At 43.3% G+C, this 132,952-nt stretch overlaps 3 protein-coding genes and 1 long non-coding RNA gene across 7 annotated transcripts; 1 reads left to right on the top strand and 3 right to left on the bottom strand.

The window, feature by feature from the left end:
* Positions 1–11,665: 11,665 nt before the first annotated feature.
* On the bottom strand, positions 11,666–72,383 carry SPAG6 (sperm associated antigen 6). Of its 3 annotated transcripts, XM_084782417.1 has the most exons (12): positions 72,180–72,383; positions 68,680–69,247; positions 68,511–68,606; positions 54,318–54,484; positions 49,648–49,831; positions 34,161–34,366; positions 33,100–33,273; positions 31,841–31,993; positions 29,306–29,497; positions 22,576–22,692; positions 20,662–20,807; positions 11,667–14,462 (listed from the first exon to the last, which is right to left on the bottom strand). In XM_084782417.1, exons 2-12 carry the CDS (start codon positions 68,702–68,704, stop codon positions 14,393–14,395), a joined length of 1,530 nt encoding a protein of 509 aa, XP_084638543.1. In that variant the 5' UTR covers positions 68,705–69,247; positions 72,180–72,383; the 3' UTR covers positions 11,667–14,392. The 3 variants fall into 3 exon arrangements, with proteins under 3 accessions (XP_084638544.1, XP_084638543.1, XP_084638542.1); XM_084782416.1 differs by having other exon boundaries at positions 68,680–72,383; XM_084782418.1 differs by lacking the exon at positions 68,511–68,606 and having other exon boundaries at positions 11,666–14,462; positions 68,680–72,383.
* A 6,321-nt stretch (positions 72,384–78,704) lies between these two features.
* LOC311598473 lies at positions 78,705–82,954 on the top strand. The gene is made up of 3 exons (XR_014779545.1): positions 78,705–79,492; positions 79,970–80,083; positions 80,292–82,954. It is a non-coding gene; the product is annotated as an uncharacterized lncRNA (long non-coding RNA).
* BMI1 (BMI1 proto-oncogene, polycomb ring finger) lies at positions 80,768–90,621 on the bottom strand. 2 transcript variants are annotated; one of them, XM_084783514.1, is made up of 10 exons: positions 90,063–90,621; positions 85,601–85,731; positions 85,190–85,286; positions 84,563–84,618; positions 84,421–84,471; positions 84,160–84,268; positions 84,041–84,080; positions 83,660–83,758; positions 83,346–83,426; positions 80,768–83,256 (listed from the first exon to the last, which is right to left on the bottom strand). In XM_084783514.1, the coding sequence occupies exons 2-10, from the start codon at positions 85,710–85,712 to the stop codon at positions 82,927–82,929; spliced, it is 975 nt and encodes a 324-aa protein (XP_084639640.1). In that variant the 5' UTR covers positions 85,713–85,731; positions 90,063–90,621; the 3' UTR covers positions 80,768–82,926. The 2 variants fall into 2 exon arrangements, with proteins under 2 accessions (XP_084639640.1, XP_084639641.1); XM_084783515.1 differs by lacking the exon at positions 90,063–90,621 and adding an exon at positions 89,687–89,835.
* Positions 90,622–91,275: 654 nt separating this feature from the next.
* COMMD3 (COMM domain containing 3) lies at positions 91,276–95,061 on the bottom strand. The gene is made up of 8 exons (XM_084783516.1): positions 94,870–95,061; positions 93,464–93,575; positions 93,290–93,353; positions 93,154–93,188; positions 92,772–92,832; positions 92,619–92,675; positions 92,469–92,528; positions 91,276–91,622 (listed from the first exon to the last, which is right to left on the bottom strand). Exons 1-8 carry the CDS (start codon positions 95,006–95,008, stop codon positions 91,563–91,565), a joined length of 588 nt encoding a protein of 195 aa, XP_084639642.1. The 5' UTR covers positions 95,009–95,061; the 3' UTR covers positions 91,276–91,562.
* Positions 95,062–132,952: the final 37,891 nt, after the last annotated feature.

Genomic DNA, 132,952 nt, shown 5'->3' with positions numbered 1-132,952 from the left:
CAATTCTGAGCATTGTCCTCAGCCAGCATCCTCTTGCTCCTCCCTTCCTTAACTGCCACAGACTACACTCAGGGCCTAAGCTTAACTGTAGCAAATGAGAACATAGCTCAGAGGCCTTGAGCTACAGAGATAGGAGCTTAAGAGGAAGTGTCCTGACTTTAGTGGGACACCCTGCCTGACCCCTGCATTTGTGTTGGCTCACAGGGAACTGAGATTGTTTGAAGCATATTCTGACCTTGTGCTCTGCAGGAAATACTTCATGTAACTGTTACCAAATAGCTCTAGAATTTAGGTAATTTTATTATCTATATTTTCTATATTATGAAGCTTGAAGTTCAGAGAAATAAAGTTCACTCAAATAGAAAACAGTAAGGCTATGGTTTGAGCTCTTTGTAGGAGCTCTTATGATCCACACTTTGTGATGGGGTCAAGAAATATCCTTCCTAATTTATACCAAGACAGTGGGAAGCAGCAATGGGTTATTGCAGTTAATACGTTTTTGCTCAACAATCAGAAAGAAACAGCAGAACAAGGATAGACATGTGATAAGGAATAACTGGAGGGAAAACAAGGCTTAACAAGCCTGGGCTGGAGAAAAAAAAATGCCCTGAACTTTTAACAGATGAAACACAAGATGGTGGTGGTGGTGGCGGTGGTGATGGTGATGGTGATGGTGGTGATAGTGGTGGTGATGGTGGTGGTGGTGGTGGGGGGATAGTGGTGGTGGTGGTGGGTATCCTGAGCACGGTGAGGATGAAAAGCATGCCAGTCTTAGAACTAACAAGATATTAGATATTAGTACTAGATATTAGACAGTAAAGAGATCACACCCACACAGTGTCCCCTTGTTTTGGAATCTACCTTCTGAAATACAAGCTCCTGTTTGGTATCACTGTTTACATAAGACTCTCACTCATTGTGAGCAACTGTTTATCTAAGACACTTGTTGACTTACATCTGCTTATTTACATAGCTTTCACTAGTTTAGAGTTAGATGTTGGCTTTAAACCACCAAAGTGAAGTTTCGGTTGAGCAGAAGGATTTTTGCCTACTGTCTAAATATAAGGTAAGTACTTTTAGAGTGTTAGAACTAAAACAGTATCTGTTGGCCTCTAAACTTGCTGCTTGATTTTTTTTAAATCACATTTTTAAAAATTCTGAGATATTCTAGAAGTAGCCTCACAAGAAATATGCATATGATTAAAAAAAGAACCTTATAAATTTACTAGATGTGATTCTTTTTCACTAAGACTGTCACTTATCTGATTTTTGTTTGGCTAATTTGATAGATTCTTAATTTGATGCATTTTAAAAAGTGTTTAATTCTTTGGAATTTAAAATTGCTTATCTGTCAACTGGAAGGGGAATTTATTTACCTCTTTTATGTTTCAACATTGTCTAAAAGTTTTGTTTAAATGTATGTTCCTATCAGATTTATCATTAGAAATATTGTCTCTTTAGTGGTAACACTTTTATAAATAACATCCTTAAATAAATGGAAGTTCTAAATCCTCTCCCAAAATAGAAAATTCCACATAATAAACCCTTCCCAGTTTCCCCTGCACCTCTCCAAACACATTGAAGTCCTTTGGTGACTTATAGCAACTAAACAGATTTCTACTCTTTGATTTCATAGTCATTTGTTTTGTGTGTGGGTTTTTTTGTTTGTTTGTTTGGTTGGTTGGTTGGCTTTTTTGTTTTGTTTTGTTTTGTTTTTGGAAGATTTTTCAGACTGAAATATTTTGGCTATGCCTGGGTGGGGGCGGATAAAAGGCACTCTTAATCCATGGTTATAAGAACCTTGTTATGATTTTTTTTTTTAATTGCTAGAGCTGGCATGAATGAATACAGATGATTCATTTGGTGAGAATTTGGATGCTGGTGGGAATCCAGGTGAGTTGAAAGAAAGGCCTGGAACTCACAGGGAAATGCTGTCAGAAAAAAAAAAAAAAAGACACAACACACGCAGGATAACAAACACAGCCCGCTTGAGCCGTATTATTTCAAGCCTGCTAAAGGCCAGTAACACACAGCACCAGGACTGTGGAGAACCAAGGGTGAAAAGTCTCTAAGCCGACGATTAAATAGATGTAACTCACTGACTAGTGTGCCCATGTGGGATTTTAATTACTCGGACATCTGTTTAGCAGAGTGTACTACTAAATAGGGATCAAATACAGAGATCAAATTACGGGGGGAGGGGAGTGGAGATGACATTCATGAGTCAGAAAGGAGAAGCTGTCAGCCGGGGGAAAATCAATCCTGGTTTTAAGTCTGACCAACAGAGAAGCAATTATTTTAGATGTGGGGCTGGTTAGCATCCTCGGCCATGAATTTAATTAAATAACCCTCGAGTGGCAGAGAGCAGAACAAACCACTGTATTTAACTGTCAGTAAGATATGCGGCACATAAATGACCCAGATTCCTCTCCCCCCCCCCCACCTCCTCTTACACAGATTTGTAGTAGTTTTTCTCTTCCCTTTCCTAACTTATCTTTTCTTCCCAAAGGCCTTTAGTGAATTCACTGGAATAGATGTTTTAAACCAGCGAAGCAGGATTTAGGACCAAAATCTTTGCAAAGGGGTAATTTGAAAAATGGAAGGGGGAAAAAAAAAGATGCACAGGTTGACTCACCATTCGAGTTCTTTCCTTGGGCTCAATACAAAAGCTGAGAAATTCACAGGAATGTCTTATAATAACAAGGCCTCTGTGACACTCTTATCGATCTGTATCTGGCACGTTGGATGGATTAAGGCAAAAGACACAGAACCTGGAAGTTCAAGTGGTCAGAGCGAGAACTGTAGGGAACTTCCCTAAGCATGAAAGAGCTCAAGCAGAGCGCATAATGGATATTTTAAAAGCAGTCTCACTTAGCACGGCCACTTAGAGGCCTCTTCTGAGTCATTCATTACCTCAGGACTAGCTGTGTACTCAGCTCTCCTTCCTTCCTTCCTTCCGACGTCTCTGGGCTGCAGTAACATTCTTCCACAGTCCACCCCAGCTCCATCTAGTCTTCCCCCCAAACGCCTTTCTACTGTTTGCAAACAGCAGAAGCCAGCCTAAGGGATCGTTCACATCTACAAACATGACGACTAGAGCATCTCAGCCAGCTGCGGCGAACCTAAGGGATCGTACACATTTACAAACATGACACTAGAGCATCTCATGGACCAAGCATGCTGCTTCCCTAGAAACAAGCACTGTGTGCTTAGTCCCTAGTGCCTCAAAGCCGGAGCCCACTGACTCTTCCACTGGGCTGCCACGAACCACTCCAAAGTACTCAATGAACACTGGTTCATGAGTAAGTTCTAAAATCCCCAGGAGGCTGTGATTGGTGGACTCACACAGCTAACTATTCAAGGGAAGATGTGGAAAACGTTCTGAAAGTCTCCGTACAGGGTGGGGTCATTCCTTCTAAACTACCCTTTTTGGCTATTTTAAAAATCCCAAGAATTGCTTCAGGCACTGCTAACCTCAACTGTGTCCCTAGGGCCAGCCTAGGCAGCCAGAGTAGCTTGAAAAGACCCTGTTCTTACTCGGGCAGGCTGCCCTTTCAAAGCTTCCTCACTGGGGCTAGGGGTGTGGTTCAGTGGTAGAACATTTGACTAGCATGTTCTAAACTCAGGGTTTCATCAACCCAACCACACTAAGAAAAAAAAAAAAAAAGAAAAAAGAAAGAAAGAAAGAAAAAGAAAAAGAAAAAGAAAGAAAATGCAGCCAGAGCAGAGTTCCTTTAAGGATCACCAATAGTCAGGATGGGTCATGGAATGCTGTGTGCTCATTAATTCCTTAGTCACTTCTCGATCACCTCCTAGAACCAGGCTGAGTACAAAGGCGATCAAATCTGGCTCCTTGCTTGGCCTTGTGAGTAAACCTAGATGTGTGTCTAGAACGAAGGACAGACAATTCAAGGCTGCCTCAGAATAAGTTCCTACAAATATTGGTGAGCTTGGTCTTTGCTACTTTGGAGAGAGAGAGAGAGAGAGAGAGAGAGAGAGAGAGAGAGAGAGAGAGAGAGAGAGATTGATTAATATTAATCTAATTTCTCTCCTCTTGTGTCTTCTTTGAGTACAACTACTAACAAACCACAACCAACACCCGCCGAAAGACCACCAACCATCAACGCTGCCTCTCGGGATCCCCAGCATTTATATGCCGCCTGAGAGGTTCCCAGAATTCCAAAAGTCACGCAATCGCAGAAACTGTCTGCAGCTGGCAAAGGCATGCTACGAGTACAAGGCAAATCGCAGTCAGCTGCTGCAGACCCTCCGAGGCAGCCCCGTATCCCCGCACCTGGGATTAAAATGAAAACATGCTTTTGTATTTCTGAGTGTTTTATTTTTTTTATTTTTTTAAAGAACCCAAAATTCCAGAATTCTCAATGCACACTGGGTTCCAAAGGCCTCTTTCCTTGTACAAGAAACCTAAGGATTTTTGCCTGGTATGACGTGGTCGTTGCTGTAGAAGGTAAGATTTCACGCTGTTCAGGGCCTTCATTGTGCTGCCTGGAGAATGAGGATTGAGTTGACTCCACGATGCAGTGTGGCCTGGTGTTGTATGTTTTCATGCCATGACTCAGAAGATATGACTGTGGAGTTGCTCTTTGAAAGGTAGATGGTGGTGCAGTGAGATAGCTCAGCAGGCAAAGGTGCGTAAGCCCATAACACACAATATTTGGTATATTAACAACTCCCAAACCAACTCGATGACACAGTGGTCATTTCTTCGCTGTGTGAGTTCTAAAATTCTCAGGAAATATGAGGAATGTGGATTGTTTCGACCTAACTGGATTCCAGTTTGACCTGCGTGCCTTGGTGCTCTTAAATTATTCCCATCCAAATGAAGGTTTTAATTTTAAAATTCGACAAATTATTAAGATTCATTCTGGCTGTGAGATTTAATTCAGTTCATGTCTGTGGTTAAAGTATTTTTAAAAATGGCTAGCCACATGTAGTACTTACGCACCCTGCAAACAAGACCCTAGCTGAGAAAAATAAAGGAAAATTAAAAAAAAAAAATACGACTTAGAATGTTCACGTGAGACTCAGCAAGTCCAGGATAATTATTGGCCTTCATTCCCGAGGAACTCGGGGTATCTGTGGGGGAAACTACAGTTGCTGCAGCTGCAGTGGGTCTCCAGTCTCAAGTAAGCAGTTTCTCTCAGCCCATCCCAGGCTGGTCTAGGCACATAGCCTAGTGGGAAACTCCAAGTACTCACAGTCCCTGGTTATCATGCCTAACTCAGACATAATTCTTTACTTGTCATTTTCTTTTAAAACTAAGAGTGGACATCAAAAGCTACCCCTATTGGATCACGTGTGTCAAATATTCTTCCCTTCCTGTATTCTGCAATGCAGCCGGACCTACCTCCTCCGGGAGACCAGGCTCAATAATCATTACTGCTACGACAGTGACACTGTCCTGCTTGCTGCCTTGGGATTCAGAGACCAAAGTACTGCAGTGAGGGGCAGCTGCATCATCAAGTCTGATCAGATGCTGTGTCCGCTTATGATGTGTTACCCGCCTGGGAAACAAGGTCTCTTGACCCGTAGAATGTAGGGTTTTCGTAGCAGGAAGCACAAGCTCCCAAATGTACCACCAAGAAAGGCACGCAGCACCGTCATGCCTGTGTTTCCATGCTTTCTATTTCAGACACAGCAGCCATCATGCTCGATGTAGGATGGCATCTCAGTCTATGGAGTACCATCTCTAGGCTGGAGTCTCCAAACTAAACAGAACCAGGGGGCTCCAGTCCAAGGCAGTGTTGCCTAGGCATCACGTAGTGGCAGCAGCTGGATTAGCCTTGGTGAATGAAAGGCCGCACTGTTGAAGGTGCCCATCACCATGACCTCTGAAACACTCAGCCTTTCCCTGTACTCTTGTGCCAGCACTGCCTTCACCCTGAGGCTGAGTGGTGAGTGTTGTTCAGTGTGATTTTGGTAGCAGCTGCTTTGGGGGTGCTTAGCGTGAAAGGCAGTTCTTCAACCTTCATCTTTATGTTAGAGCTTCTCCACGCCCTTGGTCAAACCGCTACCCTGTGCGTCTTGCCTTGAGCCAGACTTCTTTCCATACAAAGTGGGCAACCAGTGGATCATCAGGAACGTTTTCCGTTTTAAGAATTTGTCTTCACCACACCCCATTCAAGGTCATCTCTCAAGATAATATAGCGCAGCGGCATCCACCTTTACTTTGCACTCTTGGCCAAGTGAAAAAATAGGTGCTGTTCCCCTCACCCATCAGTTTGTTTTAAGGGCCAGCCCATGCAGCCATAGCTGTGAATACCATAGTAGCGGATGACATTTGGGTCTAGTCCCTGAACTGGTGTCTTCTCTGTTCATGCATAGCCTCATGTCTGCTGCTCCCTTCTAATGACAGATTACTGCTAGGCCCACCCAGCTTTATGATTTGTGTATCACCAGGCCTCTGGCTACACAGCCACAGTGCCCTGTGGCCAGATAATCCAAGTCAGGTCATAGTAGCCTACAAGAACTTTTGGAATGTTGTTTCTGTGGGTGGTGTGAATCTTGCTCCGGGGTCTTAGAAGTCTATGCTGCGGTTCTTCTTCTATGATTCCCAGTAACTTCCTGGCCTCCTTTTCCCAAGAAACTGCCCTAATATAATAGCATATTCTGGGTGGCATGTCAGGGCTTCCTACTGCAATGCTCTTTTACCTGGTAAAAATGAATAGAGCAGCATTCTTGTGATGAGAAAACGCCACCAAGTACATTTTGAGGGGACCACCCTCTCCTGAGACAGTGGGGTTGAGGTTTCCAGAACTGAGCTGGTCACTAGCCTAGTCTGGCTTCTATTGCGGTGATAAAACACTAAGCAAAAGCAACTTGGGATGGGGCAGGCGCTAGGACTCCGGGCAGAGCGCTGAGAGTTGTATGGAAGAGAAGTGGGATGGAAATGGCTCGAGATAACAGTCCATCATCAAGGAGAGGAGGACCCGAGTCAGGAACTGAGCAGAAACCTCAGAGAGATGCTGTTTATGGGCTTGCTTCCACTGACTTGTTAAAATACTTTTCTTATATAGCTCAGACCCACCTGCTTAGGAATGGCCCCTCCCACAGTGACTTGCTTCATCAACCAGTAAGTAAGAAATGCCCTGTAGACACGACCAAAAGCCAAACTGATAGAGACAATTTCTCAATTGAGATTCCCTCTACCCATGTGACAGCACAGACAAGCTACCTCAAAGTCTCCTAACCCATCCATTTTTAATTTTTTTAAACTGTTACTCCTGTCAACTACCCTCATTATGCTTCTAGAATATTAAATTCTATTGTCTTCATAAGTATCTGGATAGGACCACTGGATGACACAATTAACCTTGTCCTATTGAAATAATCACATACACTTTGCTTCTGACATTATCTGACTTCTATTATTTTGGGATCCTACCTATTTCTGTCAAAGAGGCCCCATTCTAGAAGTGCGTCTCCTTCAGTCAGCCCTACATGCGGAAGACAGTCTCCGCTGAGGTCCTTGGTAACCTTCCTCTTGATGTACCCTGTCACCATGGTGTATGTCCTATGTACTCTCTACAGATTATTACCCCTGGCTGGTCAGTTTTCCATCCTTCCATTGTATGACCCTTGGAGCTGTTGGTACTGCTTATCACTCCTCTGTGACAGTGGAAAGGCTATTGTTTCCTGCAAGTTTTACAAGCCATCCTAGCACTTTGCCAGTGTAGTAAATCCTTCATCCTGACAGAGTGCTTCCGCCATCAGAAAGCTCTCTCGTATGTAATGCTAGCCAGTATTGTCTGTGACTATTGTGGTGCTAGGTATGAAAATGAACCAAAGTTTCCGTTCTGTGTGCAGCCATCACTACAATGAGGTCTTCCAGCTAGACCGGAAACCTGTTCCACCCCATCCGAGCAGAGCTGCTTTCCTACTTTCTGGCTCCACTACCAGAAGATGGTGTTACATCGCCTGCATCTGGAATTACAGGTGCTTTTGAGCCCCAGAAGTGAATGCTAGGAGCCTAACTCTGGTCCTATGCGGAAGTAACAAGCACTCTTTAACTGCTGACTCGTCTCTCCAACCCTTCAATTAGTATTTCTGCTAACTGTTGAACTGCAGGCTTTACTGTAGAATATTCTTTTTGGTAAAGAAGTGGGGGAAAGATAGAAAATGCTGATTCCTTTTGTTGATATTAACTTTGAATTTTTAATTTTTCAAATTAATTTATTTATACACAATATTGCCATGAATGCTTTTATAAACACCATTTAACAAAAGTTAGAAAAGTAGCAAGTAGATTGTTATTGAGCACAGTGTTTTTAATGTGCACAGCGTTGCAGGTCATGTTTTATACAAAGATACCAGCACGTCTTGGGTGTCATAGTTTATGCATCGGACGTCACACATTTGCATATTTACAAGGAGACTTTTCCAGCAGATGGCAGTCAAGTGTCTTATTTTAGCAAAAAAGATTATTACAACAACTTATCCAATGGAAATACAATGCCTTGACGATTGGTCATCCTTTTCAGCTTCCACAAAGATATTTAGACTAATAATGGTGGCACTGCTTAAGACCCTGTCAAGTCCTGCCCTCTTTCAGCCTCGCTTAACCCTCAGGCTTGTATGAAGGGAGTGCTATTGGTAGCTTGGCCATGGCCTCACTCAGAGCATGCCAGTTTGGGGGTTCTCATGTGGATCTTGGTCTCCTTAAAAAACCCCATGGTCCCTTCTACACTGTTTCAGAAAACGAAAGCCCAGCACTTGGAGACACCTTACTGGCTGTAGTGAGAAGGTTGATCCAGCCTACAGCGGTCAGGTACCAGGAGCCCTGACTCTCAGCCTGCTGCTCCTCTGCCTACTGCACACTTCCTGCAGTGCTGGTAATAGTGGGAGCTGAAGAGAACAGAGCATCAGCACCGTTTAAGTCACTGTTCATGCCACCGAAATATGTAAATGCGAAGGGCTCAATATATTCATTCACAAGCAGCTGGACACACTCATACCCAGCATGCTTTGAGTGCATATTTACCATCAGTAATGTATACATTTTACATTTTAGTACATATTTCTTCCAAAAAAATGTGTTGCCAATAAACTCTATGTGTGGAACAAACTAACAGGCTTTGTTTAATGTATGAATATCTTATCTATGCTAGACCATTTTATACAGTGATGTATTAATGTTCCTGATCCAGCATTCAGTTAAAATTACTTTAGAAAACATACCCACCATGAATTCTAGGAACTCAGAAATAAATGTTTTTTTGTGATGGTCCATAAATTAATCACGGAGTAAATACTTCCCTCTAAACCCATTTAGATAGAGGAAAAGTAAAAACTGGGCTCTACAATTAAACGAAGAAGCTGCCGTGTCTCTGGGAATTTTATTTTAAAATTCATGAGTAACATGGATACATTTTTCCCTAATTTTTTCTAACTGTACAAGGCTTCGGAAGCACCTGATGTCCTACTGACTTCTTACTGAAGTCTTCGCTGGCTTCTGAGGTCGGGAATGTTTTACTTCCCTCCCCTCCCCTCCCTCTGCTTCCCTTCCCTTCCTCTTTCAAGCCATCACTGGTGTTTACAAACAAAGCCTTGCATCCTTGAAAGCAGTGTTGCTGACCAGGGACTAATTACTGGGCAAAATGATGTGTTCATATTCTACCAAAACGTAATTTGAAAATTCAAAAGGATTTGAAGCAATTGGTAAATCCAAGTTATCAATGTAGACTTGGTACTTGATCCTGTCAGTCTCTGAAAAGTAACTACAAATTAAGTTTTCTACAAGGGATGGTTATGGAAAGTTCTTCATCCTTTCAGGGTCAGTTTCTAAGGTTGACTTCTTAGAGAGGTGGCCTTGCCTTGAGAATTAAGGACCGGGCTTATGTTAAGAATGGCTTCATTTCTAGCAACAAGCAAACATTTTTTTTTTAAGGGAGGGGGATTTTTGTTGAGAGGAAAGGATTAGAAAAACAGGTCAGTGTCCTGTGAATACGAAGTTATCATTTGCTTTCGCATGCTAAGTATGCCTGCTTTGTGCTCAGTGTTTTAGAGATGTTTTGATCCATCTGGAATAGTGTGTGTATGTTAGAAAACTCCTTGGCGCCAGGAAATGCAGTTTTGCTTTATCACAAATCATTGAGCTTAAACTCCGCTTACCTAAGAGTGAAAACTGGGAGACACTGCACAACTGTTCGACAAAATGTATAGCTCTGTCCATCAGGTCTCCCCCGAATCAGGAACCCCACGAGGGTTACAACATTGTTACCGGCTTCAGTATTGGTTCTTTCCATGAGCATCTTCGGAGTAAGCGGAGTGCATAGCATCACCCTCACTCCCCCACAGACTAGTGACCAGAACCCAGGCTTCGAGACACCTTCCGGAAAGCTACTGCTCCTTTCATCTCTTCAAACAACAGATGAAGTAGCTTCGTCTGCAAAAAGAAGGCCTGACCAGCTCTACTCCAAAAGCCCTGGGAGCAGTTATCCCTCACATGTGAGGAATCCTTATAAAAAGTTAAAGTTTATATAAAATGCAGGAGATAGCAGGAGAGGGCTTAGTCTGCACAGAGACTTGGCATTGACAAAACTCAAACCACTAGTGCTCTTCAGTGGCAGACATTATTTTTCCCCTAACACAAAAAGATTTTTAATACTATATATTTTTTAAGTTTTATGTTGCTCAGGTGGGCGTGGTGGCACACATCTTTAATCCCAGCACTCAGGAGGCAGAGTCAGGTAGATTGCTGTGAGTTCAAGTCCAGCCTGGTCTACAAAGCAAGTCCAGGACAGCCAAGTCTACATAGAAAGACTCTGTCTCCAACAACAACAACAACAACAACAACAACAACAACAGTTTTATGTTGCTTAAAGTGTCTTGTAAAGAAACATTTTATACAACTGGGTGTGGTGGCATACTTCTTAAAGCCAGTACTTTGAAGGCAGAGGCAAGCAGATCTCTTGGAATTGGAGGCCAGCCAGGTCTACATAGTGAGTTCCAGGACAGTCAGTGCTACATAACAGATAGACCTTGTCTCAAACAAAGAAGAAACATAACTTAAAATGTCCTAATCCCATCTGAACAAATTAGGAATATCTAGCAGGACAAGATTATTTTATTCTTAGTGAAGTACTCCTTTATAAGGACAAGATGATGTATAAAGTGAAAAATGTCAGCTACAAAGCATAATGACAAAAAATGAGGGGACTTACCATTCCAACATCTAAAGATATTTTAACTTAGATAAATTAATCTTTTTTGTGTGTGTGTGACTATCATGGTCATCTAAGGACAACTGCTATTGTGGTTTTGTTGGTTTGTTTTTGGTTTATACATGTCCTTATTCTGTCACACAGAACTTGAAATCCTGGTGTCATAGCCTCCCCAGTGCTGAGATATCACAGAGTTGAAAATCTTTTTTTTTTTTTCTTGTTTTAAAACTTAATTTATCACTTTACATCCCAATTGTAGCCCCATCCCTCCTCTCCTCCTGGTCCCTTTCCTCTCCCCTTTTCCCATTCCCCCTCCCCTACTCCTCAGAAAAGGGGAACACTTACTACCAACCCACCCCAGCACACCAAGTCTGTGTGTGGCCTGGTGAGGCAGCCCCACCATGGGGAAGTACTAAGAAAGCATGTCAGAGACAGCCCCCTCCCCCACACGAAGCCCATCGGCTACATCTGTGTAGGGGATCTAGGTCCAGTCCGTGCACGCATGGTCTTTGGTTGGTTGGTGCTTCAGTCTCCCCAAGCTCCACTGGGCCCTGGTTAGTTGGCTCTGCTGGTCCTTCTTGTGGAGCTCCTGTCCCCTCCAGGTCCTTCTATCCTTCCCCCCACTTTTCCACAAGATTCCCTATATTTCACCCATTGTTTGTCTGTGAGTCTCAGCATCTGTTTGGAAACACTGCTGGGTGGAGCCTCTCAGAGGACAACTCTGCTAGGCTCTTGTCAGCAAGCATAGCAGAGTAATAATGTTAATAGTATCACAAGTTAGCTCTCTCTCATGGGCTGGGCCTCTGGTTGGGCCAGGCATTGGTTGGGCATTCCCTCAATCTCTGTAAATAGTCTTAATTAAGAATGATAAAAGCAGGCTGGAAAGATGACTCGGTAGTTAAGAGGACTGACTGCTCTTTCAGAGGACCTGGGTTCAATTCCCTGCACCCACATGGCAGCTCATGACAGTAACTCCAGTTCCAGGGGATCCAACACCCTTGTACAGACATTCATTCAGGCAAAATACCAAATGCACACAAAAATTTAAAAAGTTATGTAAAAAAAGGGATGATTAAAAGAAAGTTACTTTTTATCTCCTCAGGTCATTAAATGGCTTATAAGACAAGCTAAATAGACAGGAATAAGACAAGGAAGCTACAAAATTGAGAATAATAATTATATTTTGCCTTGCAATGAGTCTAAGAAAATGCTGTAAGGAAACAAAATAGACTGTGAATGTATTAGAAATGAAGTCAGGAGTGGAGGTGTGCACTGTGCATACATGATCATGCGTTCAAGCCTCAGGGCCACCACCAAAAAGGAAACCACTAGGTATTCTAGCTTGACATAAGTAGAAAAGACATGGGATGTTGGTGGCTGCTTATGAAGAAGTCTTTAAAGATGCAACAAAACTGTTCGCTGGCAGAAAATAAGGATGACAGAGGTAAGCCCAGGAAAGCACTCCTGTTAAATGCCTACTTTCCTTCTGAGGAAACTAAACATAAAAGGAATCCAAGAAGGAAACTTGAAACCAGGTTTTCAAGTCTGGGCCCACTGTAGTTTGGGGACTTTTCGGAGCTATTCTATGAAGTGAGAATTTTGGAATGTTGGTTTCTTTAAAAGCACAGAAATAGTATGAGTGTGCTTTCGTTTTAATCCTAGGTGTGGAGATACGGGGCTGCTTCAAGGCAGCTGAGTGCTCGTGCTCTAGCAGAGGCGTAGTTTTTCCAGCTGCAGATAGTTGCTGTGATTGTGTGACGTTTGGAATTATGGGAACTTTTCAGAGGGTCTATAAATGCTAGAGCCCCAATAGGTGGGGTTGGTGGTTGGTGGTCATTGAGGGAGGTTGGTTGTGGTTTGCTAGTAGCTGTGGTCAAAGAAGAAACAAAAGGAGGGAAATTGGATTTGGGGCTCTTCTCTAACTGCTCTCCCCTTCTTCATCTCCTATCTAGTGTTAGGGGGTGAAACGGAGGAAGGGGAAATAAAGGGTGGGAAAAAGAAGAACCCACAAAGAGCGAAGACTGGCTACAATCTTGTCTCCTTTTGTTATCTGGGCCTCCAGAAAGACATCTCAAGAAATAAACCTTTAGGGGCTAGAGAGAGAGATGTAGTTAAGAGCCCTGGCTACTTGCAGAGGCCCCTACTTCAATCCCCGGCACCCACATGATGGCTTACAACCATCTGTTACTCGAGTCCCAGGGGATCTGAAGGCCTCTTCTGGCCTCTGTGGGTACCAGGCATGCACATGCTACACAGACATACATGTGGACAAAATACTCATACACATGAATAAAATTAATTAATTAAAAAGACATATCCTGTTAGGCCCAAAGACATAGGCATCACTGCCAAGACTTCTGAATCCAAGCACAGATTCCTGTGGTCAGAAGTGCATTGGCTAGGTAGGGGAAAAGACAAAAAAAAAAACAACTTGCAATGTTATTTTTAGTTTTGTTGGAATCTACTTTGACCCCATTACAGCTTCCTAAATGAAAAATGCATTATGTCTGAGCCTGCTGCTGCTCTTCTCCATTTATACTTTAAATCCCTGAATATGTGAATTCCGAAAGCTAGGAACGTGAACCGGGGACAAGGGATCCTAGAGATGCGTTTCCCGTGTCTTCAACCCTGAACAGGGGTCGTGATGAGGCATCTCAGTGGGGACAGAGGGCTACTGTCAGAGCACATGAGAAGTAAGACACACACACTTTACGTGGGGTGGGAAGACAGCAGTTTCAAAGCTAGAGTCAAGTGAGGAGGGCTTTCATAAATTCCTAGAAAACCGGACAGGCTTTCTGGAGCCTACTAAGGGCCTGGAGTTTCTATCATGAGTTTTTTTCTTTCCATAGTACCTTTCCTGTCTTTCTGTGTGACTGGCAAGGTCAGTTTTCCTTACCCATTCCATGTGGAACGTACTGAGGTTTTTCAACAGCATGTCTCATTTATATCTGCCCCTAAGGATGTATGTGTTGTATTATGTTTGTGTTTTATAGACAAATAAATACCATAAAGCCACATACTGCCTTTTAAACTTACCTTTATCATGCAGTGACTATAACTAGCCTTTTCCTACATCACAGCTAACAGTGTATAAAGTATTATATAAACATAGAATACATTACAGGGATTTCACATTGGACAAAAGTAGAGCGCACTTGGTTCAGACATTTTAGAAAGATCTTTTACAATTGTTACTCTTGCTCTCCCATTCAGTTAGCAAGTGGCTGGAAGCTGTCAACCCTCTGCAGAAGTGTGTCTGAGTATCCAGGGGAGTAGTACCTGAAAAAAGAAAACTTGCTGTCAGACCTATGGACATTTTTCATACAATAGGCACGAAAAGAGTCTATGTAAAGAACTTAGTGAAATAACGTATGGGGCTGGTGCGACTGCTCAACCAGTAAGGGCACTGGCTGAGGTCACCCCTGGAGTCCGTGTATTAACAGGAGAGAGTCCCAACCCAAGTCTGACCTTCCCATGCATGCTGCGGTGCGCATGTGTGTACACACGTAAACAAATGTAAAACATTTTTAAACTAAATGCTTGTATGGGTGAAACTTCACTTAGGTTCTAGCAATGCTTCTGCATACGGTTAGAACATCTGAAGACAGAGAGCCCCAACTCACAGTGCTGTGCAGATGCTACAGCACTTCAAGGACCTAAGTGTGGTGACGAAGGAGATGGTTCCTAAGCGCTCGCCCCCAATCCAGTGGCAGTACCACGGGGACTTTCTCCTTATCACATCAAGTGAGTGATGGCTCTTAAAGGCCAGAGTTAGTAAATGTCTCTTGTGTGTTAGAATATACAATCTATTATTACTAATCAACCTCTGCATTCCAATTGCCTTAGAAATCATGTCTTAAAATATAGTTTGATAATAACCAATCACAATTCATATTGAAAGCAATTGAACAAATGACTTAAAATACTCATATAAAATAGAAAATCAATCTTCTCCATTGGTTCTTGGGCATACATTTACATTTTTTAGATTTCTAAGTTAAGCATCTTATAAAATATTTAGTATAAAGTATTAAATATATGAATAGTATTGTGAGTAGTGATACACTGTGGAGAGAATTTACGTTTACATAAAAACAAGACTAATAAAATCTGGCTGCTATTCTCATGTAGAAATGGATTTTAAGACCTAGGAAAACATAATTTTAAAATTTCTAAAATATTTACTCAGAGTGACTAAGCCTCTGAAAATATATTAGCATTGGGGACTTGTCCTTAGTTAGCTGACTTTACACTTACAAAGCCATAATTTTGGTGCTGGGGAGAGGGCTCAGTGGTTTTGAACACTTGTTGCTCTTTTAGAGTAGCTGCTTTCAATTCCCAGGTATAATTCCAATGCCAGGGAATTTAGTGCCTTCTTGTGGTTTCTGAGGGTACGAGGCACATATATGGTACACAGCCACACACATAAACAAAATATCCATACACATAAAAATTAGAAAAAAATCTTTTTAAATGTAATAATTTCTTCCACAATTTGTTAAGATGGGCAAAACAGAGCTATATTTTCTTCAATAGAGTCCTTGTTCACAATCAAAGTTTAACAGAACACATATAAACACTCCTAAAAATCTCTTTTAAAGAGTGTTCTTCCTCCTGTACTCATATGCACAGACAAATACATATATCCATAATTAAACAAAAACTTTAGCCAGGCGTGCTAGCACACACCTTTACTCCCAGCACTCAGGAGTAGAGACAGGTGGATCTCTGTGAATGTGAGACCAGCCTAGTCAACAAAGCAAGTTCCAGATCAGCTAAGGCCACACAGTAAGACACTGACTTTGTCTCAAAAACAAAAAAACATCTAAAAGGCCACCTAATCTAGAAAAAAGTGTTTTTAAAATGTGTTTCTTAGTCTGGCATTGAGAAACTGGTGATTGTCTCTCTGTAGTTCTGAGTTAGGACGGTCATTAAATCTGGCCCGGCTTTCATTGCTGCTCATAAATGTGTCAGGCACAAGACAGGTAGTTTTGATCTAAGTGTTAGGGAGCAGGGTTTCAAAACTTTTAAAAATCTGCTACTTAAAATGGTAGCCACTAGTTACATGGGGTAAAGAATACTAGAAATGTAGCTACCGTGATTAGAAAACTAAATGCTTACATTTTAGCTTCAAAACTGACAAATCAACCATTGGAAAACACAAAGCATGTTTGGAATAATATGCGAGTCTGCTTTCTCCAATAAAGTTTTATACAATCTAAATTTAACCCAAATAGTTCTAATGAGACTTTCTGCCTGAATTAAGATATGCTATTAGTAACAAAATAGTATACAAATATAAAATAACTCACTAATTTTATTTTGTTTAAAAGTTGCAATTATAAGGTTTGGATATTTGGATTTAAAAAAAACTATTAAAATGTATTTACCATTTCATTTTATTGTCTTAAATGTGACTACCAGAAAGCTGGCAATTATGCATATGGCTCATATTATATTTTTACTGGACGCTGTTGCTTTAAAGTGCGATTCCCACTATATCAATTATAGGCCAGGAGTTCTTGAGGCCTTACCAGACTGATCGCCAAATTCCCTTTGCCAAAAACCTCAGAAACTTCACAGTCTCCAGGATTCCCAGCCAAGAAGCCCTGCTGAGACACCCCACACACCCTCATCGACACTGCAGGCACCTAGTACTGACCAGCCCCCCACAGCTGCATACTTACCTCACATGCATCTCAAGATATAGACCCATAAATAAACATATCGAGTTATTCACATACTGTGAGGAAGACCTTGTCCCAACTACTCATAGTGCTAAGGAATCCAAAAGTAACTTCCTATTAGGAAAAACTGTGTAACTCCAGCTCAGCAATTAAAGGCATTGTAAATACACCAGAATCATTTTATTTTACTTTTATACATTTGAAATGAAAATTTTGCTTGCTATGCATTTATCATCAAAGCAAGTAGTGAAAAATAAGACCCCAGGTGCTATTATATTATCTCTAATACATTATAAGATTGAATTTTATTTACCTAATAATGCTATTTAATTTCAAGAGGAAAAAAAATAAGACTAGAGATACCCCAAAAGGGACAATAAAAGATGTTGCCTGAATTGAATTCTTACTAATACAAGCCCTTTGGCTATGATGTCATTTAATTCTAGTGTTATGAAATAGGTAATAATATTTATAAATACAGAAATTCTATCTTAAAGAATTAAATAATTGTCTCCAAGGTCACACAGGAAATAATTAGAGCTGAGATAGGAACCTAGGTCTGTCTGACACATGACCTGAGTTTTCATCAAAGAGCCATTTAAAAGGTGAGAAAGTCTTTCCCTCTCACTGTCAATCACTCTAGCCTAGCTCAAATGCCTTTAGCAAGAGTGTAAGCAATTAACTTTGTCCCAGACTATGAGGAGCTCGGGTTATTATTGCCTGGGCCTTTGGGCTGGGATCCAGTGTGTTAGGTTGTCAAGTTACTAGAACTGCCTTCCTCCCCACATTAGATCTTTCCCAAAGGCCTCCTTCCTCCAGAGATTAAGTTCAAGCCCACCTTGTGACTGGGCAATGGGCCAGACCAAGAGCTCAACTCCTTCTGAAGCCCGCCCAGGCCCCGCCCCTCTCATAGCCCCACAGGTGCTGGAAATGATGCAATAAAATTAACATCGGAAGACAATGTGAAATGACTACTGGGCTGATGCTGTCTTATAAAAATACTAATACTAAAACAGTCCTCACCAACTGAGTTTTGAGAAATAGGTGACTGTAAAAATGAAGCCATTTAAAAATTGTATTTGTCTATTTTCACAATGTTTTAAAGATCTCGACAAAAGCACCTAATGCTTTTTTAAAAATCAGAAATTTGAAAAGGTCATGAACCAAAATTCTCATGAAAATTAAATAGTGGGTTTTTTAAAAAGCCAAATGGATTAGTTTTTAAATGAAATCTCATTTGGACATGGTGGTGCACACTTTTAATTCCAGGATTCAAGAGGCAGAGGCAGAGGCAGAGGCAGAGGCAGGTCTCTGTGAGTTCAAGGCCAGCTTGGTCTACAAAGCAAATTCCTGGACACGCAGAACCACACAGAAAACTGTGTCTCAAAACACAAAACAAGATTTAAGTAAATGAAATCTCAAAACCTATCATTTAAGAATTTAATTTTTATAATAGTATTTTGACAAAGCAGCAGATTCAGCTCTAGTATGACAGGGTGCCCCCACCCCGACTGGTATTAAACTATACCTAAAAAGGAGGAAAAAGGAAACTAATTTATTTTTTTAAATACCTTATCATTAGTTGATCAATAGATCATTTCCATTCAGGGGATCTTTAGTTTGCCTTTTCTGCATTTTTATTTTATTTTGTTTTTTAGAACACTGACTTGAGTTATCTTAGGCTTGCATAAAATAGTATTCTTCCTGAATGTACATACATCCATGTACAAAAACAAATTTCAATAAAATGTTTTCAGAATTCCTTCATTTTGTGGTTTCACATGTATTTTGTTACATGGCTTTTGATATTTGAATATTCTACATATGCTATGACATATTACTCCTTTGACATCACATGCTAATGTGTTGATATTTTCAAAATGGGCTTATTGGAATTCTTTCACGTCCTCATGACCCTCTCAAGAGCGCAGAACTTAAAGAAGTCTCAGCAGTTAAGAACCTATACTGCTCTTACAGAGGACCCAAGTGGGAACATGAGCTTTGTTCCCAGCACTATGTCAGCTGCTCCAGGGGATCTACTGGGGCCACCTCACTCACATGCACATATGTACAGACATGTCATTGTAAGGTTTTTAAAAGAGTTCAAGCCAGGCATGGTGGCACACACCTTTAACTCCAGCACTTAGAGGCAGAGGCAGAGGCAGAGGCAGAGGCAGAGGCAGAGGCAGAGGCAGAGGCAGAGGCAGAGGCAGAGGCAGAGGCAAGCAAGATCTGTGTGAGTTGAGGCCAGCATGGTCAATATAGTGAATTTTAGACCAGCCAGGCCTACAATAGTAAGACTCTGTCTCAAAGCAAGAGTACATGAAGTTATGAATAAAAAACAAGTTAATCTTAATATTATTTTGTGCTTTTAAACTCAATGTTACTATGTTTCTAAAAACCATTAGTACAGCCAGGCATGGTAGTGCATACCTTTAATCCCAGCACCCAGGAGGCAGAGATAGGCAGATAGATTTTCTGAGTAGGAGGCCAGCCTGGTCTACATATAGAGTTCCAGGACAGCCAGGGATACCCAGAGAAACCGTCTTGAAAAACCAAAACATTAGTTTTAGGTAGGAGGACTAGATTAAATCTATGATTTATATATGTTAGAGCCTGTGAGTTGTTATGGTGGGAAGTGTGTGTGTGTGTGTGTGTGTGTGTGTGTGTGTGTGTGTGTGTGTAGAAAATATAACATCTCTGTAGCTGTGTGTTCCGTGTCATTTTTTTAAAGATGCTATTCTTTATTCTATTTATTTCTTGGAAATTTTGCTTGTTTTGGGGCCTAGCCATATTGTTCTCCTCTTGGTTGACAAGCCCTAAGACTTGGGTTAATGCTCTAAAAATTAAATTCATTTTCAAAAATCTTAGTTTGGGTTGGAGGTGTAGCTCAGTGACACGGGGCCTGAAAGCAGGTTCTTGTTGAGCCTGACTGGGTGGCTCTCCTGCAGTCTGAGCACCTGAGAGGCTGATAGAGAGAGATTAATGCATTCAGGACAAAGTCCAATCTGTACAGCAAGATGACCTCAGACAGCAAAAGTGAACGGCTGGCTCTGGTGCCCCATATTTGACGACCTCCCCTTCGTGGGGAGCCCTGGTGGCACTCAAAGAAAGAATAGGCAGACTATCAAGATGAGACTTGTTAGCCTGCGACCATAAGTGGGGGAGGAGATCCCCCTCGGACATGGACCTAAGGGAGGGTAATAGGGTGGGGGTGGGAGGGTAGGAGGAACAGAAGGATACGAGTGATGGGAGAACAATTGAGTTGTAATCTGAATAAATTAATTTAAAAAATAAATAAAACAATACTTTCTCTAAAAAAAAAAGTGAACAGCTGCTTCTTCCTCTTCCTCTTCTTCATAACCCTGTACTTTTTATTCTGTTGTATACATGTGTGGTATAAGCTGTGTGTGTGTGTGTGTGTGTGTGTGTGTGTGTGTGTGTGTGTGTATGTGTGTGTGTGTGTGTGTGTGTGTGTGTGTGTGTGTGTGTTCGCATGTATGTGGATACAGCTGCATCACTTGCCACCTTGTTATTGGGGGACAGAATATTCCAGTGAGCCTGAATCTCAGTGACGTCAGCCCTGTGAGCTCCCATTCTCTACCTGTCTCTGCCCCCAAGACCTAAGAATATGTGCAGCCCAGGTCCTTCACACATGTAGGAATCCAAACTCTGGCCCTCTTGCTCGCATAGCAGGCACTCCTGACTGGGCCACTGCTCCAGCCCCCGGCACATATAGGAAAACCCGAAACTGGTCTGTGATACTGAGCTGACCAATGTCCGTTTCCCACCTCACTATTTCCTCTGGGTAACAGCTGTTGATGTTGTTGATGTACTCTTGCAGGAGAGACCCAGGCTCAGCCTTTATCTCCTGGACCTTTCTAAGTCCACCACTCGTTACAAAAAGCCGTCGAGCTCTGCTGTCATGCGGCAGCACCTTGAAAAGAGAAACAGATTAAAACAAAAACAGTACTTCATCTTTACTCTTCCAAGTTAGGCTATTTCTCTTCAAAAGTGATACTGCAGCGGAAAGCATTCAGGAGAGACCTTATGTTCAGCACAGCACCCACAGCATAAAGAGCGAATGAGTGGAAATTCTTTCACAAAGCACATTAACCCTCATGTTGTAGAGATAAAATAAAACAATGAAACAAGCCAAGCTAGTACAGACACACTCATACCCAAAGCTATACAGTCTGAGGTCCCCCCACTATCTAGAAAAGCGAAGGGAAGCTCCTTAACAAGGCAGAAAAGGTCCTCTCCCCCATCGTCTCTAAGTTTGTCTCTGAGTTCCAGGCTCACCAGTCTCCGTTCCAAGCACCTTTGCCTGCTGAGCCATGTCACTAGGCCCAAATATCTTGTCTTTTAAAAACATTTTTTGTTTGTTTTTGTTCTTTTTTATGTACCTTAGACTGAATTAAACTCTTACCGTACACTGTCTTATTTAGTCTCTACAACATCTATGGAGTAAGTTTTCTTGTTTCTATCTATCAAAGGTCAAGACTTTGCAAAAACCTTGGAGCTATAACTTGGAATACAGTTCAGTGGTAGAGCAGTTGCCATGTGTGTGGTTTTAGGTGCCATCCCCAGCACCAAAAACAAAACAAAACAAAACAAAAAAGTAAAGAAACAGAACTGAGCCTAACACATATATGCTCTGGCACATGACTCATGCAGACTGCATTTTGTTTGTTTGGGGGTTTTGTTTGTTTTGTTTGCTTGCTTGCTTATTTTTGAGGTCCTGGCTGGCCTGGAACTCTCTGTGTAGATCAGGCTGGCCTCAAACCTACAGAGATCCTACCTCAGCCCACACGGTAATAATTTTGTAAAATGTGTATGGTGTTTGATCTGTATTTAATTCTGTGTCTCATGTGCATACCCAGTGACCATGGAGGCCGGAAGAGGCCATGGATCCGCTGGGAATGGAGTTACAGACAGTTGTGAGCTGCTGTGTGGGTGCTAGAATCAAGGTCAGGTCCTCTGGAAGTGCTCTTAGCAGCTGAGCCATCTCTCCAGCCTCTGTAGATCCTGTGTTTTAAGTCAGGTATGCAGATACAGTTTCCCCCATTCTCAACAGCTAAGGGGCACCGTCCTGAATGTCAGAGCTCTAACAGAGTCATCCTCTTCCAGCCTTTGCTGCCGGGGTCTGCCTGTTGCCTGTGCACCTCTGGCAGCTTGACCTTCCTGCACAACCATCAATCTGCAATGATCTACGAACTAGGACAGTGACATTTGTTCAAATTGTTCATACGAAGCCACCGTGTGCCAAATGACTGAGAGCATCTCCAGCAAGTACATTGAAAAGTATTTCAGTGGCTCAAAGGCCATTTTCTTTCTTTTTCCAAAGATGTTTGCTGCATTGCTAGACTAAAAGTGAGACTAAAAGACACTGGAAATTAATAAAGATAGGTTGCGGTATAAATTATCTATCATGTAAAGCTTTTTAAGAATGTGTTGGCACATTCCTGCCGTCTCTGCTGTTGAAGAAGATATATAGGGCTGTGAGACCCACATGGGAAAGGATGAAGCGTTTTGTTTATCTGTGAGTCTTACTAACCTGTGTCACTTGTGTCAACTGAGACTGATGAGAGTTGACACTTAAATAGTAAAGCCCAGACCCAATTTTACGTAAGAAAAGAGAAAAACGAGCCCCCACACAATTTCCCCGATCCTCCCTTCTTCCAGACTATGAGAGTGCGTCTCACCTTACTGAACTGTCCAGCCACATACTTCAGGATATTGGGAGGCGCATCATAGAGAAACGGCTCGAGAGCTGGGAGGTAGGTGCACTTTTGTATGATATTCTTTATGGCCTTTTTACTCTGTGGAAATACAAAGCAGGATGAAGAAAAGGCTTGGCAACTCATGTCTCATATTCCTGGATTTTGAACATGAAACCAGTTTCTTACAGTTGCTTCATTTTAAAATAATTTTCTGAACAACGTAACAGCTGTGCCATCTCTCCAGGCTCTGCTAGACCAGGTTTTAAGTCGGCTATGCAGTGTACAGCTCCACCAGTTCCCAGCAGCTCAAGGACTATTTTGACTGGTTTTATCAGTGTTACCAATAGCCTTCTGTCAAACTTTAAACTATGAGTTGAATTGCTGAGCTATTAAATATATATATATATATATATATATATATATATATATATATATATATACACACACACACATATATATATATATCAGGACATCGAAATTATAAAATATACTTATTTACTGTAAATTAACATATGTTTTCCTCTCTGAATAAGACCACCAATAACTTATAACCAACTCCCAATGAAAATAAACCTCTATAGCCCAAAAAGGCAAGCAAAAACCTACCCAACCTCCCTTAAGGGAAATAGGGCACTGTTCTCTTAAGGTTTCTTCTGGCTGATTTGGAACAAACAATACCTTTGTAGGGGCCCAAATCAAGTTGGGGAAAATGGTTGAACAAGCTAGGAATAGCATTTGTGGTCTAGTTTCTAAATTATGAGAAATTCCAGGATTAATTAAAGTCCTGTGTGGGACAGTCTGAATTAATTACTGGAGCAATTGGGATCGGAAGCTTTCTTCGAAGCTGTTCTGGAAGCTGTCCTGTTTTAATAAGGAACCCCAATGGAAGCCCTTGGTGCTGGAACATGAAGGATGCAGGACGTCAGCGTCCAGCATGCTGAGAGTAATGCATCCTGTCAGGTGTTATCCAGTGTCAGTGTCCTGTTCATTTGTTCTGAAAACATATAATTTCTCTCAAGCATTATACAGTCCTAACATTATAAATACATGAACATATAAATACAGAACAATTAAGGCTGGCTCTCTGCTCTGTGTATGAACAGAAGAAAGACATCTGTAAGGTGAGGATCTCACCCCCAGCCTGGAGGATGCGACTTTCGGGGCTGGCTGCTCACACGCAGTGCACACACCTTCAGCTGGGGAACTGCCAGGACCCTCACATCATCTGTGACCGTCCCCACAACCACAGCGGTTTTGTTTTCTCGGCCGGGAAGCATCATCTTTCGTCAGTGTCCTGACAGGGATGGAGGTGGCCGGTTGTTGTGACTCATGAATAACCTCTTCAGCACAACCTGATTGAAGGTGGAGTTGGTTCATCTGGCCAGAAACCTGTACAGCTTGACTAGCAGCTGCAGGCAGATGTCCTGGCTCTTGGGCTCCTTGCGCCGAACCTTTCGGTCCTTGTTGTGATGATTTCAATACCCATGACGGCGCCTCCTGCTCAGTCAGGTCCAGAAAGCAGTGTTTGCAACTTTGTGGGTTCATTTCTCTCTTTCCATCCTTGTCCCCCGCACCTCCACTTCTACCCTTTCAACCCCCTGACACTGGATAGGAGAGAGGAAAGGACAGAGGGGGAACGGGGCGTTGTCACCATTAGACTACTTCCGGCTGATTGGGGCAAGTTTGATCTTCACCATCAGGATATCTAACTCCTTCTTCTTCTTGTTTCATTGCACATAACTACTTGACAAAGAGCAACCAACAGCATCCAATCACCAACCAGCTAACGACAGCCACGCTCAGGGTTCTAGTCTTTATATACCCTCTGAAAATTTCCCAGAATTCCGAACATCACACACTTGAGGAAACTATCTGCAGCTGGTAAAATCACGCCTCTGCTAGAGCTCAAAGCAAATTATAGGCAGCTGCCCAAAAGCAGCCTCATATCCCCACACCTGGGATTAAAATGAAAACATATCCTTATAATATTTCTATGGTTTTTTTAAAGACGCCAAAATTACACAATTCTCACTGCAGATAACTAAGCAACAACTATGAGATAATACTTATTATAGAGTATTCTATATTACCTATATAGTACTTATAAATACTCTATAATGTCAAAAGGAATTCATGTTCACATAGATGCATTGATAAGTGGCTAGTGTGTGAATTATTCAGTGTACATTTATAGATATTGCTAAAGCTCATGAGTTGAAGTTGATCCATTCGCAAGTATAAGCAAAACAGAGTCTACTCGACTGTCCAATCAGCTCTCTACCAAACACTCCCCCTAAAACAGGCACCACATGTACCATTCCCGCCTCCACTCCCAGAGCTCTCCTTTCAAACTGACACCACATTGCTGTGTGGGGACAGGGATGAAGGGCCCCACTGGGTCTGCAGAAGGCTGCTGCAGCCATGGCTAGCTAGGACCTGTTTCTCTGTATGGAAAGCTTTACAACTACCACGTTGGACCATAGCTATTTCTCCCTAGAGTTCCACATCTCATGTGTGGTGTGCATCTGTGCTGCCTTAGGGACAGCTCTTTCCTTCCTCTGAAGACACAGCCAGCTTGCCCTGCTGGTTACTGGATGTCTGGCAATGCTCTTCAAGGACCATTTTGAGTTTTACATCAGAGACTTTATAAATGACAGTTGTATTCAGTAAAACTTTTATCACATTTGTGCCATCGGTAAATGATCTCTTGAACTTTAGGTTTTCTTTAGAGAGCCAGTCTTATACAGCCTCATCTCCTGACGTTTGACCAGAGCTGCATAGCTTAAATAAGGAAAATGCAGTAGCATGAGATGAAAAGAAACCCCCTAGTTTCCAACACACGTGATTACACTGCCCCTTTATCAACCATCTTAAGATCATGGTGACCTTGGCAGACCAAGGAATTTAACATAACTGCCATTGCTAACAAGGCCAAATAACTGTAATCGCACAGATTATGTCAATTGCACTGCACAGACAGCCCTGCTCTAACCCTGATCATTCTAAGCTGATGATGGCTGATCAAGTCATAATTGAGAGCTCTAAAAAGGCCCTAACGATCTCAGAAGTTCATCAAACTTAGTATCCTTAGTCTGTAAGAAAGACTTAATTTACAACTATTCTCCTAGATAGGAATGGATGTTATGATAATAATCAACTCTTTTGTCCTGCCTGAAAGAAATATTAGTTAATTAAGGCTTAGATTACCTGCCTACATCTGACCAATGAAAATTAACAGAAAAATAACCCAATTTAAAAATAGGCAGGGCTGGAAATATGGCTTAATGGCAGGGGCTTGCCTAACACATATCGAGCCCTGAGATTGACACCCAGAATTACAAAAAACATTTTTAAAATAATAAAATAGGTGAAAGATCAAAGAATATACAAGCAGCCAGAAAGCATATGAAAATATTTTCAATACTTTTTGCCATTAGGCAAATGCAAATGAAAAGTACATATTAGGATAGCAAAAGTCCAACCTTCTTATACTGATGGTGGAGGTAAAGCAGCAGTTGTGCTAGAAAACAGTTTAGTTGTTCCCCCCAAGTCTTAAAGTACTGGCAGTGGCCCACCAACTGCACTTCTGGAAATATTCCTGAGAGAAATGCAGGCACACCTCCAGCTGAGAGGTGTGGTAAACATGCCCACTGCTCAAGCTCATCTGGCAGCCTGAGTCCGACCCCCAGATGGAAGGAGAGAATCAAGTCCAAAGAGTTGACCTCTGACCTCCACGTACAGCCATGGCACACATATCCAAGCACACACACAAAGGTGCCCACCCACTAATGATAAATTTTTTAAAAATTAAAAAATGCATTTGCATGAAAACACATGCAAATAATGAAAGAGTTTGAACAGCTCAGTGTCTATCATCAACCGATGAGTTATAAACAGTGAGAGGTTATCCACCAATCGAGAGGAACGAAAGGCTGTTAACACTCTAGGGAAGAATCCTAAAAGTCAGGTGAGGGGCTGAAGAGACAGCTCAGGGGTTAACAGTGGCTGTTCTTTCAGAAGACCCAGGTTTGAGTCCCAGTTCCCACATGGTGGCTACAGTGCTTGTGATTTCAAGTCTGGAGGATCTGATGCCCTCTTCTGGCTTCTACAGGCACCGGGCACACATGGTACACAGACAGACATGCAGGCGAGACAGCGGGCTATACACATAAATTAAACAACAACAACAACACACCTTCAGACTACGTGACAAGGAGACCAGGCACAAAAGGCCACATACACTATATGATCCCTTCTAAATGAAATGCCCCGAAGAGGCAAATCCATAGAGAGTGAAAGAAGATTAGCAGCTGCCCGGAGGTAGGCAGAAGAGCTGTGGAGTGATGGCTAACGCAGGAAAAACTTCAAATGAATTTGTGGTGGTGATTTCACAATTCTGTAAAGGCACTAAAAACTATTGAATGCTATAACTTTAAATGGGTAAATTACATAAATTAATTTGCAATAAAGCTACTAAAAATACAGTGTGAAGCATGACCGTGAAAACACGAGCCTTCTGTGGAGGAAACACCCTAGACAGTGTCATAGCATAAGCTAAAGCGGTTCAGCGTGATGCCTCTAAAGAAAACCCACTAGGTGACCTCATCAGATAACAGACAGGGGCAGCAAGCAGTGACCACACAGGAGAGATGTCGAGAGGCTGCTCATTGGCTCTGCCTGATCACAACCAATCAGCCCCAGCTTATAGAAGCTCACAGGTCTTTGGGACAAAACAAACCTTGAGGTAGCTCCATTCTTTGAAAGCTGCCACAGAGTAACAAATGAGAAACCCCGCTAGACAGTTCCTAATGCTTTTAGATACACATTTTCTCACTGAGCTAGTGTTAAATCAAACAGACTTGACCGACTTCAATTTCAAACAGCAGCTATGCACTCCAGGAGACTGTGGAGAAGAACAAAAGAGACGAAGTCCCTAGAGTAAAAAGCCATTCAGATGGACTTCAAGTTTTGGGGAGATTTTGTTGCCAGGGCAATTACTGAAGGTTCGCTTTTTTACATTTAATGCCCTGTGTAGTCCCTGAAACCAAATACTGTATCAAGAGAAACTTCATTTCTATTAGTTAGCCTAACAAAACCACCTTTGATAAATTAAAACAGAGTAAAGGCTATCTTACTTTAAAAAGTAAAGGTTTTTCAATTAATTTTTTTCCATGGCTATGCATACATGTTACAGTAGTTCACTTTAAAAATTTATATGGACAGGAGAGATAGCCTAGTGACTAGGGGCTTATGTGCCTGCCATGGGCAAGCTCTGGGGTCAACTGGGCACACTTAGGAGTGTATAAAACAATGTTACCTAAGGGCCACATTGCCAGGGTTTCTCAAGCTATAAGTTCTGTTGATTACATTATTTGTCAGCCATACCTGGACAGATCAAAACTCCAAATGGCGCTGGGATTTTTCACCAGAAAAAAACAAAGAATCAGACACTCCTTTACCTGGATAAGACCTGGAGAGCCCACTGTTGACCTCTCTCTTCCAACCTTGTTGGCTCACCTCAATACTATGACCATGTGAGGGAAGCATTGCTTAACTCTATGTACACATTGCTTTGATCTGCAAAGTCTTACAACTTGAAAATTCTCAGAAATCAACTTGCAGAAAACTAACATGTAAACATAACCAAATAAAGAAATGCACTTTCATAAACTTTATAAAAGGGAACTTTCAGTTACATTTCAGTCTGTATGGTTTACTATTCATTAATTTGCCCATTTAATTACATTTTAATGCACTTTACTATTAATTTTATTTGGAGGTTTTAATTACATGTATACATTATTGGGGGGAAGGGGGTGCTAGCTTGTGCCTGTAGCAAGTGTGTGGAGGTCAGTCATCAACTTGGCCTGAGTCAGATTCTCTCCTTCCACCATGTGAGTCCTGGGGATGGAACTCAGGTCTTCAGGTTGAGCAGTGATCGCCTTTACCCATGAGGCCACTGGGCTGGCCATGCTCATCTCATTCTGAATTACTGTCTTTGCTGTAAACATCTCCCAATCAGTTTAAAGACCTCCATGTTTTCCTAACACGCATGCTAGAAAGTATTTTTCTTTGAAATTATAGAATTATTAAATAGCCCACCCTACCTTATGTGCATGTTTCCTAAATTGCCTGGACAGCCAGTCTTTATATATATATAAATTGCCTTTTTAAAATGCATGATTCATATCTTGAAAAGCCAAAAAAAAAGTTTAGTTTAGTACATCTTAAGCATTTTTAAAAGAAAAAAGACACTGAATTAAAAGATCAGAAATCCTTGAGATTAGGAAAAGTAAATTATAGCTTCAGGAATATTCTCTAACTAGTTATACCTTTGAAAAACAACTTAAATTCTTTTGGGTTTTTTTTTTAACTGTAAAATGGACAGAGTGCTCTCCAGCAAACCCAAATTAAAAACATTCTGTTATTCTTCCATCTCTATTTCATAGAAAATGCCAACAGCAATATAGAATGCAAAAACTTGATGTTCCCTTTACAGCCAATGTATCTGTACAAAAGGTCCTTGAAAATATATCACTGACCTTGGAGACAAGGGTAGCCAGTTTTCAAAGATAAGATACCCCGCTCTTCTGACAGATGTGTATTTCTTGACTCAGAAAAGCAGCACAGTTCACCAGGAAAATCAAAGCACATATTTTTAAGAATGAGTCAGTGTCTACCCAATCTCCCTAAACCTGCTAAAAGTACGTACTTTCACCTGCAGGTCCTCCGAGCTCTCTGTGGACAGGTAGAGAGACAGCAGCACTGGCAAGGTGTTTGTGATGGCGACGGCCCGCGCGTGTTCCGGAGTGTGTCTTCCAATCTGTCCTAGAGCCCAGGCAGCCGCAGCTTTAATATGATCTTCCGGTTCTTCTGACAGGCAGGCTGACAACTGGGGTACACCCTGCAGTGGGGATCAAAAGAGCAAGTGTTGTAAATCCAGAGCGGGATTAAAGAGTCCTCAGTGTCTCTCAGGCATCAGAAGAAATCATTTCAGCCTTGATCTCTTGTCCCCCCTAAATGGTTCAATAAATGCACACATCACAAGGGCAGTCATTTCTTAAGTCAATAAAATGACTAGAACTAAATTGCCTTAATTACCTGTAACAATCTAACTTAAATAAGAATGTCTCTACTAGCTTTTACCCCCCAAATAGAGGGGCATTTAAACAAACAACAGAGATGCCTCAGACCAGGCAAAACCAGATTCCATGGTGACAAACTGAAATGTTTAGGATCTTAAAATTTGATTTTCTTTTGTTTAGCAAGTTAAGACTGGGGACAGCCCTCAGTTCAGTCCTCAGCGACGTACATACCCTAAGTAAATATGAAAATAAAATAACCACCACAAACTAAAAATCAAATGACTATAAACAAGACCCCACTCTGAGTGCCTTTTACATGGAACATGTCCCACTAATGTCCTCCCTGAAACACCACGTGTGTTTCCAGTCACTTTGGTCTATTTACACTGATCGTCTGCTCACTCTCCCAGCCAAATGTGGTCAGCTTGCCTTTGTTACGCAGGTGCCATGTGTGCGCATTTTGCATCTTTGACTCTAATTTTCTGTAAATAATAAAAACACCACCAAAAGGCCTCAAAAGTCAGTTTATAGACCCAAAGAAGAATCAAGTAAGTACATCAAATTTTTATATTAGTAAAATATAAATTCTGCACAAGGCATAATTGTGTAACTAATTTGCGACAATAGTAACTATTTCAAATGCAGTTCTGTGAGAACCTGTGTCATATGGTGATGCTGCCGTGGCAAGGTCAAGACCATCACATGTGCCCTCCCCATGGCCTCTTGATCCGTTCTCTCCCCACCCTCACCACTGCCCCCTCTCCCTGTTTTTTGGATACGTTCTCTAAAACTCACCATGTTTCTGCATCTGGCCCTTTCCTTGCAACTAGAAAGGTAAGTCCATGGTGCCAACGGTCAGACCCATGAGGATGGGGTGACTGTGAAGAGTCCGTGCTTGTGAGACATAAGACTGAGGAAGAGGAGGACGGAGAAAGGACTAGCAGGCGCCCCTTGTCCTCATCCCACACTCCACGTTACTGAGCCCAGCTCTGAATACACAGATGAGACCAGGAGCACAAATGTGCTTCAGAGGTAGCAGGGTACCGGGAGCGGTGGATGTTATCAGCCGCTCCCTGAAGCACCTCAGAGGACAAGGAGTAAAAACCGCACTGCTGTGTGGTTTGCTTCAGGCTTCTGCTGCCACCTCAGTCCTCAGGGAACTAAAGACCAAGCCAGTGAGAGAGACTGGCAGCGGCCCACCAGCAAAGAACAGAAGACTGTTCTGGCCAGATTTGGAAGGATGTGTAGGAAGCAAAAACAGCTGCCGTGGGCTCTCTTCATTCCTCCGATGGGGTGTCTTCCTGACAAAGGAGTCAAGGATCGAAACCCCAGGCACATCCCTAATGACCCCTCCAAAAGCATCAGTACTGCTCTAGTCTCTGCAGCAGTAAGAGAAGAACAAAAGAAAAGCAGGATGCGCGGAGCTCGGCACAGAGGAGCATCGCTGTGGAATCGGTAGAAAATCAAGATCTGGGGCTCCTTTGTATTCTGAGGCTTAGCAAAGGGGGAAAAAAAATCCTCATTTCTGTTTAACAAACAGCAGCAGGTTTTCAGTGCTGATAAGAACCCCACCCCCTAGAGGGCTGCCACACACAGTGTGAGCACACAGTCTTTGAAGTGGTTGGGAAAGCCATATCTAGATGCCAACATATTTTGTGAGCACCTACTATGGACCAAGGCTACACACTATAGAGTGGGTTCATACAAAGCTGTTAATTGAGAAAAGGCAAAATCTCCAGAGCATGGAAACAACACAAACACTGCCTTCTGAATGCCTGCCTGACTGCTTCTGAAAAGAGAGCTAGCCAGCACCACCTCCTACCCGATGACAGGCATGGAGGAGGGCACAGACGTCTGAGGGGCTGGAGGGAGATAAATGGGCAAATACAGTGGTTTTAAGTCTGCACAGTTAATCCTTCAAGATACACATATACATAATATTTAAAGACAGGTTACAGCGATGCTCAAAGTAAGTCGATATTTGATACAGAATGCTTTACAGATTTTGTAACTCACACTCTGGCCAAAATTCACCTTGGAAAACATGCTAATGAGCACTGACCTGACCAGTAAAACAACAGCGCCGTTAGGCGATTCTTTCTCTGTGTCCAGCTGTGTTTCCTGTTACTACAGTGTCTAGCAGAACTGAAGCCAGCACCAACCTTGGAAATGATCACCGCCATGGCCAGGTTCTCGGAATGGGCAGCCACATACCCCAGCATCATGATGCCAGGCAATCGGATGTTCCCTTTGCAGGACCCAAGGCAGTCGATCACTGCGGCCACGCCTCCCGCATTAACGATTAGCTGTGAAAGCTGAAAGAAAAAAAAAAAAAGAGCCCAGACAGCACAGGACAGTCTTTAAATACAATGTGGCCACACTTTATTCAGTACTTAAAAATACCTGGTAAAAGTGAAATACCATTTGAAAAGAGTGCTGCATCTATGAAAGAAGTATTCAAGGATAATAATCCCATTATTTCAAATGCCCAAATATTCATGGTGGAAAATTTATTGTATGGCTTAAAAATGATACAGCTTTTGTCCCTATTGTAATAAATTTCAAAATTCCTCACTTAGGCACTAAGGTGAGCACTGGTCCATACCTGGCTAACCACAGAGGTGCCCGATCACAGTGCCGGAGTATAAAGATGAATCAATACTCAAAGACATCAGACTTGACATCCCACCTAATTACCCACACACTAACAGTGGTTACTAGCGGGCCACACTTTGCTCTGGATAACTCAACTATGTAAAGACACTGGATGAAATAAAAGGGAGGATTTTAGCATATAATGAAATGGAAAATAGATTAGTCAAAACACCCACAGGAAAAGGAGACAACTTCAAATTCAACACAGACTTGCTTTGTCTCTCTTTCACACCCCAAAACTCAGAGCAGAAAATCATATTACAGCAGCTACCCAATTGAGTGCCGCAGAAAGCCAGGGAGCCTGTGCTTGGCCCAGTCTACAGATGCAGGCTCGGTCTCACCGCTCCCAGCGGTCATAAAATGGCAAGGATAATAGAGGTTCAAGGCTCTGAAAATCTAGAAATGGAAAGCCAGCAATAATTATAAATTGGATTTCAAATTCAAATATCAGTACAGTTCTGCAGGTCTCCAATGGAGGTGAGAATGTTTGACAGTGTGTGAAGTCAGGTTTTACTGTGACTACTTGTGGGGGAGGGGCACTGATGCCATCAAGCCAACAGAGCCTAGGGACACTGATGAGCATCCACTCTGCTATGTACAGTCACATCGTCCAAAAGTCTGCAGTTCTCAGGGTGAGGAGCAGTGACCCAGCTAGACTGCATGGAGTCTAGTTCCTGTAGACAAATTAGTGTTTTATTTTAAAAACTGAAACCAAGTATAAGTGTGTCCTGAAGCCTGCTTTTTGTTTGCTTTGCTTTGCTTTTACCTCAGGTGTATGCTTTGCGATCTCTCTAATTAAAGTGCAAGCGTTTTTCTTCACGTATTCATCTTTGTCCTTCAGACAGGTAAGTACAACCGGGAAAATCTCTGCTTCAACAACCATCTCTGCCAGGTCCACGGAATGCTTTGCAATGTGACTCAGGGCTGAAAGGACCTGTTGCTGATAAGCAAAACAATAAATAGCAAGTAAAACAAAACATTATAGAGTCCACCTCAGAGTTTAGATGTAACTTAGCCTTATAATATTCTCGTTTCTTTATGAGGAAAAAAGAGCTTTGTAGATATTTAGTACAACCTAAGATTTCTGAGCTTTGGGACTTTGACATCTTAGTTACAACTCAATTTATTTTATTTTATTTTATTTTTAGATTTTCCCATCAGTTCTTTACTGAGTATTTTTAAACCTTTTACAGATCATTAAAATGTAGGACCTTTAGGTACCTTTCACTTCTTAGTTAGACACACAGGTTGCTAATTATGATGTGTGTGGAAGGTGGCACAACACAAGCCGAATTGATGTATTTTGAGGCTTGATGTTGGTACTGTCTCAGGTGATGTCCCATTGCCTAGCTAATGGTAACAATTTGAAAGCTATACACACATAGTTTTGTAACTGCTGAGTTTAGGAAGCTACCAGAGGATAATAAACATGACAATTTTCATAAGAAGTTCACATATCCTAGTGACGGACTAGACACCTTTAGGTCCAGGTTTTCAGTCTAAGGTGCTCACAAGCAAGTTATTTTGGCAGGCCAAAATTTGCCGGCCTTATTTTAATTATTAATGTTAATACTCATATTAACTAATTCATTTAATACTACCTGGAATCTTTAGCATCACACACAGATTTCTAAACAACATCCTAAGTGTGACACCCAAAGCATTATTTCCACATGTTAAAAGACCCAAGACGCAATATATTTGTGTCTGCTGTCAACGGTATTTGCTAATTGTTTTTCTCTATGACATCAGTCTGTACACATCTTCGTTTCCTTGGATTGTAAGAACACTGGCTTGTCGCTGTCTCTTGACCTCAGTTGTAAATACCTTCAATTTCTCATCAGGGTTGAGGATCATCTGGGCTAAGTGAGCAATAGCCCCCACATCCACCACCGTCTGCGCTAACTCTGGCGAATGCTTTGAAATGTCACTGAGGGCCGAAGCGGCAATCCTTTTCAAAGCAATTTCTGGCTCTTGGATACAGAGTACTAAAAGAGGAACAGCTCCTGCATCCACCACAGCTTGTGACAGTTCTGTGGGTCCAAGAAAAGTAATTAAGTGAGTATGGGTGACTGACCCTGGTGCAAGCCATCTTTCACCCTGACAGATACAGCAAAGAAAAAAGGGGAGGGTGCACTTCACTCTCTCGACATCTGCATTTCAAATCAGCCTTTCTGGTTTCATAAACCATGCGGACCAATCCTGAGCTGAAAAGACCACAGGTCACTAGACGGACCTCCATTTACATGAACACATTTGAGGTAGATTAGGCTGAAATGGCTTGTTATTCTTTTTTCTTTTTTCTTTTTCTTTTCTTTTCTTCTTTTTTTTCTTTTCTTTTTTTTTTTTTTTAAGAGAGTAAGCAGATGTCAGCTGTTTAAGCTCTGGCAACTCTGCACTTCTCAATAGGCAAGCATTTTATGCATGGTTTACAATAACAGAGAAAATTAAAGTACCAAAAATTTACCAACCACACTAATTAGGCACTATTTTGTGCTTCTTACAAGAGTAAACATTAGCATGAATCATGGACCGATAATGTCAATTTTTAAATACCTTCCATCTTGTAATACTTTGAAAAGATTTTTAAAACTATCTTATACAAAGTAGAAGGCTGTCTTTTCACTGTATGCTAAAAATAATTTCAAAATTGAGGTTCACAATTTACCAACACACTTTTATATATAATATTAATTTTAGATAAAGGAATACATTTATCTTAACCATTGTCATACAGAGAGCAAACAAATGTGATGTTAACTTACTTATCTGTCCAAGAATAACAGCTATACAGTAATAATTTTACATCTTAGAGAATGGGACAAATTAGGGTGGAGCCTTATAATACACATGCAATAAGTGCCATCTGAGAAGTGGAAAGCTCTGTCCAGTGACACGTTCTGTTCCTGATGAATGTGTTAACACACATCATTTCTCTAATTGCTTCCTCCCAAATTATGGTCTGATTTCCCCATATTTCTAGTGTCTTAACTGTCAAACTAATAGCTATTTACCACATCACTCACATCTTTAATTTGGGAAAAATACCTAATTTTTCAAAATATTGGTAAGACTACATTTCCTAAAAGAACTCATGTTAGCAAGTACCAGCTAGGGTCTGTAATTTGTTTTCCTTATCATAATTATCTTAGAGTACTCAATAATGTATAAACATTTTGTTTACTCTTTCATTAAGCAAGTATTAGTGCAAAGTTATTATGTGCCAGCCTCATTGACCTCTTACATCCTTCTACCAATTAATACTACATTCATTAGCAAATGTTTTAATATGTTTTTAAAATCTGTTGCATAGTATAAGTGGAAAGTTTGTACGCAATCTCAAAACCCTAAGGAAATAATAGGAATTTGTTTTTACAAATATAATGTCAGAAAGGCTTGGGTATCACGTGGCAATGTAGCAGGTTCCTCCGAAATCTCTCTGGTCTGCTTCTACACCTCCCAGAAGATGGACAGAACGGCCAGCACAGAGTGCAATGCCTCTCTCTCTCTCTCCCATCCCCGCCTACCCAAGGGGAATCAAGAGAACAGAAAGTACGGTGTGCGTCATTTCTAAACACTCAGGTTTCCTGTTAACAGGTTCCTGGGGGAACTCAAACCAACCCAAATTATACAGGTGCCATATGGTAATATCCACTTATAGGTGCCCACTGGCATATAATGGGCATGAGGGTAAACACTGTCAACTTGACACCCAGGAGGCCGACCTTCAGGCTCACTTGTGAAGAACTGCTTAGGTCAAGGTGAGCCTCTGAGAACGTCTGGGAAGTATTGTCTCGATTCACTTGCAGCAAGTGTGATTGTGGATACCACCATTCTCTGAGCAGGGGGAGCCCAGGCTCTGTTTAACAGAGACTGCAACTGAGCACCGGCACAAATGACTTCACTCATTCCTCTCTGCCCTTGACTATGCACATAGTATGACCAGTTCTCTCAAGTTCCTCCCAGGGTGGCATCCTTGCCGTGATGAGCTGAGACCTGGGACCGTGGATCGTGTGAACCCGCTCTCCCTCACAGTGTTTTTCACAGCAACAGGAAAGAAACTAAGGTGAAGGGCCAAACATCTCAGGGAGTCATTCACTTCTGTGTTTTCACTCTCATACAGTTTCTAGGAGCAAAGAGCATGCAGTGAAACTTCAACCCTTTAATGGAAATATTAAACCGCCCCCAGCTAAATAAATATGGAACATCTATTTTATATTATGCATGTATTTTCTCATCAAATGGCTATTGGAGTGACAACATCACCCCCACGTTGAACCATTAATAGTAAAGTGGACTGTCCTGAAATGCTACCAAGCTCTACTCTGTGCTGTTCCCCAACCTCTGCAAAGCAGTGCCGTTAATTAAAGGTGGCGAGACTGGGAATGGCCCTGGAAAAAAGATTTGCAGGACGAGGAACTTTCCAAGGACCTGCATCGGGCCCAGCAACTTTGTACTTGGATTCTCACATCCTTTACATCAGCAAATGGATGTGGTCCAGCGATGCTGTGATCTGCCCTTAAATGCCACATCACAGGGTGCTCCTTAGAAATAACACTGGCCTCTGAGTTTCACACATGCAGTCTCTATTAGCTGAGGACACAGTACAAGGAATGGCACCATACCATGTGTACGCATCCTGCCTTCAGCCCCACTCTCTTTTCAATACTGTATCTTTCTCCTTTTCTCAACTACCGCTTTCTCTGGTGCTTCAAGCTGGCAACCACTGTGTATATGCAGCAGTATTTGCCAGTGAGGCATGGGCTCAGGAGTCCATCTTGGCCAAAAGGACGTGAGTCAAAGTCTGCTGGAAGCTTTGTAAAGGGTTTTTTTTTTTCTGCAGTGCACTGAGATTCATAACAGCACCAATTCTTCGCTGGGTATGGCCACGTCTGCCAGTGACATGTGGAATGCCTACCCATCTGTGGAAGACATCACCAATATTTTTGAGAGTGGCTGAGTACAAAAATGAAAAACATCTGGGTCCTCCATGACACTGTTCAGCTTGGAACTGTCCTGACTCTGAACTTTATATATCATTCGACATAATTTTTTAAAAAGTTGTTCCTGCTTAATCCACCTTGGTCGATGTTCAGTAACCAACAGCTAAAGACATCCAGTTACAATTCTCTCCTCCCCTCTGCCAGCTGCCTGTCTGTTTCCCCACCTTCCTTCGCTTGCCAGGCATTCAGAGAGTGCTCACTGCTGGCTGGAAACCTGGCTAGACTTGGAGGAAGCAAAACACAGTACATCCTTGTTTGAACTAGAACTTGCTCCAGGTGAATGCAGGAAGAGACCAGGAAGTGCTTCCCACCCCATCCCTCCTCTCTCTTCCCCTTTTCCTGTGCATTTCTATCCTTCAAAGAAAGCAGAAGGAACGAAACACTAGAAAATTCTGTACATCTATAACTTCTCTCTCTCTCTCTCTCTCTCTCTCTCTCTCTCTCTCCCCCCCCCCCCTCTCTCTCTCTCTCTGTGTGTGTGTGTGTGTGTGTGTGTGTATTTTGCCTGCATGTATGTCAGTGCACATAATCATGCCTGGTACCCACAGAGATCAGGAGAGGATGTCAAAGCCCTGGAGACTGGAGTTACAGAAGGCCCGTGAGCCACGATGTGGTTGCTAGGACTCAAACCAGGTCCTCTGGGAGAGCAGTCAGTCCCCTTAACCACTGAGTCATCTGTCCTCGTGGAGCTCATTTTAAAACTATTTTAGAAGCCAGCTTTTGGTTGTTCAATTAACATGCCTTTGAAAGCAATGATTAGCATGTACACAGATGCTCACCGAAGATTGTTTCAAAAATAAAAAAAAGTAGGGCCAAGTGTGGTGCTGAGTGCCTTTAACTCTAGTGCTCAAGAGGCCAGAGGCAGGCAATCTCTGTGAATTCCAGGCTAGCCTGGTCTACTTATCGAGTTCCAGATTAGTCAGAGCTACACAGTAAGACCTTTTCTCAAAAAACAACAAAACCAATTAACGTTTTAAGAGTAGCCAAGAAATTTATCTTTAGTACCTGAAAATATGTTAGCCTCATCTTAAATTAATCTTCAAATAATCAGTGATAAAGACATCTTTTATTGTATAGTAACATGTGGCCTGATTTTATATTATTGGATAACAGATTAAAAGTGTATATAACTATGTTTCAACAGGATGTGGAGGCTTGGTGCAGTGGTGCACTTGTGGGGTGCAGTTTGGGCGTGGGGGTTAGGATGGTTAGCTCAAGGTCATCCTCAGGTCTGTAGCAAGTTTGAGAGAAGCTTTAGCTACATGAAGTCCTGTGTTTATAGCCATTTTATTCACAATAACTAGGAAACAGAAGCGGCCTAGAAACCCATTAACTGATGAATGGATAATGAAAATACAACACATACAAAATGAAGTTTTATTGAATTTGCAGGTTAATGTATAACACTGGGAAAATATATTCAGTAAAGTAACCAGAAAAATAGAAACAAACACCTCTCACCAGACCTAGTGGCACACATCTTTAATCCCAGCACTTGAGAGGTAGAGGCAGATGGATCACTGTGAGTTTGAGGCCAGCCTGGTCTACAAAGCGAGTCCAGAACAGCCAAGGCTGCACAGAGAAACCTTGTCTTGAAAAACAACAACAACAACAACAACAACAACAACAATAAGCAAACACCTTATTTCTCCCTCATCTATGGACTGTCTTAGTTAGGGTGACTATTGCTGGGATGAAACACCACGACCAAAGAACCTTGGGGAGTAAAGGGTTTATTTGGTTTACCCTTCCACATCACTGTTCATCACGGAAGGACATGAGGACAGGAACTCATGCAGGGCACAAGCATGGAGTCAGGAGTCGAGGCCATGAAGGGGTTATGTTTAATGGCTTGCTCAGCTTTGTTATAGAGTCCAGGACCACCAGCCCAGGGATGGCACCACCCACAATGGGCTGGGCCCTTTCCTGTTACTCACTAGGTGAGAACATGCTGGATCTTTTGAAGGCGTTTTCTCAGTTGAGGTTCTACCCTTTCAGATAACTCTAGCCTGTGTCAAGTTAAAACCAGCTAGTACAGGACACTAGCTTCAACTTTCTAATTTTGTGTACTTCACTTAGAAATAGGCTGTTCTTTCCTGCCAGCTTCTTTGGGCCAGAAGATGCTCTGAAGGCTGGGGGAGGAGAAAGGACATTAGAGGCCTCACCCATCTGTGAATCTCTGGGCTACACCCTCAATCCTTAATCTCACTTCTTAATTATGCATTAAGAAGTTGTCTGTTTGGATCAAAGGTGGTAAACTCAGTGCCCACAGGGCCCATGAATGAAACTAAAAAAGTAAAGCCTCAACAAACAAGGAAACTGGGACATTTTGGTGCAGTGAAGGACAAAGCCACTATCTTCAAGGGACAAACAGTTCCCACCCTTAGCCCTGTGTGGCTGTGCAAGAGTATAGCCTTGCTGTTGTCAGACTTTTCTAAAACGTGGAGTTCCTTGCCCTTTAAGTGTTGGAAACTTTATTATTATTTTTTTTAAAGGAACTCTGTGTGAGACAGCAGAATGCAGGCCAAATAAAACACATCCATTTGGGAGCTGGCTTCAAACTCAACCACCATTTTACAACCTTGGGCTTAACTCTTAGGCCTTCTTAAATGACCTGGGCAGGGCTTTCAGGATATGGAAACGTGTTGCTCTTTCTACCTTTAATTCTTAAATTCATGTTCAGGAGGTCTCAAAAAAGAATGAGCATACAGTGATGATATAAAGAAAAACAAAGGGAGAAATCAAGAAATAATGAATGGCTAAACATTAGCCAACCAAGGGCCCCAGGCAATCTAATCAAGGGAGGTCAACTTCTTTTTCTGCTCATAATCAGTACGTAGAAGAGAAGGGGAACTTGAGCAAAATAAAACGATTCTGAGAACTCATAAATTAAAAAGTACACCAGATGAAGAAGCTTTCAAAATGAGAAAAGGAAGAGAAAAAAAATCGTGTGTGTGTGTGTGTGTGTGTGTGTGTGTGTTAGCATACAAATTCAGCAACCCCTCTGGGAACCTAATTTCTTTACTTATTTTATTTCTAAGCCCTGCAAATATATATTGTAGCCTGTTTTCTTATAAAACTACCAGAAGTCACAATCCAATGCCTTGCACTTAGGTGGCCATCTTTCAGTTTAAAAATTGGCTAACTGGTTTTTGCTGTAGCCATAAAAATAAAATACATAGCAATATCACTTCCAAACTTTCGTTTATTTGTTTACTTACTTATTCACTCACTTATTTAGAGACAGAATCTTCAGCCTCCCAGGCTGGTGGCCTCAAACTCATTATGATGTTAAACTTCTGGTTCTCCAGCCTGAGCCTCAGAGTGCTGGTTTGCATATCACTTTACACATTGCTGGAGACCCATGCTTTGTATGTGCTAGGCAAGCACTCTCCTAACCAAACTATAGCCTCAGCCTGATTAAGGCTTTTTAAAAAGCAATATAGGAAATACATTGAGAACATAACATGGCATAGATAATCTGACATTCCATTCAACCAAAATGTCAGAATTAGGTGAAATTATAATTAAAAGCAACAACAACAACAACAACCAACAAAAAACAAAAAACAAAAAAACAAAACAAAACAAGCTGCAGTCCCAAAGCTTCAGTATGGTTTTAACAACAGCTCTTCCAAGCAAAATTAAGTTAGTCTTGGTCTAACCCAGCTAACCAACCATTGGTTTGGCTATCTACTACTGTGTAATAAATCACACTAAACTTAGAAACCTAAAGCATTTACTCTGTAGTGGTCCCGTTGGTCAGCAATATGGAAATAGTTTAGCCCAGGGACTAAATCCTAGTGAAAGGCTGGGCTGAGTGCCTGCTTCAGCCATCTGAAACGCACTTCCAAGTGCACCCACGAGCCTTGGGAGACACCTGTCCTTCCCAGTATGTGGGTTTCCCAGTAGGCCATCCAAGGAGGGTATGCCTAAGATGAATGATCCAGAATGCACGATCCAACACAAACCCCGCATTCTGTCATAACTGAACTTGGAAGTTACTTCTGTTGGGGGAGGAGGCCACACAGGATTTGCACAGTAGGGCGCAGACATCTGAGGCTGCTGTGGGATGTAACATCCATAGCCAACAATCCCTCAATCTGGCTATAACTTCGAGTTGATTGATTGACATCTTAACTCGAAGATAGAACTGGTAACCGCAGGGAGAGGTTTCTGTGCATTATAAAAAGGTCTCACGTGATTTTTCTTTTCTCCTCCCCCATACAAATGTCACTGTCTTTCCGTCATCCACAACTCATGTTCCTCTTCTAGATCTTCATAATCATTGGCTTGGCCCTAACGTACGTACTGAGTGATAGTTTAAGAAGTAACATCTACATTTGCTTCCAAGGCAAAATGATTCTGGCTCCCTTAAAAGCTCAAGTGAGTCAAACAGGCCGCTGATCTGCAGATAATGGGGCTTTGGATAGACATTACAGTCAGCCGGCTTGGACAGAGCAGGCAGCGCCTACGTGGGCTTCTATAAAAAGCAACCTCAAACGTGGTGTGGAAAAGTCAAGAAATGGAGACCAAAGAAGAGAAAGCAGAAGAGGAAACCTGGCTATGGCCCGAATGGCAGTCAGTGGGAGGAGGTTTAGAGCATCCTCAGCATCCCCACCCACACTTTAGCCTTTGACAAAGCCAAGCTCCTGGGCAGGTCTAGAGTGAGCGCGCGCGCCCGCGCACACACACACACACACACACACACACACGTTAAAAAAAAAAGCCAACACAGCAAACCAAGTGGAATGAGTTCTTCACAAAATACAATTTGCATATCTAGAAGTCTTTTCGTGTTTTCCACTTGCTTGATAGAGTTTGGCACCCATGGTCGGGATTTCACATGGCCTACAATGTTAAAAACAAAACGCTAATTTTGGGAAACGCCAATGTTTATTATTCAGACCTCAGTGGTATTCAGTTTTGCTTCAGCCCAATGTTAGGTAGAGTCCCTGCCTTGTAAAAACCCACTGGGATGGAGAAGGCTGTACAGCCAGAGGTTACAAGGTTCTGATGGAATTCTCTGTGGCGTCAGGCCAAGGAGGGTGGCAACGGAAAGGCAAACAAAAATAAGACACTGGAGATTAAAAAGGTCACACAGTATGCCAGGCGGTGGTGGTGCACACCTTTAATCCCAGCACTCAGGAGGCAGAGGCAGGGGGATCTCTGTAAGTTCCAGGTCTGCCTGGTCTACATAATGAGTTCCAGAACAGCCAGGACTAAATAGAAAGACCCTGCCTCAGAACAAACAAACAAACAAACAAGTCAACGAAACAAACAAAAGTCACACCGGGCTCTTAGGAAAGACACCTGTGTTTCTGAGTTTCTGCCATGCCTCCCTGAGTGGTTCCCCAAAGGGCCCCAGACTTCACTGTCTATTTTGAATTCTGGATGGAGCTAACCCAACACTTTTTACAGATTCTTTTTCACTTTACTTATGTGTCTGTGTACACGTAAGTGCAGGTGCCCATGAGGCCAGAGGTGCTGGAGTGGCAGCAGGTGCAAGCCACCTGACACCGACGCTGGGAGCTGAACTCAGGTCCTCAGGAAGAGCAGTATGAGCTCTTGACCACTGAGCCGTCTCTCCAGCTCCTCATCTGATATTTTTAATGTTTGTCTGAACTCACACTGGGTAAGTGTTGCCATTACTTTCCTCAGCCAGTCTCCATGACAGACACTTAATTGGCTTTGTTTAGCTTGGTTATTTTAATATCTAGTACAAGGAATCTCTTTTGTATTCCAATCACATGTTTAGATAGTTTTGAGTATGGATGTGTGGGTGCATGTTTCCATACGTTGGGTACACATGAGTTTGGAGATCAGAGGTTGGCATCAAGTGTTTTTATCACTTTATTTATTGAGGCAGGTGTCTTACTGAACCTCGCCAGTTTAGCTAGCTTGGCTGGTCAGCCAGCTCTGGGCATTACCTGCTCAGCTGTGGTACCTGTGCCTGCTATTTAAATGTAAAGCTTATGCTAGAGCCCCTAAAATGGCTGTGGAGAGGGGTCCTCTTGCTCTCCCTCCCAGAGTGACTGCACTGAATAAATCCCCTTTCTCTGTTCTCACTATTACTTATTTGCTTAATTGGCCTACTGAGGATGGGTGGTCGAGCCTAGCTTGTTAGGGCTGCTGGGCCAGGCTCTCACCCTAACAACTTCAGAAACACTGTTTGAGTAAAATGCTTTGATGTAATTAACTTATTCTGCACTTTGAAAGCAAGCTGGGCTATTCATCTAAAACCACATATGAAAACAAAAAGCCCCCAAATATATCAGCCAGCATAGTACACTTGCTATTTCCTGAAGACAATGGCATTAAAGATCCTGGGAAGGCCAGGTGCTAAGCATGTCCCAGCGCAGAGCACAATTCCTGCAGTGACAAAGTCCTAAGCATTCAATAGCTAACTTCTCTCATAGAGGGCTGTGAAATGCCCAGCTGGAGTACTTTCACATTTCAACTGTATTGTGCCTAATGTAGTCCAAGAAATTCAGCTGCAAATTCAAATGTTTCCCCTCCATATTTAAAAGATGTTATGTGAAGTGGAAAGTAAATGAAGTTCAAGAAGCAGGGTGGCCCAGACTATGTGTGGGACGTGTCACAGAGCTGTGGTCAAGCCACACTATGTGTGGGACGTGTCACAGAGCTGTGGTCAAGCCACACTATGTGCGGGACATGTCACAGAGCTGTGGTCAAGCCACACTATGTGTGGGACGTGTCACAGAGCTGTGGTCAAGCCAGACTATGTGTGGGACGTGTCACAGAGCTGTGGTCAAGCCAGTCTATGTGTGGGACGTGTCACAGAGCTATGGTCAAGCCAGTCTATGTGTGGGACGTGTCACAGAGCTGTGGTCAAGCCAGTCTATGTGTGGGACGTGTCACAGAGCTATGGTCAAGCCACACTATGTGCGGGACGTGTCACAGAGCTGTGGTCAAGCCACACTATGTGTGGGACGTGTCACAGAGCTGTGGTCAAGCCACACTATGTGCGGGACATGTCACAGAGCTGTGGTCAAGCCACACTATGTGTGGGACGTGTCACAGAGCTGTGGTCAAGCCAGTCTATGTGTGGGACGTGTCACAGAGCTATGGTCAAGCCAGACTATGTGCGGGACGTGTCACAGAGCTGTGGTCAAGCCAGACTATGTGCGGGACATATCACAAAACTGTGGTCAACCCAGACTGTGTGTGGGATGTGTCACAGAGCTGTGGTCAAGCCAGACTATGTGTGGGACATGTCACAGAACTGTGGTCAAGCCAGTCTATGTGTGGAACATGTCACAGAACTGTGGTCAACCCAGTGTATGTGTGGGACATGTCACAGAACTGTGGTCAACCCAGTGTATGTGTGGGACATGTCACAGAACTGTGGTCAACCCAGTGTATGTGTGGGACATGTCACAGAATTGTGGTCAACCCAGTGTATGTGTGGGACATGTCATAGAACTGTGGTCAAGCACTTGGGCACCCTTGTCTTTATCTGCTCTGCACACATAGCGATTTCTCCCACATGTCTGAACACAAAACCAAAAGTGAGTCCTAGACTAAAAGAATTTGGGGTTAGGGGTTGGAGAGATGGCTCAGAGGTTAAGAGCACCGTCTGCTCTTCCAGAGGTCCTGAGCTCAACTCCCAGCACCCACATGGTGGCTCATAACCATCTATATGCGCTAATGCCCTCCTTTAGTGGGCAGGTATACATGCAGATAGAGCACTCATATACATAAAATAAATAAAATCCTCTAAAAAAAGAATTTGGGGTTCTATCAAGGACAGGGGTCAGACAACTCGCTTCCTTCTTCCAGGTCTCATATCATTGCCTTCTGTATTTCAAGTGCCAAAGCCGGTCAGCGATCAACTGAGTGGTTCTGAAGAAGAAATTGAGATGGGCCTAGAGTAGAGTTTTAGGGGCCTTCGCTTTTGGGTTGTACCTCATCACTCATATTTCACTATCTAATATGTATTATTCAATGCACCATAAATGTTTGTTTTGTTTTGAGACAGGGTCTCATGTAGCTCAGGCTGGTCTTGAACACAGTATATGGTGTCGCACACACTCCTGTCCAATGTTAGCCCGACTCTCCACATGCCCATTGGTACCAAATATTTTTTACCTCAGGAATGTGATCTTAGCCAATTTATTTTATTCTGCCAATTAAGAAAGATATGGTGATATGAAAATAAAAGTTTCTGTAAAGCAAAGGAAAAATATAAGCAAAGCAAACAGACAACTCATAGAAATAGAGAAAACCTTTGCTAGCCACAATTTAGACCAGGGGTCAATATCCAGAATCTACAAAGAATTACAGGAATCAAATACCAAGCAAATAAAATTGTCAATCAACAAAGTGATAAATGAACTCGTAGGTTCAAAAAAAAAGAAGCAGATTCATCACTGTGCTCTCGATGCCTGCTTCCCATCCGTCCTGACTCTAAGGCTGCAACATCACTAACACTTGTCTCTAACCCTCATCATGAAAATGTGCCCTCTTCAAAGTTAATTACTTTGAAAATTGGAAAGTAGATTTTAGGTCGTTGCATCATAAATATGTAAGTTTAAGGAGTAATTCGACCTCCCTAGGCCATTTGCCCTCTTTGTGCCATTGATACGTGCACACCGAAGGAGATGAATATTTATAAAAGTTCTAAAATCTAAAGTCTTTTCCTTTCTCATTTTACTATTCTGCGTATGACAGATGAGAATCCTCCCTTGTACACTACCCATCTAAAAAAGCGCCCTGCAGTGTAGCAAACGTTCGTGTGGTGTCCACAGTGGCCCGAAGCTGCAGCAGCTCCATCTTAGCTGAGCTGCGCATAAATCAGACTGAAGAGGAGCAGTGGGCACATGTGGGACGCAGCCCCGGCAATTAGAGGCAGAGTGCCTGATGTCATGGGGAACGAGACCAGAAGGACACACTCCTTCCCTCGCTGGGGTGGGGGGGACATGGTGAGAAGCTATGGTTTACCCAGGAGTCCCCTCAGAAGCTGCTGGGGACCAGAGATGCCTTCTAACCACGCCCTCGCAGCGTCCTCAGCTGGACTCTGGCACAGAATCACGCCTAGGCTGGAGAATACCTGAACTCCTCTTTGCTAATCTTAAAGTTCAATCAAAGCTTATGATCAAAAGATAGCCTGATTTTTAACTAAAGCTCTCAACACTTAAAATGTACTTTTGAGGCCAGGTGTACAGGTGTTTGCCTCAAAACACTAAGCCATTTCTTACCTTAAGCCTCAGTCTGCACTTTAATTAGGCCACCCATGCCTCAGCTGAGGTGCCAGCTTGGGAGACTGGGGACAGGCTCCTGAGGTGTCTCTCTGTGCCTGCTGGCCCACCGCCCGGTGGCTACAGCCCTGCTGCTCTTCCTACCTCTCCCCTCGTGCTTCTAGTCAAACACTTCTGTCTCCAAAAAGGACTGGGCCCTGAAAACCGTGATGAAATTAGTAAGTAACTGACCTGTTAGCAAAGTGGGGAAGACTAGCAAGAAAGGAGGAGGAGGAAGGGACCACTCTGGAAGAGGGAGGAGCTGACCTCAGACCCCCAACCTTCTCCTCAAGTAAGGCACGCCCCCTCTGGCATTCCACGTAAGGTCTGAAACCTTTGAAACCATCCAACATCTTAGCATGAACACTAGGAAGAGAACGGTGAATGGATGTTTGCCGATGATCTCAGTACGTTCCCCTTTCAGGAGAGCATTGAGAGGTAGACCAGGTATGTGATGGTAAACATTTCATTGCCTTTGGTCTGGCTGTGACTGGCGACTTCTGTGGAACTGGACAGCAATTCTCTCTTTCAATCCGAAAATTGATGCAGTGATCTCTTTGGGGAGTCTCTGGGCCCTAGGCCGCTAACTACAGTAAAATATTACATTACAGTGGGAATTCCACATTTCCAGGTCATGGAAAGGAAGCAGGATATGATCCCGAGGTCAGATCCTACTCCGAACCACAGTGATAGTTCCCGGACGGGGCCAAAGGGAAGACGGGCAGGACATCCCTGGTACACCCCCTCCCCCGCTGCCCCCCGCCAGTGCGTCTGTTCCAGAGCTTCTGTGAACTACGCGGAGAGAGTCATCACAGTGTGGAACACGTCCTCTGACCATCGGAACCCACTAAATCCACCTGAAGCTCTTGGGTTCTGATTGGAAACACTGAGTTCTCCCAGCACACTAGTGTTGACTGACAGATTACAAACTCCAGGTAAATGGAGTGAAAAATCAATGTGAGTCTTTCTAAAGACGGTAAGAGTTTTCTTTCTCGGCTTAGTTTCCTGCTGTTCTATTTCTATTCTGTCACTAGTGGTGTCCCCATTTTAAGAACCAAATATAACCAGAGACAGCCTCTGCCTGCCTCTGCGGGTTTTCCTCCAGCACCGTCAGGAAGTGGTCAGCCCAGATGCACGGTGTAGCGGCTAACTCGGACTCGGGTGCAGACAGGTTTAGACCTGATTCTCATGCCACCGTGCACATCACTGCAGGGCTCTTCTCTAAGTCATATTTTCTCATCAAACAGAGAAAGAAACACCTTAGGGCAGCTACAAGCACAACGATAATGTATCGGAACTACAAGGAGCAGAGCCACAGCCTCATGACAGTGATCCCCCTACACACACACACACACACACACACACACACACACACACACACACACACACGTGCTGTTCTTTATACACATTGGAAAGTCTAGAAGTGACAAGATGCATCTTTAATTCTACAGGCTTGGCAGCACAGCATGCATTTTATAACTACATCCATAGAAAAGCCCATTTTATAGTATTGGTACTGTAATACACCACTTTCTCCTTTTTTAGCATTATAATTACTTTCCCTCCTTGCCATATAGGGACCCTAATTACCTTTTACTTTGTTGCATGAGATTTTATTAAGTGAATTACTATATAATTCAACCACTCAAGTTCTGTCAAATATTTGAGGCATTTTGATACTATAAATAACTCTATAGCAACATTTCTGCAAACACAGCCTTTTCACTCTGTAATATTCTTTCCTTTGGATCAATTTCCAAAGCAGGCATTAGAGTAAGCATGAGCTCTCCCGTGACTCCCACTAATTTTGACAACCCGCTTTCCATTCATTTATACAATCTGTACTTCCTTCTCCAATGGCATAAATGTCATTCTCTTCTACCTTTCGTTTTCTAAATAGTCAAGCCTTGCTCCGCACAGCCACAGACATTCATTCCTCCGTCTTCCAAGTGGCTGGGCTAAAAGTCATCCATGTTATGACATACTTCCCAATATTTAATACTATGGACACCTTGTACTCACCAGGCACCTGGCAAGCACTGATTGGAGCTCTTTGCTTGTAGCTGCACCACCCTCACTGCAAACCTCAGAAATGACTCTTAGCTACTACCCTCCGCTCAGATGAAGACGTTAAAGTTCAGAAGCTCCAACACTGCGGCTGAGCTCACACGGCAGCTGGCTGTAGGGCTTAGACGGGAATCCAAGAGCGGGGCTGTCCTGCCCTGCTTCTCCTCCCTGGCCAGCAAGTGGACATCCTGCTCAGTATTCAGTTTGTTGGTTCCTAGCAAAGCTCATCATTTTCAAATGCCATTTGTCATTTGTGCTTTGGCAACTTCTAAGGAGAGATGGAGCGGGTCCACTCCCCACACATCACTTATCAGTCATGTGTCTGCACAGCCTTCTCCCAGGAAATCCCCAACCCATCTTATTGACCCCACCAAGATGCCAGCTTACACATGGATGGTTCCCTTATTTTCCTCTTCCTCCTTCCTGACAACATAGGGGAATACAACATTTCCTACAACTTGGTATCATCTGACTACATCATTCACCCATGCGATTTGGCTCCTTGATTGCCTTGGACTGTCCTGTCGTGAATGACAAGGAGCTCAGAGGATGACGTAACCATCTGACCAGTCACCAAGACTATATTTATCTGGTTGGTTGGCTGAATGTTTTGTTTGTTTGTTTGTTTGTTTGTTTTATCTGACTTAGCTTGGTTTGGTTTGGTTTTGAGACAGTGTCTTGCTATATAACCCAGGCTGGTTGAACTTGCTTTGAGTCTTCCTGCCTCTGTGTCTTGACTACTGAGATTACAGGTGTGTACCGGTACCACTAATCCCACTCTGCCGTACCACCCATCGCCTTCCAATTTCACTAGTGCTAGGATTCAAATGTAGAAGTGTTCTCTAAAAATCTAATCCAAAACAGTATGGCTCTCCTTCGAGACTGCTCTCTCATGATGCCCAGCAACGCCTTTAACTCTCCATTGATGATTTACTAAACAAAGCTCTGTATCTAACAAATCTAAACCTGAGCGCACCCCAGTACCTGCATTATGCCTTGCAATGTATGCAAGTGCCCAGGCTGCAGCTTCCTTGACTCCAGGGTCAAAATCCTCCAAGCATATCACCAGTGAGTCCAGCGCACCACAGTCAACGGTGGCCTGCGCCAGCTGAGGAGAATGTTTTCCGACTGCTCGTAGCACAAAGGCAGCCGCTTTCTTGTAGACACACTACAGGGAAAAGAGAATAAACCCAGAATCTAAAATAGCCTGAAAGCAACACAAAAAAAAATGGCATTAGTGTAAAGCACAATGGCCTATGAATGCAAACACTGCAAACTGTCGGCCAGCATGCTGATTCTTTGATACCCCCCATTGCTTCTGTCCGATAACTAACCTGGAAAACAAGGCACTTTATAAATTATGCTTACAAATGTTTAACTTTGAAGCATGCATTTTGAAATTGTATAAAATCAAATATAAACATGGTACTTTCTGAGAATTCATAAAAGAATGAGATTTTCTGTATCTGCTTGATACTGACAGGTTCTGTTTGACTCTGGAAACTCTAGAACGTTAGCATGCTAACTGTCTCTTTTCCTTTACTTGCCCTCAGCCTCTAAGCATGACAGGCTTTCCCAACCTTAGCAAATCAGCTATGCTCCAAGCTACATGCATTACTCACAGAGACATTAAGGGAAAACATTCACAACATTCATAATATTTCTCCTGGTTAAAAAAAACAAATGAGGTAGACAATAGTAGTATCTGTTATTCTTCTATTCTAGAAAGGCTTTTCTAAAGATAAAAATAAATCAGCCATTGTGTGAATTATGAATACGGCTTCACATGCATCATAGGCCCTGTGTATAAGTTTCATTCAGTTAAGGAATAAAAAACTGAAAGTGAAACATGGGAGTACCATGTTTCTCTCTTCATGTTGCTAAAAAGTTAAATATACAGGAAATGTTTGGCTACAACACAGTTGTTATCTGACCAAAATAATACAGAGATGGTCTCATAATTCTCTGTTGGTTTCATTGCTTGTTTGCTTTTTAGGATAAGGTCTCACTGTGTGCACTGGGCTGGCCCTGAACATACCCCACAGTCCACGCTGGTCTTGAACTCACAGAGAGCTGCCTGCCTCTATATCCCGAGTGCTGACATTAAATGCAGGCACCATCACGCTCAGCTGATTCTTACAGTCCTTGTTAATAAAACCCAATTAATCTCCCACTTGTCACTATCAGTTTTAATTTCTTTATATTAACTACTGTCTTAATTACGTTCTGTTGCTGTGAGGAGACACCATAATCAAGGCTGCAGGCAGGCAAGCAGGCATGGCTCAGGAGCAGCAGCTGAAAGCTTCTATCTGATCCACAACCAGGAGGCAGAGAGAAAACTAATTGGAAAAGGCTGGCACGGGCTTTGCAAACCTCAAAGCTCATCGCCAGTGATGCACTTCCTCCACAAGGCCACACCTCCTAGTCCTTCCCAAACACTTCCACCAACTGGGGACCAAGCATTCACGTATATGAGCCTACTATGGCCATTGTCATTCAAACCACCAAACCATGAAGAACCAGCCGACTACAGCATTTTCTCTCAAAGATTTCTAGTCACTTAGATTAAAACATAAGCAACAAAAATTATAAGAGAAAGAAAGCACACCAAGTGTATTTTAACACACTATATCTAAAACAGTGACACCTGTTAATGTAAAAAATATATACTGTATAATACTGGTCTGATTTTTTTTGTGACATATTATGACATTTAGTTTCTGATATTATATCCAGAGCCCAATCTCTACTAATTTATTATCAAGATTAAGGTAGAGTTTTAAAATAACTTTCTAAAGATGACTTTATTATAATCATAAAAATGGCAGATTTCTTGTCATTGTCTTAAACTAACTTGACTTTTTATTCTGCAGAATTATCAGATTCATAACATAAAGTTATCGGTATCCCTCTGCTAACTGCCACTGCCTATAATTCACACTTCTGATCACCTTCACGTTTCTTATTCCTATAATCAAAGGAACTGAAAATAAAAGTAAAATCAGAGGGCTTCCTAACTTACAAAGAGGGCATAGTTCACCGCCACTGTGCAGGTGACAGCCCGGCGGCAATGCCTCACACCCTTGCTTTCCTTGCTGTCAAGTTGCCTCCTCACTTCTCTGTCAAGTGTTAGACAGTTAGTCATGCTTACAAAACTATCAAGACTTTCCACATGGGATGCAAAAGCATAGAGCCTGCTCTCCAAGGAAAGACCGATCGGTCCAGAGGAAGCAAGCCTGACAGCACTTAAGAAACAGGAACACCCACAGAAAAATGACATTTTTATATAATTCCTTGAAAAGGTATTTAAAAAATAAACCTATGAAATGAAACAAATGTCTTCACAGTTAAAATGTTTTTAGTCTGGTAAAATAAACATAAAATTCCTACGTTAACTATGGTGCGTTCCCAGTATTGTGCAGGCAGCACTGCTGTCTGGTTCTAGAACATTTTCACAACCCAAGAATCCCTTAAAACTAAGCAGCCACTCCTTCTCTTCCTTCTTCCCCAAGCAACCCACGAGTTAGCTTGGATTTGCATATCTGTATATTCGTATAAATTATACTATATGCCTGGCATTGTTCACTGGCATAATGATTTAAGCACCATCCATGGGGGCATTTAGCAGGACTCGGTTCCTTTTTATGACAGAACAACAGTCCATTGTATGGGAAAGATAGGATTTTTTTTTTCTCATTTATCTGTTGATAAGCTTGGGTTGCTTTCTCCCACAGACTGCAGTGAGTCACACTGCTCTGAACATCTGTGTGTGACTTTTGTGAGCGCTGCATTTGGTTCTTTCAGATGCATGGCCAGAAGAGTCGCTCATTCGTGTCACCCACTGCATACCTGTTGCTGAATTACTTTTCGTAGCAACCGTGTCATTCTACATTCCTTCCAGCAATAGCTAAGGCTCCTGTTTCTTCACTGCATCCTCACTTGTAATTTTTCTTAAAATATTTATTATGGCCATCCTGGTGAGTGTGCCATGACAGCACGCCATGCCTTTGACTTGCACCTCTTACCGATGCTGCTGGCTTTCTCTTGTGGTTGCTCCCCAGTTGGAGGTGTTCTTTTAGGGAAGTATCTCTTCAAGTTCTTTGCCCATTCTTTATTTTTATTTATCTTTTTGTTATATGAGTAGGAAGCTAGTCTTCAGGATGTCAAAAGAAGGTGCATACTTGCATTATGATAAACTAAGAGGGCGGAATGGGTAGTCTAAAACCCTACTTACAGACACCAAATAGGTAGCGCGTTAGAAACAAGGAACAAACCAAAGTGCTCTGTGTGTGTGTGTGTCTGTGTGTGTGTGTGTGTGTGTGTGTGTGTGAGAGAGAGAGAGAGAGAGAGAGAGAGAGAGAGAGAGAGAGAGAGAGAGAGAAGAGAGAGACAGAGAGACAGAGAGACAGAGAGAGAGAGAGTGTGTGTGTGTGTGTGTGTGTAGTGTGTGTGTGTGAGAGAGAGAGAGAGAATGTGTCTGTATGAATGTGTCTGTGTGTGAGAGTGTGTGAGTATGTCTCTGTGTGTGTGAGTATGTGTGTGTGAGTTTATGTGTCTGAGAGAGTATGAGTGTATTTCTGTGAATGTGTGTATGTGTCTGTGAGTGAGAGGGTATGAGTGTATCTCTCTGTGTGTGTGTGTGTGTGTGTGTGTGTGTGTGTGTGTGTGTGTGTGTGTGTATGTGCAGCCCAGAGGCCAAGTTTGAGGGTCATCTTCAGCAAAGTCTCCTGCTCTTTGAGACAGTGTCTCTCTTTGGCTTAGCTCAGTTATACTAGTCTGCCTGGCCAGTGAATCGCAGCGGTCCTTATGTTCCTGCCTTGCATCCTGTGCTGAGGGCAGAAGCCTGTATGGCCACACCTGCCATTTTTACACAGATTCTGGGAACAGAACACAGATCCTGCTGTTTATGGGGCAAGCACTTTATGGACTCTCTCTGCCGCCCCCAGAGGATGCTTTAAGATGAGCTGGAATGCGTGTTTACTTAGACAAAGGCTTTATCAAACTTTCCATTTAACACAGTCTCTCCCTCCAGGCTGTCTTTCCCTCTTTCTCTACATGTAAGAGCTGTGAAAGCAGCTGTATTCCTACTCAGGGTGCTATATTCTGCCTGAGGTCGAGCTAGAGCTTTGAAGTGTAAAGAAACACTACATATGTCTAATCCCCTGAACGGTTTGCATAGTCCTCTTAAATTAACAGTAATGAAAAAAAATCACCCAGCACCCTCAAAGTAAATTTCCCTAAAGATATTCACATGCACATATAGGAATCTAAGGTTGTATTAGCATCCTAGTATTCTAATGCCTCCAAGTTTACAACTGTGCGAAAGCTATCAGTTTTTAAATATAGTTTATTAATTTATTCATATTACATCTCAATTGTTACCCCATCCCTTGTATCTTCCCATTCCCCCCTCCCTCCCATTTTCCCCTTACTCCCTTCCCCTATGACTATGACTGAGGGGGACCTCCTCCCCCTGTATATGCTCATAGGGTATCAAGTCTCTTCTTGGTAGCCTGCTATCCTTCCTCTGAGTGCCACCAGACCTCCCCATCCTGGAACACACTAGCACAGGAGACAACTTCCTGAACAGAACACCAAGCTATCAGTTTTTTATAGTCTAAGACCAAGAAAAAAGTTTCTGGAAAAATTCTTACATTCTGCTCTGCCAATGAATAGACAAGCTGTGGAAGAATGTCGCCCTTTACAACTGCCTCTGCTAAGTCATCGTTGTAGTTGGCCAGCCTCCCCAGAGCCAAGGCAGCCGTCTGCTGAATCGTTGGGACCACGTCCAGAAGAAGAGGCCTCAGCAAAGACATGATACCTGAGGTAAAGTATGAGAACCAGAACTCAGCAAATTTACTTTAAAAAGCAAAACACGTGACTGAGCATATATGCAGTCAGAAAATGGAGGGTTAAAAAAAAAAAAAACAAAAAAATCTATTAAAAAAAAGTTGAGTGTTAGGCATAGTGTACACACCTGTGATGCCCTCCTTTCAGGGGGCTGAGACAAAGGGATCATGATTTCAACTCTCCCTCCCTCCCTCTCTCTCTCTCTCTCTCTCTCTCTCTCTCTCTCTCTCTCTCTCTCTCACACACACACACACACACACACACACACACACACAAACATACACACACAGAGAGAGAGAGAGAGAGAGAGAGAGAGAGAGAGAGAGAGTTTGTGTGCTCTCTTTATTTCTCATAAAGTTAGTCTTCAGTAGGGACATTAAAGCAGAAGCAGCGCAGGAAGATGGAGTTGGCAGGAAGAGTTGAAATGTCCGTGAGATGACCGGAAGGCATCCATTGCTGGCTCCCCTCCCCTGGCTCGTCAGCTCTCAGCCCACGTTGGTTCACTAAGGACCAACAGAGAGTGTCTGATCTCACCCCATCAAGTCCTAATTGTGAAGAATTCATCCAATTCCTCTTTCTTGGTTTCAGTCTCTTCATTGGTTAAGCAGGCTTGGGGTCGAGAGTGGTTCTCCGTTTGTCACCGGAGTTGAGGGAATTAATGTGGAACAAGGGCCCAGAGCAATGCTTTTGCAGAAAGCTCCCGGTCCATATAAATGACTCACTGTGATGCTGATGATGGCCGTATGGCCATTTTGGATTCAACCCCGACACAAATACTATAGGAGAGCTAGTGATACCATACGCTTCCTTAACACAAAGGTTTGTTTAAAGATCTGCTTGTGCCTTTTGTGAGTGTGAGCACTAGCCCGAGCACAGTTGTTCGCCCAGCTCCGTCAAGTTGGAAATAGAGCCTGAAAATGTTTCCAAAAGAAAATGTAGTTCAGTCAGAAGAAAAGACCATATGGAACAACGGACCTGGAATGACCCTTGAGAGACAGGGCTGGCAAAGGTGGCAGTGGCTGGGGGCTGGGCCCAGACACTAACCTCTCTCTTCATTCTTCCTGATGACATCACAGGTGTTAAGGTGCTGAGGAGGTGATATGAATTTTCATCCAGTGCCAGAGCCTGTGTTTTCCCAATGTGTTAGTAACTTTGGCTGCTTTTTAGATGTTTCTGAAAGTATCCAGTTAGTTTTTAGTGGCTACTGTGCGTGTGCGTGTGTGTGTGTGTGTGTGTGTGTGTTTGAGAGATAGTTAAATAGAGAGAGAGAGAAAGAGAGAGAGGACTTTCCACATGTTATTTAATGTACATATCTATCAAACTTGGTATCACTCCATCTATTCTTTTAAAATATATCCTGGTGGGGACCAGTGGCTCAACAAGGTAAAAGCACTCACCACCAAGCCTAAGTACCTAAGTTCCATCCCCAGAGCCCACATGGACAGAAGCAGCTACTGCACGTTGTCCTCTGACCTCCACAAGCACCCTGTGGTAGTTAGCCACTCACATATATACGCATGGCATACAAAAGTAAAAACTTAAAAAGTTAAAGATTTATATATATATGTATGTGTGATAGACAAAAATCAAATATTGTCAAGTACCCTTGTCTCACGTTATATTTAGAAGCATTTGAAAGAGGAAAAAATAGCATTTACAGTAACACTTGCGATCAGACCAGAAATAGCACTGCCAAATCACATAAGCTAGAAACAACTATGCTTGTCAAGATGTATTTAATTAAGCAGCCTGTGAGTCTTCCTAGTTCCCAGTTTCATCTAGTTATTATTCCTGTGTTTAAAATGGCCAGATTGGACCATGCTCTGTAAGACACAGTTGTCTGTGTGGGAGAGGCTGCCCGCTCACATGGGGCTCAGGGTCTGTGTTAAGCAAGCCCTGATGTTCATGAATGCTGTTTATACTTTCTTTTTTTCTTTTTTATTTTTCTTTTTCTTTTCTTTTTTTTTTTTTTGTTTTGTTTTGTTTTGTTTTCGAGACAGGGTCTCTCTGTGTAGCCCTGGCTGTCCTAGACTCACTTTGTAGACCAGGCTGGCCTCAAACTCACAGTGATCTGCCTGCCTCTGCCTCCCGAGGGCCCGGGATTAAAGGCATGTGCCGCCATGCTCGGCTCATGTTTATACTTTCAAGTAGACTTTCTAACAGAGATGGCTTCAAAAGTCTCATAACAAAACATTTAAAGCACAGAATAAGGAATTAAGATAATTACCAAATGCAGATGGGTTATTTCTGGAAAGGTTCTGGATATTAAGAAATAGATATTTCTCTTTAATACTTCATTACTTTTGTCATTTTGCTGTGAGGAAATGCAAACAGCATAGCTTACCATTTTCACCCTTTTTCTTTCTTCATTTTTTTTTTCTTCACTTTTAGAGACAGGGTTTCTCTTTGTAGCTCTGGCTGTCTTGGTCTCACTTTGTAGACCAGGATGGCTGCTTTTATGCCAACTTGAAGCAAGCTAAAGTCATCTGAAAGGGGGGAACCTGAAAAATGCCTCCATAAGATCTGGCTGTAGGCATATTCTTAATCACTGATTGACAGTGGAGGACCCAGCACATTGTGGGTAGTGCCATCCCTGGGCTGGTGGTCCTGGGTTTTATAAGAAAGCAGGCTGGGCAAGCCACAGGGAACAAGCCAGTAGGCAGCACCCCTCCATAGACTCTGCATCAGCTCACTGTGGAAGTGTGAGCCGAATAAACCCTTTCCTCCCTAAGTTGGTGATGGCATTTCACTGAAGCAAGAGAAATCCTAAGACATTTGTCTAAGATGCCTCAGGAGCCTGGATTTAATCCACAGACGCATAAGATAGACGGATGATAAGAGGGGAGATAATAGATTGGTAGATTTGTTCTAAAAGCATAAAGATGTGATAGGATAATCTTTAAAAAGGAAGGAAGGACGTGAAAGAGACAGAGAAAAAAGAAGTGGAAAAAGTAAGAGAAGAAAAAGCCACAGCAGCGGTCTTTCTACCTGACTGTCCCTTAGGAGCCACAGGTCACAATGAGTGCCTGAGAAGGCTAAGGCCCCTCGGAGGGACTGCCAGTGACTGCTACAGCCAGCCCCTCATCACCAAGCCTCAGTAAGGGGCTCATGGTGGCATCCACATTTCCTCTGAAGGCCTCAGCATGCATTAACTGTTTTGAAATTAGTTTTTATTCTTTGATAATTAGTACGCGTAGAAAATGAATTCTGGTCATTTGTTCGCATGAGCAAGGATGGGCTTTTGTTGTTGTTTATTTGTTTGTTTTGGTTTTTTGAGACAGGGTTTCTCTGTGTAGCCTTGCCTGTGCTGGACTTGCTTTGTAGACCAGGCTGGCCTCAAACTCACAGAGATCTACCTGCCTCTGCCTCCCAAGTGCTGGGATTAAAGGTGTGCGCCACCACCACCTGGCTCAGTGGGGCATTCTTTACTGAAGCCTGGGGCTTCAATGGCTGCAGCAACATCAATTGCCCATGGCCTCTTAAAAGGGGGGCGGGGCACATTCTTGATGAAATGTCCATAGGGTACAGTCTTATGCTGGTAACCACAGCTTCCAGGAGTCCATGAGTACAAAGGCCAGGAGGGTTTGTTTTGTTCTGTTCTGTTCTGTTCTGTTTTTGCTTTATTACAACACTCCCTCCCCATGATCTGGCTCTTATATCCTTTCTGCCCCCTTATGTCACATTGTCCTTGAGCCTTGGCGGGGGTTATATATGATACAGATGTTCTGTTAAGGACTGACCACTCAAAAATCACTTATCCTCAGCATTTTGATCAGCTGAGTCTCTGCAGGAGCTGCAGCCACTGCCCAAACATTTGCTTCTCTGACCAAATGTTCTACTTTGCTTTCCGTTGCTGTAATAAAACACTCTAACCAAAAGCACCCTTGGAGAGGAAAGGGTTTCTTTGGCTTATGCTTCAAAGTCACAGCCCGACATTGAGGGACATCAGGGCAGGAACTCATGCAGGACCCACAGAGGAGCCTGATTACTTGTTGCCTTGTGCTCCGGTATCTTTCTTATATAGTCCAGGGTCACCTGCCTAGGGACAGTGCCACCCACAGTGGACCGAGCCTTCCCACAGCAATTAAATCATAACAGTCTCTCCCAGATGTGACTACAGGTCACTCTGATCTAGGCAACCTCTCAGTTAAGACTCTCTCTTCCCAGGTAACGCTAGATGGTGTCAAGTTGACTATAAGAATTAATTTTAAACTAGGTTTTAAAGAAACTAACTGTTCTAATTTGGGGTCTGGTATATATAGATCCACAGGCTCGGGTCTTTGAAAACTTTGTCCCCAGCTGTTGGGGTGCTTTGGAGGTTATGGAACCTTTAAGACATGGAGCCTGTCTGGCAAATGAGCACTAAAGGCAGGTATTTGAAAGTTATAACTGCTTTTGCTTCTAGCCTAGCTCTCATGCCCTGTTCTCCAAACCGATAAGATGTGGCACACACTCACACCCACAAGGATGAGCTGTTCTGCCACTAACCCAGCACAACAGACGAAACCCCAACCCTTTCCTCCACTAAGTCACCTCTGCCAGGTATTCTGTCATGATAACAAGAATGCAATTAAAACCCTAATAGTCGAGTTAGGATTACAAAACAGCCTGTAATAACCATAACTCTATCATCTAACCCCTTATGATGCAATGTCAGCCAGACTACTTTAACTCTTCATGTCAATGGTGCATAGAAATTGTCAGGAAAAAAAATAAACATTTAAATGACAAAATAATTAATTTTCATTTTACACACAGGTAATATATAAGTACTACTTTAATCTGTTATTTCTTTTCTTTTCTTTTTTGAGACAAAGTCTCTCTAGGTAGCCCTGGCTGTCCCAGAACTTGATGTGTAAACCAGGCTGGTCTTGAACTCACAAGGCATCCTGAGTACTGGAATTAAAGGTGTATGCCACAACTCCCAACTTATTTGTTTTTTAAGTATTGCCAATTTTTGTCCTTCTAGCTGTGGAGCTCTATCGTAGTAACAATTAACAAGTATCACTGTAATCAAAAGTTAATATTATTCTTAAAGGGTCTGCTAGTAGGCCTTTGGTCTCTTCATGTCAAAGCAAAGTCTTTTAGCTAGGTGAGGTAGAACCCACAAATAGAGCCAGCTGCTCAAGAGGTGAAGAGTCATTGCCTTTGAGCAGAGAGCTCAGAGCCAGCTTGGGCAACACAGTGAGGTCATGTCTCTTAAAAGTAAATATAAAAGCATGGCATGGAGGCTCACGCTCCCATTAGTAGGAGCGCTTCTGCTTGCAAATACAAGCACTGGGGTCTGAAATACCTACCACAGGCCCAAATGTCTGAAAACTTGGTCCCCATTTGACAGGGGTAACTTGGGCTACACAGCAAGACCCTGTCTCTAAAAGGAAGGGGAAATGGAGAAGCAAGATGGTTGAGTGAGTGAAAGTGCCTGCCTGAGGACCAAGAATCCACAGGGCCCACGTGGTAGGAGGAGAAAACTAACTCCTGAAAGTTGTCCTCTAACCTCATATGCGCACTACATCTACACACACACACACACACACACACACACACACACACACACACACTAAAATTTGTTTAAAAAGGAAGAAGAGCAAGAGGCACATCTTTTGTTATTAAGCTTCTCTGTTACCACCTTTACTTACTTTTAACTGAAATAAAATATAGAGATATCAAATTTTAATTATTTAAAAATTTTATTATAGTGCACGTGTGTGTGTGATTGTATGTGTGTACACATCTATGCCACAGCATGTACATATGGAGGTCAAAGGACAATTAAAAATGCAGGGTGACCATAGCACAAGAACAAAGACAGAGGCAGGAGGAAAAGGGCTGAGGGAAAACAGAGACCAGGAGAAAGGATGGCAGGGGACCACATTAGAGGTAGGAAAGCCAAATAGGAAGCTATGTGAGGAATAGAAGGTACCGGATGAGGAGAGCAGGAAAGACCTAAGGAGGGAATGGAGGAGGCAGGAGGGACAAGCAACACCGCTGTTTGTGGCTAGGAAGACAAATGGTTGCCTGGTTGCTGAGTCCTGATGAACTCCTATTGCCCTGAATTACAAGACAGGGGGATGGGCCATAAGGCAAGGGCTAAAGCTAGAACAAATCTAGCTGTAGGCCAAACCCAGCTTCTGATTAACTTTACTGGAAGTGGCATGGGAAGTCACTTTGCTGTTGGCCCTCTGTACTCCCAGGGAGGTAAATAAACATAATGAAGATTTTCACTGATGCCCAGGTCCACCGGGATTGGCTATTCAGGTTGTGCCCTGCCCAAGTCCAGGTGACATCACGTCCTTGGATTATCCTGCAAATGGCACCTCTGAAAGGCGCTTGGGTATGCAGAAGCACAGCGGCCACCTCTGACATACCATGTTCTGTGTTCTGCTCTCTGTTGTGTAAGTACAAGCCACCTAGCATAGCTCTGAATATGCAGCTCACTTGGGCGTGTACACTGGCCCAAGGAACACTCATGCACTTTTTCCTATAGCAAGCGTTTTCTAGTATAATAAAATAGTAAAACTGGCTATGTTAAGCCTGATTCTAATTTTTAAATGTTTTCTTTATGTGCATGTCTGTGTGCCTGGGTATGAGTGTGTGCACCATGTATATGCAAGATCCCAAAGAGGCCAGAAGAGGGCGTCAGATAGCCAGGATCTGGAGTTGAAGATGGTTGTGAGCCATTGACCGCGTGGGTAATGAGAACCAAGCAACCCAGGTCCTCTACAAAGGCAGCAAATGCTGTAGCCCACTGCGCCATGTCTCCAGCCCCTCTAACTGGTTTGTAATTTTGATTCCTATAGGCTATTTACATGGCTGTATTTTACTAAAACAAGTTTCATGACACTGAAATATATAACGTTCTTATTTCTTTCACTGCTTTTATTCTCATAACAATTTGTCTTTTTAATGTTTGTTTGTTTTTATTTTAATTATTTCTTGTATTAAAAAATTATGATCTTTAGGACTTCCTTTAGTTTCTGCTGACCTCTGACCACTATTCCTGCATTTGATTAATAAATCATAAATTTTAGTACATTTATCTTGTTTTCTGTGAACACTGCCAGAGTTATAAAGGCTACTGTGATTTAAGATATTATGGCCCTCAAAATACACAAAGTCTTATCATTTACTTAAAAAGTCAGAACAAGTTCCAAAAAGTATACTGTTTTGATATAGAATTCAATTTGTAATGGCAAACTGTTCAAGAAACTCTCAGGAGCAAAACTTAGCTATGTGTACCTTTTATAGTTTTTCTCTTTGGCTGTAAGGTCTTCTGAGATGTGTTTGGTGTCTCACTGTCTGTCACACCTGGTGTGTCAGGGCTGAGGGAGGAGACTTGGGATAGACCGCAGACACCAACTGGCCCTCTAGCACCTCTTCTGGGAAGGCAAAGGTTGTTGCACATGGAGTCCTTACTTAACAAACACATAGTCTTTCCCATGTGTCAGGCGCGTCCCTGAGAAGCAGATGCCGTCCACTAAGGCCTCATTTCAAGCCCTGCGGTAGATATTACTTGCAGCAACCAGCCCAAGCTGTCAGTTTCTCCTGTTGTCAATCATAGTTTGCTGCCAGGCAGCAAAAAGAAGCTGGTGTGCTGAGTTCCAGGGGACCCCAAGGGTTCACCCTGCTTAATTCCTATTACTCTGGCATTGGCATGGCTGTAATTATCTTCTGTGATCACTGTGTTAAATGAAAGACACCCTAATTTTTTCTAGCACATCTACTTCACTCTTGAGTTGATCAGCACTGCTACCATGTGCCCAGGAGATTTTGAGAGAGAACACACAAGTTATTTCAGGACAGAGCATACAGCGCAGCGATGGCATGAGGGACCCTAGCAAGGTTTCAATCCCTAGCAGTATGTTAAAAACCCACTTCCGATTAAATTGTGTTGTACTGTAGGCAAGGTGATCTGAACACAATTACGTGAGGAACCATTACCTGGGTTTTTATGTAGTTTTCAAATACACATGTAAGTTTCATGCATCTAACCCTCTTTCCGGGTGGGACTTCCTTCCCGAGCTTCACTCTGCCCCCCACCCTAGACACTCCCCTTCCTCGATGTTGCCGCCCAGGGAGGAGCCAGTCCCTCTGCTTTCGTGCTGGTGTGTCCAAGGGACAGGGTTTCTGCGAGTTCTCTTCCAGCCCATCTTTGCCCTCACCTGACCCTGCCCTCCATTCTAAGTGCATCCTGCAGACTTCACTCACTGAGCACCGTCCAACAGGCACCTGCGGGAACGGGCACCTGCTCCTCCTGGTGCTGTTTAGCAGCCACCGAACTGTCTCCCACGCTAACCCTAAAATCGTGGTCCAAGGACAACCCTGCCCCAGTCCTTCCTCTGGCTGCAAACTTGTGATGGTTTTGCATTTACTGAAAGAGAAATGCAAACTTCACGAGAAGGCCTGCTCTCCCCTGCAGTTCCAACTGAGTCTCTCCCCGGCGCTAGCATCCAGGCTCCAAGTGTGCATACCTCAACACCGCCCTTTTCTGCTCAGCATTTTTTCTCTTGCCTTCCTGTCTTTACATATGGTTTCTCTGCCTAAAAGTAGTTGCATCTAGCTATTTACAGGGGTCATACCTACCCCCAAGATGCATCCCCTGAATAGCACCCCTCATACCCAAATCCTGATTAAGGTGCCCTTCAAATAATTAATAATGCGTACAAATATATATTATATGTGTGTGATACGTATTACATATTATACATGTTATATACGTGTAATATATTATATATATAAACTACATACATTAGCAAACAAGCCACTGAAGGGCAGGAACTGCTCCTTTTCATGTTTGTATGATCAGGGCATATGTTCAGTGTCCATCTGGCACCTGTGCGTGCAATAAATGTTCACTGATGGCAAATGAGCCAACCGTGAAAATTAGTGCACAACTTTCTCTCCTTTTAGATAAGCTTTAGTTAAAAGCAAAGTAAAAAAATATTTTGTTGATAGTTATTTTCATGTAAGGCATACAATGTTAAGTGTAGCAATAACGCGATTATAAATTCATAAGGCTTTAAGGAACTCATATTGGCCATTTAAACTGTTCTATCCTTTAAAATCACACTATGGAGATACAGTTCCATGTAATTCTGAAGTCATATAGAGTTTAAAATCCTGATTTTATCACCTTCTTTCATTAATGTGTCGGGTTTTTTGCAATATATATGATTATTTAACTGCAAATGATTAAAATATCTAGAAGTCAGAAAAGGGCTGTACCAAGAGGACTAACTGCTGCTTCAGGTTTCATGGGTAATATCTGCAGAGAAATAGTTGCAAGGCAATTCATGAGAACAGCTGTCTGAGGCTTAGGGTACAGAGTTCAATGGTAGAGGGTACGGCAAGCATACGTGAGGCTGAAGTTCAGTGTCTAGGAAAACACGCACATCTTCACATAGAATTGATTCCTTATTTCACACCCTTATTCTAAAATATTTATTTATTAGTTTATTAGTATGCTCATTAGAGGAAAATTTACTTTAAAAGATGTATATAAATGGTGTACTACATGCTTAGCATGTAGAAGGGCCTGGGTTCAATCCACAGCACACACAAAAATGATACGTTTAAAATGGTAATACTTAATAGCTATATGCCAGGGAATGGGAGTAATAACTGTATCAGAAATGTAGGTTAAGATTATTAACGCAGTTGAGGACTGAGCACAAATTTCCTGGCAACAAAAGAAGAGGGATAGCATTTTACAATATTTTTAAAAAATTATTTTATCTGAAATATCATACCTCATAGCTAACGCAACGTATAATAAATAATTAGCAAGCATCTGTGGGATAAATAAGTGTGCCTTTTTATCAGTTCTTTTAACAAGAAAGGCAACATCTATTTCATTTAAAAGTAGACTTCAGATGGTTTTTAAATGCATTTTATAAGCTTGTAGGGAGGGGGTGCACACCTGTAGTCCCTGAGGCAGGAGGATCATAGGTTCTAGTGCTGCCTGGATGACTTTAAGAAGATGAATGCTGTTCAACTAATTCTATAGCACTAAGTCTATAAAAAACATTTCTATGGACAAACAATGTAGTCTACTGCATATTTTGACAATGACTGACTTGACAGGCATAAAGTTTAGAGTGTTTAGAAAAGCAGGCCGAGATTATGCTCTCTACAGATGCCCACATGAACAGATATCATTTATTTTCAGCTGGACTTCCGAAAGAACCCAATCAAGCCATGAGTTTACCACTGCGATGGCTCAGCAGTGAAGAGCCATCCAGCCACCCATAACTCCAGCTCCAAGGGATCCAATTCTGTCCTCCGTGAGTGCCAGCACCATGTTACCATTGAGAACATACACACACGCAGGCAAAATACTCATACACTCAAATGAAATAAATAAGCCTTTTAAAACTAACACTGAATGATTGTTATGGCGGGAGGCATAAGGCAGATGGCAAAGCCAACGTTTCTCTCTGGAAACTAGAGAAGCCTAACCTGCATCCTCAGAAGCCATCCCATTGGCTCTTAGGCAAGGCCAGCATCCTTCCCAGAATGTAGCCTATGAGTTTTTCCTAGGACCAACCCAACTGTTTAGCAGAAATCCCAGTTTTGCTCCACTGGAAAAAGAACTTCTATAAAGTATGCCTGAAGCCAAAAACAAAGAATAAAGTGCTCACTATAGCCTTAAAGCCAACCAACAAGTAGCAAATACTTCCTCCTGCTTCCGTCTACTTCTCACAGTCAGTAAATCATAGACCAATTGACTGCGCAGGGCTTGAAATGGTTCTCGGTGGATCCAGGCAAATGATTTGAACTACTATCTTGGTTCTCAGTTCCTATGGGATTCTACACTTTTCTCTGTATACTTAAAGAGTTTCTGGTTTGAGTTTTATTTTATTTTGTTTTACTTTATTTTATTTTATTTTATTTTTTAGGACAGAGAATCCTAAAGGCCCCTATGAGGTCAACTTAAGTTTACTATTGGCCCCACTGCCTCAGGAAGTCATCTATTAAGCTTGACCAACGCTGGCTTGGCTGACAAGCATCACTATTACTTGATAACCACTCGTAGTCCCTAAAGATATAAACAGAGAACTTCTTTAAACACTTAACATCAAGGTTCATTGGTAATCTTTACCTTTAACATTCCTTTCGCATACAATGAAATTCCTAACAAGGGAATTATGCTTTGTTCATTATGCTAATATGGAAAATGATTTTCCTGCTTCCCTGGGTCCATGCTTCATGTCTAATTAAAGACTATGTTGTGGGATAGGGGAGCAAAACAAAATCTTGCCAGAAGCAGAGGTCACATGTCAAAGTCAAGAGTAAAATGCATCCATACCTTTCTCTGTGAAAGGGGAGACACTTACTTGATGACAGCGAGGCTCTAACATAGAAGTCAAATACATTCAAAAGCATATTTTGGCAGTTTTTTTTTAAAAAAAGAGCATACCATTAGAATGGTTAATCTTATTGACTAGTAAGGAAGAAAAGCTTTCATAATAAAATGAGTAGGTTATTTTTAACTAAAGTAACATACATACAGGGATTTTAAATTACTACAAGAATTATCAGATCTAGATTAACTTAAGTATATTAAAAATGCATTTTCCCAGAAGAGAAAAAAATCTTAACATGCCATTAAGATGATAGTGAAAAGTAGATAATTTTGAAAAACTACTATATCCCTTTTAAAGTCATTTCTTCAGAAACCGGACATAAGTGTAGAATGTCAGGTCTGAGCCACAAGCCTCTTGCAGTTTGGTGACCGATTAGCTAATTTATATTAAGTTCCTCATACACTTGGAGCACTGTATCCTGTCCATATCTCCAGCTACTTGATAGAATGGGGCAGGAGAGCCACTAAGGAGTTCAAAGCCAACCTGGGCACCAAAGCTGAAACCTTGTCTTAAAAACAAGAACAAAGCAAAACAAACAAAAAATAAATTCACAGCATAGTCTACCTTGTAATCTTATGGGAAGAAGGAACCTGCCATTAAAATCTCTAAAGGTACTCTATATCTTGAGTGTTAGGTACATTTCAATATTTCAGTAGTTTTTCTATTTTTCATTCAAAAAGTATTCATTTACCTACATATATATTGTCCAAGCAGTAAATCCTTATAAATAGCAAGTACCCATTCACAGAGTACATTGAGTAGGACTGAGAAAAAAATAAATAAATCTAACAGTGTTTTTTAAAATGCAAAAATGCCCTAAGAAACATGTTTGTAGGCAGAATTTTTTTTAAAAAAAATCAATCTACATGAAGCAGTTACAGGACAAAATAAGTTCTATAATGACAACATTTAAATAGATACTTGCTCAGGGATTGCCCAGGTTGGAGACAGCTGGAAATGATTATAAAAGGACAATACAAGGGCTGCCACGATGGCTTAGTGGGGGATAGGTGCTTGGTAACACGCTTGACAACCTGCTTCAATGTCCGGGCCCCATGAGGTGGAAGGAGAGAGTTCATCCTAAGTTGTCCTCTGACTTCCACTAATGCACCATGGCATGTGATACACCATAACTTCTTTTAAATTTAAAAGAAAAATGCAAGAGATCTTTGTAGTAAAATATGGCAGAGGTTCTCAAGATGAAAGTTTATAGGGTGAAGCAAGAGAAACAAAACTTGGAAAAGTGTAAATTAGGACTGAGGAAGGTCTGTGTCAGCATCCTCGCTGAGGTGTGTCACTGGAGGAAGGCAAACCTACAATTATCTCACAGATACTTAAAGACTGAAAAAAAAAACTTTCATTATAAATGGCTCCCCATCGCAACCAGTGATAACACCAAAGGGATTAAACAATAAAATCCACTGAGGAAAGAAACACAGAGTAAACACTAAGTACTGTGCCCATGGCAATGTGCTCTTAATTTATTTTTAATGATGTGCTCACTTAAACTAGTTTTAAAGATCTCATCCTATAAACTGAGGTTTCCTTAAGACCTAAGAAACAGCATCAAGCTTGCTAGTTAGTGGATTTTGTGGAAAGTTGTTCTCTGAACAATGTTGGTGCCCTCCTGAACCCTCAGGAGCTGCGGTTACTAACAGGAAGGATATTTCTTTTCTCTTCTTCTCTTCTCTTCTCTCCTCTCCTCTCCTCTCTTCTCTTCTCTTTCCTCCTCCTCCTCCTTCTTCTCCCCCCTCTCTCTTCCTCTCTCACTCTTTCTCAAGTCATAGGTAAAGATGAAGACGCTAGAGGAGAGCCTTATGAAGTCCCAAGCCTCTCCAAGATGTCTAAGTGGTTAAGGTGGCTGAGGGAGAAGGCTATTTTCAGTGGTAAATTGATTCCTGTTAATAATGCTAAGTAAAAGGTTCTCCAAGCTAGATTTGGATAGAATCCTTTCTGGGATCTGTGTTTGGAGTGCCCAGTAGGGGCGAATAAATGTCTCCTCAGAAAAACAAAAACAAAAAACAAAAAACAAACAAAAAAGCCACAACAGTGATGCAATAATGATGGATTTCACTCGCTGTGAGCTTTCCCTTTTCCTCTCCTCCCTTTCTGGCTAAGGAATGGAAAGAAGATGCCTTGTAGAATTCACGAAACCAGGTCCTTACCTAGTTCGAATTTATTGGAAAAGATTCAAGCATTCTACTCCTCTTCCATTAATATCAAGAGGAGAAGCAGACTGGGGTTTCTTTGCTTCTAGGAAGTGAATGCGATCAAAGAGTGACAAGAGAGAGGACCAGGATAGATTGGGTCTGGTTAGGATAGAGTTCCATCCAGGAAAATGACTTCCAAGTAGTACAAGTGACTGGCTGGCTGCAAGGAAGATGTAAATGAGCCCTCCACCCTCTCCTCCGCGAGTTCCCGTGGAGGGGAGAGAGTCCGGAGGGAGTCAGGCAGCACTTTAGCCCTTTCCTACTGCTCCCCAAAAGCTGAGCTAGTAAGGGGAGCCGAGGCGGGGCGGCTGGGAAGGAGGATCGGGAACCAGGTGAGGCTGGGCTACCGAGCGGTTGTGAAGACGAAGAAGGATGCGGAATGAGACGTGAGGCCTGGATGCTTCGCTCTGGGAAGGCTCACCCGCATTCTGCAGGGTCTCAATGTTTTGAGGTCTGGTCGCCTGCTCTGCCACCATCTGCACGAACCGGGTCCGGGCGTTCTGGTACAGCTCAAACACTGAGGAGAGAGGAAAGGTGGAACGGCCGTCCCTCGGCGCTGGCCTGTCGGGGCTCCAGCCCACAACTCCTACCTTGTAACACCTGCCTCTGGCTCATGGCACCGCGCGCAGAGTCCGCTCCGGGACCCCTCTGCCGTCTCTCAGGACTGCTCTGTGTACCCACGCTCCCGGGCAACCAACCGGAACTGGAACGTAGTCTTCTCTCCGCAACGGTAAGTCCCGGGCGTGACGTCACGGAGTAGAGGGACCGGCGGAGGGAAGACCTGGTATCCCGGGACACTCGTGTTGCACGTCGCGCTCCGTCGGGTATCACTTCCTAGATGGCGGTGCACAGGACGCAGGCGTCCGCCCGGAGGACGCGCTCTGTACAGACCTATCCAGTGCGACAGCTGAGCGAGCCGTGGACTGAGCGGAAAGGAGGGCGCTTGGGGACCAGATTTTAGTTCCGATAGACACTTGGGCAGCGGCATCAGATCAATACAGCAACTGGCAACACAACCTCAAGATACTTGATGTTCCTCTTAATACCTCTCTTACCCACCTGGCATTTCTGATTTCCGAATTCCTGGAGGGTCACAGCAACCATGTTCACACACCAAATTACAACATATTGGCAATATATTAAAGACACCTAGAGAGTCTGTGGAAAAGCAGAAAAGAAAATATAATAAGTATCTATTTTGCAGGGTTTCCTAAGTACTACCAAGTTTGCTGTCTCCTTGTTTCAATATGACTTTTTAAAGCAATTTCTTTTAAATCCGGGCTTCATTTTGTTGCTCAGTGAGCTTTCCAAAAGAAAGAGCCATCGCCTGGAAAGACTAGCTTCTAGAAACTGAGCTCCTAGGCGTTTTCTTTTTGCCAAATTTAAGCACTGTTGTTCGACTTTAGTTCTAGCTTCTCTTCGATAATTCTGTACCAAATGTTTTAGTGACAGGTGTCAACTTTAAATATTTCTCTCTCTGAAACTACCGTTTCACCAGGTGTCCAATGGGCAGATAGCCACAGCTGCTGCAGTCCGGAAGTCCTTGGTGTGTCTCTCCACCAGCAGGGAGCACATCTCTAGTTTTCACATTTCGGATCTTCTACAATCACTTTAAAAACCCATCCTGACCTGAGTTCTCTGAAGAAGTCTTAGTATTCTGGGAGTCCCCTAAAGACTGGGGAAATGGACTATCCACCCTAGAAAGGAAGATGTGTTTACAGTCCTCTGTTTCACACTCCAGGACAGGTATGAGCCTTCTGCAGTTCAGCAGCCAGTGACACACCCTTCCACTTAACTCTAAAGCATGTTTCACAGTGGTCTTCTGCATCCTCCCCAACTGGGCCTTTAAAGTAGAAGTGTCTGCCCTCAGGTAGAGAGGCAGAGTAAAACCCTGAGTGAGTAATTAAAACTGCTAATGAAGTGTCCTTTTATTTTCAGTTCCCTGTAGCATTTTGAAGAAAAAAACAAAAACAAAAACCTTTAAAACTTAAAGGTCCCATTGCATAGTTTCAGTCTTTAAACAACTCAAACCCCTAAGTTACTGTCCCTTCCATTTTTAGTACATAGCTTTGCTATGCATTTTCTACTTTAAAATTGTTAAGAGCTCAATAACTTACCTTTGGGATACCACATAGCTTTGAAAGTCAAGTAGAAGGGGTATTTTAAACTATAAAGCCTGTGTATGTCATGAACAATGCGCATGAGTAGAACTTATTTTCCTAATAAAACACATTATAGATGCCTATTTCATACCCGAAGAAGTTAGACACAGTAAAGAAATTGCATCTTTGTTGTTGTTGTTCTTGTTTAATATAGCATTTTCCCCAAAGTCCTTGAAGTTCAATAGAGAACTGTAACATAGTGATCATTATGTACTCATAAGGCAAATTGCTAATTTAAATATAAAATATAGTGAAGAGGTTACTGTAACTGAGAAGAAAGCCATTCTATACTCTCTGACTCATTTTCAGCTTACTAACTTTAAAACAAAATGCTTCTAGGTTTTACACAGTTCCATGAATGTTACACAGCCACATATAAACCTTTAGGCTACAGGCTAAGTGAAGAACCACTCAAAAACACACTTAAAGTGTTATCAAACTAACATTATTGTTGTGCTTAGAGCACCAGTTGAATTTACAGGTGTATCAAGTATTTGCTAAATAAAACTATGCATTTGATTAGGAATGAAATATTAACTTGAAAGCACTGCTCCAATAAAAAGTTTGTAAGTCTTTTCCTCCTTATTGTAAAGACTAATTATACAATTTCAAAATTATTTTCCCAGCTATTTATGAAAATTAGGCTGAAAACCCAAAATCTCAAAACCAGTTTTAAAATCCTGTTCCGTGTCTCTTTACAAATCTCCTCTGAGAATCCAGAAAAAGCCACTATTGTGGGGCTGTCTGCTATTCATGCATAAAAGATCTCTTGCTAATTTTAACACAGGTCTGTTTTCCAGTTCCTAGCTGAATTTAAACGGTAAAGCTCTCTCTTAGAAACCTGTTGAGGTCCCTGAAGTGTGTATATATTCCCTTGCTATGCTTTAACACATTACAATATCACTGTGTTTCAGACACTTTGCTCTTGAGAGAAGTCTAGTAAAAAGAAAATAATTAATTCTCCTTATAATACAGTCTGTATTGATTCAACGCCGGTATGCCCACCATTGATTTCAGGTCTATAATCACTCCAAATATTGCGTTTGGTGGAGCAAAGAGGAGAGGATTTGGGTAAAGCAGGGAATGGCAAACTGACACAGTAATATAAGGGGAAACTTGTTAACAGAATGTCATCTGCTTTATGTAGACATGAAATCTCTTTTTAACTCAAACATGTTAGCATTTTCCCCCAAAGGCATTCAGTTGATAACTGAATGTCATTTGTTAACTTATGAGACTTCAAAGATCTTTTTTTTTTTTTTTTGCCAGCATCAACTGTAAAATCACTGAAGTAGCATCACGTTTCCACTTTCCACTTAAAGGCAGAAGTACTGTATGCTCCACAGCAGTCAAATCGGTGGACTGTATGTTATCTGTTAACTATCCTGAAGAAAGCGAACACAGGGCCACCCTCTCAACCCTCATTTGAAGTGTGAGCGTGGGGAATCTTGCGGTTAGGGCTGAGCAGACCACTCAATTCAGTGTGCCAGCAGATTTGCCAGAAGAGCAAAAGAGAACGGGACACTTCCCCGGGGAGCCGAAGGCTGAGTTTTCTAAGCGTGTGTTGTGCTTCTGTCTTGTTCAAAATTTTCCTTGCTTCTCAAACCTTTCACAGTGCTTTTCAGGCCAGTACAATGTCTAGGTGACAGTGACTTGTCTGACAGATCTAGATACACCTAGATATGGCTGCCTTGGTAGGTCTGGGTGGATGCAAAGCTTCAAGGCATCTGTTCCTATCCCAAGGAAAGCATTGATCAGGGTGATGACTTCACCGCCCTCACTCCACCTCGCCCTCGAAACACCAAAGAACACAGTGGTAATTACTAAAAATCTATGTTTTAAATGTAGGAGTCAAACAGTGTAATGTGTCTCATGCTGTGGCATGCAGAGCAAAACAAGTTACTGTTGCCTGTAAGCGTCTTACTTACACAAGCTGTCTTAATTAAAAGTTGCTCCAAAGCCAGCATTACTAGAAAGAAAACTTTGTGGACACTCTGCATTTAAGATAATCCGCCACCATCTCAAGAACCCCTAGGTCTCCCACAATTTTATTGTTGGACTTTTCTTAGAAATCACGTGGGGTTTGGCTCTCTCGTGCTTAAACTTTCTCCTTATTACTGTTGTATAAAACACAAGAGACAACGCTGGAAGCTGCTTTGCTGGAGAAGACCCCGGAGCCGACCACAGAGCGCACGCACCGCTCAGGAGCAGGTTCCCTAGGCCAGGCGGTGGGGTCCCAACCCAAGTGGCCTGGCGCGGGGGGGGGGGGGTGCCGGTGGATCAGGGTGTGTTACCCGTGTGCTTGGGTCTCGGGAGGGACGGAGGGCCCTGCCCTAGACCGGCCTCAGCGTGCCCCGCTGGGCTGAGGGGCAAGGCCCGGCCTCCTTTGCTTTTCTCAATTGCCCAAAGTTTCTCCTGCTCCCAGGAGCATCCTCGGAACCTCAGGCTCAGGATACAGCGGCGGCGCGGGGAAGCGGGGCAAAATGGGGGAGACAACCCAAGAGGCCACGGGGACTTGCGGGCGGCCCTGTCGGGAGCGCGCGGGACCTGGGAAGGGAGGGAGCGCGCGGGCGGAGTGCGGAAGAGCCTGGCCGCGCCCCCGCGGCCTTCGGTCCCGGGTCCCCGGCTTTGCCCTCCCTCCGGCCGGCCGCGCTCAGGCCCTGGAGCCTGCTGGGCTGAGCGAAGCAAGGCCTCTCCTCCCGCTTGGGTTGTGCGCCCAGGCCTCTCACGCAGGCCGCCAGGGTTCCCGTCCGGAGTCGCCACTCAGCCCTCCCTGGGAAAAGAGCGGACACGACGCCAGCAAGGCCTCCGCCGACCCAGCCAGGAACTGAGCGGCCAGGCCGCAGCCCCGGCGCAGCCAAGAAACGCCGGGCGGCGGCTGGGCAGGGCCTGCCGGGCCGGTGTCCTCCTGGGACGCTCCCACGCCGCGGGAAGGGTGGGGAAGGGCTCCGGGTCCCTTTGCCAAGACTGTGTGAGAACCCCGCGAGGTCCCCAAGCAGGCAGTTCCCGCAGACCACGGGCGTTCACCCGGTCCCAGAGGCGGGGACAGGACACAGTAGCTTATTTAGGGGGGAGGCGGAGGAGAAGGGGTGACGGAGCAGCTGCACGTCATTGCGCATGTGCGAGGTTCCAATTTTTTTTTTTTTTTAACTTTTGCGGTTCTTTCTCTGTGACTAGTCCCAAGCCAAAATGTCTTGTGCACTGATTATTTCAGTAGCTAATTGGCTGTGTGCGTGGACTCCTGAAATTCGCTGCAAAATTACAGAAAAGATTTGCGAGGCTTCTGAAACCTTTGAAATAAAAGCAGTATCTTGTTTATCAGTTCTGCAGGACCTGTCCTCTAACAGAAATTGTCAGATAGTGAACTCCGCTGAAACCGCGGACCTCATAGTACATCTCATTCTTACAGAGGACATACTTACGTTGTCATTAATTATTGTTTCTCAGAAGTAATGTAAATATTCTAAACTAAATTATTTAAATTTACTTTCTATTCTATTAAGCCATACTTAATTTTGTAGTGAAGAGCAAACGTTGTGTTATTTGTGCTATTCTCATAAAACAGCACAAGAGATCATTCATATGAAGGAAATATGATTACTTTTCCCATGGGTGAAAAAAGTGTAGTCTTAAAACAATTGCAAAGGGGCGCTTTTTATTCTGGAAGTCTTGTTTTTTCTCGTGTAACAATAAGGAGTTGTTTATCATTTTTTATTTATAAAGCAAAGCTAAAGTTCTTGAGAGTTTTCAAATAATTTCAGCATTTTTATGGACACATGCCAAAGAGAAACAGCTGAATCTTGGCAATACCAAGGGCATGTGATGCTCAGAGTGGAGAGGCTTCTTATAAACACAACTGGGTTAAAACACAACTTGTCAAAAAAAATGGGTTTTTACAACAATAACAATGCAGTGCTCCAGGAAAATGCTGCAAATGTAGGGCAGGCAGAGGCTTAAGGAGAGTCCCAGGTGCCTGGCATCAGCTATCTTTCTGGGAAAGGGTATTCCCAGAACCCATTGCAGACTAAGATAACAGAGTAAGTTTGGGTTGCTCTAGTGTCCACCTTTAAGTTCAGAAAGACTTTAAGTGTTATGTTAAAGTTCATAAAATTAAATTTTCCTGGCTCCAACTATTCAGTGTGAGGCTGCCTTAGTTATTGTCTCTGATTGGTCAATGTGTTCTCTGAAGTGGTTAAAAGCATGTTAATAAGTGAATTCTTTGATCAGAATGGTCATTTGGTTCCATCGAATCTGGTAGTCTTGTTCTCTTTAGAAAAAATGTTGAGTTGAAGAAAACCCAAGTGAAAATGCTTTAAGAAAACTGTCACAAGGCGTATATAGGAACAGCTGGTAAACACATTTTCTCAAGTGTGCACCGACTGAGCCCTTCACTCACACTGGGGAAGAAACTAATGAATCATGCTCAGAGCACTAGTCACTCCCAGGAGCTAACTACTGATAGCACTAATTTGTCTGACTCCTGAACAGCTAAAAGTTGTGTCCATTACGATGAAATCCTGAGCCTTTGGGAAATGAACTCACTAAACATAAGGAGTTTTATTAAGAAAGCTGGAAAGGAGTTAAAATTTGAGTGGCAAGAGTCTGTAGAAATGTAACTGCTGCAATTTTTTTTCTGAGAGTCTTTTGTAGGTACATTATGGGAACAGCATGGTTTGTCAGTCCTAATTGCTTGTTTTGGTGGTGGTGGGGGCTCCTCATAGAAGTTCTACAGCTGTAAGGCTGTATCCTCAAAAGCAATAGTGTCCCAGGTTTCTGTTTAAATAAAACAATAAAAACCATCATTATTCAAGTCAAAAGCGATAATTCATATGGATATGAATTCACTTTGATCTCCTCCTTCAGTTCTCTGAAAGACCCAGTTGTAAAGAAAAAGGGGAGATAATCTCTTTAAGTTAGCCCAAAGCAAGTTGTTGGCACTTTCCTTTCTTGAAAGAAGGCAGAAAGGAACTTTACAGGATCACCCAGCCTTCCTATCTTTAAGGTGATAGTGGGAGTGGCTGGTCAGAGGTTTAGATTGCCTCTAGGAACCAAAAGGGGCTATTTTTTTTTGTTTTGAAGTAAACCATCTTAATGAACTTGACATTTTGTAAGGCTTGAATGTGAACTACTCTGTCTATGAGTCATTTTGGAATATATTGAGTTCACCATTATATATGATTAAGCCATTGTAATTATTTTTAGTATACTTTAAAGTTTATTGCATAGGCATTTCAAAGTGCTATGTCTTAGTAGATCTGCAATATACAGTACTAGCTGTTTGAGCATTCTCGTAAACTGTAGAGACGGTTGGTGACTGTCCTGTCTATGCTCTTTGAAAGTATGAAAACCAATTTTTAAATCCTATTAGTGGTTATTTAAGCAAATTTTCAGACATGTTGATTGAGAGATGAGCAATGTTACAAACTCTCATATACAGGATATCTCAGAATCCTGAAACATCTGTCAGGTGTTTTAAAATACTATCTACCATGCTTGAAATATAATTAAATTAGAATATGTGTAGATGAGGGTGTTAAAATTAATTTAGAATATGGGTAGATGAAGGTGCCTGGTTAATGCTACTAACTGGGAGAGATGCTGAGTTTTTCATTGAGTCCATTAAACATATTCAAGAGTGTTTTCTACTAAGGGTAGTTGATGTCCTCTAGAAATCCGGCACACATTTGTTGAGTTGTAAAAATGGATTCCAGGGCACACAAAGGTAAATGAGACAAGTGCTTGTCCCCAGGACATCTGAACTTAGTCACCCCATTTGCGACTTAGTTGAAATTTCAATCCACAAAACCACTCAGCTAAATGTAATAGCTACTTAAAGACAGGACAAGTATTAAGACCCAAAGAAATTTAGCAATGTGCATTATCCAATTGTAGCTAAAACACTTAGCAGCGTACTTTAAAGCCCTTTCCTCAGTAATAACCTATGTGAAACACTAAGATTTTTGTTTTGAAAAGTTAGTGTCTTACACACTCAGTGCGTCCGTGGGGGAGGGGACTTTATGTGACCTGTCAGTGATTTATGCAATCACCTTATGCAACCCTTCAGTCTACAGTGATTAAAGCTGCTGTAGTTCATCAAATGAAATCTGGTTTAGGTGAGTAAGGTGCTCTAGAAGAACCAAGAACCTTCCTGCAGTGTTTGAGTCAAAGCAAGTGATTAAATATTCGCTGTATAAAGGAAGGAAAAGTATAGGTGTTATTAATGCCCATAGGAAAGCCACACCTTACCAAGAGCAAGTACCGTGGGCTAGGCTTTGTGTCAACATTACTAGAAAGGTAGTGACCATCTTGGTGTCGGCATTGACAACTTCCTTGTTCCTATTAACTGGCCCTTGAAAAGGGATTTTGACTTAAGTCGGGGAGCAAAGGGTAATTATGGCTTGAGCTCAGGGAAAATGCCCGCAACTCCAAATGTGCGTTCAGCCCGGCGCAGCAGTGTACGCAGGCTGCTGCCTCTATTGTCTGTCATGGGGGCAGGGCTAAGCTAGACTCTAGTTTTTGAGCTCGGCCAAGGGTGCTGGAGGATGAGAACCCGGGTGGAGGAAAGAGCTGTCACGGAAAGCCACCCCCAAAATCAGATGCACGGCTCTGAAGGCTTCCGGAGAGGCAGAGGTCCCCGCGGCTGTGGCTTTGGTCCCCGCAGCAAATCGCCGTCGTGTGGTTGCTACTGGCAACCAAGCCTCCGCCGAGCGCGCAGCCCGCAGCCGCTGGAGAAAGGTGGCGAGGGAAGCGGTTACGGCGGCGCGGCGGTCGCCTACAGGACAGTCGTCCCCGCCAGCCCCCCGAGGCCCTCTGCCCTTGCCCCCCACTCCCCCGACCGCAGCCGTGCTAGCGACGAACACCAAGTCTCAGCGCTCGGCAGCCGCGCTGCCTCGCAAGCGTCAAAATCCTGGCGCCCTCTGTGAAAGCAACATGGCAGCCCGGACTCGAAGCCGCGCAGCACCGTGAACGCCTGCGAGTCGCCGGCTCGGTCGAGCGCTAGCCCCGGGTGTCCGCGCCTTGAGTGGGTTGAGTCGGGGAGCTGCCCTCTCCCGCCACCCACCAGGCCCGGGGTGGCGCGCAAGTCGCCTTTTGTTCTCCACTCGGTGGCCGACTTCGCTGTGAGGGTCCGAATGACGACCCCAAGACGCCGCCATGGGGGGCGGGGGTTGGCGGTCTGTCGCTGCCCGTACGGCCGTGGGTCCCCCACGGGCCGCCACTCGTTGCGTTGGGTCGCCTCTTTCCTCCCCCCTCCCCCCGCACGCCTAGGTTCCCATCTCCCTTTCTCACACCTCGGAGGTGTGAGGCTGGAGACCCGGGAAAAGAAATGGCGGGGACCACGACACGCTCCTCGGGGACAGAAAAATATGATCCTCAGTAAGGCTAGCTGCCACACTGGCCCCTGGCCACAAAGGTCCAGGGAAAAGTCTCCCCGAAGCCTGGCAGGGCAGTACATTGCCCCTAGAGAAGGGAAGCCAGGGGGAGAATTTGCATTCAGTAAAACTGAGGCGAGGGTGGGGTGGATTTTTTTTTTTTTTAAAGATCAGAGCAACGCAGGCGAACCAATTGTGACGTTTCACAGAGCCTGCTACAGAAATACCGAGATCCGTCACCAAATGGCGGTTCCTGCAGCCTGCTGCACGGTTGAAGGGATTGGCTGGCCCGCGCTGCCCCGTGGCCGGCCACTTTCACTTCTCCGCCATCAGGGAAGCACTAGCGCCTACACGGCCTCGCGCCGCGGGCTCCCCGGCTCCACGACCAGAGCCTGAGATGTCCGCTTCCGTCCCCCTCGCCCGCTTCTCTCTGCCCTCCCAGCAGGAGATGGACACGCTCAAAGCGAGCAAGCGCTCCTCCTCCTCCCAGTCACCCGCGGGGACCTCGGCAGCCTCGCGTTTGTTGCTAACTGCTCCAAATCCATCCAACAAACCCCAGACTCCAGACCCAAGGACACCTCTTTGGTGGAGAAGAAATGGCTTTGGAACTAAACCGTGAATATTGGAGGGGACAGAGGAGATTATCCTGCAGCCTCGGGTGCCCACGCGGGACTTGGCTTCGCGCCTCGGCGGCACCACGCTCCCCGACAACAGACAGCTTCAGAGCAAAGGCCGTGTCCGGAGGCTGCGGCCGGGTTGTGGCTGCCGGTCGCCACGAAGCTCCGGTTCAGTTCTGCAAGCCTCTGGGGTCCACCGGGCTGACGATCTCGCTTTCAAATTTGGCGGGAGTGGCGTCCGCGGGGCCGAGGGCGGCGCGAGGCGAGCGGCGCACGCGCAAAATGGCCTCCCGGTTCCTCGCAGCAGCACGCGCTCGCGTGGGGTGAGGCGGAGCGCCGTCGCGCCTGGGACTTGGAGCCCGAGTTGCTGCTCAAAGATGAAACCAAGAGAAAGGAGAAGAGAAGGAGGGACAGTTCCTCTCTTACCTGCCTCTGAGGTGGGAGGCGGCACTGCCTTATTTTCTCAGGCATCCTGCTCCTTTCCATCCAGTAACTGGGAAAAAAATTGGGGGGGGGGGCAGGTGTGACAATCCAGACAATCACTCTAGTCCTCGGCTTTAGTTTCTGCAACTGTTTGCTTTTGTAGGAGTATCTTTCCCGGTTTCTGATAGGTTAGAGGGAAGACTCCAAATCTGCAGCAATCTCTTAGGTTTCTGGTCCCAATTTTTGACGTGTTTACCTTGTACCATGATCCAAAGTTTTCTAAATCCGGTCGCCCCTATCAGCTTGGGTTCCGGCTGATTTAGGACAGACAGAGTTGGAGATCGTTCAACCTTCCCAAACCTTAAAATCACGTACATTTTGAACTTGGGATTTTATGATGGCCCAAAATTAATACTAAGCAGGGATATTTGTTGCTGTGTAGGTGACCAAGGGAGTAACAGCTACTTTTAAAAAAAAAAAATTCTTCTGATAATATCTGAAAGTAGTACTTTTATGACAAGGTCCAGAGAAGAGGGAATTTTATTCAGAAGGTTTTATTGAATGCTTTACTATTTGTTCAAAGGACTAAATGAGATGATTTTTCCACTTAAACGCTTTTAGAAAATCCATAAGGATCCTGGAGTGAAAAATGACTTCTGATGTCGTCGTCTTGGTGAAGGCAGTTTTAGTGAACTTCTCCGTGTGACAAAGACCTCCAGAAATTACACACTAAGAAAAAGAAACCGATGCAAATAAAGGAAATCCGTTTTAGGAACCAAGAGAAAAAGACGTTTTAAAAATTAACTGCGGAAACAGGAAACACTCGACTGTGTAAACATTTTTCAGAGACTTTCATAATCAAAGCTGGGTGATCTTGAGATTTGCGGGGCGATTCTCTCTCTGGTTCAAGGACTCCTGGGGGCTACTGGAGGCTGGAATGTGCGAGAACTTGTTTCCCTTCCTTATGTAGAACCTGACCCTGTGGTCCCACTTGAGCTCAAGGGATTGGGGGTTGGGGAGCGGTGATGTTGCAGGAGTCGGGATTTTTTTTTTTTAAGTAACCACCTGTTGTGCTGTTCCTTTTATTCAGAAAGATACAAATTATCCTCGATGAAATGTCTTTTAAGTGGCATTTATCCAAGAGCTTTAAATTAGAGCCTGGGGTCCTTGGTCCACTTCATTGAGTGTCTTAAAGGGATGTACAGTTTTGAGAAGGGTTTTGTGTGCGGTTAGAAGATGCACAGTCTAACATGATGGAAGCCCAGCTATTTTAAACGCAGTTTGACCAAGAGGCTTTTGTTGTTTCAGTCTACCAGGTAAGGACTGTAAGAACTCCTGGTGCAATGGGAGGAGAGGTGCATTAAACTTCTAGAACTTCCTTCACTCCAAGATGCTGACTGGATGGACTACATAAAAAACTCCGTAAGTCTTCACTTCTTGCTCATCTGTACAAGTAATATTTCACATGGGCATTCAAGTTCTTGTTAAAGAATTCAGAATAAAATTTGTTCTTGATAGGCCCACACAGTACCATAATGGATGGTATCACCAATAGTTTAATCCCAACCCTTGGGGAAACAGGACAAGATAAAGGTCCAACCAGTGGGCTCTTGTTTTATTTTACTTGCAGAGAACCGAACATCTGAACATGTGGGAGTGGAAATGAAGCAATGTGCTTAACTACTTAAGTCAACTGAAGGGCAATCCTTTCCTACTGGTGCAATTAACGGCCGGCAATTTAAGAGGTAAAGGTACTTGTAAAGTGTTACACATGTGTAAAGCAAGATAGATTACTATTTATACAACACCAGCCAAGCCCCCATTTCTCTTTCTACCTTTAAGCTAAGAATCTGTGGGATCCATTTAGGCATTTCCTGCAGGTTACTGGGTTAGCTTTGTATTCATGGATGCTAGAATACATTTAGGAGTAAAAGTCAAACTCTAGAGCCAACTTTTCCTGTACCCTAATTTGGTAAATTACAAAGTTAGGAGATTCCACAGGGGTTTTCTTAAGGTGAAGATTTTAAAAGTGGTAACTTGGGAAAGGTTTTTCATCTCAAGTGTAAGAGCAATAATGACTAGTCATTTAAGAAGCAAACCAAGACGCATCTTTCTGTTGTTTTATTAAAAGACAATTTTGACTGAAATATCTTTTAAGCTTAAGCAATTTTCAAATTAAGGGTAAAAAGCCTCCTCCCAGATACAATAAATGGAAATGTTTTCAAGTATGGTGACACACTGCTGTAAGTGCCTCTGATGTTTTAACAGGCACTCTCAGAAGTAAGTCCATCACAAAGGGTGAGATGTCTTCTTTCTTACACAACACCGTGAAAACCTTGAGAAAAGCCTAGAAAAATGAATTAAATTCACCGAAATTGGCAAACATTGGTAACATTTGCTTCAAAGGTTGTAAATAACAGATACTTCTTTCATTGGGCTTTCAACATACAACAAAGCATTTACTTAGCAACACCATTTGAAGACAACAATGTATTTTCCTTAGGTTTTAGTCTTGCAATCCACTACAGGGTTCCCAAAACTTCTGCACATTGTGCTTTTCATAGCAAAATTTTAAAGACCATACCTATTTTCTAAATGAATATCGTTTTATTGAATTTTTCCAATTAAAAATGAAATTTAATTTTACATCTATAATTAGAAACAACACACACAATGGGACTGTACAAATTTAGGTCAAAATAAAAATATATGTATTTTGTGGCTTCAAAAAACATCATTTACTGAGTCTTTAAAGAAAGCAGAAGTAACAGCAATATATGTAAAAGTAATGATTTAATGGCTATAAGCAAGACAAAGCAATAGAATTGTGCTTCTTTTGCAGACTGGAGACAATGAAATGCTTAGCTACAATTTCCCATACAAACATGAAACAATATTCATATAGAATAAACATCCTTACAAACAACTGATAGGTGATAAACATTAAGTTCGACCAAAGCAAACAGAATTGGTGGGGTCATTCATATTTTAAAATCAACATATTTTCTCTATTTAAAAATACCTGTAGAAACTCATAATAAATTGCTTCTATTTCCAGACATTACAGAAAAGGCAGATTCCTTTAACTATAAAAACAACTTTTAAATTTGAAATTACTATTATTCCACATATACTATGATAACTGTAGATAAAATGCCTTGCTTCAGCAATTAGCTGGTTGACTTAAAAACCTATTTTAGAATTCCAGTGATAAATAAAATTTAAAAACACCTTAATTCTATTTTAACCAATGGAAAATTAAAACACTATTTCCATTTGCCTTGGTTAAAATTTTTTCTTTACTGCAACATTAATTTTGAAAGTATTATTGGAGAAAAGCCAGAACTATGATGATCTGCCATTAGCTTCTAAGTGGAAAGGAATTTGAAACTAGTCATTAACATCAAAACAAATTCTGTGCTGGTGGTAAGCCTCAACATAGGGTGCACTATGGGTATCTGCCAAGGTCGAACCAGTTTGGAGAATTTTAACAACTGTTTTTGAATGCATGAAACACAATATTTTTATAGTATTTATAAATATATCATACAATACTGTTTCCTGTTATGTCATATACCAATATGGCATTGTACAACAAGCATAATGCCATCTGATTCTTACAAAAGTGAATCATTTAAACAAGTCAGTAAAATAAACGGTAGTACCCGCTTTTTAGGCATACAGATTGTAAAACTGAAGTTTCCTTTGATCATTTTGCGTAGCAACAGAGAAGTAAAAATCAAACAGGAATTAAAATGGCTAAATATGCAAGAAATTGTTATTCACAGTGACATGGCTACATAGAATGCAATATTCTATGCTTATTCTTTCCATTTGTTGACTTTCAAGATAAAAAGCACTTGTTTTCTACAGGTTCACAAAACAGCATAGTAACAGGAACAATCAAGAGAATGTAATGTAGGCGTTAGTTGAGAGTAACAAACTATGGGCCAATGTCTACCCACTGCAGAACATTTCCAAATCCAAACAATGGTCACAGAAAACCATTTCACATCTTTCCTAACACAGAAACACATCTTGCCTGCCTTCTCAGAATCCAATTCTTTACAGAAAGAATCTTTCTTTTCAATTAACATCCACATGGAGCAGCGCATCTAGTCCATCTCTTATGGCCAAATTTAATGTCACTACAAAAGAAAGCAAACTGGACGACAGTCACATGTACTCGCATCTATAAAGCTGTAATGGATGAAGGTGTCTAAAATCAGGGGGTTGAAAAATCTTTTCCTTAACAGTCTCAGGACTCAACCAGATGAGGTTGCTGATGACCCATTTATTGATGACTTTCGAGGTCTACTGGCAAAGGAAGATTGGTGGTTACCACTGGGGCTGCTGCTGGTTCCATTCATGGTACTGGAAATGTGGGGGAACTGCGGGTGAGGAGACTGCACTGGAGTACTGGGGCTGGGCAAACAAGAGGAGGTGGAGGGAACACCTCCTGCTGGGCTGGTGGCCTTGTCACTCCCAGAGTCACTTTCCAGTTCTCCAGCATTTGTCAGTCCATCTCTCTGGTGACTGATCTTCATTCTTTTGCAAGTTGGCCGAACTCTGTATTTCAAAGGAAGTGGGCCATTCTACAAAGAGGAAAAAGAAAAAAAAAAAAATCACTCAATTCTTTTGCATGCACTGGTCCAACATAGCCTAAGGGTAGAGGGCTACTTACTCTTCTCCAGGTATAAATGTAGGCAATGTCCATTAGTGTGTAGTAATCCTTTAAAGGTTCCTCTTCATACATGACATCAATCTATTGAAACATATTTCAAGTATTCAGTGACAAAAAGACAAGATAAATCCCTATGTTTTTGTCATCTAAACATAATCCAAAGTGCTTTAAGAAGCATCTTCACAAACCATCTTAAGAAGTATCTTAAACTCTGCCACCAAATTTAAGATTTTTTAAAATACTTCCTTTTATGGCCCAGATTGAAAAAAAACATTTAAAATTTTAAATCTACATAAAATGCATGAAGTAGGTACCTGGAAAGTATTAGGTATGTCCATTTTACTCCTGAGAAACTTTCTCAAGTGCATCACAGTCATTGCTGCTGGGCATCGTAAATATCTTTTATCATTCACCTAGGGACACATTTACAAAAGTAATTTTCTCCAATCCCTAACTTTCAAGTAAAAAGAAAGTTTGAATTGCCTACATATGACAAAAGGTATTAATATTCACACCAAATGCAACAAAACTTTCAACTAGCTGCATTTTGAATTGTACTATTAAACATACTTAATTGACAAATTCCCAATACAACTTGGCTATTTAACAACATCATATGACCCCAGAATATTTTAAAGGACAACATAAAATCTAGAACCCAGTTTCCCCCTTGTAGTCTGCACTGTGGAACATACCTCTTCTTTAGATTTCTCTTTGTTTACTTTCCGATCCAATCTAGGATTGAAGAAACTACTGGTGAAACACAGCATCTCATAACCACAGCACCATAAAACCAATGCCCAGCAGAACTTACCTGTTCTGATCAAAGAACTCAATAGATAAGCTTATTATCTCATCATCAGTTATAATTCGCTTATCTTCATCTGCAACTTCCCCTCTGTCTTCATTAGAGCCATTGGCAGCTATAAAGACATTTTGCAATTCAATGAAAAAAAAAACCCAGTATTTTTACATAAGAGGATAGGAGGCATAATTTAGAATAAACACAATAATTTAAATTACTAAATAGATTTTCTTCCCCAAATAAAATAACTTTTGCCCCACAAAAATTTACCATCAGCTGAAGGATGAGCTGCATAAAAATCCCTTCTTCTCTTCATTTCATCTGAAAGGTGTGAGAAGGGGAAATATAGAAATTTGGTACAATAGGGGAAACCAGCAATCTTTTTAAAAATCCATTTAACCAAGTTACTCACTTTTGAAAAGCCCTGGGACTAATTTGTACACAATATCTTGCAGAGTTTTATCTGACCTGAAAAGAAGTAAGAATCATTAATGTAACAAAACTAGAAATGTTCTTAGGTTTTATTTATTTATTTTTATGTGGTGATATTTTATTGATTGTGATACAGTGTAAAAGTACACTGATAAGAAAAAGAGTGACAAGGGCTCTGTAGTAGTTCTTCAAATCAGCAGATACTTTATATTCAGTAATTAATTCTTCATATTCACCTAGTCAAGGGAAGTGGGCTTTTCATGCATCTAAATTCAATAAGAAGAATAAAGAATGTGGAAGCACTGAAAAAATTATTCTTGTCTGTCATTAAGTCAATAAATCCATGCACTAAAAAAGAGGAAACTAATTCAGTTTTAAAGGACAAAAAAGACATCTTTAAAAGAATGGAATAATACTGAACTTTATCTAAACACAGACATCATTAAAATGCCAAGAAATTAAAGTTCTACCCCCTATAAAGCACACATATCAAGTTAGGATTCAAGAACTAATTTCCCAAGAGGCAAAACAGGAATGCCTTCCCTGATAGTGAATTGTGCAATTCCAATAAAACATTTACCACCAAGGAATGTCAGCATTTTCCTACCTTATGTTCAGTAGTGGTCTAGTTTTATGAACTTGGACATCACAGATAGGACAATACTTGCTGGTCTCCAAGTAACGTACAATACATGTTTTACAGACTAGAAAGAGGAACACAAAAAGGTCTTGTGAATTTAGAAAACAGAGGTTCAAACATTAATAGTGTCAGAACTGAAAATCCAAGGATGGGAAATGACAAAGTATTTCTCACAGTCAAAAAGTGAAACCAATGAATACCCAGAACGCTATATACTACCTAATTGTAACAAAACTTCAGGAACAAATCACTACATAGAAAAGAAAGTAAGTCCCACGACTGTGTGCTGACATTTCCAAGGACTGTGGGAATGTTCCAGCAGTCAGCAGGCGCGGTGAACTACATATGGGCACAAGAAGGCTAATGTTGTGTACTTACAGGAATGTAGACACTCTATTATGGTAGTGGCATCAATAAAGTACCCTCCACAAAGTACACACATTAGGTGGGGATTTAGCTCAGTGATCTTGATTCTGGTTGTTCGATGCATTTCTGCTTGATAAAAGATCCTGCAAGACACATACCAAAAAAATGGCTATAATTCAAAAGAGAATCAAGATTATCTCCACAATTCCAAGTAACTGTATACCCTGAACCGCTGAATAGTTCATAAAACTCCTTTAACACACTACAGCTGGACTCCCCAAACGTTTTCCACACAAGGAATTTACTAATGAGATCAGAATAACCTCCACTGAAATGGTGTAAAAGGATCCAACTAAATTTACTTCTGGCCTCGCAGGTCATTCCTGGAGTGAGATGAAAAGGTCTGGGGTGGGGGCTGGGAGCCGAGGGGGGTCGGGTCTTTTTCTTCCGTCTGTCCCTCAGCACTGCAGACACCATGCAGCTCTGGGGACACCACACAATCCCCGCGGATATTTACTAGCCACCAGGGCTTGATCTAAGTCTCCGAATTTACTGTGGAATTTCCTGCAGGACCTCCAGTCAAAAACTTCGGGGTTCTTGTTTAGACAGCTCAAGCAAGCAGAACCTGACAGGGCTCAGGTCCCACAAAGAGGAGGCGCGTGGTGAGCCTCCTGCATCCCTGGCATTTCCGGACTGGGTGCTGAGGAGAGAAGCACCTTGTGGGCCTTGGTTAAGGCCTGGGCACCATGGACACGGGCGGGACGTGAGGGGCGGATCCCAAGGTGCCCGGGGCTAGGTCTCGCTCCGGATTCGGAACTCGCCTCCGTTGGAGTTTCCATAGCAACTTACACTTACACTTGGCATCCGGCCACCGCTGCAACTCTGCGCGGAGCTGGCCGAGCCGAGCCTCTGCGGGCGTGCGGGGTGGCGGGCGCGGGGGAGGGGCGGGGTGGAGTCGAAGGGTGCGAATCCTCCGGTGACCGCCACCACAGTCCCAGCCCCACTCCAGACACTCCGAGCCTCTTCCTAGTCTACTAGGAGGGAAGAGCCACTTCCTTATCTTGCCTTTTTCTGTCTGTCCTGTTAGCAATCACTACGTCAGAAATTTCACTTAGAGATCTTTTGAGAATTGCCAACTGTGCACTTAGCCCCTGCCCGGCAAGGCTCGAGTTGCAGAGAGGCTTATTGAACTGAACCTCTACGGTTCTCTCATAAGTCCTCCGGTAGATTAGATGAGCTATGCAAAGTTTTTGGAAGGGTTGAATTCTGAAGTCAGTTTTACCAGAGGGAAGAAGGGGCAAACCTCCGTTTGAATAAACTATGCTGGAGGCAGGAAAAGTGGGTAGGGTAGTGACAAATGAAGAGCCATGTGACCAGCCCACTCCCAAAGACAAACGTAGAGTAAAGATTAGGCGGGGAAAACAAATGTCATTCTCTTACCTAACTTTCATACAGTGCTCACAAGAAGCATCCCAGCAGATGCATCTTAGAAAGCTTACAGTTGAGAACTGTCAGCAACACCGCAGCAAACCACACTCAGGGAAGTCAGTTACCTGGTATACTGCTTGGGGGTGTGGCTTAGTTACTACCCTTCCATTCAATACAGAGTCTAAACCAAGAGTGACCTTCTAAACCTGACTGAAGTGCAGCCTCCTCAGAGCTGACGGTAATGGAAATCTGGGGACTTGCATAACTTCTAGTAAAATGCACCTGGGGCTTTAATTCTAATTCTAAGGAAATTTTAATACAGAAGAGGGAAATACCAGCTAGCATACCCCAATGGCGGGAATTAACAGCGATGAATACTAGAGATAGATGGCCCAAACCCAAAACAAGCCTCTCTGTGAAAGTGACTCACTCAGGGGCACTTTGGATTACTTGTTTGGACTTCTGTCAAAAAAACAGCATCAGTGTAAGTAGAGGCAGAGAAGAGGTGCGGATGAGATGGTGCCTGTACAGAGGAGCAGGATGTAAATTCAAACACACCCAGTGATTGAAGACCACCCTCCCTGTGCTTAAGGGAAACTCTGTGAAACCACAGACTCTTTCCTAGGAAGGTCAGGGGGCTGATGTTCTTCCTATCAGAGAACGCAGCCATCACGGAGTTCACCGAAGGGTGCTGCCTTTCCCTTCACTACGTTTCAGAAGGCACAGTCTATGACATCAGCACAAACACTAACTCAAAACAGTTAAGCCTCAATACAAGATGATCACTAGTTACCTTTGAACATTTCAGTCCCGTGGACTTGACCAAAGCCAATTCACCCTAGATCGGAATCTACACAACTTTCTTATCCCAGTTGAAAATAATTTGGCCCTATTCTACAAGGCATTCATACTGCTGATCAATTATCACTATGTTATTGACACAAACATCAATTCTTCATCATTTTATCCTATTGGGTAGTACTGACAACCTCATGAGGACTTTCTGGCATGCTTGATAAGACTTAAGAAAAAAAATCTCTTGCACCTCAGAAACTGCCTTTGAGTCAGTAAAAATGCAAGAAGCACACGACATTGAAAATACTCCTAGTTAAATCGTGCCTTTATAGCTTCCTCAGTTGGAGCTGTCAGTATTTAGTTGGAGGCCTACCATCAGTAGTGTCACAATGAAGGGAAACAGAAGCAAGCTCAGTGTTAACAATCAGCTTGAGGGCTGCAACCTAAGAAATGCAAATGAACTCCATAATCCCACTTGGGGCTCCAGGCTCAAATGCGAGTATGGGTAAAATTGGGGGTGACTTGGCTCATGGGAGAATTTTGCCTACTTGACACAATATGCAGGCAAGAGCTCAGTGGTAGGGTGTCCATGCACTTACCAAATATATCCAAATGCTTACCTGCCTCACCGAAGTTTGTATGTGACTAGATTTGAGTGTCTACACATGCATATACAATCTTTTACATAGCCTTAGAGATATTACAATAGCATAATACACCCTAGTAGTTATCTCAAATATCTCACTTTCATAGAAGATACATGGCAATGAACTCCTGGGTAAAAATGTTACTTAAAACAAACAAACCAACCTCTTGAGAAATTCTCCTTAATTTCTCACTAGTCTACTTAAGACCAACATGTTACTTACTACACACTCTCAAAACTTGATTACATACATGCCATCAACAATTCATATCCTCTAGTGTCAAGTCTTTACTACGTTTTACGTGTTCCCAAAGGTTGGGGGAAAGCTCCTACAAAAACAGATTGAACTACCATTATACATCTGCATTTGGGTAAATATGCCCAGAATTTTGCCTACTTTCAGAGAAGGGGTTAATGCTCAGTTCTCTTTCAGATATTGAACCGTGACCACTAAGCCCACTAAATCCTTTTATTGCAATTGGGAATGATCAAAGTCTCTCTCCTTGTTTATTTCCAATTATTAACTGTAAAGCTCAGGGGAAAAGATCATGCTCCAGCGCTGTCAAGTCCAAATGACTACGTAAACATAAGCAATCAACGCGTTAGTGGTCCTTCCCCGAAGCATCCCCTTACTACATGACCTATTGTGACATTTAGCAAAATCCATAAAACGCAGTGGACCCAACTCACTACTCCCCGCGCATCCCACAGCAAAGGGGAAAGTTGTAGTCTCTTCGAGGATAAAGCAGAAAAAAGGGGGGGAAGAAGTGGAAAGAAAGGGAGCCTTCAGCAAAGCTAACGTCCAGTCACCGTCTTCACTCCAAAACAAAGCTCTAAATATGAAATGCCCACCTCCTAGAGAGCTCGCCCTAAGTACCTATGGAAACCCTGTCCAAGACTCCTAACAAATACCACCTTGAAAACTTTACCCTTTCCAACACAAATGCACAGGACCTTGGAAACAACTGGGAACCGCCATCTTACCAGCCATCAAATTTCACACAAGTGTCCCTCCAACTTAAGTTAATAACATTTTTGTCGGGGCTTCCCCCAGCCTAACACCCACCTCGTCGGGATCGCTGCCCCCCACAGTACCCGTCCCTATAAAATGGGGGCGTTCCCTGAAGGTTCAAAGACCCCCAGAGCCCTTTCTCTGGGAGAAGAGGGGAGCTACTGGACCCAGGCAGCGCCCGATCTCAAGATCCCGTCCCCGTTTCAGCAAAGTCTACCTCTCAACAAAGGGCGCAGCGGCCGCGGGAGCCGCGCAGGCTGGAGACACAAGTGCCGCTCTCGGGGACCATGTGCGGCGCGAGGGTGCCGGGGGGCGCTCGGGGGAGCGGGGAACTAAAACGTGGGGCGGCGCGGCTCGGCCGGGCGCGGGCGGCGGCTGGAGCGACTGGAGCGGCTGGAGCGCGGCCGGGCCGGCGCTGGTGCGGGCTGCGGGGCGTCCGGCGCCGCGGGAGGCGGCGGGCGCGCGGGCGCGGGCGCGGGGCGCGGGCCGGTTGCCCACGCTGTCAGCGCCGCCGCCCCCCCACCCCACCCCACGCCGCCCCGACCCCCACCAGTCCCCGGCCACGGCCCGCCGGCGCCTCGCCTCCTACGTACCCGGAAAGAGCGGCCGGCGCGAGGCGATCGGAGCGGGCGGAAAAGACAATGAAAGTTAAAAGTCGTTCAGCAGAAAATGAATGCGAGCCAAGCGGCCATCTTGGAGCGAGCTGCCGCCGCCGCTGTCAATGGGCACCGAGCGCGGCCGAGAGCAGCCGCGGCCGCCGCGCTCGGCTCATGCCGCTCCCCCGCCGGCCTCCTGCTCGCGCGCCGCGGCCTCCTCCTCCCGCGCGGCCTCCTCCGCCTCCGCGCGGCCTCCGCCGCCGCCTCCTCAGGGCCTCTCCTCCTCCTCGGCGCAGCCGCCGCCTCCCGGCCGCGCTCGGGGGAGGGCGCGCGGAGGGGCCGAGCCGTATTATTCTGCGGGGCTGGGAGGTGTTGCTAAGCCGGCGCGGGGCTCCCTCGCCAACCTCCCCATTGTCTCGCCCGGTCTCTGCCTTTAATACTACGATTATTATTTCAGACTCGCGTGGGGGAGGCGGGCGGGCGGGGGGCGCCGAATGTGCGTGCGGGCGGGGAGGCGGGGGAGGGGAGGAAGGATGAGGAGGGGGAGGGGAGGGTGGAAAAAAATGCACCGCTGAAGGCAGAGTGGAAACTGACACCGGCTCCAAAATGGCTCGGAGTCCGCCCGCCCCCTCCCCCCGCCCCCCGCCGGGTCACGTGCTCCCCTCATTCCTTAAGGGCGGCCTGGGAATTAGTGTCGGTGTAGTCGGGCCCGTGGCCGCCCCCTCCCCTGCGCGCCGCGCGCCCAGCCCCCTCCCCTCGCTGCGCGCCGCGGCCACGGCGGCGGCGGCATTTCTCCACAGCGCCACACGCCGCCCTCTCGGCGGGTCCCGCTCGGCCCCGCACGCCGCCCCGCCCCCCACCATGTCTCCCGCTCGCGGCGCACACGTCCGCGGGGCCCGCCGCCGGGGGCGCCCGGCCGCTGCCCCCGCTGAACCTGCGCCGAGCCAGGCCCCGGGAAACAACAGCGGCCGCCCCGCCCGCCTGCCCGCGGCCGGGGGAGGCGCGCGCGGGGAGCAGCCGGCCGAGCTCCGCTCGCAGGGTCGGGCCGGCCGGGCGCAGGTAACGGGCCGCCTCGGCCTCGAGCACCGCTCCCCGCACACCTTCCCCGCGGCGCTTAGCTCGGGGTAAGGCAGGCGTCGCGAGCCGAGGCCAGTCGGACCTGCCTTGCACACACCGTCGTCATTCACACACAAACTCCAGATTACCACCCTTCTTGTGGGAACGCCACCGTATTTATTCAGGGTACTATACTTTGACGGGGCTTGAAAACGCTCAAGATAGAGGGAATGCACGATTAATACTGAACACTCAAATGCTTAAGGGTTTTCCCTCTTAACCATTTCACATATGTAAAAAAGGTGTCAAAATAGATGGTTGGCATGACTTCAAAAGGAAGCTCTTTTGCTACAGAAAATGACATCCAGCTCGCGAACGATGGTCCTGCAGGAGACAAGGTGCGTCTGGCTCTTCTCTAGGCTCTTCATCAGCCTCTCCAAGTTACAACTGTGTTGCTCTTTCCAGGCTTTTTGAAGCATCCTTAAGTTTCCCCACCAAGTCCTAAAAAATGCACAACTCGTGTCACAATTGGGGGATACAAGTAAGGAAGCGCCCCACTTTGAGGCAGCTGCAAGAAAAAAAAGTCGGAAGAACACCTAAGGAGTCAAAATTGAAGGGGACTTAACCGCTGGCAAATCACTATCAAAAGCAGCGCTTCTGATACGCGATCTGATCTTTGAATCAGCTATTCAAATTCTAATTAAAAGAGAATTTCTAACGAGTTTTTGCAGGCAGAGAATATCTACACCGTCTCAACTTCTCTATGGAAGGTTGATTCACAAACTCTCTGTTTAAAGTTTGTCTAATAATTACATTGAAATGACTGCAGATGTCTTGGGAACATTCAATTTCATCAAACTTTTCAGGGATATTCTTCATTTTATTTAATTGCTAAGAAAGAAATTCGTTGCTATATCCATCAATTAACGAAGTTTTCAATTTCTTCAGTTTTACACTGACAACATACAGTTTTAAGAACTTAAGTGTACTTTCCTTTTATAGAGTAATTTTAAACTGCTGCTTAAAAATGCGACCTTGGAAGTTTAATTTGTGAAAGGCATTTTAAAATTCTTGCTCTTTTGCTCAGTTTCATGAAAGCAGATGCATTATAAAATGAAGGCAAGTGTGCTGAACACAAAATTTCAAGTCATGTTTAAGTTAGAGAAAAACAGCAAATAACTTCTAAAAGTGAAGTCTATGTTAAATTTCTGCTTTTCTTTCTCCCTTTGCCTTTAAGTCCTGAGGCAACCTTTATTTTCTGGTGATGGGTAGATTATATTTTAAAACTTCCACCTAGGTCTCAAGCACCCACTGAAAGAAGCATAGTCAAAGATCTTAATACTGTACCTGCAACTGCTCCATGCTGCAACTAAAGCTAATCTCTGGGTAGGATTGGGAATCACTGTTCTATGGAAGAAAAAAAAATACTGTTTATTTGTACAAAGGAAATTAAATTTTTGTTACACATTTTATTTCTAGAAAAAGACCTTTACCTACCTCTACGTTTAAGGTCACCAAATATCCAGGTCGGTACATCTTATGAAGTTGATTGGTCTAAAACAACACAAAACACCAAACTTTAACTCTAACCTTAAAAAAAAAAAAAAAAGTCCCTCTAAGTCCCTCTGCAGAGAGTTTGTTAAACTTTACCTTTATCTGATACTCCAACCTCCAAGAAACATCAGTTATGTGAGGAAGGGATCTGCCTATACTGAAAGACAATGGCATTCTGTAGTATCTACACAACTTCCATGCTTTCCTTCCTCAACCCATCCCATTCCACTGAAAGTACTGTTGAACTTCATCTTCAAGTTCAAAAGAGTAAAAGCATCCTACTAAGATTATATCAGGCTCTATCCTTAAAGACATTAGCTTAACTTCAATTGTTCCTCTTGCCCTTTGGCCCTTTCATTTTGGGGCAGGATCCCAGATTTTTTTTTTTTTGCCCTGTTTTGTTTCACACCAGCAAGTTCCATTCATTACCACAAGTGAAAAGTGCCCCAGCTTGACACCTCATACATACAGTACCTACCTTCCCAGTAGGATTTCTAGAGAATTCTTATTATTCTGGGGAGAAGGGAAAAAGGAAAGTAAACACATTTTTGCAAACAGCAGGATAAAGGGGAGGGGGGAGCTAATTGTTAATTTAAAAGTTTAAAGTAAGTAACCTGATACTCCGTGCAAAACAGTTCTATTCGCTCTCGGTCAAATTTACAGTCTTCTAGGTAAGTGCTGGAGGGGTGGGGAAATAAACCAAGGTTTGCTCTCTCTCTTTAAAAACCGAAATTACAATCACAAAGATACCACTTAAAAATAAATGGGCATTTAGAGAAAGCCTGTACCTTAGAGTAGATTTGTCAACTCGGTGTTTTCCTGCCTCCAGTATGTAAGTTGCAGCTGCCGCATGACAATGCTTTAAAACCACTGGGTCGATATGTTTCAAGTCTGGGTGATCTAAAATAAATTAATTGCTAATGATTACAAATTCTTTAGGTCCCTGTTCCTAAGAGGAATATTTTGGTTTGGGTAAAACTTTTGGAAAAGATCACAAAAAATCCAAAAATGACTAGAAGAACAAGGGCAACTGCAAAAACAATAAAGAGGATACATCAATAATCTGCTGTCAATCTTTTTCAATTAACTTCTTTTATTTCGTCTTAATATTTTAAAAAAATACCAGGCCTCAAAGAAAAGGGAGGCAGTGGTTGCCGGATGCATTGAAAGCAAAGGAGAAACTGAAGAGAGTTTACATACTGTAAATTTCAAAATGTACAACTTTTAAAAATGACATTTTAGAGTAATTGGCTCCGTGGATATAAATACATCATGGAAGCTTGACAGGAGGGCATACATCAGAATATACAACAAAACTTTCAAAATCCCAATAATATCTTCAACACACACACACACACACACACACACACACACACACACACACACACACACCTATGCCAAGATTAACCCAGGTGGCGGTTACTATTTTTAGCCTGAAGAACAGCTTCCACTTTCATACTTTTTGTCCAAGTGTCTAGTGTGAAACTGGGGGCGGGGGGGGGGGCGGGGGGGAGTAGCCCAGAGTTCTAAAGTGTGTTGATACATTTGAGGAAAGTATCTACAAGTGATGTATTCTTAATGGACGTTCTTAATTCATAATGACAACTGCATTCTGCGAACATACATTTAAAACAGTCTCTCTTCCTGGTAACCGCTGCAGTACAAAAACATTACAAGCCCTACTTGAAGGTTCTGGCGAAAACACACTGAGCGCCAGCGTTGGGAGTCATCATCACAGGGATCCGGAGGTGTTCTCTAGGTTGGAAAATGTCAGCGCTATTTGACCCAGCCGTTACTTCGGAAACAGACCCCTTTGAACCCCCTCGAGCCCAGCCCGGGGAGGCTGAATCCCAGGACCTCCCCAGTTGAAGTCCAAGTGTCAAAACAGCAGCAGCAGCCTCCGAGGAGGCTGAAAACCCCACACATTTAGGCCACGAACGAGACTTGAACGCGGCTTTACAAAGGAACAAAGAGACTGGCGGAAAAACCAGGCCGGGAGCGTGGAGCTGGCCGCGTGCAGGTGCCCCGCGGGGGCAGGACGGCGCTCGGGGCCGGCTCGGGTCCCCACACTCGGGCCGAGCGCTGGGCGAAGCCCGGGGACTTGCTCCGGCCGGGGTTGCGCCCACGGCGCCGGGCTGGCGGCTCTGCCGGGCGCCCTCTCCGCCCAGGCCGCGGCGGCGGGCGAGCCGCTTACCTAGCGCGGCCTCGTCCGCCCGGGCGTCCAGCAGGCTCTGGAAAGCCGCCCGGAGGAGAAGCGCGAAGGCGTTGGAGTCAAAGGAACCGGGATCCGCCAGCGTCTGGAAGCCTCTCTGCACATACTCCGAGAGCTCCATTGTGAGCGCGCCGTGACCTTCGACATGCGCACCACGTGACACGCGACGCGCGCCCAGCTGATCGGTCGCGCGCACGGGCGGCGGGGAGGCTCGGGGAGGTTCGGCGACGGCTCGGGACGGTTCGGGGAGGTTCGGGCGGAGGCTCGGGGAGGTTCGGGAGGGTTCGGGCAAGGCTCGGGAGACGGCTGGGCCTCTTGGCCTCGGCCGCCCCGCGGGCCTTGCGTGGAACGAGCCCGCCTTTCCTACTGTCTCGGGGCCGCGGGCCTTGGCCTCGGCGACCGCAGGCGCCCATTGGACGCGCCCGGCGCTCACCTGGGACCGCACCCCATCTGTCCCCACCGCGCCTGGTGCCCGGAGGCGCGGGAATCCCGCCGCCGCGAGTGCTTGCCAGAAGCTGGGTTTCGGGACAGCGAGGGACAGAGTGCATGTTACCTCGCCAGCCTAACCCGCAGCGCTGCCCTTTTGTGAGGCTCTAGGCATCTAAATAGACCAATTTTACCTTGTCTTTGTCGCTTCAAGACTATGGCAATAGGTTCCTGCGTGACGTGCGCGGAGGCACAGGCATAAAGAGCGGGTGTGCGCGCGCCGCATTTAACAATTGGGGGATTAATAAATTATTCATGAACATATTTGACAGGATTATTAAAATGTTTATATGCTACTGCGAATAAATACCTTTCAAAGGCATTTAATGTCATATAAATTCTGTGCTTCTAAAATCACTATGTCCGTGGCTTTAATTACTCAGTAGAGTCTTCATAAATATATACGACATAGTTGTCTTAGTAAAGTACGGTTAGGAATGGCAAGATCTTTAGTAGAAATGAATTACTTTTTCAGATATCCATAACTTCAAAGACAAATCCTGTATAAAATTTAACATCCCCCCCCCACCTTTTTTTTTTTAACTACGAAGTTGGTTTGGGAAAACAGGAATAATAGTTCTTTGTAAAAAAGACCTGGAAGTACGACACATTATGCTTTTTTTTTTTTTTAATCAAAAGAATTTGAAATCTTAAAAAAAAAAAATCCAGTACTTGAAGGATGGAGGAAAAGGCCATGGAACAAGAAATGTATTTTACTCCTCCAGAGCAATCATTTGCAACGTTAGATTCAACATGAAACACTCTTGGTTGTCCTAATTTAGGTGCTAATTTGTGGGGCAAAGGTTGCTATAAATGAACAAAGTCAATATGTCACGTTGCATCGACGTGTGGACAGCCACCCTCTTCACAGAAACAGGACGATGCAAACAGAATGCTTTAGCGTCCAACAAGTTGAATAGCGCTGCTCAGCCAAGCTTTGAAAAGCACGTGCAGTAGTTCTCTAGGTGAGAACACAGCAGCATGAAAGGCTTAGAAGCCTCCCTAGGGTTTTCATGAAACAAATAGCTATTAATTATGCTCCTTTTTTCCTCTCCAATTCTGTTTCTTTTTAAAACCCACCCCCTCAAAAAAAAAGTCAGTTGAAAATTTTCAGGATACTTGATTTGCACAGAGACTATTTTACAGAACAGAACCGTGTATGTGTAATCTTAATTACTCTTCAACATCCTGTTTATTATATATTTTATGACCACTGAGTGTTACCACTCATATAGAATTTGAATTGACTACAGTTTACTATCAAAAATGAAATTTTTCTGTGTGAACATGGGCTTTTTAAATGCCACTGTAAAAAAGAATAGTAAACAAGTGGTAGTATGTTTGTAAGTATAAAAGCTAGAAAATTCACAATGGCTCTTTCCTCCCTACAGCTCTCACATTACACTTGCCCAAGTGTCAGGACATTGAGGGAATTTGTCTCTTCTGTCTAAATATAATCATGGGTTAGGCCCAAGTAATGAACAAAAATTTTAAACCATGTTGCTTTCTCGGGCTAAAAAATGGATTTTCTTACTATAGGTAAAGGTCCTCTTATTCCTTTTGGTTAAGGCACAGGATTGAATATTTACTGAACATGTGTGCCTTTGACAAACTGTTGCAATGTATAGAAACATGGTTATTAAAAGACATGCTGTATGTAGACTTACCTGGCCACAGTCATAAAAATCAATGCATTTTATATTGTTAGAAAAACTGAATAACATTCTGAAAGTGAGAAAATAAGTACTTACTCTTTTTGTTTCCATAACTGAAAACAACCTTGAAATTTCCATTAAACTTTACAATTTTCTGCAGACTCAAAGCCAATAGACTCTATCTGACCTCAAAGGGGGCTGTAAAAGAACAGTTTGTGTCAATGATGTGCCTTTCCCTTATTGTTACAAATATTGAAGTATCAAGGACTGATAAATTTGTTTTACTTTTTAAGAACCTAGAAGTTGTTTTAAGAACTAAAAAGTATCATTTAAGACAATGTTTTAGAGTTTCAGAGTACATTGTATCCTTTGAGTGGGCTGTTTGTTTTAACAACTTAATGTTGGCCACTGCCCTGCCACTACAGTGACAATTGAACCCGGGTTTAATAGGATCTGTGGTCAGCCTTCCCCCAAAGGCCTCATTGCTGTACCTATGTTAGTTTTATGGATTAAAAACATTTTTAGATGAGCAAGTACTTTTGCTTTTCTGCAAAGCAAGCTGAGAGATGACATTCCTCAGATTAACGAGTTCTTTGGACATCTGTGAGCAGGAAATCAAAACAAACATGGGTTAAAAAGCTATCCAGAAGTCTGAAGAATACAGTAAAGAGGATCAGTGTGATTCCTGCCCAAAAAAAAAAAAAATCTACTCATTTTCTAGGGATACAAAAGAAGGCAACAAACATCTAACAGTTACCCATACAAAAGAAACCGTTATGCTTCTTACTCCCAATATAGTTTCTTTGATGATTAATTATAATACACTCTTTTATTTTCTTTTGGTTTTCAAGACAGGGTCTCTCTGTGTTAGCCTTGGCTGTCCTGGACTCACTTTGTAGACCAGGCTGGCCTCAAACTCACAGCGATCCACCTGCCTCTGCCTCCCAAGTGCTGGGACTAAAGGCGTGCGCCACCATGCCCGGCTATAATACACTCTTGAAAAATAGAATTTATTACTTTTTAAGCTGTTCTTACCATGACTAGACAGTTGGACGTAATATTTAATTGAGTTATACATGACCTTCGAAGAGTTTAGGTCAAATGCATTTCAATAAAGTATATAAAAACCTATCCATAAACATTTATTTTATTAATTATCTTAACTTGGTAATGCATGACTGGGACTAGGGATTTGAAGGTCAGGTTTTTGCACAGTCAAGATTGTGGAGTTCAAATGGCCTGGGAATCAAGAAGAGACACTAAAGCCATATTTAGAGTTAAATATAAAATGGAATCTCAATTTCTAAAATGATCATTGCTACAATAATCTATTTAGATGTATATAACAATTCTTTTCATTGTAGTCTAGCTTTGTCTGTGTGTATTTAAGAACAAAATACAAATTATTTCAATGGAGTCAGAGTAAATATAGGAGGGAAAGTTAGATGTGCGGTAACTTAAACAAACAAACAAACAAAAACAACAACAACAAAAACTAGAACTACAGAAGTGGAAATCCATGATAAAATATTCTATAAAACACTCAGAAAAGTCATGATTATGATTTTGTTCATGCCTTTGGATTTTCTCCTTGAAATTTTGAGACACTGAAAGTAAATACTAAATGGTTCAATTTCCATATAGATTTTTCACTATTTCATACCACTTTCTCCTTTTAATTGAATACATATGAAGTATGAATACTTCAAAATTGAACAATAAGGAAAATTAAATAGTTTAAATCCAAGATTCAAAAAGCCTAAATTATCATGCTGCTAAGGCATTCTTTCTCTCTCTCTCTCTCTCTCTCTTTCTCTCTCTCTCTCTCTCTCTCTCTCTCCCTCTCTCCCTCTCTCCCTCTCTTTTAAAGGAAACATCTCAAGGCCTACCCTGAAGGAAAGACACTAATTTTGTTAAAACTTTGCAAATAAGAATTCTATACTCAAGATAGTGAAACGAAATCTTTTGTGTGTGGGAGGACTGTCACTGGTGCCGTGTCACTGGTGCCGTGTCATGGTTTTGTTAGCTGCTAAAGTAAGACTAAGATGACAAAATTTAAGGGGCATGCGTCAACATCAACTTTTAATACGTATTTTTAATATCAAGTCTTTGAAACTCGTCTGTCTAGAAAATAAGCAACAACTCTCTGCATATTAGTAAATAATCTCTTCCTTTAGGGCTTCAGGGTAACATCAAAATAAAGATGTCTCAACCCTTTGAAGCAAAGCGGTTGAGTTACATGGGAATATCTGAGTTACATTTGACAAGGTTGTGAAAGAGAAAGAAGGAAGTGTTTTTGCGAGAAGGAAATGGAAATGAACAAATGCTATTTGTTAAAGGTGAAGGGAAATTTTAATTCAAAGATGAGGAAAGTAGGAAGAAATAAGAAAGCATCCATGCATCATCAGTGAGAGAAGAACAGACTGAATTCTGTGCCTTAGAATGTCTACACAAACAGGAAACACTGGTTTGCTTTAAATTCATCAAGTGGCCTAGGTGACTGCCACTTATCTTTAAAAAATCGATTATTAAAAGCAAGTCTACTTCTGAAACAACATTGTTTTTATCTCCATCACCAGTGAACTGCTGTGACAGTTAAAAGTTGGGCAATCATCTAGTTGGGCAAATTCTATTAACTAGATTAAAGTCTGTTGAACATAGGCCCTCAATAGCCGTATTCTGTACCCTCCCCCCACCCCCTGAATTATAAAGATCTTAGCTTCAGTTTCCAGCATCTTTGATTTGGTGTCAACTCAAATGACCCATGGTTCAGCTCAAACAGGGTAAAACGGAAGCACAGACATGTGAAGGCAAGTCCATGTTGATGAACTTATCAAGTTCCTTAGGCATACAGCCTGTCCATTACATTGTTAGGATATTTTTTAAGAAGAGAGAGATGGAGAGAACGAGAAATTAAAAGTAAAGAAACAAGTAAAGAAGGGAAGGAAAGCCTTATCCTTTACCAGGAGAAAGATCAATAGGGTGGCTTAGTTTCTCTCACGCGTTTACTTCTAGACTTCCCTTAGCTATGCTGGCTCCAATACAGCATCATGTAACTGACGTTCAAGGTGGACCCGTGGGCCACCCTCTGCCGCAACCGGAAGCCAGTTCCCAGCTGTTCGGCATCTATCTCTACAACAGCACGGCCATCTGACAGTCTCTTCCCTTTTTGCCCCTAGGAATTGATACTAACTCTATATTTTCTTGGGCCTCAGAAATTGGAGTTTTGCTTAGATTCATGAGGTCCACCAAAAACGAAAACAGATAGTCCTATGCCAGGTAATATGATTACCTGTAGCAAAAAAAAAATTTTTTTCAAGCTTGTATTTTGAGAGCTTGCTCTTCATATATTAAAATTTTAAAAATGTTAATGTATAAGTAGCCCCGCTTATTTTAATCAAAGGAACTTAACTTTCAAAAGCAAATGAATACAAAACAAAAGGAGAAAAGGGAAAGGAATGTTTTATAGATTAAAAGTCAGATAAAGAGAATCTGTCCTTGCTTATAAACTGCAAAATTGACTATATACACTTATCAAATGATACATTCCGGCAGGAAAATCACATGTAGATGGCATGGTTTGAATTAAATGCATTATAAACACTAAAAAGACTATGTTAAGTGTACTTTGAACTCACTTAAAATAAGCATTTAAATGAAAATTAAATTTTGGAAGAGACTAGGGGGTGTAGCTCAGCAACAGAACACTTGCTTAGTGTGTGCAAGGCCCTAGAGCCAATCCCTAACCCAGCTAAAACCAAACCAACAAAAATGCAAATGATTTTTAAAGAGCTTAGCAAAGAAAGGTCTAGGGGAAAAAAAAAAGGTTGGTTGGTTGGTTTTCAGGATAGATATGAGATTTCTCAACCAGCACGATTTGGTGGGCTACAGAACTCAGCAATGGGAGCCCCCCAGATGTGTAGAGGTTGCCTTTCCAGGAAACCAGGACCAGAGATGTATTTGACCCCAGAGCCATCAGGGATGAGTTTGGCTACCATATTTTCAAGTTCACTATCAAACTGGCTGAGCTCCCCCATCCTTTTCTTTTTCTCCAAACCTCTTTGAGTTAACTACATAGAGCCTCCATCACAAGTTCCTTATGCAGCCGGACGTAGATGGTCTCGCCAAGGCTGCCAAGGTGTTTTAGAGGAAATGTTTAGAAGCAACAGCTTGCACACATTACCAAGGGGGCTGCTGTTTGCAGCAGATGAACGTTTTGTAATGTTTTGAAATAAATTTGCAATTTAAAATAATACTGTTAGAGAATTTAATATTTTAGTTATGATTGTTAATGAATATGTGATTTTCCCCAAGATATATATTCTATTTCTCCTTTCAAAGTAAAACATAGACTTGAATTTTACAAACACTTCAACCCCAAAAAAGAATTTGCAGAAAACCTTAGTAGTTACACTTTCTCACATTTCTTGCATAGCTAGAATTTTTCTGAACAAATTGCGTCGTTATACTAACTTCAAAAAGCAGTTTTTGTTGACTGTTGAGAAAGTAAATGCCATGAAAGCCGTTACAACTTTCCTACTGTTTCTTCCCATGAACTCAATTATTTTTTCTTTGTTTCATTAGTTTATTAAGGTTCAAAATACAGTGTTCTGTTTTTTTTCCAAGTGTTATATTCTAAATTAGAATTATTTTCTTTGTACTCCTGGAGATTTGTCAAGGGCTTTTTGCATGCTACAGAAGCACCTCCCCCAAGCCCAGGCTAGGCTTCTTTGTGCAAGCATTTTCATCTGTATTTTAAGGAAAAGGATTAGTTTGAGGCAAATGTTACAAAATGTTTTCTTTTTCGTTTCTCTTCTCTTTCCTGGAGCTGGAGATCACACAGAGGGCCTTGCAGACTAGGCCAGTGCTCTGCCACTGAGTTACCTCCCCAGCCCCATAAAATCTTTTTAATGTAATAAAATACCAAGAAAATATAGTTAACTGTTAACAGGGTGAAATGGGGAATTGTATTATATAGTCAATTTAGTCCATGAAATTAGAAACTTGGACCTCTATTACCAGTATTTATGTAATTACTCAACTCCACAGTCGTGTGTGTGTGTGTGTGTGTGTGTGTGTGTGTGTGTGTGTGTGTGTATGTGTGTGTGTTGATAAAAATAGGTCTGTATCATTTGGAGTACTTTACGTTTTTAGAGAATGGCCATTTAAAGCTTATTTAAAGTTCTGCATAAAATACAGGTCAAGAAATAAATTCAGAGAATATTAATATGGATGGATGGAAATGGAAATGTCAGGAGGGGGAAGATTGATTCCAGACACTGAATTTTCATAAGCTTTTCTTTTCTTAAAAAAAAAGTGAAATATATATATATATATATTTTTTTTTTTTTGCTTGTTTTGTTTTTTTGAAACTGTGTTTCTCCATGTAGTCCTGGCTTTCCTGTTTCTTCCTGTAGACCAGGCTGGCCTCAAACTCTGAGATCTGCCTACCTCTGTCTCCCGAGTGCTAGAATTAAAGGTGCGTACCACCACCTCCTGGCCCCCTAAAAGCTATTTTAAATTTGAAAATGACAAAGACTTTAAATTTTCTATGTATTAATTTGTATGTGCATTGGTGTTTTGCCTGTATGTCTGTCTGTGTATATGAGGTTGTCAGATCCTCTAGAACTGGGAGTTACAGTTGCGAACTGCCATGTGAGTACTGGGCATTGAACCTGGGTCCTTTGGAAGAGCAGCCCGTTCTCTTAACTACTGAGTCATCTTTCCAGCCCCATGACAAAGAATTTTAAATGAGGCCCAAGCATAACATAAATATGTAGGTCTAAGAATAACATATATATGTATATATATACATATATATGTCTTTCTTAAATAGTATATGAAAATTGTTAGTTTTTCTAAAATAATCATAGTATAATACAAGTATTTGTGAATGGAAATGAAGAGTAGTTTTATAAGACCACAGGTATCAATGAAAATGACATTTTGTTTCATAAATTTCTTTACACACTATACATTCTCCTTTACAAACAAATCTTTCTAGGACTGGAGAGATGGCTCAGCAGTTAAGACATGGGCTCAAATCCCAGCACTCACATGATGGGTCGCAACCATGTATAACTCCTGTTCCAGAGCATCCGATGCCTTCTTCTGACCACCTCAGGCCTCAGGCATCCTAGGGCGCCCACACACACCCGCAGGCATCCTAGGGCGCCCACACACACCCGCAGGCATTCTAGGGCGCCCATACACACCCTCAGGCATCCTAGGGCGTCCACACACACCCGCAGGCATCCTAGGGCGCCCATACACACCCGCAGGCATCCTAGGGCGCCCACACACACCCGCAGGCATCCTAGGGCGCCCACACACACCCGCAGGCATCCTAGGGCGCCCACACACACCCGCAGGCATCCTAGGGCGCCCACACACACCCGCAGGCATCCTAGGGCGCCCATATACACCCGCAGGCATCCTAGGGCGCCCATACACACCCGCAGGCATCCTAGGGCGCCCATACACACCCGCAGGCATCCTAGGGCGCCCACACACACCCGCAGGCATCCTAGGGCGTCCACACACACCCGCAGGCATCCTAGGGCGTCCACACACACCCGCAGGCATCCTAGGGCGTCCATACACACCCGCAGGCATCCTAGGGCGCCCATACACACCCGCAGGCATCCTAGGGCGTCCACACACACCCACAGGCATCACACCCGCAGGCTTCCTAGGGCGCCCACACACACCCGCAGGCATCCTAGGGCGTCCACACACACCGGCAGGCATCCTAGGGCGTCCACACACACCCGCAGGCATCCTAGGGCGCCCACACACACCCGCAGGCATCCTAGGGCGTCCACACACACCCGCAGGCATCCTAGGGCGTCCACACACACCCGCAGGCATCCTAGGGCGTCCATACACACCCGCAGGCATCCTAGGGCGTCCACACACACCCGCAGGCATCCTAGGGCGCCCACACACACCTGCAGGCAGGACTCTCAAAGACAGAAATAAAACAGATAAATGTGAAAAAATTTAAATTGGTCTTTATTTTAGTGCTATGCACTAGAAATGTTGGAAAATACTGATTTTTAAAAATTTGTCAATTATAACTGGAGGAAACAATATAGTCTACCTACATTTTTATATAGTTTTCGAAAGTTACCTCAGATTGTTTTGAGAACAAAATGGACATAAGTAAAATGTGAGACACAATTTTTTTTGTGAGGTATTTTAACCTCACAATGATTAAAGGGAATCTTCAAGCCAATACTTTTAAATTAAATTACATTTTATAGTTTTTTTAGTCATTTCTAAGTTGCTATGGTCAATATTTGCCTGTTTGTAGAGACAGTAGCACTTAATGTTTAAGTTGAGTCATAATAATAGTCTGTTAAATTAAAATCAAGAGCAACTATAGGAAGGTAGTCATTTCAAAAGCAAACATCCTGCAGCGAGGGGGTGGGGGTGGGGGTGGAGGCGGGGCCTGTGTTCTAAGTAACAGACTCAAATATTTACCTCAGCCACAAGTGTCTGTCACTGACATAAATGGTTTAAAGACAAGCTAATTGTATTTGCTTACGCCTTTTCTCTTAGTTCCCTTTATTAGCATTTTAGAAAATAGTATTCAGTCTTGATGAGATTTAAACATACAGTATCAATATGATTCCTAAAGTAGTTTTTAGAAAAAGCAAGAGCACTGTCTGCTCATCCAGAAGACCCAGGATTTCATCCCCGGCACCATCATGGTGACTCACAACCCTCTATAACCCCAGTGCCAAGGTGATCCCACACCCTCTTCTGGTTCCTGTAAACATTGCATGCGCGTAGTGCACAAATATGCATTCAGACAAGACACCCATACACATTAAAAAAAAAAAGGTCAGAATAAAAAAATTAAATTAATCTTTTAGAAAGAGAGGAAGGAAGGAAGGAAGGAAGGAAGGAAGGAAGGAAGGAAGGAAGGAAGGAAGTGGCTACCAGGGCTAGGAGCACAGCTCAGCCATAAGGAGTATGTTTGGCACAGCAACTCCCTGAGCAGCTGCCCAGCTTCAACAAGCACAGGTGAGGATTTAGCTCAGCTGGCAGAGTGCTTGCCTAGCGGGCACACAGTTTAGACATTACTCTCCAGCATCTCACAGAGCAGATGTGGTGCTCTGCCCTGGCATATCAGCATTGTGGAAACAGAAGCAGGAGGTTCAGGTGTTCAAGGACATCCTCAACTATATTTGATCCATCTAAATAAATAAATATTTTAAGCCAGATGTGGTACACCCCTTTAATCTCCAGAGACAGAGGCTTCCACTTGTTTGGCAATTACAAATAGAGCCTATACAAACATGTGTGGGCAGTTATCTCATTTTTGTTAAAGAGAATTGAATAATAGTGTGATTTAATGTGAAAGGACATATAAAATTTAAATAGTAATTTTCAGTGTTAGAAATACTTTCCTATGGAGCATATAGTTTTTCTAATAACATAATAAACTATAGCAAAAATTTATTGAAAGGGATATTTAGAACCTTTTTAGACAGTAGTTACCTAAAAGTATAGTCACACTTTTTTATGTTTTTATTTTTTGGTTTGAGACAGGGTTTTATAACCACACTTTAACAGAAAGATTTTCCTAGCTTTACTTTAAAAGTTTATTTGCATCTTAACAATGGCAAGGATCTCAACAAAGTTACACAAATAAGGAGTGATGCTTTGTCAACGTCCACTGAAGTTCAGCGGATTTATCACACGGACATGGATTATAAAAAAATGGCATGGGTAACCATGTTGTACTTTGCTTTCCTTATAAAGAGTCCTTTTATTGGGGGAGTGCCTGGCTTATAATAGATAGCCTGTAAGGATTTGCTGAATGAATGAAGGTGGCAGACAATGAGGAATGGAGGAAATTGGGGTCAGAGCCCCATTCCACCTGCTTCCTTTTTTATGACCTTGGGCTACAGATATTTTCTCTACAACTCATTTTCCTCAAGTGTACCATGGAAATGACAAAGACACCATTTTCACGGGCTCTTGAAAAGCATTCAGAGACAATGGGTGTAGTTCATACACATAGTCATTTTAACCAAACGGCAGAATTCTGTAATCGTGAACTCTGACTTTACTGGCATAGATTGCTTCTCCATTAAGTTTATAGCCGCTATGCATGTGACTAACCATTTGTGCATACCAAGTCCCCACTTAGAAACTAAAATAAAAATCTTGGTGGCTGCCTGGAGCTGCTTTCAGGAACTCAAAAGTGAATCTTCTAATTATGTATTCCTATTGGGTTTGGCTGCATGTATCTCTGTGTGGGGGTGTCGGATCCTTTGGAACAGGGGTTACAGAGTGGTGAGCTGCTATGTGGGTGCCGGGACTTGAACCTGGCTTGTCTGGAAGAGTAGTCAGTTCTCTTAACTGCTAAGCCATCTATTCAGGCCCAGAAGTAAATCTTCTAGAGTTCCTCTAAGAACACTAATTATGTTAACATGTTGTATCTTCCAAGGTTTTTTCTTTGTTTCTTTGTTTCTTTCTTTTTTGGGGGGGGGTTGTTTGATTCTTTGTTTTATTTTGTTTTGTTTCTGTTTTTTGAGACAGGGTTTCTCTGTGTAGTCTTGGCTGTCCTGGAACTCACTCTATAAACTAAACTGACTTCAAACTTGTAAATTCACCTGCCTCTGCCTCCCACATGCTAGGATTCAAGGTGTGGGCCACCACTGCCTGGCTCCTCCAAGGTGTTGATGATAGTAACGGCTTTTGTTTTTGCTTTTTTGTTGTTGTTGTTTGTTTGTTTGTTTTTTAACTTTCCTATCTCTTGCTATCCTCTTACCTCCCCGGAATTATAGAGTCCACAGGGTCTGTTATAGCCAGCCTCCCGTAAATCCCGGCCTCTGAAGAAGAGCTACGAGTTTTTACTCCAGAGTGTTTAAAAGTGCGTGTACGTGTGTGTGTGTGTGTGTGCATGTGTGCACATGTGTGTACATGAAGGCCAGAGGCATTGGTCTCCCTGGAACTGAAACTAACTACAGGTAGCTGGAAGCCGTCCCGCCATGGGCTGGGATTTGGGTCCTCTGTAAGGGCAGAATGTGCTTTTAACCACAGAACCATCTCTCCAGCTCCTCCGGGTTTTCTTGAAGTGATTCCTTCAGTTAGTGTTCCCTTGAAAGTCGGAGGGAGAGCAGGTGAGGTGAATCAGTGGGTTAAAGTGCTTGGCGCCAAGCCTGGCAGCTTGAGTTCAATTCCTGAAAGCCACCTGGTAGAAGGAACACACACACACACACACACACACACACACACACACACGCACACGCGCACGCGCACGCGCACATGCACACACCCGCGTGCACATGCACTACATAACATGCTTTATCATTTTTAAGCCTCAAGGAGAAAAATCAAGATACACTCATATTCTCCTTAGGATGGCCTCTTGTCTGATTTCAGAGAGTGGCTGTCACCCTTTTACTGAGTGATCTGTAAATTGTGACCTCTTTTTATCTATTTGAGGTATCTTCTACAAAGACCCACATGCCCCATAAGGCATTCAGAAAAGAAACCGCAATCGACAGCAGGGAGAACTCTGGTTCACCGTGGACCAAAGGACAGTATTGGGAATGTAGAGACTTAGTCTCTCTGACTCCACAGTGTGGAGCACTTCACGGAGCACTGGCAAATGAGAGCAGTTGTGTCACCACACCAGCTCCCCATTTGCAGGCGTGAGATCTGACCCACCTGTGAACCCAAAGACCCAATGAACTCCCCTGCCCCGTCGCAGCTCAGCCATCTCTGCAGCACCTCGGGACAGGGAGGGAGGCTTGTGGGTCTGGTTTCCTTGACCTCATATAACAACCTGGAGACTTGTCACTGTTGGTACATTGACGGTTCCTAGCGTCTCCTTTCTAGTATCCCGCACTTTACGTACAACTTTGTGTTTCCATTCGCCATTGATGAACACATGGATTGCTTCCACTTGTTTGGCAATTACGAATAGAGCCTATACAAAGATGTGTGGGCTGATTTTGCCGGGAGGCATGTTTCTATTTTGTTTGGGTAAATTCCAAGGTGTGAAGTCGTTGGTGTATATATGATGTGTGTACACCCAACTTTACAAAGAACTGCCAAACTGTTTTCCATAGTGGCCAGGCCACGCTGAGTTGCCACCATCATTCTGTGGTAGTAAGTGGGAGTTGAGCTACTTCACATGCCCTGCCATATGTGACTTTAAGAGGTCTTTTTTTTTTCTTTTGTTTTGTTTTTTTGCCTCCTCCAATTCTTTTCTTCCTTCTAGACAGAATCCTGCTATGTTGCCTGTTTTAATAGTGATACAGTGGCATGTTCTAATACCAGGATTTTAATGTGCAATTCCTCAGTGGCTAATAATGAGCCTCATTTCTGTGTGTTATTTGCAATGCAGTCTTTTTTTTGTTTTTCAAAGATTTATTTGTTTACTGTGTATACAGAAGAGGGCACCAGATCTCATTATAAATGGTTGCAAGCCACCATGTGGTTGCTGGGAATTGAACTCAGGACATTTGGAAGACCAGCCAGAGCTCTTAACCTCTGAGCCATCTCTCCAGCCCGCAATGCAGTCTTTATTAGCGAACGTACATTCAAATATTTGGTCTTTGCATCAGGTCATTCGTATTATTGAGTTTTGGGTGTTCTTTATAGATTCTGCATGCACACCTTTCATTTGAGGCATTGCAAATATTATTGTGGTCATCTAATGGGTTGCATTTTCATGTTTTCATTGTGTCTTCCAAGTGAAACATTAATTATGTAAGTCCAATTTTCGTGATGACTTACACTTTTGAAATTGTATCTGAAAACTATCTTCTGACCAAGTCTAAGCAATTTCTCCTTTGTTTTATACTTGAAGTTATCTAGTTTTTTTTTTTTCATTTAACTTTCACATCTGTGATTAATTTCAAATCAACTTTTATATGTGTCAGAAGATGAATCAAGTTGTTGGGTTTTGTTGTGTGTTATTTGCCTGCATGTATGTGCACCATGTGCATGTCTAGTGCCCCTGAGGCCAGTAGAAGATGCCAGATCCCTGGGAAGTAAAGCTATAGCTGGTAGTGAGCTGCTATGTGGGTGCTGGAACTAAATCTGGTGTCATCTGCAAAATCAGCCAGTGTTCTTATAATCACTGTAGTGGTTTGAATAAGAATGACCCTGTAAGCTTACTTACTAGGCATTGGTCCTAATACGAGGTGTGTCGCTAGGGATGGGCTTTGAGCCCAAAGCCAGGCCCAATGGCTTTCTCCCTGCCATGTGATAATGGACAAAACCTCTGAAGGTGTAAGCAAGGCTCAATTAGATATTTTGTCTTATAAGAGTTGCCATGTTCCTACCAAGAAGAGATTGATACTCGATGAGTATATAAAGGGGGAGGAAGTCCCCCTCAGTCACAGTCATAGGGGAGGGGAGTAAGGGGAAAATGGGAGGGAGGGAGGAATGGGAGGATACAAGGGATGGGATAACCATTGAGATGTAATAAGAATAAATCAATAAAATTAAATTTAAAAAAATTAAAAATAAAGAGTTGCCAGGATCATGTGTATCCGCATAGCAATAGAATATACCATCTAAAGCAGAAGTTGGTTGTAGGCTCAATTTTCTTAACCAATATATTTTATTAACAACTTAGTGACCGAGCATGTCTCACTTATAACCTGACTAACCAAAATAATAGGAAATGAGGATTAATAGACATAATAACAAAACCGTAAGGATATCCGTTCCAAGGAACGATTCTCCTGGCACAATCCACAGGATTTCTTCTGCTGGAACATAGAGTAACCAGAACCCAGAACCTCAGCAGGAGCTGGAGCCCCGAAGCCTTCCCTCAAGTGGTTCTCTCTAGGAGCATCTCGAAGTGCAGCAATGAACAGCCAAAACTATCCCAAGTCTCCAAAAAGCCCTGCCTCCAGTTCTGGGCTCATTTATATATCTCCTCCCAGAGTTTGTTCACAGGACTTTTCAGCTGGCAATAATCAAACTCCCGCACAAGGTGGTTGGTCTTCTAGTGGATTAACCTCACCTGTTCTCTCACAAGACCGTTCCAATCCCGCACTTGGGATCCTAAAAAACAGGTTTATCTCTCCTTCAGTTGGTACTAAGAGTGGGGTATTGATTTGATAGGCCTGACCACGCTTTTGTTTGGAGGAATATGGAACACTTTGAACCTTTGGACTTACAGACTGAGCTCCAGGACAGCCAAGCTTAGTCAATGAAGGCAACTATCAAAAGCAGAAAGCTGGAGACGATGTATTTGAATGAGGGGGTCATGTTGCAGGCCCAGCAAAGAGAAGAACTTGGCAATTTTGGCCATGTGGTTCTGGCTTTAGAGTCAAGGATGCAAGAAAAGTGATTGGACTCTTTAAGAGGCTTAATTGACCATCATAGTAGCAGAGTGGAAGACAGTGACGATGAGGGTGATTTGAACTCTAGGAGCCCAGTTCAAGAAGTTTCAGAGGGGAAGAAGAGCAGTGTGCGTGGCCTACAGGCCATTCTTGTGATATTTTGGCAAAGAATGTGGCTGATTTTTTTTGTCTTTGTTCAAAAAGTCTGACTGAGGTTAGATTGGGGAGATTTGGATTATGACATTGGCAGGGGAAATCTCAAAACAGCCTCGTATCGACTCTGTTGTATGATTATTACAAGATGGAAAGTCTTATGCAGTTCTATAATGAAAAGGAGAAAGCTGTGCTTTTTGAGGAGGAAAGGGGCCACCAGAAAGTGCAATGGAACTAAGCCCAGTGCTCAAGGAGATGAAAAAAAAAAGTTTAAAGAAAAGCCTGGCCTAAATTGAATAAAGAGAGTGGTGACCTCGGAGAGAGACCCCACCCAGCTAAGTTTCCAATTGTGAATATGAATTAAAGAAAAGTTTAGGTCCAGGTACGGTGGTACACACCTTTAATCCCAGCACTTGGGAAGCAGAGATAGGCAGGTGGATGTCTGAGTTTGAGGCCAACCTGTTTCACAGATTAAATTCCAGGACAGTCAAGGTTAGTCCAGTGAAGGAAACTGTCAAATCCAGAAAGCTAAGGGAAATGTATTTGAATGAGGAGGTCATATTCTATCCCTAGCAAGGAGAAGAACTTGGCAAATTCAGCCACGTGGTTCTGGCTTTAGAGTCAAGGATACAAGAAAGGGGTTTGGGGATCTCCCTTCATGTTTAAGGAAAGCCACTGAGGCCAGGCATGTAGCAGTGGTGTCCCTGCATGGAAGCCCAGAGAGGCCATTGTATGAAGCTGTGACAATGAAGCCTGGATTGCTTTGAAGACCCCAAGATGTTGGAGATGCCAGAGCTGTAGGATACCTGCCAAGGACAGCTGTAGACCAGCTGTGGAACCAGCTGAGAAGTGGGCTGCAGTCAACAACACTGAAAGGGGTCGGAGACCTGAAGAGCACTCTGACATCTGACATGGAGATGCGGAGTTTGGAGTTTGCCCGCCTTGTTTTTGGTCTTGCTTCGGCCTACTGTTTCCTCACTATGCTCCTTTTCCTTTGGGGATTGTAATGTATACCCTGTGCCATTGTATGTTGGAAGTATGTGATCTGCTTTTTGATTTTGATTTTACAGGCAGTTATCATAAAGAGACTACCATGAGTCTCAGGAGAGATTTTGAACTTTGGATTATTAAACAGTGTCGAGACTGTCATAGACCATGGGGACTTTTGAAGTTGGACTAAACGCATTTCTGCATTGTATTATGGCTACAAGCCTACGTGGGCCAGGGAGTGGAGTGTGGTGGTTTGAATAAGAGTGGTCCTCGTAGGCTCATAAATTTGAATGCTTAGTCAGAGGGGACTGGAACTACTAAGAGGTGTGGCCTTGTTGGAAGAAACATGTCATTGGGGGAGGGCTTTGAGCACAAAGCCATGCCCACTGGCTTTCTCTTTGCCTGCAGATCTGGATGTAAAACTCTCAGCTACTCTCCAGCTCCGCGTCTGTCTGCACACTGCCGTGCTCCCTACAAGGAGGGCAATGGGCTAAGCTTCTGAGACTGTAAACAATACTTTAAGAAATACTTTCTTACTTAAATAATTTAACTGATTAATTACCTATCTAAATACTTCTCGTGGTCATAACGTTCCTTCACAGCAACAGAAAACTGACTAAGACAATAACTGGGCCATTTTTTTTTCTAGCTCCAATTTTGTCACCTTTTAAGACTAGTTGGCATTAAATTATTATTACACTTTTGTCAAAAGTCAGTTGACCTATCAAAGCTATTTCGGGATATTCTTTTTTGTTGATCTGTTGTATTGATCTATTTTTTTTGCTAATACTACATAATACTGGTTATTACAGATTTACTTTAAGTCTTAAAAACAGGTAGTGTAAATTTTTTAACTCTCTTTTTCTTTCAATTTGGTTTGATAACTTCCTATTGTTTGCTTTTTCCACATTAATTTTAGAGTAACCTTGTTGATTTATAAACAGCAGCAAAAGCCTACAGAGATTTTATCTTACATATTGGTTTGTTTTAAAACAGAATCTCATTGTCTAAGCTAGACTGGAGCTCAATATATAGCCCGGGATGGCCTTGAACTCGCAGCATGCCTTAGTCTCCTTAGTCATGTGATTATAGCTGTGAACCACACTCTCTGGCTTGTATGACCTTGTAACCTCACTGGAACTCATTCACTATTTTCGGTAGTTTTTACAGACCCTCAGCTTTTTCTGTGTAGATGATTCTGTCTTTTGTAAACAGGTGGTTTTATTTATTTATTTCCAACCTCTAAGTCTTCTGTCTACTGCTCATGCCTTAATACATTTGGCAAGGATCTTCAATATGAATGTTGCATAGGAACAATGAAAGTGGACATAGTTATCTGGTTTCTTAAATCATATGCCCATTTTTAAGTATATGGTCATAAATATAAATATTAGGTACATTTCTGTTTGGATCTAAATATTTTTGTTTTATTTTATAAAGTGAGGAAATTTTCCTCCTCCAAGGAATAATATTAGAAGGTATTTATGACACCAGCACTTAAGAGGCTGAAGGAGGAGGCATTACCAGTCTGTGTTCTTACACTTAGTTTTAGACTAGCCAGTCTCAAACAACAATAGCACCGCTATCTCTACCCCTCTGTCAGGCCCTTGCCTCCCTGATCTGTATTATGTATTAGAAAACATGGGGCAGGAGGATGGCCAGTCATAGTAATAATCTTCAGAGAAGAACAATGTTGAGGGAGGGTCTCACCATGTAGCCCTGACGGTCCTGGAACTCAAACTCACAGAGATATATCTGCCACTGCCTCCTGAGTGCTGGGATTAAAGGCCTGCACCACCATGCTAGGCCATAATAATCTTAACAAAATAAGATACTTTGAAAAATGTAAAGTATGTCAACGCCCGCCCTTCCTCTTAGTAATGACACAGAGACCTTTGTACTTATTAAAAGTTTCAGGTACTATAGCTGGGCAGATGCTCAGCTATTTTAGCCCAACAATACTGCCCTGGCCTACTTTGCAGCTACAAGGCCCGTTACCTGTCATCTTAGTCTCAGCCTGCCACTCCCTTGTCCTGATGGCAACTCTTCACTCTCTCTGAGACCCTCACCGTTCTTCCTCCCCTTCCCTCCCCTTCCCTCCCCTTCCCTCCCTTCCTCCTTCCCTCTCCCTCCCTCTCCTACCCCTCGCCCACCAGGCCTGGAAGTCCCGCCTTTTCCTCTCCTGCCCAGCTATTGGCTGTTCAGCTCTTTACTTTTTAACCGATCAGAAGGTGATGGAGAACAATGTCTTACAAACTACTGAGTCGAGACATGCTTCATAATAATAACAATGCCAAAGACCAGACTGCAACCAGATCTCTGGGTACAGAAATCAGCATTTGTATACACAGTGTACAAAACCATCATCCCAACAGGATGCCATAAACTGACATCAGGGGCTTTAAATAAGTTTTCATCACAAGAGGACTATTGTAGGCTGCCTATTACACCTACTTGTACCACGTGCTTGATGCCTTATGGCGGACATCCTCACAACGTCTCTCTCAGGCAGTCTAATTCTTTTTCACAAATAAGAAACTGAGATCAAGAGAGATTAGTCTGTTGCTTGAGGGAACAGTGTGCTAGCTTAATGTCGGGGACACAAGCTGAGCTAGAGTTCCTGAAATGGCACTGTAATGGTTAATAGTATTAACTTGCCAATTCCAGAATCATCCAGAAGACAAACCTCTAGGCAAGTTTGTGAGAGATTATCTAGATTAGGTTTGTTGAGACAGGAAGAGCTACCTTAATGGGGTCTGGAACATGGCATGGAATGAAAATCGAGAAGAAAATCTGACCGGGAGCATTCACTATGTTCTGCTCCATGGCTATGGCTGCCATGTGACAGGGCTACCTCTGCTTCCTGCCACCATAACGAGCTACATTCTCAGACCGTGATCCAGAACACACCCCTCTTAAGTGGATTTTATCACAGCAATGAGAAAATTAATACAGAAAGTTGGCACTGAGAAGGGGGCTGTGGCTGAAATAATATGACCGTTTGGTTCTTTGTCCTCTGCAGTTGGTTTGTAGGAGGGATATGGAGGAGTTTAGAACGCTGGCCCAGAAACGTCCTTGAGTGTTATTGGCAGAGCTTCATGGGCTGCTAAAAGTCCAGCAGATAAGGATGCTAAGGGAAATGCAGACTGCGGAGGCTCAGGTCATGAAGTTTCAGACGTGAGCAAGAACTCTATTGGGAACTGGGCCAGAGGTCCTTTAAATTAAATCTCAGCAAATAGCATGGCTATCTTCTTCCCCAGTCCTGATAACTCCAATGAGACTGAATTTAACAGTGATGGACTTGGGGCTGAAGAGGTGGCTCAGCAATTAAGAGAGCATGGGGCTCTTGCAGAGGAACTGGGCTCATTTCCCAACACCCACACTGGGTGGCTCAGGACCACCTGTAACTCTGGCCTTCTGATGCCCTCTTCTGGCCTCCACGAGGAACTTCAATTATGTGTACACACACACACACACACACACACACACACACACACACACACACAACTTTAAAATAAAAATATATCCTTTTTTATTTTTAAGAAACAAACAAATGTGTTTGGAGGAAGAGATTTGAATGCAAGATAGCATTTGGTTTGTGGCATGGCTATTACTCATCACTCTTAACCAGGTTACCAGTGAAAAAGAGCAACATGTGGAGTAGATATTTAAAATATGCAGTTTATCAAGGGGAAGAGCCAGAACAAGTTTAAAGTTGCTGCTGAGGTTTGTGGGGGGAAAAAAAAGAAAGAAGAAAAAGGGCCCATCCACCACCATGTCACAAGGCAGAGGAAGACACCCAGAGGCCCCCCCACTAACCTCCATGTGGCTCAGATGGGCAGAGGACACCCAGAGGCCCATCCACAGAGAGAGCCACTGTAATATGCAAGTAGGTGGTAGACACATGAAAGAGAAAAAGAAGGGGAGTAGTTTGAGCATTATAAAGAGAGGTAGAACTGGAGATGTGAAGGTGGAAAGGAATAGTCTGTTGTGAGTACCCTGCCCTGCCACCCGAGGCCATGGTGAAATGCTAGCCCATGTTGCCACTGAGGGCCATGTCTGGGTCTGAGACCATGCAGCAGCAGAGGTCTGTGTCAATGTCACCACTAAAGACCCAGTGGATGTCTCTGATCTGGACAAGGGCTGTTCAGAGCTGGACTTCCCCCTCGCTGGCTGCAGCACTCTGGAGAGGGGGTCCTGCACCTTGCTTACGCAGCACAGTTGGGCCACCCCTGGTGGCAAGGGCAAGGGTGAGCTGCCCTAAGGGCTTGAGTGCAGGAGAGCTGTCCCTGTCCCTCAAAGGCTGCAGTACTCAGGAGAGCAGGCCCTGCGCTTCGCCTGGGCAGCACAGTAGAGCTGGCTCTGATGGCAAAGAGGCGGGTGAGCCGCCCTGAGAGCATAAGATCAGGAGAGCTAGCTCTTCTCCTTGCTGGCTACAGTCCTGGGTGAGATAGCCAGAGCCGTGTTGAAGAGCTCACTCTGGTGAAGTGGGTGTGGGAGAGCTGGCCGACTAACCAACTCAGCTACCACCCAGGCTTTAAGTTGGTCCACCTCAATATCTGCCTCATCTATGAATTGGTGGATTACATGGTAGGGCCAGTCCTGCAGATCCAAATGGGCAGGATCGCCATGAAACAGGACAACAGCAGCATATCTGAAAGGAATAATATTAATATTAATATTTATTAATATTGATGGGGTAGCAGAAGCCAGAGGCCTTGAACCAAACCAGTGACACACCGTGTCATTGGGGACACACTACAGCTTACACAATGAGATTTTTTTTTTTTTTAGTTTTTTTATATTTTATTTTGTCTAATTTTTTATTGTTTTTTTTTTAATTTTCTTTTGTGGGTGCAGTTGCAAGGGCAGATATGAAGAGACAGGAAGATGAGTGGGACTGGGTGTATGATGTGAAATTCACAAAGAATCAATAAAAAGTTAAAAATAGAAAGGAAGAAGAGAGAGAGAGAGAGAGAGAGAGAGAGAGAGAGAGAGAGAGAGAGAGAGAGAGAGAGAGAACAAATAAACCAAGCTCTAATCATTAAAGAGAAACCTTCTGTTCTATACTGGGGCAATAGGAAAGTACCTTGACGAGATAGGAAAGTGCCCACCATTTTGACTTCCATGGGCAAAAATGAGACTCCATCTGAGAGGAGAGAGCATGAGTTGGGAGTGCTGAAGGAAATGCTTCTGGAAAGCGCCTGCCTAAGAAAGTGTTCCTTGTGCTTATGATCTGAGCAGGGCAGGTGCCATCTCAAGCTTGGCAGCGTTGTCCACGTGGTATCGGCTCTGCAGACATGAGAGATTCAAGACTGAAGGAGCCATGGACTCTTGCATTTCAGTTCCGGAGAGCTGGAACAATGTGTAGGCAATGTGTGGCATGGTCATGTGAAGCCTAAGTTGCAATGGAGAGTTCTGCACGCTGTAGATGCAATACCATCTACCCAGAAAAGTGGCGTGCATGGATGAAAGTTGGTCTAAGACAGAGGCTGTGGGTGCTGCAGGCAGCAGGGCCGGAGGGCTGGAGTTACCCAAGCCCTTTAGAGCCTAGATGACTCTATCACCAAAAAATAGATTAAAAAAAAAAACTATTTTATTTGAGTTTTTTATAGCTACCATCCTTCTCCACTCCAATCCCCAGGTAGGAGAGACAGAAGGGTAGTGGGGAGAAGGGCCATTGAGATCTCTTTAGACTACTTCGTGCTGATTAGGGGTGTTGAGTTCTTTGGGGCAAGTCCAGTCTTCATCTGATCAGGATATCTCTAAGTTCTTCTTATCATCTCTTTTCTCCTGACCACGTGACAAACCACGAGCAGCAGCAGCAGCAGGAACCAGCAGGAGGAACAGCGCGCCCCTCTCTGGGGCTCTGCTCTTCTTAGACCCTCTCTAGAGTCCCCAGAATTAAACTATCCTCAGCCGGCACACTCACGCCCCCCACCAGAGCACACAGGAGGCAAATGGTCTGTTGCTGTGGGAGGATCTGCGGCAGCCCCATATTCCACACCTGGGATTAAAACTAAAACGTGGTCACAAAACGGTAACTGGGTTTTTTCAAAACACCACCATGCCCACTACAGTTCCCAGATGCCTAACATGTAGGTGCAAGCTTTGCTTTCCTTCCCTGATGTGTTTCAGCCTCCCTCTGGTTCCTTCTTTGGGAGGTACTGCCTCCCACTTTTGACACAATGACTCCCCCACCACGATGGACCATGCCATCAAACTGTGAGTGAAAACAAAGTCTTTCTTCCTTAAGTTGCTTTTGTTAAGTACTTTATCCCCGCAGTGAGAGAAGTAACTCATATACCCTATATCCTGGAAAAAGGCAGAAATCATTTCTTCCTTTTGGACTAAGGTTTGCCACAGGGACGTTTCAAATGTATTATTGAAAGGATATCTATCGCATTAAAAACGAATTAATGTATGCATCATGTTTCTTATTCCTAAGAAATAGACTCTGACCTACTGCCGCACAGTCCTGGTGAAATGCAGTGTGCTGTGGCCACTGCGGACAACAATTTGACATTTCTTTATATGCCTGGTCAGAAGCTTCACACGTTTGAATTTATTCCAACAAAACACAAACATATTTGCACAGAAAATCATCACACAAATCTTTATGCAGACTTTATTCCTAACTGTCAAAAACTAAAAGCATTCCCTATACTCACCAGTGGCGGATGAGACACCAGGTGATCCATCCATCCAGTGGGGTCATGGTAAGGAGAGGGAACTGCCGACGCGCCAACAGGGGCAAATCTCCAAGTTGTTCTCTGAGGTAAAAGAAACCAAACACAGACAGCTTGGTTATGTGTGTATGGTGTTCTAGAAATGGCGGAGTTATGATGAGGCAGAGAAGTTCAAGTAGCTCCCTGAGGTAGCTTCCCCCAGGTGTGCTCCCAAGCCCATGCCCTCCCCACGTCAACAATCAGGGATTGTGGGATGATGTAGAATTAACCACCAGGTTGATTTAAATCAAAGTGTGTGGAAATGAGAATTGGGGAAAAGGAAAATTAGGAAATAATAATGTGATGTTATTGGCTGACTTGGGGAGAAAAAGATTAGTCCTCAGTTATGTCATGGGTCACTAGGTGGATGTAGAGGTGAGGTCATGGGTCACTAGGTGGATGTGGAGGTGATGTTTGTCTTCTGCTTTATGATTCATGTTTGTTTGCCTTCATAGCTCTTTACCTGGTTAAGGTTCACAAGCCAAAGAAGGCACTCAACCTACCGCTCCTATAATAAGTGCACCCTTAAAGGCTGTATCTACATGGGGCTTCTAGAATTCTTACAAGGGCTAATGCAGTAGTGAGAGATTACCTGATTTCTCTCAAGTTTTTCTTGAGGGCTGGAAAGAGAGCTCGGTGATTAAGAGCACTGCTCTTGCAGAGACCCTAGTGTAGCGTTCCTGGCCCTCATGTGCTCTCTCACCACCAGCTGTAACTCCACGTTCAGAAAATCCGATGCCCTCCTCCTCTGGCTTCCTTGGGTCCCTGGACTCAAGTGCGCATGCTGATGCGCATCCACATAAATAATAAATAGTGTTTTTCCAAGATAATTTTCCTTTAATTTTTATTTAATGGCGACCTTATTTTCTTCCAGTAGCTACTACTTACTATTCATGTCAGAACATTGAGAGAGCTCTCTTAAACCAAGGATGTTAAACCACAGATTTTAATCATCTTTTATCATTTATACTTTTGACTTTTCGTGTTTAACAGTACAGACTTGCATGATCCTGGAGCGGATTACTTAACCTTGTTAAGCCTCAATTTCCCAATTTGTAAAAATAATGGGCATAATATTTATTTCCTTGTTGGGTAAGGTTATTATGCCAATTAAATACAGTAGTCTTTAACATGCTCAGTGGCACAGGCTCAGACTCCAGTAGTCTCGTATCTTCTATTTCCTACGCAAAATCTACTAATAGCTTAAAAGTGTTTGCTGTTGTCAGCAGGACACTGACAGATGACCATAAAATGCCTCAGCAGGTGTCTAATCTTACCCATTACAAAACTGTCACTATTAAATAGGCACCCACAGACACTCCATCAACTCTCGAAATTTTCAGTGTCAAATTCAGGCTGGTCTTGAATGCCCAATCCTCCCCACTTCAGCCTCCCAAGGGAACAGCCCAGCCAGATCCCTCAGTGACAAGCAAAGTCATTTTACCACTGTGACCAAGTTAAGGCATCCTAGAAAGAACCTAGGAAACACTAGGCACTAATAAAATATTTGCTGAGTAAGTATTGTTTCTTCTGCTTGTGTCTCCAAAATTCTAGAAGTCTCTCTCTCTCTCTCTCTCTCTCTCTCTCTCTCTCTCTCTCTCTCTCTCTCTCTCTCTCTCAACTTCTAGAGCCCACTACAATAAAACACTCCCAGTTAAAATTCCAACAGGTTTCCTTTTCTTCTCTGTAGAAACAGAAAGCTGATTCTAAAAATTAATTCCATCCTGCAAAGGCTGGAAGATACCTTACAAAACCTCGGAGAAGAGGGGGTGAGGGAGACAGTTAAGAGCACTGGCTGCTCCTGCAGAGGACCCAGGTTTGGTCCCCAGCACCCACACAATAGCCCCTAGCCATCCATAAACTCTACTTCCAGGGGATCTGATGTCCTTTTCCGACCTCCATGGGCACCGGGCATGCATGCAGTACACATACATACATACATGTAGGTAAAACATTCATAAAGTAGAACAAATCAATCTAAGGCACTTTGAAGCAACTTGGAAGACTGCGGTTGGGGGGCATTCACTGTTGGGCACTGGGGTTTCTGTGGTGATGAAGATAAAGTAGGTCTTATGTGTAGGTAGGCAACCTGCTGTGTAGAACAGACTAGAAAAACAACAATAGAACTGTGTGTGTGGTTATCTGATTTATGATTTGGGTGACACTGCAGGGCAATGAGGAAAATATTAATATTGGGTCAGTTAGATAGCAATATGAACAAATGTACCTCGACTCTTATCCTACACCCTACACAAAGATAAATTCCAGATAGCCTGAACATAAAACAACAATGCTTTCTAAAGTGAAACAGAGAAAATCTTTGAGATGCTGTAATGAGCAAAGATGATTTACCTACCATACAAACAGGTACTCACACCAAGACCATAAAAAGAAGGGCTATATTAAAATTATAAAAGGCCATTCATCAAAAGAAGCCCTGAAGAGAATAAAAAGGAGCTAAGAGATATGGCTTGGCCGCCTGTATCCCCAGTGCTTAAGAGGCTGATGCAGAAGAATTGGGAATTCAGAGCCAGCCTGGAATTCATAGGCAAGACCCTGGAGAGAGAAGTCGGGGAGGGATTGAGAGAGAGAGAGAAAAAAAAACTACAAGAGAAAGAGCTGGCAATACTCTGTCTGTACAAAGAAAGCATCCAGAATACATAAAAATGACTATAAATCATGGAAAAGAAACAATACCAATTGGAAAAGGGTCAAAAGACTCCAACAGACTTTGGCAAATGTAAAAATGTCCAATGAGCCTATGAAAAGCTTTCTTAACTCCATTATACAATAGTAAACTCAAACTCAAACCATATTAGTTTAACCAAGCATCTAAAAAATTAGCACCAACCCTCTTTAGACGCTCATAAAACAGAAGAGAAGGAGACACCAAGTCATTCTATGAGGCCAGTGCTGCTCTCCTGCTGAAGCCATGCAAAACACAGGAAGAAGTCGACGGACCAACACTCCTTATGAATGTTCAAACAAAAACCCTCAACAAATTAGTAGCAATTCAAATCCAACAGCATAGTAAGAGAAGTATACATTCAGATTAAGTGGATAATTCTTTCTTTGTTTTTGGTTAGGGCCTCACTACTTAGCTAGATCAGGCCTCAGATTTTCAATCCTCCTGTCTCAAGCTTATAAGAGCTGGAATTTTAAGACTGTGCCACCATACCTGGCATGTGAGGTTAAGTAGGGATGCAATTCAAACCCAGGACAATCAGCACACTCCACCAGGGGATGAAGGAAAAAAGACACACAGTTGTTTTAATTGGTTTGATTTTTTAAAAAAAGACATTTGACAAAACCCTTTTGTAAAACTGAATGAGTTTGGAAGGGAGTCAGTCAGCTAGGAAGGTAGGAATGGAAGGGGACTGCCTCCTTGTACTAAATGGCACAGTTACAGGGGTGTCCTCGGTGGGAGAGCAATTGCCTTACATGCACAAGGCCCTGGGTTCAATTCCCAGCCCTACAAAGAAGAAGAAAGGGAAACAAGTTTGTGAAAGCCTCACAGCCAGTACTGTCCTCAGTGGTGAAAGATAGAAAGATGTCCCCAAGATCAGGAACAAGATGAGGGAATTCAGTACAACCTCTGTCACTCAACAGTGGGCTTCGGGTTCTAAACAGAGAAATCAGGCAAGAAAAAGCAACAAGGGGCATCTAATTGTGGGAAAGAAGAAAAGCTGAACTGTTGGTAATGATAGAGGACACCAGAAGCAGAGATGCTCAAAGATTGCAAAAATATATACTATAGTTTCCTAAATTTGTATTCACACTTTCTTATTACCAAGAAAGCTTTTCCCCCACTTAAAACAAATCTTCTTTGTTCTCTTCCTTTTTCTCTTCTCTGGCATTCTTCTCCCCTCCATGCTGACATGTCAACTGGTACTGTCATTGTTCTGATCTCGCTCAGGTAACCACACTGCCGAGGTTTCATGGACGCAGCGTCTTGTCACATGTACAAGAGGATATTCCAGTAGACATTTTAGCTCTCTGGCTTTTGATTCTTTGCCTCCTCCCTCTTCTGTGATGTCCCTTGAGTTTTAGGTGTAGGCATCGTGTTGTTGTTCTACCGATTGGGACTGCACACCCAACAGTAAGTTGTTCTCTGCGTTGTGGCCAGTGGTGGCACTCTCTAATTGTCTCTGCTACAAAGGTGAGCTTTTTTTTTTTTTTTTTTTGATGAGTGGAGAGAGCTACATTTATCTGTGGGTAGAAAGATAGGTATTTAGGATGCAGTTACAAGTTTCACTTGTGGCGTGGCAAACTGGTACAGCCTCTCTGGGAATCAGCGCTGGCGAATTCCTGAAGGGCTAAAAGTAGATCTACCGAGTGACCCAGCCGTACCACCCCTCGCCGTGTGCTGAACGGACTCAGCAGCCTACTCCACAGGTACTTGCCCAGCCACTCTATTCACAATAGTCAGGAAACAGGAACAACTTACGTGTCCTTCAAGTGATGAGTGAATAATGAAAATTTGGTAGGTCTATGCAATGCAGGACTATTTGCCATAAAGAAAAGCAAAATCACGAAATTTCCAGATGAATGGATGGGGCCAAGTGAGGTAACTCAGACTCAGAAGACGAGTGCCACATATTTTCTCTTACTTTTGTGTATCTTAGCTCTGAATCTTTGAGTGTGAGTACAACCTGGCATAACCACAGAAACCAGGGATCTGTGATGACAGGGGCTATCTTAGTTTCTTTTCCTGTTGCTATAATAAAATACCCTGACAAAAGCAACTTAGGGGGAAAAGGGGGTTATTCTGGTTCATTGTTAAAGGCACAGTCTGTCCTGGCGGGGAAGTCAAGGGAGCGGGAGCTTGCAACAGCCACTTGCATTGCATTTGTAGTCAAGAAACAGGGAGCAAATCATGCGTGCTACTCTATGTGCTCCAGGACCCCCTGCTGTCTCAGTCTGGGTTTTATTGCTGTGAGAAGACACCATGACCCAGGCAACTCTTACAAAGGAAAACACTGAATTGGGCCTGGCTTACCGTTTCTGAGGTTTGGTCCATTAAAACCATGGTGGGACATGGTAGTACGCAGGCAGACATGGTGCTAGAGAAGGAGCTGAGAGTTCGACATCTTGATCTGAAGGCAGAAGGAGACTGTGTGCCACCCTGGGCATACCCTGAACATGTAAGAGATCTCAAAGCCAGCCTCAAAATGACACACCAACAAGGCCACACCTCCTAATAGTGACACTCCCTATGAGCCCTGGTGCACTCTTCCAGTGTGCACGCCTACATGTAGGCAGAACACTGTATATATAATAAATAAATAAATCTTAAAAAAAAAAAGACCTGATGTCTTGGAGCTGTTGGAGGAACACACAGGGAAAATACTTGAAACTATAAGCATAAAGAGTGCTCTAATAGCACAGGAAATAATTCCAAGAACTGACAAATAGGACTACATAAAATTGAAATGCTTTTGCACAGCAAAGGAAACAACTGCCGTAGTAAAGAGACAACCACAGAATGGGCAGAACTTTTTGCCACTACACATCTGACAAGGATAGTATATATCCTGTGTTGGCTTGGTTTATGACCACTTAACCCGAGCTAGAATCATTCGAGAAGAGGGAATACCAACTAGGAAGTGTCTCCATAAGATCAGGCTGTAGGCAAACCTGTAGAGCATTTTCTTAATTAGTGATTAGTGGAGGAGGGCCCAGCCCACTGTGGGTGGTGCCATGCCTGGGCTGGTGGTCTTGGATTCCATAAGAAAGGAGGCTGAGTGAGCTATGGAGAGCAAGCCAGGAAGCAACACTCCTCTTCTGCCTCTGTGTCAGTTATTGCCTTCAGGTTCCTGCTCTGTTTGAATTCCTGTCCTGACTTCCCTCAATGGACTGTGATTTAAGATACATAAGGCAAATAAACCCTTTCTTCCTCAAGTTGCTTTTGGTCATGGTGTTTCAGCACAGCAACAGTAACCCTAACTAGTTCATAAACTATATACAGAAAACTTTAAGCACAAAAAATCCCAATAGACTGTATACAGTTCTCGAAAGAAGAAATACAAAATGCTCAACATCCTTAGTCATCACACACACACACACACACACACACACACACACACACGCCTAAAAAATAGAACTACCGTGTGACCCAGGAAGGGTGCTCCCAGGTGCTCAAAGGATTAAGTCAGCACACTACAGAAATGCTTGCCTGTAACTTTTCTCTTTCCCCCTTGCAGAGGCATGTTCTCTCTCTCTCTACTACTTTGTATACTTAAAGATGGATGACCCTCAGTCTGGGTGATTCCCCTGCCTCCGAATCACAGATGTGAGCCACTGCTTCCAGCTTTTAAAAGTTCATCCCCGGGACTGAACTCAGGTCTATGGGCTTGCACAGAAAGTGACTTTAGCCACAAAGCTGTCTTGCCGATCTGATCTGCAGGTTAGTGCTGAAGGAAAGTTTGAAAGCACCCAATAGAGTACCTTTTTGGATTATGTGTTGTGAATTTAAAAAGAATGTAAAGCCAACGAAGCATTTTCTAGGTTAAACAGACGCTTGAAGTTAGGAAATTTACTTTAATTGACCTGTTTCTTAAGAATAGAAGTGAAGGGTGGGGGTGGCACATACTTTTAATGCCAGCACTTGGGAAGAAGAGGCAGGTAGATCTCTGTGAGTTTGAGGCCAGCCTGGTCTATATAGCAAGGACAGGCAGGGCTTCATAGCGAGACCCTGCCATTAAAAAGGTTTTTTTTTGAAGTGTTTTTCAAAATACAAGATTGAGTACACCCAAGAAAAGTGAGAAACAATGCTAAGTTGCAAAAGGACCTCTTTCTGTCTCTGTAAGTGAGGCTCTAATAGTCAAGGGAGCCAGTTGGGCGCCCTCAGGGAGGCAGAGGCAGGTGGATCTCTGTGAGTTTGAGGCTAGCCTGGTCTAGAAAGTGAGTCCAGGACAGGCAGGGCTACACAGAGAAACCCTGTCTCAAGAAGAAGAAGAAGAGGAGGAGGAGGAGGAGGAGGAGGAGGAGGAGGAGGAGAAAGACAGAAAGAAAGAAAGAAAGAAAGAAAGAAGGAAAGAAAGAAAGAAAGAAAGTCACGGGAGCCACACAGAGCCATTGAAATATATTTCTACTCAGGCAACACCACCAAGCCACTTGCCACAAAATGTCTATTATGTTTATTTTACAAAGAGAGAGAGAGAGAGAGAGAGAGAGAGAGAGAGAGAGAAACGGAAGATTCTGTCCAAACCTGTCAATTCCCTGGAACCCCAATGCATTGACAGGCAGCAAGGCAGGTGCTGACAAGCCATTAGCCTAAGCTGGAGTCCGGCTCTGATACTCGCAGCTGGAACTCCTGTTCTGAACACCTATGCGCACCACGCGCACACCTGCTTCCTTGGCCACTTTCCCTGTGCCCCATCTGCTGGCATGGCTGGCTGCCCATCCGCAAGTCTGGGCTCCTGTCTTCGTGTGTAGGTGCCAGGAAAGTAACAGTTTACTCCAGCAACCTGGGCAATCACGGCGGTGTCTTCTCGGCTCTGTGAGGAGGCTTACGCAGGTCCGTTGAACCTGGGTGCTGTGTGCCTGGCTTTATTGCAGCACATTTTTCACCATATGTTTTCGACAGAGACGGAGAGTCAGAGAGTCGGGAGAAGATGGGAGGTACCCCTGATTTAAGCAGAATGATTTCCCTGAGGCAGCTGTGAAGAGAAGCGTTGTCAGAAGGCCTGACTGCAAGGACACCCGCACCGTAGCAGGCAACTGCTCCAGGAAGGCTGCACTTTCTGCTTTAAATGACATAAAGAAGAGTGGCAAGGAAGCAGCAAGGCTGGCAGATCTGGACGGGGGTGGGTGGGGGGGTGGGGTGGGGGGGGGGTGGGGGGGGTGGGAGGGGCGCTGGTGGGGGGGGAGGCTGGTGGGGGAGGAGGCTGGGGGCCGGGGGCGGGGGGGGGGGGGGGGGGTAGGGTCTGCACGAGTCAAAAGGATCAATTCTTTTTCCAGAAAAAAAAATTTGAGGGTGAGTGTGGTGGGGAAGGCTTCGGGACATCAAATCCAGAGCTTTGCGTATTCTAAGCAGGCGCCTTAGCCACAAGCTAGGTGCAGCCTTAGCCCCTGAAATCTGGCACCGCTTCATGGAAGTCTTGGGAAAACAAGGTTTTCTGGGACTTACAGAAACTATATTAATCTTAGAGTGACCGAGTAAACAGGATAGAAGTCTATTCAGATCCTTGAGCACAGAGTTATCTGCTTCCTCTATTTCACTATACCTACAAAATGCTAGGAGTGAGTAACGGAGTGCTAAGGCGTCTGGGTTTCTGTTTGTTGTTTGGTTTTGAGACAGAGCCTCACTATATCGCTCAGGCTGACCCTAACTAAGTTCCTGGACTCGAGCTAGCACTGCAACCTCAGGCTCCACGAGGTGTTAAGCCTCTGGGAAAGACAGCTGAAGGTCAAATTTCTCTGATGCTTCAAATGCAGAAGAAAGGCTTGAATCGCGTACAAAGGAGGAGCAAGATCTTACAGTCTGGTGATTTATTCTCTGGCTCGGAAGAAAATGAGTTATGGAGCTCTTTACTCATTAATCCCGCAGAGCTCCTGGAGACGGGCAAGGTGTCTTTCTTTTAGATGGACAGAGGGTAAACACAGCCCCATTGCAGTAGCATGTGCATCTTTTTTTTTAAAAGTACTGAAATAGCTATGGCTAACAAGATCTAGAGGTTAGATCTCTTCTTCCCCTCTCTTCTTCCCCTCCCCCACTTCTTCCGGGTTGGCCCTGAACTATTTAGCTGAGGATGACCTTGAACTTCTGACCTTTCGGCTTCTGCCTCCCGAGTCGTGGATGCCCAGTTTATGCTGTGCGGGAAGATGGAGATGAGAACGTGCTAGGCTAGCCCTCTATCAACTTTTACCCCCTCAGCCACAAGGTTAGTTTATTGTCTGCCAGGTCATATGGACAATCTTTACTCTTGCGACAGCTCTGATAAGTCAGAACAGAAGAATAAATGTATTGTTTTACTGTAAGCAATTAGACAACACGTATTCAGCACTCATTGTGCCCTAGGAGCTGTTAAACACTGCAAGGAATTCCCTAAGTGTAGTGTTTATCAGTAGAGGTTTCTAGTAAACGAAGGTATTAGGAGTTCTGGCCTTAGATCTAATCGTTAGCTGTGGAGCCCCAGACAGGAACGCAACTGTATGGAGAGGGAGGGGCTAAAGTATTTGCCCAGCATGTGTGAGGCTCTGGGTAGCACTCTTGGCACTGAGAAAATGGTGTGGGGGGGGGGGGCAGGAAGAAATGAAGGAAGGGAAGCAGGCAACACGACTCAGTGGGTAACGGTGCTTGGCACCAAGTATGACAACCTGATTCCTGGAGCCCACATGGTGAAAGGAGTGAGCAAACTCCCCTATGTTGTTCGCTGGTTGCCACACATGGCATGCCATGGCTAACGTGTCCCCACCCTTGTGCACACAAATGACTAAATGATACATAAATAAACAAATAAATAAATAAAATTTTTTAGCCATTTTTGAGAAGGAGTGGAACACACACAGAGAATTCTTAAACAAAACATTTCTTCTCTTTGAATCTTTTCTTCTCAATGGAGTAGCAATGCTTGTCCTGGTGTCTTTAATGTGGTCACTATTGTAAACAACTTGACAACTTAAAAGCTCTTTTGTGAATTATATAGTGGTGTCATGCAGTAAACATCGAACCCCTACTCAGATCTAGCCAACGGACAGGACATTCTCCACAGTTGAGTGGAGAGCAGGGACTGACTCAGACATGAACTCTGCTGCCCTATATTTGACCATGTCCCCTTGGTGGGGAGGTCTGGTGGCACTCAGAGGAAGGATAAGCAGGCTACCAAGATGAGACTTGGTAGTCTATGATCATATAGAGGGAGAGGAGGTCCCCCTTAGTCATAGTCATAGGGGAGGGGAATATGGTGAAAGCAGGAGGGAGGGAGAATAGGAGGATACAAGGGATGGAATAACAACTGAGATGTAATCTGAATAAATTAATTAAATAAAAATAATAGAACTAAAATACAAAATGAATTATGTAGTATTGTTTTTTAAAAAGGAAGCATTTTATCTCTAGAAAAAGCCATTATATAACATTTCTGGAAATGTATAAAGTCGGGAAAATAACTTTTTTGTTAACATTTTTTCCTCAGTCTGGGGATGGAACCAACGACCTCCTACATGCTAGGCAAGCTTTTTTTTTTCTTCTTAAAAAGATTCATTTTACTTTAATGATGTGTATGTGTGTTTATGTGTGTGGGGTGTGTGCCTATGACTACAGGCATATTCCTGCAATCCCAGGACTGGGGAGGTGGAGACGGAAGGACCTCTTGGACTCACTGGTCAGCCTAGCAAATGAACTCCAGGCCAGTAAAAGATCTTATCTCAAATAAGTTGGATGACAATTCTGTGGTTGTCTTCTGGCCTCTGTAGTACATGCACACACACAAACTCACACTTGCACACACTTACCCATACATGTGTAAAAAGATAAATGAGTAAATAATTTTAAAATGGAGATAAACCGCTGCAGTACCCCTATATTATAAACTGTATTATGTAACATTCCTAGCTTAGAAAGACACCAGGCACAAAGAAAGCTGAACAGCTAGGGTTTGCACTGATGGCTCAACCTATGTGCTCTAATGACAGCCAATTAAATTCAGCAAGTAGTTTCTGAATACGAAAGTGCAGGTACTGTGTGGGATGCTAGGGTGAAGGGGGGAGCACAGTAGCTGCTCTTGATCACTCTCTTTGCTGAGAGCATGTTTATTCATCACACTTTCCACTTACTAATCCGAAACTATCATTGTTTATTTGTTTATTCAATATACACATGTATATATACATACATACATACATACGGTGCTCAGGTTACATTAAGTTTGAAATTTATTAGATGCTCATAGGGTAATGTCTGATGTGGTGGTTAATCTAAAGCCACCATGTATTCAGACATTAATTACTTGCCCGGCCCCCGCCCCCGCCCCCGCCCCCGCCCCCGCCCCCGCCCCCGCCCCCGCCCCCGCCCCTTAGATTCTTACTGTTCTACAAGCAAACGCTTACATAACCAAAGTGATGCTATGTAAGTAATCTTGCCTCCCAAATTATCCCTGATCAGCTAAATAAAGTTGCCTACATACCTGGGTTGGGCAGAAGTGAGGTAGGGCCAAGCTACGAGTCCCAGGCTTGGCGGACAGGGATCACGGGACTGGGAGGAGAAGAGGAGATGGGAGAGAGGCACAGGAGAAGAGGAAGGAGTCGAGTCGCCAATGGTTAGCTTAAACAAGAGCCATGTGACCAGGAGGAGCGAGCTCCGAGGATCGCTGTGGGAGAGAAGCGGCCTAGATGAAAAGCATGTGCAGGTATTTATGGGAATTATGGATGGGGAGTAGCCCAGATAGAAATAATTAAAGCAAATAGCGTGGGATGTGGGGCTGGGAGGTAAAAGGTAGCTTAGGGGGTTAGTTTCTGCCCAGTTCCAGTGTCTAGGCCATATGAAGGTCTAACCGGTCTCGGTGTCTTTTATTGTTATGATAGTGGGATGAATAATAGCCACTGTAATAATTATATGTGTTAATATTAAATATTAATAACAATTTCCTACAGCAGTCCGAGGCAGGAGGGCATGTGAGGCTGAAGGTCAAGGGAGGAGTGTGAGTTGAAGATAGGAAATTGGCGCTTGCCAACATAAAAACATATCTTGGCCAGGCATGGTGGCGCACGCCTTCAGTCTCAGCACTCAGGGAGGCAGAGGCAGGTGGCTCTCTGTGAATTCAAGGCCAGCTTGGTCTACAAAGTGAGTCCAAGACAGCCAGGGCAACACAGAGAAGCCCTGTCTTGAAAACAACAACAACAATAACAGCAACAGAAGACGTTTCTTAAAGTACAGAAATTATATGAGAACAACACAGGAAAGAAGCCGACAAGCAAGACTAAGCTCTGGGCCCCATCGACAGGAGAGTTCAGGAAGAAAGCAGGCCAAGCAGAGCACAGAAGGGGAACACTGGGACACCGCTGAATGTCACAGAATGTCCTAGCTTTCTTCCCACTGATGAGACAGGTTGCCCGACAGAAACGTAAGAGGAGAAAGGAGTAGTTTGTCTAAGAGTTTTAGAGGGGGTGTAATCTATGGTCTGTGGCTCTGTGTACATCCCAACAGTGGAAGTGGGTGGAAAGGCAGCTTGCTTACTTCATGGCTAACACAGGAAGCAGAGAACAAGACAGGAAGTAGCCAAGCGTGCCGTAATCCCCAGAACCTGATGCCAGTGACCTACTACTCCTTTCAGCTCAGTCCAACCTCCTAAGCCTCTACAACTACCTAAAACGGGGCCACCATCTGGGGACCAAGCGTCAAGACGCTAACCATCAGTGGCGAGACAGCTCCTGACCATAGCAAAGAGCTTGTGCTGTTTTTAAGCCGGAAGGCTCACTCTCCCCAGGCAATATACGCTTGCTTACTACAAGCTTGTCGCGGTATGTAAAGAGGTATTCTTTTTACAAGCTAGAGCCCATTCAATACCATGTTCCGGTGCTATTAAAAGATTTAGGTAACCAGCTGCAGAACTAATTGACCTTTGGGGCACCTCTTTGTAGCCCATTCTAGAATGTCAAGTGTTTTGTCTTTTAATGATTAAACAAACAAGCAAGCAAACAAACAAACCAACCATGTTGGGTGTGAGTAGGCACATTAAAGCCTCAGTCCAATTAATTAGACATTGATGTTTTGTTAAGTAAATATGCTTGAGGAGAAAGCGCACTTGGTCAGTTTCAGAGAGGAACGGGCTGATCCTCGGGGGTCACATGAGGTCTTTAATGCAGGAATAATGGCCGCCAAGGGAAATGTTGGTGAGTGATAAGAGTCGCCCGCTCTCTTTACATTAAGGTTTTCCAGCTAATTGGTCTCATTACTGGCCACATTAAAGGAGATTAAGTGTGTCAACACTCGCTGCATTATAGAAGATTTGCAGCCAGAGTATGGCCAACCTTGGCCAAGTGCAGTTTCCAGAGATCAAGAAGGGAAAAGCTGCGAAAGGAAGAAAGGAAGCATCAGGGCTGCCATGGGCGGAGCCCAAGGGCTGGGGGGCGGAGCCCAGAGGCTGGGGAAGGCACACCGGGTTTTCAGTCCTTCAGGTTCACCCACTGCATTTCTCCTGACCCACAACACAGCACGGTAACCTTATGACACTATCTTCCCTGAGAAATATTCCAGCTAAGGAGCCGTTCCAAGCAGGTATGGGCAGAGGACAACAATACCCTTCTTATTAGCTGGCAGACACCAAGCATAGCCAACGTTGCCCTCCCCCTCCCCTCCTTCTCCCCCTCCTTCTCCTCCTCCCTCTCCCTTTCCCCCTCCCCCGACCTCAGACCAAATCTCTTCTCTCCATCTTTTTCCCCTATGGGAATCCCTAATTTTACTCGGATTACTGAAGAAACATTGTTTTGGACGGACTCCCTTTCTATCCCTTTTGACAACGCACCGATCTTGAGATTTGTAAAAAGGAAAAGCAAAGCCCTCGTCCATAACACCTACCCTATCCACATACCTGAAAGGAGACTTCATACCCCTCTGTGAATGTCCTTGGCGATATCTGCTTTTGTGTTAGTAACATTTATCTTTAAAATATCTAATGAACAACTGGGCAGTGGTGGCGCACGCCTTTAATCCAGACACTTGGAAGGCAGATCTCTGTAAATTTGAGGCCAGCCTGGTCTACTGAGCGAGTTCCAGGAAAGCCATGGTTACACAGAAAAACCCCGTCTCAAAAAAACAAATTAAATAAACAAATAAATATATCTAATGAATATTCCTTAACACTTATATTATTTATAAGCTCTCTGGACACATGAAATGGATTATGTTTGTATTTGTCTTATAGCAAGCATTTTGTAAACAGAAGATAATACATCTATATGCGTGCATGTATGAATATATGTATGCATGTATTATTTTAGCTGAATTGTGCAAGCAATTTCTTACCCTTTTTGGATTTTGCTTTCCTGCCAATGTTTTACTTCCTTTTTTTTTTTTTTAGTGACACAATTAAACTTGAGCAAAGATAATAAAATGGAACTTGAGAGGTTTGTTTTTGTTTCTTGATTTTTCCTTGCTGTCATCATTTTGCCATCATCTTTGCCAAGTTAGACATCATAATTACTTAGCCAATTTATATTTCCATTTAAGTCACCAGGGAAAGTTTCTTTTAAAATGAGCTCTTGGAGGCTGGGGAGACGCCTCAGTGGTTAAGAGCACTTACTGCACGAGCAAACTTGAGGACCTGAGTTGAGATCGCTGGTCTCCATGTAAGAAGTCATGTGTGTGCTTCAGCCAACGTGCTGGGTGGTGGAGGCAGGAGGATGGCTGGAGCCTGCTCATTGGCCAGCCCTGCGGGAGAGCCATGCTTCCCAGGTCCAGTGAGAGCGTCTGTCTCAGCGAATGAAACGGCCCACAGTCAAGCAGGAGCCACCTATGTCTTCCTCTGGCCTCTGTGTAGTGCATGTGGGCATGTACACACACACACACACACACACACACACACACACACGCTATTTCAAGATCAGACTGTGAAGACCCTATCACTAACAAAATAAGACAAAAACAATTTTTTAAAAATGCACTTTAAGGATATCCTTTCGTTCATCAGGCCTAGCCTGGCCCTGAACACCTCCTACCTCCCAAGTACAGGAAGAATAAGTGTGTGCCACTATGTCTGGCAGATCTAATAAGATGCGTGCCAACTAC

This window comes from Acomys minous, assembly GCF_964271855.1.
Source record: "Acomys minous genome assembly, chromosome: 5".
NCBI lineage: Eukaryota > Metazoa > Chordata > Mammalia > Rodentia > Muridae > Acomys > Acomys minous.
Note: the sequence above shows the minus strand (reverse complement) of the source record. Positions and strands in the feature narration are given on the sequence as shown.

Excerpts from the sequence above, each read along its gene's own strand:
- SPAG6 (XM_084782416.1), bottom strand. The coding sequence starts at position 68,704 with ATGAGCCAGAGGCAGGTGTTACAAG. Across the intron at positions 34,367-49,647 it reads CATTGCAAGGCATAATGCAG|AACTGTCACAAGCTGTGGTG; the intron begins GTACTGGGGTGC and ends TTGGACCCACAG. Across the intron at positions 31,994-33,099 it reads TCGCAAAGCATACACCTGAG|CTTTCACAGCTAATCGTTAA; the intron begins GTAAAAGCAAAG and ends TTTTTCTTTCAG.
- BMI1 (XM_084783514.1), bottom strand. The coding sequence starts at position 85,712 with ATGCATCGAACAACCAGAATCAAGATCACTGAGCTAAATCCCCACCTA. Across the intron at positions 84,269-84,420 it reads AGCTCATCCTTCAGCTGATG|CTGCCAATGGCTCTAATGAA; the intron begins GTAAATTTTTGT and ends ATGTCTTTATAG. Across the intron at positions 83,257-83,345 it reads ACATTTATACCTGGAGAAGA|AATGGCCCACTTCCTTTGAA; the intron begins GTAAGTAGCCCT and ends TCCTCTTTGTAG.
- COMMD3 (XM_084783516.1), bottom strand. The coding sequence starts at position 95,008 with ATGGAGCTCTCGGAGTATGTGCAGAGAGGCTTCCAGACGCTGGCGGAT. Across the intron at positions 92,676-92,771 it reads GGTTGGAGTATCAGATAAAG|ACCAATCAACTTCATAAGAT; the intron begins GTAAAGTTTAAC and ends GTGTTGTTTTAG. Across the intron at positions 92,529-92,618 it reads TGGTGACCTTAAACGTAGAG|AACAGTGATTCCCAATCCTA; the intron begins GTAGGTAAAGGT and ends TTTCTTCCATAG.